Raw genomic sequence first — 142,216 nt, forward strand, 5'->3', positions numbered from 1 at the left:
CCCTCTTCCAGGGCAGCTCAGACCCCTGTGCTGGTCCTGTGTTCACTCTCACACCGCCCCTCTTTTAGCGACTACAAACACAGGTTCTTTACCCGCCACACAAGAGGGGCCAAATGAAAAGTGGAATGCCAGGCTTATGGCAAGGGAAGGGTTTTTATTTGGGATGATATCAGTCAGGTGACAAGAGTGAGCCCTCAAATTTGTCTTGTTTAGTCTCATCTCCCTGAAACATGGGAGGGGAGGGGTTTTAAAGGTTTGTGAGAAATGTGGCTGTTTGTAGATTGGGGGCGGGGGGGTGGTTGGAGTCAGTGGCCTTCCTGTTCAGAACTTTCCCACCAGCCTGCCCTTGACCAGGGAGGAGGTGGAAATGATAAGGAATCCAGCTGGTTGTCCTTAGCTGTTCTCCTCCATGGCAGATAGCGGGTTCTGGAGCCAGGGAATCAGCAGGGAAAGAGTGCTTTGGTTTTAACCCCATATATGCTGGGTTTAATGTAGGGGAAGTGATATGGGGGCCCGCATCACCTCCCTGTACATCCCTCCCCACCGCCCTGCCCCAGTCCCAGGCCACCTTCCCAGGTTCGGAGGGTTTTCGAGCTATACAGATGTTTTCAAGGACGCGATTTTGAAGTCCGCACCTGCCGCCTGCGGAATTTGGAAGGGCGGGGCGTCCTGGACGCGGGATGAGGCGCAGAAGCTACAAAGCCTGGGACGACCTCAGCTCCCCGCCCTGCACGACCTCAGAACCCGGGCGGCGGGCGAGGCATCCCCCGCAGAACCCGGGCGGCGGGCAGCCCCGAGGAATCCCGCAAAGGCTCGGTAGCGGCGACGGCCCGCCCGGCGGAAGCGAAGGGACACCTGCCGCGGCTCAGCCAGCTGCCGGCAGTCCGCACTGCTCAAGGAGCCCCGACCGCTGCCCGCAAGTTCCCGACAGGCAGCGCGCGGGCAGCCCGGCCGTGACGTCACGGCGGCGCGCCGGCCGTGGGAGAGGACCCCGTCGCGACCGCGTCCCCTCGGGTCCTTGAGCCGGCCCCGACCGCGAGCCATGGCCTTGAGGCTGCTGAGACTGGTACCGGCGTCCGCGTCCGCGCGGGGCCTCGCGGCGGTCGCCCAGCGCGTGGTGAGACGGCGGCGGCAGGAGCTGGGGGTGGGGTCCTCGCCTGTCCTCCGGGCGCCGGCCTTCCTCCGCGCTGCGGCTCCCAGGGTCACTCTCAGGGGGACCCAGCTGCCCCGGGAGTGTTGGGTCCTGAGTCGCAGGCAGACCGCCGAGGGGCCGCGAGCTTCTCTGGCCATTTTACCTCAGCTCCAAGCAGAACGCTGGAGCAGGACGGCAGTCGGCCGCCAGGCTGCCCTAGTGTGGGGGGCCAGTTTGCGGATGCTGTACCCCAGTGCAGTCGCCGCGGTAGACGTACGAGCAAGGATGGGGGAGCCCGGAAGAGTCTGGGGCGCGCGCGCTCATTCATTCATGCATGCATTCATTCATTTATGTAGCGCCTCTGTCGAACCCCAGTTAGGGGTCAGGCCTTGCTGGGGGCCGGGGTGATGTGACTTTGAGCCGACACAGAGAAGGCATTTAGGTCAGATCTGGAAGGATTAGGAGCACTTCTTATGGTAGAGAACAGTGGGATGACATTGTACGCAGAGGGAACAAGAGAGGCCAAAGAGCTGTGGCTGGAAACCTTAGGAAAACTTTGTTTTATGACTGCGGCTGATCAAAGCGTCTTTGCTTGCTGGTGGCTGGAGCTACACTGGCATCACGTTGTAAAGGGACTTGACCTCCGAGCTAAGAATTTTGATCAGAAGAGGGTTTTGAACAGAACAGTGCAATAGTCTTTTTACGAAGTCATATAAATCTTTTTAGGAGATAACTCAGGCTTCAAAAGAGAAGGAAGAAAAGCGGTTGTCTTTTTAATACCCAGTTGTACTGAGACCTGTTTTAGTGGAAGTGAGGGCCCCAGAATAGAGGAGGTGATATTTTGCTGCCATGCATGCACTAGACAGTGTGTTCACCTGTAACAGTGTGTTCAGTTCTGGGCACTACCCTCTAAAGGGCATATAATGAACTCCAGTAGGTCCAGAGAAGAATGAGTAAGATGAAAAGGGTATACACCTTGTTACTTCGGGAGTAATTAAAGGAACTGGAAATGTGTCATGAAAGATCCTTGTGATTCCAGAGAGCGGAAGAATGGAACTGAGGATGGGAAATTATAGAAAAGACTACTGTCATTCTGTAAAAAGTCTCTTTCTAAAGATTTTGAAGTCAAGGAATGGTCGATTGCTTAATTCACACGTTGCTGTGCACCAGTTTTGTGCAACACTGTGGTATATTCAAGTTCTGGACTCAGATGGGGAAGGAGTTTGCACACGACTGAGAGGTAGCCTAGAGGAGAGGGGGATTAATTCCTGGGCTGAAAGGTTCCAGTATGATTAACACTCCCTCCCTGCCCCCATCTGCTACTCTTCCCCAGTCCACTTTGCATCAGCTGCACTGTCCTGGCTGATCCTGCAGTGCTCTTGCTCAGGGCATTTGCACTGACTGATTCTCTGCCTGAAAGACCAGAAGTCCACTTGGGCAGTTCCCTCACTGCCTTCCAGTCTTTGTTCGGTGTCACTCTCTCTGTGAGGGCTCCATGACCACCCGTGTTAACATTACAGCCCTTCCCATGCACGGTGTTCCCGCCACAGCACTTAGTGTGCTGGATAATTAGTTACTTTTTTGTTTTTTGTATCCCATGGGATCTTTTGGCTCACTGCTGTATCCTCATGGTCTAGAAAAAGTGCTTTGTGTGCGGTAGCTCCTAATACTTGTTGAATGAATGAGTGAATGAATAACACAGGAGCTACTGAGTAAATTAAGTATTCACAAATTATTGGGCGTTTTAGATATTGGAAGATACAGAGAATATGCTGCCGTTTACTAACCTGTTCTGTCAGTGGACCTGTGGGTGGTTCCAGTTGTTTGCCATTACAGGCCGTACTCCTGTGAGCATTTCTTCATATATATCTTTTCTTCTGTCTTTTTTCACCTGCTATGAATGTGTCTGTATGTGTGTATTATTTACAAAAATGAGATCATATGGTGCATTCTCTCTCTTTTTCTTTTAATAAACTACAACCATGCTTTATTCAGACTTCCTGTTTTTCCCTAATATTCTTTGTCTGCTCTGGGATCCCATCCAGTACACCATGTGGCATTTAGTCGTCTTGTCTCTTTAGGCTCTCTCGGTTGTGATGGTTTCTCAGATGTTCTTGTTTTTGATGACCCTGACAGTTTTGAGCAGTACGAGGCAGGCAGTTTGTCCCTCAGCGCGACTTGTCTGAGGTTTTTCTCATGATTAGACTGGGGTTGTGTGTTCTTGGGAGGAAGACGCAGAGGTAGAGTGGCATTCTCATCACATAATAGCTCCACGAACATGACTTATCACTGTCGATGTTGACCTTGGTCACCTGGCTGAGTGTAGCGAGGTCGTTTCTCCACTGTAAAGTTACTCTTTTTTTCCCCTTTTCCATCTTGTCCTCTTTGGAGGAAAGTCACTGTGCAGCCCACACCTAAGGAGTGGGGGGGTTATGCTCCCTTCCTCAAATGCAGAAAATTATGTAAATTATTTAATTTTTCTGCATGGGAGATTTGTCTGTTCTCCCACATTTACTTATTTATTTATTTACATTCAGTGATTTATTTCTATCAGGATGGACTCATGGATATTTATTTTAGACTTTGAGTTGTAATCCAGTATGGCTCTCTTTTCTTGCTCAGATTACTGCAGCTGTGGCCATTGGGAGCTCTTTCGGTCGGCTCCGGAATCCCTGTAACGCACCCCTCACTGTGCGTGTGTGAGCGAGTGCTTCCTTGCTTTCCGGCTCTACAGCGTGGTCCAGGCTACTTGTGTATTTCCTGCCCCAATCCTGGAATCAGCCATTTCTCTGAAGAGCCTTTGTTCCTTTTATTAGAGAATGGTATTAGAGACCAAGATTAGGTACTAGGTGTAATCGCTACTGGGGCGTTGTTGCTTCTAGGCCCTCTCAGCAGACAGAGCAAGGAAATGTACTAACCTGTGTGTGTACACGTAGCTATGGATAATCCTATATGGAACCATCTGAGTCTATGACAAACTAAACATGAGTCTATACTGACGTCTCTGACTGTAATCCACTATCACATGGGTCGTTCTAGCCTCTCTCTTGCTGATCTGTAACCTCCCACTCCAGCGGTAGAAACCTGGTTCCCACCATCTGCTGTCCATTTACTTAATTGCTTAATTCTAGGATATGATGCTGTAGTATCAGAATTGTTAACCTTACCCTGTGGGAAGTATCTTTCTCAACTAGAATACAGTTCCTTTTGCCTTTAGCCTTCCAGACTCTACTGATTTCCAAAGGGCAGCACCTTTCCCCCGACCCGCTTTAGTGAGGTTTTCATACATTTGTAACAGTTGATTTTGTCCATTCTGCATTCCATCTCGGATCCCTCTACCTAAATGAGGCTTTAAAAATTTGCCTACATTGAGGTTCACTCTCTGTGCTGTAAAGGTCTATGGGTTTGAGAAATGCATAGTGTCGTGTATCCACTGTTCCAGTATCATACGGAGTAGTTTCACTGCCCTAAAAATCCCCTTTGCTTCACCTATTCAGCACTTCTCCTTTCCCTGAGCTCCTGGTAACCCCTGATCTCTACCATCTCTAGAGTTTTGCCTTTTCCAGAATGCCTAATAATTGGAATCATGCAATATGTTGCTTTTCCATACTGGCTCTTTCACTTAGAGATGTGCATTTAAGATTCACTCATTTTTTTTGTAGCTTGATGACTCATTTCTTTTTATTGCTGAATAATATTCCCTTGTATGGATATATCACAGTTTATCCATTCAGCTATTGAAAGACATCTTGGCTGCATCCTGTTTTTGGTGATTATGAATAAAGCTGCTGTAGTCATGTGTATGCAGATTTCTTTGTGGAAATACGTTTTCATATCAGATGAGTAATACATAGGAGTGTGATTGCTGGATCGTGTGGTAAGACTATGTTTAGTTTTATGCGAAACCACCTTCCAAAGTGACTACTAGTTGCATTCCCCTAGCTGTGAACGAGCATTCCTCTTGCCCTGCGTTCTCACCAACGGCTGCTGTTGGCAGTTGTTGAGATCTTGAGTCAGTCTGCTAAGTGTGGAACGGCTTCTTTTTAACTTGCAATTCCCTAATGATAGACGATTTTGAGTATATTTTCAGATGCATATTTGCCTTTATGTATATATTCTTTTGTGACATCTGTTCAAATCTTTTGCCTTTTTGTAATTATTTGCTTTCTTTGTGTTCTCTATCATAAACTGTTTTTTCTCCACCCTTCGGTAATCAAAACTGTAAAGCAGATCAGGACTGAAAAAAATCTTGACATCATTTAAATTCTCTTATGTTCTGTTTATTCCGTAGTAAAGTATTTTATTATTTTAGTTGGTTCTTAGTATTCCATAATGTGGATATACTTTTTTTTTTAAACTACTGCTCTGTGTTGTACATTAAGGGTTTCTATTTACATTTTTGGTGTTATTATTATGTGGGTAAATCTTTGTACAAATCCATGTCTGTTCCCTTAGGATGGATTCCCGGTGGCTCCAGGCCCAGTGTCTAGGTTTACATTAATAGCTGTTTATGAGGACTTTGTCCTGTCCCAACACTGCACATCGTCATTTAAAAAGAATAAAATATTTGTTTGATACATAAGAAAGTGTTTTCTCCTTGTTAGTAATCTTTGTTTGCTTTTTGTAGCAAGGTTGAGCATTTTTCTGCTTGGTTGTTGGCTGTCTTTAATACAATTAAAAGAAGCTGTGCAGTCCTAGCCTCTTTTTCCTGTTGATCTGTACAACCTCTGTGTATGCTAAGGCTATATTCCATCACGTGTGTTGAACTTTTCTCAGTTGTTTGCCTTTTGATTGTGTTTTTCTTTGTTTTCGGGAAAGATCATTTTGGCTTTAGTGCGGAGATGCTGGAGACAGGAGGTGAGGCTGGCATTTGCCTTGTAGCTGAGAGATGTGGGGATGCCTACAGAATTAGTGCGGTGTGGGGTGGGAGCTGATGCCGTGCTCCAGGGAGATTTAAGAGCTAGGATCCACAGGGTTTTGTGAGTGACTGTGGAGTTGGAGGAAGGAGGAGGGTGTCGGAGGTGGCTCTCGTGTCTGCTCTGTTTTGCTTGGTGGATAGTGGGTAAGAGCAGATTTAGGGGCTAGGGTATGGGTGTTGAACTTCACTTTTAGATCTGTTAGCTCTCAGGTGTTTTCAGGACGTCTGATGGAGCTGTTTAAAGGCAGCAAGGTAGCCAGGTCTGGAGCTCAGGACAGGCGCCTGGGCTAGAGAAATGTTCTTTATTCCCTACCTCCCTGTCTCCCCCAGCCCCCTCCCCGCTCCCTTTCTTTCATCCATCCATCTCCATCTGTCCAATTTTTATTGAACACGGTAAGAATATTCTGTTCCAGGGCCTGAGGATTTACCAGTGAACAAAACAGACATTCCACCTGCCCTTATGAGCTTATTTTGGGGTGGGGCATGGGGGCTGGTAATTAAACAAATAAATTGCTAATGAAGACGTAGATGTTGGCATTTTTATCACCAAGGATCTTCATAGCGTTTTTCCCTAATAGTTGCTCATGCCTGCAGTAGCCAGAATACTCATGTTGTGCTGTTGTGTGATGTTGTGTTTTTCAGGGCGGCATTCATACAAGTGTACAGTGCAAGCTGCAGTATGGCCCTTTGGCATACATACTTGGGGACCGAACAACCAAAAAACTGACAGAACGCAGCAAAGTGATAACTGTAGATGGCAATATATGTTCTGGAAAAGGCAAGCTTGCGAAAGAAATAGCAGAGAAACTAGGTATGAACTTACCTCATGCAGAATGACCACTCTCTCAGATGTGTGGTTGCTTATCTAAGTTTGATCCACTTTAACATTGACTTGGTAGAACTGGGCCCAAGGTAGGTATTTTACATATTTGAAATATTTATGGAAAAAGCTGTTTTCAGTCTTTCAGATTTGGAAAATTTTAAAAGTCTGTGCTGGTTGTCAACTGGAATTGGAATTTCATGATGATGTGGGCAGGGCCCTCTCACGTGAGCTATCTGACTTGAACTTTGTAGCGGCCCTCTGAAACGAGGTTGTTATTGCCGTCATTTACAGACGGTAGACTTGGTAGGCAGCTGGTGTTCCCAGCTTGTTAGTGCAAAGCCGGGATGGGAACCCCGGTGCTGGCTGGTGGTGTGGATTTTGTTCTGTGTGCCTCTCTGCGGTATTTGAGCAGAAGTTGCCCGCTTGCACACGGGGGTTCCCGTAGTTAGGAGAGGCTCTCTTTTTCAGGGGGAACTCGCATGAGGGTACGGTATGACTTGCTGCAGCGCAGCCCTTCAGCGCACATGCTTGTCATACACATTTTCGACATGTTGTCTCTAGTGTCCTATGTGCTCCCTTTTACATGTGATAAGACATAAGCGTGAGGGTAACTTTCTCCAGGTCTTAACCGACCAGCCTCAGCACTCCGGCTTTGTTCAGATGGGGCTTTGTTTTTGTTAGTGCATGCTGCTCGCTGGTGGGAAGGGAGGCATCCACGTGGCGTTTCATCCAGGTGTGTCTCTTCTCAGGCTTAAAGCACTTTCCTGAAGCAGGAATACATTATGCAGACAGCACTACAGGGGATGGAAAACCCCTGGACGTGGAGCTCAGTGGCAACTGCAGTCTGGAGAAGTTCTATGATGACCCGAAAAGCAATGATGGCAACAGCTACCGCCTGCAGTCCTGGTTGTACGCCAGTCGCCTCCTGCAGTACGCGGACGCCTTGGAGCACTTGCTGAGCACAGGTCAGTGTCCAGGATCATGTGCTGCGCTTGAGCCCTCTTGTGGAATTCAGCCATGTGAGACTGCCACCAAGTAGAGCTTTTCTTTGAGAGTATTTGATGAGGCAAATGCTCTCTTTCTAATAAGATCATAAATTCCCCGAGATCCATGTTGTTATTGCTTCAGAATAACATCCACTAAATATTAGTTCATTGTTGTGTATTGGAGTGAGGTTTATGGATTGTATGGAATTTTTGTGCCACTCTTCTAAACATGTAGATGAAATATGTCAAAAAATGGAGGAAAGAGAGAACCTATAAATGACTGGGAGGAAGTGGAATCGCACTCATAAAGATGGAGCTGTGTGTTGTACAGAGAGGAGGATGCAACAAAAGAGAGTTGTCTCTGAGGGCACAGAGATAGGCTGGAATTCACCATCAACCCACAGGGTAGAAGTTAAACCTTGAGAAATGCAGAAGTGGGGAAAGCAGAACACACAGGGTCCCATGGGCCTGCATGGTAAGGGGGGATGTGTCCATGGAAGGCATCCGAAGCAGGCAAGAAATGGACAAGGGCTTCATATGCGGCGGAGTCTGGAGTCTGGGGGATAGGCAACAAGGGTCAGGACAAGAAGTTAGGAAACGGAGGGAGGGAGCACAGGTGGGGCAGGGGCGTGGGCTTACATGGAGTGCAGCGGTCAGAATCCTGGCAGGGCTCCTCCATCATCTTGGGAACCTGCAGCCCGGGTTAAATTCGGGCCTCACCCCAGAACATCATGACAGTCAGCCAGCAGATACCACCAGTGCGTGACCAAAGCCGCCAAACTATAACAGTTTTGAATTCATGGGTAGAAGCAAATGGCATGTGGGATGTGTGTGTGTAAGGGAGATTGAGGAGTTTGTATGAGCCGTGTCACACAGTGGTGGTTGCCATGACTGCCTGAATGTCACTTACCTGGTGACCTCAGCTGCCACCTGGAGGGTCTGGTTCATGGGGTCTGAGTGTGAGAACAGGAATGTGTTTTTCAGGGGCTGGCCCATTTGGCAGAGTGGTTAAAGTTCCATGTGCTCTGCTTCAGCGGCCCAGGTTTGCAGGTTCAGATCCTGGGTGCAGACCTGCTCCACTCCTCAGCCATGCTGTAGACGCGTCCCGTGTACAAAGTAGAGGAAGATTGGCACAGATGTTAGCTCAGGGCTAATCTTCCTCAAGGAAAAAAAAAATTTAAAAAACAAAGAAAGAATGGGTTTTTCACAAGGACCGCAGGTAACTGATGGAGTGTCACAAAGCTGCCTCTTGTTCCAGGAGGGTCCCACATGTGTAAGATGTTCCACAAGACACAGGATAATGCTCTGTCTAAACGGCCACTGAGGTCTGGTTATCATCTTGCTTTTCCAGCATTCTATGAGTGATGCTTTTCCGTATGTGAACGTAAATCCTGATTGTGGTTAGCGTTGCTCCTAAGAAAACACGATCTACCTCCTAAAGTTCTGTACCAGGACCCAGATCACAGGAACCGGTTAGTGGCTTGGAGCTAATACTGACCCTCAGCTGACTCCACATTCTATTTGGAGCATACTTCAGCCCTATCCTAAGACTCCCTGTTTCTTAAAATTAACATTTAAATGAAAACTTACTTGTTTCCTTGTATTACATTAGTTTATTCATTAAATATTTAGTGAGTTGCTGCTGTGTGCCAGGTGCCTTCCAGGAACTAGAGAGTCTGCGGGAGGTGAAGCCTGGCCGCCTCCTGGAGCTTACTTACACTTGAGTAGGGGAGAGAAGGAGTACCCTGCCACTTCAGGTCGTGAGTGCTAAGAGCTGAGAGGAAGGGGCTGGGGGCTGCTCTTGCAGATGGGAAGGTTAGGGAGGGCTCTGCCCAGGCACAGAAGGGCTGAGTGCAGGCAGACAGGCAGGGGGCCCCTGGGCCAGCGCTCTGAGTGGCAGGGGCGTTCTCCATGTGCTGTCGTAACAGGCAGGAGGTCACTGTGACTTGAGTGCAGTGAGCGAGCCTGGGAGGATTGGGATGAAGCCAGAGAAGTGGCCCGGGCCAAATGGTCAGTCTCAGTCAGACCTCAAGGGCCGTCACGGGGCTTTTGTTTTACCTGGGTGGACAGAGGTTTGAGCAGAGGAGTAACATGAGCTGGCCTAAGTGTTGAAAATGCCCCTCTGCTGAGGGTGAGAGAAGCCCTGGGGGCACGGCGGAGGCAGGGAGTGATTTGGCAGCCATGGCCTCGTCAGAGGTGAGGAGGCCTTGCACTGAGAAGGAAGTGACGTGTTCTGGAATGATGGGATTCAAGGCGTGGTTGGGAGAAGGCTGTGCTTTGTTAATGCATGGCTGTGGGGTGATAGAGGGAAGTCCAGGGTGACTCTGGGGTCTTGTGAGCGGTTGGGTGGGAGCAGGATTGGGTGGGTATGATGGAGTGAGAAACCCATGGTTTTAAAAACTAAAATGCTTTTTCTGTTAACTGGGTGCTCTTGTTATAGCTAACAGAAAGAAACAGGATGTTATGTTGCCAAAACCAAAACAGTATCACAGTTTCTGAAAACCGTTTCCCACTTACGAGTCATGTATGTTCTTTTGAATAAATTCGGTATGGAAATGGCATTGTGAATAGCTGCTTTTCCCTTTCTAAAATGAAATGACTAGTTTCTAGTGCTTTAATTATTATCTGTCTGACTTTTGTTTCCCTGTTTTACACAGGACAAGGTGTCGTATTGGAGCGCTCCATCTACAGCGACTTTGTCTTCTTGGAGGCGATGTATAACCAGGGGTTCATCCGAAAGCAGTGTGAGTCCGCGCGGCAGACGCGCCCTCCGGGCTGTGGGCAGCTTTGTAGAGGGGCCGCAGACGCACCTGGCCTTAGTGTGCGTTCTGTGAACGTCTGTTCAGTGAGTGAATCAATACCATTACTTGTTGTTTCCACAGGAAAAAAAACGGTTCCTTCCCCCTCTTTTCCTCCTACAGTCACCCCTCCCAGTGGAAGCAGCGTCGCATCCTGGGTCCTTGAACACACAGCCCTCCCCAGGAAACCCCCCAGCTCTCTGTTCAACCTCACGAGATATTTAAGCTGCTTTTCTTTGATCCGTAGATTTAATCTTACTGAACTCTTCCATTTCTAGGGTGTATTTTTATGTAATTAGGATGTCTTACTTCCCTTGTGCCCGCAGCTGCGTGAGGCCAGCATTCTTGTCATCTTTTCCTTCTCTCTAATGCAGTGCTGTTCTAATGCTTTTAGGGACTTAGCATTGTGTTGGGATATTGTTGAAAGTGACAAGCGGCAAAGGGATGGGAATAAAGATCTCCTGGTTAAAGGTAGCGTGACCCTGAGGAGTGGTGGAAACACGGCAATGTGGGCAGGGCGTCTGTGACTAGAAGGTGCTGGGGCGGGCCGTGGAAGGCTGTGCTCAGTCTGCCTGTGGGCATCCTCACCTCTCTGCTTGGCTGACTGGAGCCAGTGGGTGGCTCAGATCTGGAGGGCAGAGTAGGAGTTGTTGGTTAATGAGTGGGGAGACCGAAGCAACCTGAGTGATGATTTGAGGGTGAGGCTGTGTGCCCTTGGTCTGCTTACACGGTCTGCTGTTTGGAGTAGTCCAGGTGTGTGCTTGGAGCAAGAGCAGCCAGAGCCCTTGCTTCTGCCCAAGGCACCGAGCCTCGCTAGACGTTCTGAGCAGCAGTTGAGGTCAGTCAACCAGCGTTTCTGTGGTGCCAGCTGTGTGCCAGGCTCTGTCTTAGGTGCCAGGGATATGAAGATATATAAGACAAGGAAGGCTGCCACAGTCCTGGGGTGGAGGGTAGGGTGTTAAAGCAACAGACATGGTTAATTGTAATAAAATGCACTTGACAGCTCCTCCTGGGTGACATTCCTCCAGGGGGCTGTGGAAGCACCCAAGAGAACATTTAAGCAGCTGGGAGAAGATGGGGTATTGTCAGGAACAGAGTCCTTGAAGAGTGAGCCCTGGGCAAGCCATCAGCACTGCAGCAGGGCGAGCAAGGTGAAGCGAGGCTGGAGGAGCCTGCGTTGGCACAAGCTGCTAGTGCTTGCTTGGAGGGAGGGCTAGGTGCTGGCGCAGGGTGAGGCAAGTGGGGCACAAGGAAGGGGTTTGCACCTTGGCTAGGACCCTTGGATTTTTCCTGAAAGTACTGAGGAGCCACTGAAGGCTTTTAGGCATGGGAAGGATGTGGTTAGATTTAAGTTCATTTGTCTGAAGGATGCGTTTGGTGGGGGGAGATCAAAGCAAGGGAGACCGTTGGGAGGAAGTCGGATACATGTACCGTAGGTTGAAGACCCGCACTGGGCAGGGAGAGTGGCCTGCTGGGGAGGGTGGGTCTCGCATACGAGCAAGTGCAGTTGGTAAGCCTGGGTGGTCAGTGTTCTGGGAGGAAAGTGGGTAGAGTCAAGTGGACTTGGCTGGGCTTCTCACCAGTGAGAAGGCTGTGAAGGGGCAGTGGACTGAGAAGGTTTCATGTGTGGCATGTTGAGTTCGAGATTCCCGTGAGATAGCCAGCTGAGATGTCTAGCAGGCAGTCACGTGTCTGAGCCTGACGTCCTGAGGACTGGTGTGGACTGGAGACAAATTTTGGGTGAATCAGCCTGACAGTGGACACACTTGTCCCAGGAAAGCCCATGGAGCGAGGTGAGGACTGAGACCAGAATCCTTGGAGGATTCCAGGTTTCTGGGGAGTGGAGCCCACTGCAGATTTGAAGCTGAATGGTCAGAGGCACACTAGGGGCCAGCGAGGGTGGTGAGGACATTCATCACATGGAGTGTATAGGATCTAGTGGGACAGGAACTGAGAAGGGACCTTTAGGGGTCTGGTGGCTTTAGCAAGAGTCATTTCATTCCTGCAGTGTTGGGGGAGAGCAGATTACTTAAGGGTAGATGGCAAAGAGCAAGGTGAAAACTCGCCTAAGGAATGGGAATGCTGACAGGAGTATGGAGAGAAATGGAGACTGGGAGGAGGAGGCGGGAGGACGGGCTTTTGCCTGGTGGTGGAGAGACTGGCTGGGTTCTAGGCTGCGCAGAGAGGAGGCGAAAAAGGCCGAGTGGATTCTGTTTGGACAGACGAACAGTATCCACAGGTGAGCCTCTGCCTTTGCTTTGATTCCGCCTCCGTTGCAGTCCTTGTAGCCTCCGGCTCAGACCCCTGCTGACCCTGGAGCAAGGGCCCATCCTGCATTGCCTCTAAAGCAGGAGTTACCGGGAGCGGCCACTTGGACGTTTTCTTCAGAGCACAGTAGTGGTCTTTCTGTGGATTTTAGTGTGATCGCCCAAGTTTGTTGCTTCTGGAAGTTTCTGCCATGAGGAAATCTGCTGCAGAGAGGATGGTTTCTTCACACTGCTCCTGTGGTGGGTTCATCCCAGTGACCTGGAGCAGGTCCTGCCCGTGGGTTTCTGGTAGCGTGGCGTATGCTCCAGGACTTCAGGTGCCGGCGGTTTTCAGAGCAGCAGGAATGTTCATCATGATTTTTATGTGACTGCTGTCTGTATAATATATTCTATATGATGCCAGCTTCGGTAGAATTCTCCCTGAGCCTTATCCGTGTACTAAATCCGCTTCAGTAGGCACTTCTGTGTAGCTGATTAAATTTGCTGAAAAACGTTGAACCCAGGTAAATGTAGCTTGACATCTTTTGGTTGAGTTATTTGAAAAATACAGTATATAAAAATGATTTTACTCCTTAGAGAAGATCAGACTCTTATCTAGTATTACTATGAAGAAATACACATGCAACAGGCATGTGTGATACATTGCCGTTCAGAGTACTCTAAAATGGATTCTTGGGTGCCCTCTCCCTTGCATAAGAAGTATAAGTGGACCCTTCAATGTGGCCATGTCATATTTAAAATCTCGCCTTTAGAATGCTATTGAAGCCGTGGTTTAAATTCTGGCATTTCACTTTAAGTCACATAATTTCTCTGGGCCTAATGCTTTTGGTCTATAGAAATGGGGGCGAGAAGCACAGTCTTGAAGGGTTGCTGTGAGTGAATGCCCCGGCACCTGCCGTGCAGTCGCACTTAGTGTGTGTATAGCCGTGGTCATGGCCCTGACTGTTACATGGTCTGCAGATGGCTGCGTGGCTCTGAGAACTGCGTGTAGCCTTGCCCTTCAGAAGTCTGAGAGGAGTGTGTTTTAGAAGCTGTATGTGGACTGTCAGATGACATGTGCCTCTCCCGTGTGTGCCAGGTGTGGACCACTACAATGAGGTGAAGAAGGTCACCATCTGCGAGTACCTGCCTCCTCACGTGGTGATCTATGTCGATGTGCCCGTCCCCGAGATCCAGAGTCGGATCCAGAAGAGAGGAAACGTAATTCAGCTTTTCACTTGAAGACCTGTCTTTTTATGTGCCCTCGTTATTTTAACGTAGATCAGCTCTTGAAAGTAATGTTTACAGTAGGATACCGTAGATCACTGACAGTGCTCATGGGGGTGTGGGCACACCCAGGGCTCTCCTGAGAGAGCAGGCACGTGTGCGAGGGATGGAGGGGGCCCCGATCAGTCACTGCTCTCCACCAGTGCTCTCCAGCTCCTGTGCCATCCCCTCTCGTCCCCTGTCACCTAAACCATTCTTGTGAGGATGGGTAAGTTTCCCGGCAGAACCTCCCCCTGCCATGTGCCTTTCTCTTCTCTAGTCGGGTTTTCACGCCCTGTTATTTATCTACAAGTTGGAAGCAATTTCTAATATCCTTTCAGTTCCCTACTCCATCTGTTTAGCTCAACTTGTGCCTCTTTCCCTTTTTTCCCTGCTTACTGATTCTAGAACAGTAGTGCATTGGCCTACACATGTGTCCGTTTACTCTGTGGCGTTGGGTGGCCTGGAACCTCTGCGTTTTGCAGTTCCCACTGGCTCTGCAGCTTGATGCAGGACACTGAGATCAACAAAGGCCGTCTTTGCCTTTATGACTAGCTCTTGTTTGGAAATGTCACTCCCACAGAGTATTTTTTTCCTGGGGAAAAATGTGGGTTCTTATTGACATTGTGATGAAATGTTGAGTTGCCTGTGTATCTGTCTGTCCATTTTCCATCCTGGGAGCTGGGGTTCTGGTAGGTGCTCAGTGAACGCCTGGCGAGTGGGGGTTCCTGGAAGGGCACGGAACAGCTCCATGTCCTTTGCTGCTGCTGGGAGACCCCGGAAGCTCGCCGTCCTCCTCCCTCTTCCAGTAGTAAACACATACGTGATGTCTGTCTCTGCCTATTTATTGCCAGTCTGCACCTGTTATTACTTGAGTTTTCTCTTAAGGATGATGTGTAATTTAGACTTTCAAGAACATTCCATCAAGGCAAAAGGAGGGAGCTGCAAGTAAAAAATACTTAATTCTTACTCAATGGAATAATTTTGAATACCTTTTAGTATTACAGTGACATTTATTGAGAAAAATGGAGACATATATTCAGAATTCTCTAGATAACTCTTGTTATCTGGGATGATAATATTTCAAAGCAATTTTGAATTCCAAATTAGGACTGTCAACTTTTTAGTTTTTCTAAGTAAAGTCTTGATGAATACTATCACCAACTAAAATTAACACTGTGTGTGGGAAAAGGAGACATTTTAATCAAAGAAACATTGTATCATAATAAGTGTATGTTCTTATATTCTAGTAGGGGAGACCTATAGTAAACAAAGGAATAAATAGGAAATATATCGAAGGGAGGCAAATGCCACGCAGATAATCGAACAGGGTGAAAGATAATGCAACTCAGCCTTTAGCATTCGTAAACTATAAGAGGTGTTAAATATTGAAACTTTGCCACTCATAATTGGAGTTTTAAATTTCTGAAATTGGCTAAGCAAACTTCAGATGCTGAGGGAAGTAGGAGACGGAGAGGTGGTGGGGGATGGTGGGGGTAGAGAAGGGTTTGGAAGGTTGGGGAGAGAGTTGACAGAGAGGAGGGTGGGGAGGATGGATGGGGAGAGGTGGGCCAGTTCCCCCCACGTTGTCTGTAAGGTTTTGTTGCGTGCACTCAAGCATGCAGCGGGACAGGAGAGCCAGGCCCTGTAACTGTGGAAGGGGATTCTTTCTGACCCTAAGTACGCGTCCTAGAGCCTGTGAAAAAGGTCATGCTGCGGGTTCCCGTGGCCAGACTTAGGTGCTCCCTATAGGAGAACGAGAATAATCCTAAGTGGCACCGAGGCCCCTTTCCATCGCCCCGGTGTGTGTGGTTCTAAGAAAAGAGTGTTTCTTGATGTTTCCACATTTTACATGTGCACGGGTAAAAGGAAAAGAAATCTAAAGGTTTCACTTTCCTGCTTTTGTCTAGCCACACGAAATGAAGATCACCTCCGCCTATCTTCAGGACATCGAGAATGCCTATAAGAAAACCTTCCTTCCTGAAATGAGGTGAGTCAAGTGCGTGGTTTCTTTATACGACTAGAGCGCCTTCACGCCTAGTTATTTATGACCGTGGGTGTTGTCCCCGATGTTTTAATCTGTTGCTGATAAGCACAAATGAGAGCAGACATTTCAGTTTGATTTGGTGGGTCTTTGGTTTGCTTATTTTGTCAATGCTTGTTTTCTTTGTTATACTTTTAACATTTTTTGATGTTAGAAGTAAACTGAAACTCTATTTCATTCACAGGTTTTAGCATTAGAGAACTCAGGTATTTTTGCTTTAGGTGACAGATTGCTCAGTGAATCCATACAGAAAATTCATAAGGGAAAAACAGTCTCTAGAGATACTTTTAAATGATATATTAAGCGGTGTTTGGATAAAGGAAAACACCACCAGACCTTTTCTCTTCCTTTCTCCCTCTTTCTTTCTTTATCGAAAGTGCAAGAGAAATGTATTTGCATCCGTGCTGTCCGCCCTGTCTGGCTTGTTGTTCTGTGATGCTGGGGTATCCCTGTGTCAAGGAAGTCATCTGCTTCTATCCCTCACGTCCAGTGAGGGCTAGGTTTTGTGAATAATGCTTTTATGGAAGGTTTCTAGTAGTATTTCTTAAACTTTTTTTAAACTTTGGCCTCTTTTGATGCCTAAAAATCTTATTCCCTTTTTAAAATTTCAAAGTAACTATAAAATTGTGAATGAAAACAAAGTAAGGCATAGTAATTATGGAAGAAATGTTTGATTTTTAAATTGGAACAAGTGTTTGTGCTTATGTTGCATCTGCTTGTTTGTGGTAAGCTTTTCTCTTGTAGGCAGCATAAAACACGGTGCTGTGTGTTCCTTTTCTCCTGTCCTGCTGCTCTGTTTTGGGGACCAGAAGCACAGAAAAAAAGCAGTGTTGTAAACTGCCAGGGGAATGTATCGAGCTGTGTGCATCAACTATCAGAGATAGTTGATCCTAGGATTTCAGTCCCAAAAATCCCTCTTGGAGATCTTCTGGCTACAAAAATATCCCTGAGAAAGGGCTTCCTGGCAAGTTCTCAAATAGGATTTTTCACTGTAACATCAGGGAAATAATGCCTGGATCTGCTTGCAGACCGGCTGAGGTTTCCTTTCACCTTGCAGTTGTTCTCAGGAGCTTATCTTCGTGGACTTCCTGCTCATGAAATATGTTCAGCAACAATTAGAAGAATCCATTGCTTAAACTGGCTGTGCGTACTTGAACTGTATTGGAAGTTGGTTCCTGAAGCCCCAAATGGTCCAGAGGTCAAATGTGCCCCCAGGGTTCAGGGAGGTGTCGCTTCCTGCGGTGCTGACAGTCAGCTTCTTCCTCTTGATGAACTGGCGAAGCATCCTCTCCCTGGTGACTGGATCCCCGTGGGGAGCGGAAGACTGTTCAGATCCTCACGAGTCAGGGCGACAATCTGATGTCCAGCTCTGTTTTTTACATAACTGCCTTGATAGTCGGGTGCAGGCTGCACAGAGTAGGGAAGCTATTGCTTAGTGGTGACCAACGCAGTGGTTCCTAAGAATAGGTTTTTACCAGGTCCTGTTCATGGACCCAGCGTTGCTGGACGCTGCCCTGCACACTCAGTCCCCGGCCCCAGTTCAGTCTGCTGAGCTTCGTGTGCGTCACCATAGCATCAAAAATGCTGGCAGCCTTTGAGGAAGTTTCCTGGGTTTGAACACAGCAGTTCTGTCTCCACAGTGTCATTACCCACACATCATTCCTCAGAAATCACACAGATCAGGGTGTTTCCTACGTCACCGCGGAAACCTCAACTTGGTGTTCGGAGTCCTTGTTAGGAGGCCGCCATGAGAATGGGAGGTGTCAGGTCCTTGTGGTTTCCATGGGCCCTTCCTGGCCTGGGCTAATTCCTGCTGTTACGTGCTGCTCACTCTCACCGGAGGCAGAGGACACACTTGGAGGAAAAAGCTGCCTTGATGTCTTCCTAGGTTGGTTTGAATTTGGATGTTTTTCAAGTGTAAAGGGCTGATGTTGTCATTGCTCAGGAGTTTGAGGCTTACTCCACATTGTTGAGAGGGACCTCTGTTTTTGCAGTGTAAGCCTTACGGAATTTCCAGTTTGGTTTCTTTGTTTCTTCGTCCCCAGCTTCAGCTGCCCAGGGAGGAAAGCGCATATCAGAGCCCTGAGCAGAATGTCTGTTGTGACTGTAGAGCTGACGCTGTTAGCAGGACGTGGAGTCACGCTTCGTGTCTGTTGTGTCTGTAGAGCCGGCACTGTTAGTGGGGTGCAGTTATGCTTCAGCCCTGTAAGCAGCAGCATCATCTTCTTGTTTCCATCTTTGTTCTCCCACTAGTGTCTGCTGCCACTTCTCGCCACCTCTGGCCCAAGCTCCATGCTTTCACTTTTGGTCACCCTTTCTTGTCCACTGCACTGGGCAAGCCAAGATACATAAAAGAGAGGGTTTTTTTGTTGGTGTTTGTATGTTTGTAGCACATGATAGTAACTACAAAATAGGTTTATTTTAACTTCTCTTCCGGAAAAGAAGGAGCCCTCACCCACTTGCCGGTTGCCTTGCAAGCTGTACCGTGCGCTCCAGCAGACCACTGCACAGGTGGCCCCTACTGGGAACTGGTTACTCTCTCCTCTGTCAGGGACTTCTGCTGGAGCTGTGCCTTCAGTGGCCTGTGTCATGAGAACTATATGTAGGCATAGGTGTGAATATGTGTGTGTGCTTAATTTGATTTTCCCAAATGACTATCATATTATGGTACAGGTTTTCTTTCTCTGCAGCCCCTGCCCCTCCTGCCCCATAGATTTGTTAAGCCTTGTGCATTTGTTCTCACCGCATGATCTTGCTGTGATTTCAACTCTCGTCTTTTGAACAGGTAAAGTCTGTTCGTTGTTAAAGTGAATTCTGTCCAGCAGCTCAAGCTGTATGGATTGATGAGAGCCACTTAAAGTACAGGTCATTTGTCACATTTAGAAGAAAAAGATGTGAATTTTGTGCAATATGCATTATTTTAAGCATTGAATTATCGAGCGCAATCATGCTGCAGCTTGGTGATGTCCTTGCGTCTTGAGGTTTTGTCTTGGGAATTCACTGTGAAATTTGACTAAAACTACCAAACTTTACATAAAATTTCAAGAAACCTATCGCAAATAGATTATAATCTAAAGTCTGTAAGTCTTTGTGTTTAGAATTCAGAAAGTGTTTTCTCACAGGAACAATTTTAGGTTTCCTGGACTTGTCTATTTTAACTGTCATTTAGTTAAATACTGTACATTTACAAAGAACAACCTTAGAAGATAAAATTGTTAGAGTTTTAGTAGTTAAACAATAAAATCAAAATTGAATAAGCAGAATAGTTTTTAGCTTGAGTGTCAGTGTTTGAAGCAAAGCGCATTTACTCACAGGGTTGCTGGCTGCCGGGGGAGAAGTCCTGAGTTCCTCGTCTGCGTCCGTGCTGACTCGCTGTTAGCTCTTCTCGCTAGCATGTGGTGACACGTGGCAATGCTTCACTGGCCTTGTGTATGTTGAAGACTGCGTGAAGAATGTTGCAGCCTTTTCCAAAATAGTTGTTTTGTGACACTTTAAGAGGCACAGAGAACTAACTACGATAGGAGTGTGTATTTTCTCACTTCTTCAACATTTCTGACCAAAATCCTAGGGATATGTATTATTTATCCTCATTACCTTGACTATGAGTGTATCATAAATAAGAGTGAGCCATAGCTCAGTTTAATAAACATTAGTCCACTCGTTTGTGAACAAGTATTTATTCAGCTCCATAAATGTGACGGTCATTGTCAGTCTTTGCTGGAGGCACAGTAGTTCTTCACACAGGCTAGGGTGGGCCTGTCTGGGAAGACACTTAAGCTGAGATTTCAGAAATGGGAAGGGAGCACTATGTGACCAACCGGATCCTGAGCTTACTTTGTAAATATCCATTCTGAATCTTGTTCTTGGACAGCTAAGGGACTGGAGGAGCCCCCTGGAGGGGACTCTGTAACTTCAGGAAGCAGCGGGCATGGGGCTCCCTGTGGCCTTGAGAGCTCTGTGGGGACAGGCTGCTCTTGCAATAGGATTTGAGTTGGCTCCTTGGGCCTTCGAGGGTATCTCCACATCGCTGAGACCCAGCTAGCCGCTGTCTTTATTTTAGCCTCCCTTCGGAAGTTGTGGGACCGAGAGGTGGGTGTGACCCAGCACAGGTCACAGGATGAGTTTGCCCTCTGTTATTCTTCGGTTTGTTGTTACTGAGGCATTTAGTGCGATGCTCTGCCCATCATCAGCACCCAGAAAGTAGATGTCTATTGAATCAAGTCACATGGAAGATGGAAATGTTAGGCCGTAACATTGGTTCTGTAGGTTGTTTTCAGTAGATGGTCTGAGGTCTCGAATTCCTCAAGGGCAGGAGCCCTGTCTTGTCACCTTGTTCACCCCACACAGTACCTGCTGCCTGGCGGGGGCTTGGTGAGTGTCTGCTCAGTTCTGTGTGTTGAAAGGCCCTGTCCTGTATTTTCCTGACCTCTCATGCTCACTCTGTGACAGGTCCATCCAGGATGACCCTTCACATTGTGTGAGAAAGAATAAAGTTATCTCAGTGATCATCCGGGAGGGTTTACAGCCTTTCTCTCCTACACACTTTAGGTTAATTTTGACTTACGCGACTTGCAGAGGGACATCACTTCCCTTTGTCACCGTGTACCTTTCTTGTCATAGTAACACTGTGTTGCTCCAGGCAGTTGAGAAGGATACGCAGTAAGTCCTGTACTTAGGGTGGCGTCGAACTTCCCAACCTCAGTGGCAAATGCAGTGAGTTTATTCTCCTAACTTTAGGGACTCGTCACGCGTTGTGTTTGTGGTTTCTGACATTTCCATTCATGGTTATAGGGATCCAAGGAAGGCGGTGGTCTAGCTGCAGTTAGAAGCTGTTACCTAGTTGGATAACTTTCTTTGAATTGTATAATATGGGCTAACTGCAGTGCCTAAAAACATTTTTCTTACACTGTGGAATTAATATGAGCCAATAGTAATGATAGTTAACACAGGTACCTTACCTATGCTAACTCGGTTAATTCAACCAGCGGCCCCAACTGAAGGCGGTTAGCAGAGTTGGTGATGTTCGAAACCGTTAGAGTGGGTCGTATGTGGATTGCTGAGTATGGCTTGTACATTCTTGGGGTGTTTACTCTACATTTAATTCCCATCCGTAGGAGGATGTTCTGTTTTAAAGATACTTAAATAAGAAAATGTCCCTCATTTTTGCCATGCGAAGATCATGGGAAGCCATAGTCCATCCGTGGCATCTGCTGTCCCCTTGCCGGAACCTGGGCTCAAACAATTCTGCAGTGACATGCTGTCCAGTGGGCCTCTTGGTCTAGGTAGCCTTGCTGGCCTCTGGCTGGGGTTGTGACCTCAAATCTCCCCCTGGTTTGTCTGGAGGTGGTGGCAGACGCAGCTTCCTTCTTTTGCCAGGTACAGACTTATCAGCCTGCTGGTCTTAAGGCATCTCCTGGCTGGGCAGCCTGGTCTCTAAATGACAGTACACATGGCAAGGAAATGGGCAAAAGTGCTGGAAATGGCAATCTCCTGCTGCCTTCTTGCTTGGACCCAGTGTGTCCAGACTCGGGACTCAGGACGAAGGGAACTGAGTTGCTGCTCTTCTTTTGCATAGTTTGGTGGAAACAGGTTATTTGGAGGCTTTCTTTAGCAGCAGGTAATCTGTGTGAGTCTCCTACCCCCCAGCATTTGGCGGCTCTCTGTGCCTACGTCTCCGTGCGGCCTTTTCTACTCTGTACTCTCCTGTAATGAGTGCTGCAGCTGAAGCTGGTCTGTGAGGCAGCAGAAGTGAGCCGTGTGCCCTGTCCCTGGTGGATGCTGGTCTCGCGCCCGTGGGGTGGGGGCAGTGGAGTAGAGAGAAGGGAAGCCAGGAAAGGGACCTGCTGTGTCCATCCAGCCGTGAGCCCATTTCTGCTTCTAACTCGTCCTGAGCAGTCCAGCCGTGTGGGCCGGAACAGGCCCAGCACAGTTCCCAGTTCAGAGAGGGTGACTCACGTTTTAATATCTGTGGGAGACTTTAATGTTATACATTCATTTGTACACTAATGCAAGCTTGGGAAATTTGCATTGAACTTCATCTTTTTCTTACAGTGAAAAATGTGAGGTTTTACAGTATAGTGCGAGGGAAGCTCAAGATGCAGAAAAGGTAAGAAAATGTCTGAAAAGTTTATAATTATTAAATTTGATTCACGTATAGGGTTCTCGCAAATCTGATAATCAGTTTGGCTCCCACTGGTCTTAGAAATGTTTGCGTTTGATAATCTAGCAGTTCCAGGCCAGCCCATTGCAGCCCCTGGTCTGGAGGTTTTGATTTTCTTCTACATAATTCAGTTTCTATCGTCTTAGAATTATAGAATGGTAAACATTCAAAGAACCTTGGGTTATCTGCTCCAACATTTTTATTAAACAGAGGGTAAAATTGAAAGTTGGATTAAAAACGGGAAAGATTTAGTAATATAAGGACATCAGCTTTCCCCATATTAGTAGGTGTGTTTTGTGAAATTCAAGTCAATCTCAGTGCAATTAATGAGTAATAGCCAAAAAATTTTGAGAAAGAATAATGCAGGAACATCTGCTCTCCCAAATACAAAAACATTGCAAAATTATGGTAATGAAAGCACTGCAGTATTAATACAACAGTTAATAAATAGCTTAATGGAGCAGAAATAGGTGCATGTGTGTGCTCATGCGTGTATGTATGTGTGTGTGACTTTGGTAACGTCAGTACTCTAAAGGATAATAAAAAATGAAGCAGAGGAAAATGGATTATTATTAACAGTGTTAACGCTGTTGACCGTCTAGTTGGTAAAAAAAAAAAAGTCCCATATTTTATATCATATATTAAACATAAATTACTAAAAAACAACACAATAAAAGGTATAAGAATTCAAGAAGAACATAAAGGTTGAGCTGTAGGTGGCAATATTACAGAGAAAGCATTGCGAGTCGACAGCTTTAATCAAAGCACACCTCAGCTGCCATGCAGCATGGGGACAGCGGGCAGAAAGTTACCGCGCCAGCTGTTTACAAAGAGAATAGTGGTCTCCTGAGACAGAGGGCAGTCGAGTCCCGGCTCTGGGAACAGCGTTAAGAATTCTTCTTAGACTTGGTTCGTTCTCCTCAGACTGATTAAATTGCGATCATTTCTTTCCCAACCTTCTGTTTCTGTGATGCTGATTTGTTTTTAGATTATTTTTATACCTGTTTAGATGGCACCTTTTTGAGAAGAATAATACATTGTATCTCAAAGACTATGCCATTTGAATTCATAATTGAATGTACTCCCCTGTGACCCAAGTGCTAGGCAAGGCACCCACATTGAGGACCAGCAGCACCCTGTGACCCCCAAGTGCTGGGTGAGGTGTCCACGTTGAGGACCAGCAGCACCCCGTGACCCCTGAGTGCTGGACGAGGTGCCCACGTTGAGGGATCATCATAGTCCACTGCTTCACTGAAGGCCATCCGTCTGACTTTTCTTTTTGACTTTCATGGTGTGATTGTTCCTGCCAGATATTGGTAGCTTTAATGTATTAAGAAGTTATCTCATTTAGATTTCTGAGCTGGGACTCTGCCTTACAATCGGCATTCTCTCTGTCTAGGTGGTAGAGGATGTTGAATACCTCAAGTATGACAAGGGGCCGTGGCTCGACCAAGATGACCGGACTTTTCACCGTCTGCGGATGCTGTGAGTCTGCGACCTTGGGAGCTGCTGGGACGGCAGGGGGCTGATGTTCTGAGTGCGGTACACTGGGTTCCTTGCCTGCTGTGGGAACTTAGAGGATTTTGAAGGAATTATGTTTCAAGTTAGGTGTCGACACTGCTGAGACTTAGGTGTGTTTCCTTTTTCCTTGCAAACAGGCTCTTGTGTTCTCTGTCTGACGGTGAATTCACTGATTGCTGTTATTGACTCAACAGCTGTTGTGCTTCTACTACGTGCCAGGCACTGTTCCAGATTAGGGCGTATGGTATCAAATAAAACTCTGGCTCTTACCGAGGATACATTTTATGGAAGAGATAGAGAGTGCTCAAACCAATAGGACTGTGTTGGGCGCTAAAGGCCATGAAGAAAGGTAACCCTGAGCAATGGGACAGTAAGTAGCTGGGGTGTGAGTGACAGAGGGCACTGTTGGGGGTTGGGGCGAGGAAGGACTCTCTTCTGAAGAGGCCCGAGTTGACACAAGGACTGGGCCCTGTGGCATCTCGGGGTGAGCAGGGGCAGGGATGCCGGCAGGTGGAAAGGCTCTGAGGTGGGAGCACAGTGCGAGGGTGGGCCCAGCAGCCAAGCCAGTGTGGCCCGAGCCAGGGACAGTGGAGGAGGGGAGGCCGCGGTGAAGGAGAGGAGCTCACAGGGCCTTTGGTGCTATGCTAAGGACTTAGAACTTTTTTCTGAATAAGAAGCCGTTTTGGGTTTGAGCAGAGGAGGGGTCTGATGTGACATACATTTTAAAAGATCATTCTGGATAGTGTGAGGGGTCCTTGGTATCTTCTAAATAGAAAATAACAGCCATACCAATCTAAGTAGGAAAAAAAATGCTATCTCCATCCTTACCCCTCTCAAAATGGCTCTTGTCAAGGAAATGGACCTCCTTACTCAGTCTCTTGGTGAACCCCGCCCTGTGGCTGCAGATACCATAGTTGCCCACCTTAGGTCACAGCCCAGACCTTTTCCCTCAGTGCCAGACATGCGTCTCTGCTGGCTGGCCAGCGTCTTGCTGTGTGTCAGCACACAGCCTTCTACAGGTCACCCTCAGATGTGCTCAGGGCTCCTGTTCCATCCTTGCCCTGCCGTGCCCGTCCCTCTGCCTGGAGCCTGCCCCTGCCGGCTCTTCGGGTGATCTTGTGCTTCCGTCCCTCCTCCTTGGACGGGCCCTCCCTGTGCTCTCTCACCTTCTCCCCTCACCGTGCTTGTGCTCCTGGTGGAGTGTCCTACACCTTCCTGTGTGGGTCAGAGCCTTTGGTGACCCTCCCTTGTGGGGTTGCTGCAAATCGCCACTGTCCAGAGTTCTCAAGGACCTCAGTGAATCTGCTAGGCCCCAGACACAGCCCTTTCTGTCCCCATTTCTGTCCCCACTCTGCACAGTCTCCCCAGCTTCCCTTGGTCCTCAGGATCAATCACTCCAGCTCAGGACAGCGACCTCTGCCTCTTTCAGCCGCTGGGGCAACATGAGGGGCCCCAAAGCCCAGGTGTGATGTTGGCTTCTCATTTAACAAAGCTGCGACTGGGTGGTCTGGTGGAGGCCTTTCGCCCCTGGACACCTTGTCCTCAGCCCCAGCTCCAGATGGTAGCGAGATGGCACTAAATCCTGCTGCCAGTGTAGCTCTCTTACAGACCGCAGCAGAGTGCTTTCACCAGTTGGTGCCTTGACAGCCTTCAAGAGGCCATTCCACCGTTCTGTCAGGCCAGCTGTGTCCAGGCGATGGGAGAGCAGTTGGCATGGTGAATGTCATGCTCACGCAGCCATTGTTGTACTTCCTTTGCCATGAAATTTCTCAGTCAGGACCCCATCATGTGGATGACCATGTGTGTGAGTGTCCTGGGGCTGCTGTAACGAATGACCATCCCCTGGGGGGCTTAAACAACAGAAGTTTATTCTCTCTCAGTTCCAGAGGCCACAAGTCCAAAGTCAGGGGCAGCAGGGCCATGTTCCCTCTGAAGGCTCTGAGGAGAATCCTTCCTTGCCTTGTCCAGGTTCTGGTGGTTGTTGGCAGGCCCTGGCGTCCCTTGGCGTGTGGCCACACCACTCCCATCTCTGCCTCTGTCTTCACGTGGCATTCTTCCCTGTGTGTCTGGGTCTGAATTTCTTCCTTCTGGTAAGGATACCAGTCATGATCACATTTTAACTTACATCTGCAGAGACCCTGTTTCCAGATAAGGACACATTCACAGGTTCCAGGTGGACATGAATTTGGGGAGACACTAGTCAACCAGTACACTGTGTGTGTTTTGGGGGTCCCTAAGCCACTCCCACACTTGGGAATTCGCTAGAAGGACTCGGGAAACTCAGCATAAGGTTGTAGCCATGGCTAAAATTTGTTACAGTGAGTTAGTCGGCATACACAGCAGGATGAGTAAGGAAAAAGGCACGGCGAAGTCTGGCATAATCTGTGGACAACTTCCCGGCCTCCCTCCCTCCCACGAGGGAGACACTAAGCGCGTTGCTTCGTCCAGTATGAAAAATATGGGAACACATGGCCAGTATTTCTGCCCAGAAAGCCCATTAGACACTCAGTGCCCAGAGTCCTTACTGGGGCGGGCCTGTGGGCTCCTCTGCCTTAGCACCTACTCAAACCCAGACTCCCAGAAAGCAGGCAGGCGTTCACCACATATCACAGTGTGCCCAGTGTGCAGGGTTCAGTGGCCCAGCCTTAACGGCATAGGCACATTCTGGAAACTGTTCCCAGACACCAGCCAAGGGAGACAGCAGTCTCAGGCTTGCTCTGTTGATGGCAATGGAAAAGGCACTCTTTGGGTACATGAGCTGTGCTTCTGGCAGAAATGTGTCAGACAGAGAAGGCAAATCTCAACCCAGGAAATGTAATTTTCCTATGAGGGTAGATGGCTAACCCTCTATGGTGGAAGGGACCCCATGTAATGACCCCCCATTGTGCCCCCAGGGGCAGGACTGTGCTGGAGGCTCAGCATTGGCTTCTGCTGTTGGCATGCTGGGCACACACAGTGGCAGGCCCAGATCAGTTTTGGGGAGCACAGGCCTAGGTGTTGAGTCCATGGGTAGCCTCCATCCTGCGCTGGTGCCCACCCACTCTGTCACCCCCTTGGGGAAGCACCGGCAGAACTGGGCTGGGCATGCTGGACCTTCCACCATGCAGCACACACTGTCCAAGGTCGCAGTTTTTCTCTGGATAACGAATGCACTTGTTTTTCTAGACTTGGCTAATAGGAGTATATATAGAAACACTGACTCCATCAGTTTTCCATATCCTATGCTTGAAAGTGAATAATTTTTCATTTTGAACCTGTTGACTTAGTTATTAAAACTAAGACTTAAAATTTTATTCATTTTTAACAGTTTTTGTTTTGTGTTTTAAGATGGAAGAAATAGCAGCACGTTTTATACCAATGGGAAAGATTGAGGGGACGGGGGGATTGATGCAGAGACAAAAGGCGAGTTCCTGGAGGAGGATGTGAGTGGGCGTGAGAGGGGGTGGGCTGGTGCGCCGGTGGACAGTTCCTGCTTCTTAGGGGAAGGCGGGGAATGGGTGGGGTCAGGTAAGTGGGTATGCACCGTGGGCACGTGAAAGTTCTCTGCCAGTTGCTTCCATCTTCATAGTGAAATGGAGACCAGGTCATCAGCGGGAGTGGCAGTGGTGGGGGTGTGTTGGAGGTTTGAGGAGGGAACAAAAGGTGCAGAAAGCTGTCGGGCGAGCGGGAGAGGACTGCAGAGGGCAGCGGGCGGGGGATGGTGCACGGGAGGACCATGGTCATGCATAAATGGGCTGGGGATGGTGCACGGGAGGACGGTGGGCACGCTTGAAAGGTGCAGGAGGCTCCTGCAGCGGCCTTCAGCTGCGGGCGGGCGCGCTGTCAGGAAGAGGCAGTGCTTTGACAAGAGTGAGGCTTTGCCAAGTGATATGAGAGGGCGGCAAAGCTGAGCGTGAGTCTAATGACGGGTCTGATCTGGGTAAGCAGTGGGGAGGACACTGAGAAGATGGAGGGTCAAGTGGGTTAGAGGCCAGAGTCATACCCGCTCATGAGAGAGAGGTGGGAAACAACATCCAAAATGAAACCAAATGTCCCGTGATTCTGCCACGGCAGCCAGTGTTCGCGGTTTAACGCAGGCTCTCCCAACCTTTTTAAATGTGTATTTCTTGATGAAAACTGTCTTGCATATATCTTTGTATTCTGTTTTTTAATATCATGAGCATGTCCTTCTTTTATTAAACATTTAAGAATTTGCTTTTTTAGTGGCTACTCATGTATGCTGTTTGAATCCATTGATTAAGTTACAGTTCAGGGTCTGCAGATCGTGGCCTGTGGGCCGAATTCAGCCCTCGGCTCCTAAGAGTGGTTCTTACATTTTTAAAGGATTATAAAAAATAAAAGGGATATGCGACAGAAACCATCTGTAGCCCTCGAAAGCTAAAATATTTACTCTCTGGTTCTTTACAGAAAAAGTTTGTCGGCCCCTGAGATGCAGCATAAATCCATTTACCATTTCTTTAATGTCACTCATTTGGGTTATTTCATTTTCTTCATATTCATGTTCTGCACACTTGTAATAATGAGCATATTGTACACTGTTTTGTTCCATTTTAGGTTACTCTCTTAAGGTATAAAGTTGGAGTTCTTGTTGTAGGAATGCATTTTACAACTATTGATGTATCAGGAAATTGTTCTCCAGACAGCGTGTACCGGTTTGCATACTCGTACCTGTCTTCTGAAAGTCCCTACTGAGACAGGAGAGTTAAAACAAAAAGCAAACAATTGTGATTTTGAGACTAAAGAAAAGTATTTGCTTTGTTTTTGCATTTTATAAACACTGAACTTTAAACAGTTTATATTTTTATTGGCTATTTTTTTGTCCTTTGTGAATTTTCTTTTCGTGTTTATTGATCTTTTTAAAGAACCAGTTTTTTGTTTGTTGGTTTTCTCTGTTTTTCTATTTTCAGTTTCATTGACTATCTGTTCTAGTTTTTATTCCTCTTTTTATCTGCTTCCTTTAAGCTTCAATTGCTCTTCTTTCTCTAGTTTCCTAAGGTAGAAGGTTATGTGATTGGTTTTTAGGTCTTTTTCTTTTCTAATAAATGCATTCAATGCAATAAATTTCCCTCTAGTTTAATTTCATGTGGTCTGAGAACATACTTTGTGTGATTTCTCCCCTTTTCCATTTGTTAAGATGTTTTCTGTGGTCCGGAATGTTTTCTATATTGATTAATGTTCCAGTTGAGCATGAGAAGTGTCTGGATTCTGCCCTTGGTGAATGGAGTGTTCTAAATGTCAGCTAAATCAAGCTGATTGGTGGCGGTGTTCAGGCTATCCGTAGCCTTACTGCTCTTCTGTCTGCGGGATCTACCAGTTGCTGAAGGAGGGGCATTGAAGTCTTCAGCTGCAGTAGCAGATTTGTCCTTCTCCTTTGACTTTTGTTTGTTTTTGCCTTATGTATTTTGACACTCTGTGGTTAGGTACATACATGTTTAAGATTGTTGTCTTCTTGGGGAATTGACCCTTTATCGTTATGTAATGCCCATCTCTATCCCTGATCATTTTTCTTGTTCTGAAGCCTGCTTTGTCTGAAGCTAATCTATCTATCCCAGTGTTTGATTAGTGTAGGCATGATAGTATGTCTTTCTGCATCCCTTTACTTTGAGCCTGAGTCTTTGTATTTGAAGTGGCCTTCTTGTAGACAACATACAGTTGGGTCTTGTTTTTTTTTTATCTACTATGACAGTCTCTTATCTTTTAGTTGGTATATTTGAACAGTTCACATTTAAAATGAGTATTGACATATTTGGACTGATTTTTACCATGTTTCTCACTATTTTCTACTTGTTGCGTTTTTCTTTGTTTTCTTTTCCTGCCTTCTCTGGTTTTAATGGAGCATTCTATGTGATTGCATTTTCTCTTCTCTTAGCATATCAGTTGTACTTTGTAAAATTTTGTTGTTTTTACTGTATTTTCCGTCTACATTTACAGTTCATCTAAGTCTGCTTTCAGATGGCCCTGCTGCTCCGTGGGCAGTGCAGATACCTGAGAGTAGGGTGTCCCAGGTCCTCCTCCTGCCCTGTGGCTTTGCTGACATCCACTCCACTTTATGCTCTAACCACCCAATACGTTGGACTGTTATTCCAGGACAAGTAATTGATTTTCAGTTTTTTCATCTTTTCTTTTGTTGTAAGGACAAGAGTGACAGCTTCCAAGCTGTTTTCTTGTTGGAGCTGAAACTGAAAGTCCCTCTTTATTTTTTAAAACTCTGTAGTTAACTTTATTTTTTGTCTCGATGCTTACGTGTGTATAAGTTTTTGTAAACTTACCTAAATGGTATTATGTACTGCGTCATTCTGAACGTTCTTTAAAAACCTGTATCCTTTCTTTTAACTACTGTGTAGTGTTCTGCCTCTAGGTCAGAAATCTCAAACTGTTAACCTTGATCATAGTTATACATAAGTGTATCTGGAAGGTGTTTCAGAAACGTTTCTTGATTCCACAGCACTCCTGCTGGGTCAGGGCTCCCCTAATTTTACAGGTCAGGAAACCCTGGCACAGAGAGCTCTGGCTCGCCATGGTCACATGACATGGTGTCACGTGATTCCAGGAGGCGTGGCCTTCTGGCTCGAGGGCACCCTCCCTGCTACCATCTTGCCTTCCCTCCTCTCACTTGCTCAGGCTTGAATTCTGGTGGGACCATCACCTCCTCATTCAACCATCATCCTGCTGGAACCCTCCTTTTCTCTACTGACCCCTGTACCTTCCCGAGTCCCACGCTAAGGTCAGTGTGTTCATCTCCAATGATTTCTCTCCCTTATCTTTTTCTCTTATTGCTGCTGCCTTTGGAGTTTGATTCCCTCATTCTTGATCACTATTCCTATGGTCAGTAATTTCTTCCTGCCCATCCCTTGTACACACACCTACCAGGTTGATTTTCATAAAAATGTCACAGTGACCCTATTTTCTTTTTACTCAGAATCCTTCAGTGGTGTATCTTTGTTTAGTCACGAATCCAAATTTCATTTCCTAGAATTAATTCAGAGTCCTAACCATTTGGTTCTGCCTCCTCCATCAGGATGCCCACAACCTCCTGAATCCATTACCTCTCCCACCTGCCCGGTAATTGTCTAAACATCTGAGCATTCTTCGAAGCCTGGTTGTATTTACCTCTTTTTTTACCTTGAAACATTTTCTTAACTTTTCCAGGCGTTGGTTTTATATAGATTTACATGTGATTCTTGTTAGTATTGACTGCTGCTGGGCAGAACATGTGAGATATCATGTAAGAAAAGGTGACTCTCCTAACATCCCCCTGAGACCAGGCAGAGTGGGAGGACTTTTCACCTCCTTCCGTGGGTAACACAGTGTCGTTTTCCAAACGTTTACTGGCACGTGTGTTATCTTGATTCTAGACCATGTCCAAAATTCATGTCTTAAAATTGTTATATTAGTACATACTTAGTTGTGTGGTTATTGGAGCATAAAGATCCTATAATTCCTGCAAAGTTGACCAATTACAGCATTCAATTAATTGTTTCAATTTAGTTTACTGTATGGTCTTGTCCTTTCCGTCTCCCAGCTTTCTTCTCCTGTGTCCCCCAAGGATATGTCATAACCACTAAACAATGGTAATTGTGTTAATTTTCATTTGAGTACCATTTCTTAATTTGGGGAACTCAAGTGAAAATTATGACCAATTTTCTAAGATAATTATTGTAAACATGCCATTTACCAGTCATACTCATCTTGTCCAGAACCTTACCAAATTACTGGTGTAGAGCATTTGTGTACCATCTCGGTTGTGTGTGCCGGTGTATAATTATGTGTGTGTGTCTGCTTATGCTAGGAGACAGTAACTGTATTTTTCAGCCTTGATAGCATTTGGCGTTCGTCTCCATGATCCGTGACTTCCTGGCGCCCGCCCTGGTTTCATTCCTGGATTGGTGACTGATTGCCAGGAGGGCTCTGAGCCCCCTTCCTCCTGCTCTTCCAGGGTCTGGGCCTTCCCACGTGCCCTCGCTTGCTTCCTCGCTGAGACTTCTGTCTTCTCTAACTCCTGCAGAATGTCTTTCTAATGTGAAATTCCAGTGCTATAAAAACTGTAGGGGATGAGTTTGGTATCAGAAGGAGAGCATTTCAGACAGAACTTTGCAATTCAGGAGAAACTAAAAAATATGCTTTGGACGTGTTTCAGGAGAAAGTATAGACATTCTGTTAATTGGGAAACAGTTTGAGTCATAAAACATAATTTATGATTTTATTTCTTTCTGTCTTTTCCTGCCTCACTCTTTTGTTTTAAAATGTGTGGCACAGCACTTCATGTTGTAAACCAAACTCTACTACATTTTATCTTCTTATTTGGGCACTTTGGCTTATGATGTTAAGAGGATGTATTATTCTCAGTCAGTTTTTGAATTCTCTTAAATTACACTAAGTGCTCTGTGAACAGAATGTTTTCTTTCACTGCTTTTTGCTTTCTGAGTCATAAAAGGCTTCCTGTTGTCTTCATTCCGTCCTTATCTTCAATCTAGAATATATCTGGTTTATTAGAGGGTGAGACTTGGGGTTTACTGAAGATCAGATGCTGCGGGCTCTTCTTGACAGTCGTCCTTGAAGCGCATGGTAATACATTGACAGCGCAGTTTAGCCAAGTTTAAATAACTTAGAACAGTTACAGCACATTATTTTTTTGATCTTCCAAGCATTTGAAGCCCTTTTAGGGGATTATGTGTAAACTGTAATTCCTCCAGATTAAACATAGATGGCGCTGTTGCTCTGTGATTCCGCACAAGTTCCCAGGCCAGGAGTTCTTTGGATTTTCCAGATTTTTTTTTAGGTTTCAAACTATAGAGAAAACCAAATCATACCCAACCTTGATACCTGTTAACATTTAAAAATATGAACTTCATTTTTAGTTGAAGTTGTTTATTGTGAGATCACTTTAAAAAACTATCCTTATATAGTAGTAAGTATAGACTAATCCTATTTGTGTTAAAAATAAAAGGGTGTACTTTACATTATTGACACACGCTTATGAAACATAGATTCTATAACCAACTTACTGTTAGAACCAAGAAACACTTCTCATCTGTGTCCGTACGTTACAGCCCTTGGCATATTTGCCAACATGGAAGTCCACATGTAACACTCAGGGAGCAAACCCACTTATCCTGGCCGCGCTTCCTTGGAGTGATTTTGGATTATTAGTTGTACAAGTGATGTGGGTTTTACAGGAAAGACTCAGGGTGTGCCTATACCTGCCGTCTGCTCATGTTCAACTGCCGCAGGTTCTCAGTGCCCCACGGTCCTCTGCAGGAGAGGGGCTGAGGAACGCCTGGGCCTGGGGTTCCAGTCGGGCTGTTCTGACTGGCAGAGTCTGCGCAGAGTGCCGAGGGGAACGGCCCGGGGCGTGCGTGGGCCTGGACTCTCAGAGGGGCTGAGAGCCAGACACGTTTAAAGAACTTCCATTTGGGCCATTACAAACAGAAACGTCTTCTGCCATTATAACTCATTAATGGGAAAGTGGCCATTTAAAATAATTATTTTCTTTGTTTTGAGCCCTTAAGAAAGGAGGATTTATTTTAATATTTCTTTCTAAAAGCCCCCAAAATGCTTTTCATCTTCAAGTATAGTGCTTATATTCAGACTAAATTTAAAGTAGGCAAATTGTAACAAAGTATAAATATTTTAGCATTCAGCAAAATAAAATGGTGAAACAAGGAGAGTATCCTGTGATTTGTGTTTATTGGTGCCAAGAGAAGCAGAGTGTTAGACCTTTTCTAGGTGGGGTGCGGGCTGTCCTGTGTGGGAGTTCGCCCCCACCCCCTTGCCCTGCCCTTGAGTTCCATGTAGCCCTGTCGGCTTTTGCTCCTGGATCCCTCAGCTTCTGTGGCAAGACGCTGTGTTGTAACCCTAGGGGGACGAGAGTTAACTTGCTGTTTCTTCTACTAAGATTCATTAATTTTGCAAATTTTTCATGAGGGCCTACTATGCGCACGGCACTGTAATGTATGGTGTTTGTTTTGAGCTTTTTGTTCCCGCTGTTCCTGTGTTTGAAGCACACTGCGTATCGCTCCTTTTTCATGTTTCCAAACTCCACATTCCAAAAAGGTAGTTATCTGTGGCCAGCGAGGCTTTTGAAAGGTTCTGAAAATCACTTCCAAGGAGCAGCTCGATGCAGACCAGATGGTCTCTGAGGTGAAAGCTTTGCTTCGAGGTGACTGCTGGGGAATGAAAGGCCTTTACTGGAATGTATGAATTTTTTAATATTGTTGTATTAAAATATCTCCCGTATAGCTTATTTTATCATACTTATTTTGATGGGGTAGTGTGATTTGTATTTGTCTTATGTTTCAGGGTTCAGAATAAGTTGGAGGTGCTGAATTACACAACCATTCCTGTCTATCTCCCAGAAGTCACCATTGGAGCTCACCAGAGTGACCGCGTCTTCCATAAATTCACAGAGGTAAGGCCTCGCGAGCTGGGAGCTGACCCTCAGCTTCATCTCCAACAACTCCTCACAGTCACTTCTCTGAAAAGTGGTTTTTGTTGTTTCTTGTTTGTTTATTGTAGTGAAAGAGCTCTCTTTTCTTGAAACGATTCAGCTTGTTTTCCCTTATCACTGTGTGTACAGCTGACGCATTCTTCGTACGCAGGGCCCCACGGAGTGGGCTGCTCTTCTGGGCAGCATGTGTTGCAGACGGTGCTCTTTGTCAGCTTGTTATCTTGATACAAAAACGTTGTCTGTTCTTTAGTTTTTATTTACGTTTCTCTAATGTCAAATTTTATTTCTGGTGTTGCCTCACTCTCCATGGGACGTCTGTCCATAAATGATGAAGACGTGTGTTCTGCAGAAGGTCCTCGGTGGATGGGAGAGTGCAGGGCGGGCAAGGAGAGCAGGGGCAGGAGCGAGGGCAGAGGTTGGGAGGGTCAGACTGTTGTATTGATCTTCTTAGCTGATTTCCATACCTTTGTGGTGAGTTATTTGTTTTCAGAATGGTTTGGAGAATCATTTCAGGCAAGATTCCATGAACTTAGAGTACACTGTCAGTTCTGTCTTGGAACCTAGCAGGTGCATGAGTGCCTTCTCAGAGAAGCCTGGTGTCAGTGGGTTAGTAAGAACCTGATCCGTTTCCACGTCAGGTGTGGTTGGTTTGTTATTGGGAAATGTGTGAAATGGTTGGATCTAAATCAGACCTCCAAGCTAAGCAGTCAGCATTTAAATAAGTTGAAATCTTAGTTAAATATTCCTGCATTACTCTAATTCTCTGATTGGATGCTTGCCAACGGCTGGAATTGCCAGTTGGATGTCCGAGTATATCTCACAGCTTTCTTTCTTACTTGAGATACTTGGCGTCTTTTCTTAAATTTTTTTGGTTGATTTCAAAGTGATTTTATTCAGTGTAGAAATGTTGGGAAATACATGAAACCATAAAGATATCCCTCAGCGGTACCTACATTCGTGCCTGTTTCTTTCTACCCTTGTGCGTGTGTGAGGGCATGTGTAGTTTTGCTTTCTCTGTTTGCCTGGAGTCGTGAGGGTCCATGGCTCCGTCAGTGTCTGGGTGCTGAGCCGACTCCTCCCTGCAACTGGGGCCCTGTTTGCTGCTTTGCAGAGACCAGAAAGCCCGCACGGGGTCAGCTTCCCACTCTGCATCTAACAACTCACTAGGTCCTCCTGAGACATCTCACCGGTGGCTTTGCTTTCTTCTGTCGTCACAGCTCCTGTCCCTGTGCAGGCCACCTCCATCTTACTTGCTTGTGTCCTGCAGCTTCCTCCATGGTCTCCATGTCCAGTCTCTCCCTCCAGCCCCTCTTCCGGAATGCAGAAGCAGCGGTGCTAATGCAGACCCGAGAGTGCAGGTCCCGTGCCTCCAGCCCCTCCATGGCTCCCGTTACCTCCGGTCGAGTCCAGACCGTGCACTAGGGATGCTCTGGCTTCTGTGTCCTCCTCCTTCATCACGCCCCACAGGGCACCCGTAGCCTCAGGCGTGTGGTCTATTATTCCCACCACTGGTGCTGGGGGCTCTAAAGTGGTACAGACAGAGAATCTGAAAACAAATAGATAAGTAAATTGCCTAGTGAGAAAGTTTTACCCTTTTAAATTTTTAAAAAATTCTTCTTTACGTCAGAGTATTGATTTACTGGTAAGATTTGTTGAACGTCTCTATTACTCCTGATGATCTTACTTTTAAACAAGGAGGCAGCAGGCGGCAAGCTCCAAGGTCTTGCAGTTACTGGTCTGTGGGTGGAATTTAGTGTCGTAGCTTTGTTTTTGTAGTTTTTTCTTATGCTCTGTTGTTTACAATGAATGGTGCTGGCTTTCCACTTGTACTACTGATACAAAGTTTCCTTTTAAAATAAACTTATGTACAAAAGGGATTTCATCTTTTTAATGTAAGCAGTAGTACATTTGGTACAGAGCTGTGACGCGAGTGGGGAAAGTGGCCTATTAGGTGCCGGACCTGTCCTAGGCACTGGAGACAGAGCAATGCATAGGGTGGACAAGAACCCCTGCCCTCATGGAGCTTACATCCTAGTGGAAGGAAATGGAAAAGAAACAGAAAGTAAAACAGGAAAGATGTTAAATGATGGTGACAGGTGCTGTGGAGAAAGTTAAATTCCCAGAAGAAGGCAGGCAGGGCCGTTGTAAGGCAGGGGAGTAGAATTTACAAAGTCTTGGTCATCGCTGGGAGGCCTCACGGGGGAGGTGATGCGTGAGCCAAGAGCTGCAGGAGGTGAGGGGAGCCAGTGGGGATGCGGGGGAAGAGGCCCAGGGACAGAGGTGAGGCTCAGCGTTTCTGGCACATTCAAGACCTGGGAAGGAGGCTGCTGTGGCTGGAGCAGAGGGAGGGAGGGGACAAGGTCGTAAGAGAGAGACCGTGAAGGCCTCCTGGCTGTCCTCTGTGGGACGTTCTGTGTGCCATACTTTGTAATGGGGATGTCCTGGTTTCTAATTGGAGATTAGATTGAATAGGGGCATGGGTGGGAGCAGGGAGATTAGTTATTGGGCCATTAAAGGAGTACAGGTTGAGAGGTAATATTAACTTGGACAAGGGTGGTCATCGTGGAAGTTTTGGAAAGTGGTCAGATTGTGGATGGAACCCACAGAATCTGTTGAAACTTTGTATTGGGAAGTGAGAGAAAGAAAAGCTGATTGCTAGGTTTTGGGCCTCAGGAACCAGAACTCTGGAGTTGGAATTGGGAGATCCTGGGAAGACGCAAGAGGTAGGGGTTCCAGGGAAACATCAAGACTTTGTTGTTGGACGTGATGAGTTTGAGATGCTTAATTATACCCAAGAGGAGATGTTGAGCAGGTAGTTATTGATAATCAGTTTGGAGTTTGGAGGTAAGTGAGGGATGTGACTAATAAATCTAGGGGTTGTCAGTGTGTGGTTGACATTGAAGTCATGGTACTGGTTGAGATCACTGTAGCAGTGTAGACAGAAAGGAAGAGCAGAAGGTTAAGAGGTGGCAGAGACAGCAGAGAACCAAACAAAGTCACTGTCTTCAGGGAGCTTACATTTTAGTATATGTTTATTTCATCAACTATCTTTATAAGTGGGGGACAGTTAATGTCAGTAGGAGTCTAATTTCTTCTGTTAACATATGTCTATTTATGAAGTGTAAGTTTTGTATTTATTTCTGTCTGTGTATAAGCAAGAAAGAGTGAGCCAGATTACCCACACTAAAGTGGGAATGGTGCCTGCAACAGGTGGGTCTGGCCTGGTCTTTCTGGTAGTCGGGAGCGGGGAGTGCCCTTGTCAAGCATGGGTGGGCATGTGAGCAACCTGGAGAGGCCCAGCAGTGTACTCCTAAAGGATGCAGCGGCCTGACTGCCACAGAGGAGAGCCCCTGGCACAGGTGCCGTCGCCTTGCAGTGGGTGAGACCTCAGGTGACACTGTCACTGCTGTAGTGAGACACCGCTAGCGTGAATAAACTTCCCGTTAACCCAGCGCCCAGGCTGTCCTGACGACAACTAGGGGAAACATAGCAAGTTTCAGAAATTGTCTGTATGGAAAATGGACGTTTAGAAGTCCTGTCATATAAAAGGAAAAGAAAAATGCATGCCAGTAAATAATGACAGTTTTCTATCTTTCTGGTTTGTGTACCCCCTTTTTTTTCTTGCCTTAAGACACTGGATGGCTCTCTAGTTCATGATTGACTAGAAGTTGTGACAATGTCATCTGGCCTTGTTTCTGATCTCGTGGAGAAAGTCTTCGGTAACTCACCAGGGAGCTTTATGTTTCCTATCGGTTAATTGTAGACACTCTTTCTCAGATTAGGGATGTTCTATTTTATTAGTGGTTTCTAAGGAATTTCTGCTATGTGTGGGTATTGAGTTTTATCACATGTTGTCTGCCATGGGTGATTTTTGTCCTATTTCTGTTAATGTGGTCAGTTATATTGATTGATTTTCTAAGGTGAGACCAGCTTGATTTCCTGGAATAAATCCCACTTGTGTGTATGTTCTATTCTTCCTATGTAGCTGAACGTAATTCACATATTTAGTTAGGGTTTTGTGTCTATATTCCTGAGAGTTTGGATGGCAGTTTCCCTTTCTTGTAATACCCCTGTCAGATTTCATTGTTAGGGTCATGCTGACATCAGGCACCACGTGGAGACTGGACCCTCGTTTGTTATTCTCTGGAAGAGTTTGCATAAGGTGCCGTCGCCTCTTCCTTCAGTGTTGGGAGGGATTGATCGGTGGAGTTCTGTTGGAATATTTTCAATTAGATTCCATTTCTTTAATAGATACAAAATATTCAATAGTCTTTTCCTTCTTGGATTAGATGTTGAAAGCTGTGTTTGTCAAGGAATTTGCTCCCATTTCATTTAAATTTTATAATTTCTTGGCATGAAGTTTTTCAAACGACCTTTTTTCTGTTTTTAACTTGGTCGGATCTGAGGATCACTCTCCCCCTCTTCATCCCTGTGGGTGGTCCTTAGAGTCTCCCTGCTTTCCTCTTGAAGGAGGTTATCATTCAAGAGACCAACTTCTTGTTTGGTGTTTGCTGTTACCCATTCTGAGTCACTGACTGTTTCTCTTTATTTTTTCTCTTTCATTTGCTCTTTTTCTAACTTCTTAAGATGAATAGGTGGATCAGTGTTTCTCAGCCTTCGGATTTTTGCGTTTAAAGCTAGACACATTGCCCTCCAAATTTGGCTTAACTCAATCTCATAATTCTCGATGTTATGTTTTCATTATCATTCAATTCAAAATATTCTCTAATTTTAATCTGGTTTCTTTTTTGATCTCTATGCTAATTTGACTTATATGATACCACTTAAAAGCAGTTGGAATCTTTCTGATTTTCTTTTTCTTGTGAATTCCTGGCTTAATTCTGCTCTAGTCAGAGACATGCTCCACGTGATCTCAACCCTCGGAAAGTGATTGAGGCTCACTTTTTGGCTCAGCATTTGGTCGCTTTTGGTAATATTTCATGGTCCTCAAGGAGAATGCCTGCTTTGCCATGTCGTGTGCAGTGTCCTATTAGTGTCAAGTGAGGAGAAGTCTGTTAATCCCATTATTCAGATTGTGATTATCCTTCCTGATTCTTTCAGTTCCTTCCTCTGTCAGTTTCCTGTGAGAAGCGTGTGGAGATCTGCCATTGTGTTTGGATTTACTCATTTGAGTTGCATCAGATTTTGCTACATATATATTTTGAGGCTGTACGGTTGGCCCTCCATATCTGTGGGTTCCACACCTGTGGATATGGAAGGCTGACTAAGGGACTTGAGCATCCACGGATTTTGATGTTTGTGGGGTCCTGGAACCAATTCCCTGTGAATACCAAGGGGCAACTGTATCATTAGCATAGCTACGTATTTGCAATAGAGTTACCCTTTCATATGTTGTGAATTTTCCTTGTTATCTTTACTAATGTTTTTTAGAGTTTATTTTATTCAGCACTTATGTAGCATCTGCACCTTTCTTTTGGTTAGTATTTGCATGGTATAGCCTTTTCTACATCTTGTAACTTCAACCTTTCTCTTTCTTTATATTTCCGGGGGACACCTTGTAAGCTGAAAACAGTTGTGTTTTTAGTTTTTGTCCAGTCTTAATACTGGGAATATTTATCTGTTCACATTTTAATGCGATTACTGATATATCTGTCTAAATAGCTTCTTTTGTATTTTTCCTGCCTGTTCTGTGTTTTGCTCCCTTTCTTTTTTGCTGCCTTTTGGATTAAGTGGTTTTATTAATATTTTTATTCCATTCCCCCCGCTTGCTAGTTATCATTCTTTTCCTAGTTTTAGTGGCTAAGCTGTTAATTATAATATTCACCCTGGGTTTGTTAAAATCTAACATTAATTAGTAGTTCTCTAGTTCCAGAACAGTGCCAGGATTTCCGCAGCTCTCGTCCTGGTGCTGTTTTTGTCATAGATCCCAATTTCCCATATACTTGCAGCCCTCAGGACATCGTGGTTGTAGCGTTGCCTGATCGGTGCTCGGGCTGGCTCACCTGTGCCCCGCTCTGCTGCTGCTCCTCACTGTCCTGGTCCCCCATGCCTCCTCTGAGCATCATTGTTGTTCTGCCTGAAGAATCTTTGCTGACAACAAATTCTCAACACTGATTGTATAAAGTGGTCTTTATTTGATCTTTATTTTGTCTATTTTTTATTTTGGACGTTTCCAACTTACAACAAGAATAGCAAAATAACTTCTTCTGAACCTTTGTGAGTAAATGATCAACATGATGCTGCATTGTCTTCAAACACTCTAGTCCAGAGGCTCTTGAAGCATGGTCCCTGCATCAGCATCGCCTGGGCACTCGTTCGGACTGCAAGTTCTCGGGCCCTTGTCCAGGCCTGCGGGCTCGGATCCTCTGGAGAGGGCCCACGAATTGGTTTTAGGAGTCCTCCAGTCAATTCTGAAGTGCGCTAAAATTTGATCACCACGGCTTTAATGTGCACTTCTTACAAAAACAGACGTTCTCCGACACAACCACAGTACAGCCGTCAAAATCAGGAAATTAACATTTGCACGTTACTACCTCTGATCCCTAGACGCTGTTCACCGGTCATCGTTCTCCCAGTATGTTCTGTAGAGCAAGAGGATCCAATCCAGGGTAATAGATTGCATTTAATTACCTTGTCTCTTTAGTCTCTTTGGATCTGATCAGATCCTCGGGCTTTCCTTGATATTGAAGACTTTTGAAGATTACAGGATAGTTGTTTTTTGAATGTCTCTCAATTTGATCTTGTTCACTGTTTCCCCATGATTAGATTTAGGGTATAGATTCTTTTATAGGAATGTCACAGAACTCAGTACATCTTATCAAGGAGACATGATTCCCATTTGTCCCGTTGCTGGTTATATTAACTTTGATCACTTGACTGGGATGGTGTCTTCACTGTAAAGTTAATCCTTTACTCCTTGTAATTAATAAGTATTTTCAGGGAAAATACTTTGAAACTATGTAAATGTCCATTTCCTCCTCAACCTTTCACTCAATAGTTTTAGCACTCATTGATTTTCTTGGCTAAATTATTAATATGATGGTTGCCAGATTGTACTTCTCCTAACTGAGTCATTCTTTCTGCATTATTTGTTAGTATTCTACTATTCAGAAATGCTTTCCTTTCTCCCTGTGTGTTTGTTTATCTGTATCACCATGGACTCCCAGATTCCTATTTTATCCATGTACGTCTGTGTCTATTTCTGTGTCTGTATGTGTGTTGACAACTAGGAATTCATATCAATACCTCCAATTCCAGTGTAACCCAACAAGGTGCATTCTAGTTTTCTTCCGTTCCCTGTCCTTCTCAGATAGTGAGGCGCCTGGCTGCCATCACCTCAGTGTGTCTACTTGCTATGTCAGTGCCCACAGTGTGTAAGCAGTTTCCTGCCACTGCTGCCACTGGCCACCTACCTCTGCTAGCACCGTGTTTCCCCAACCCCTGCCAGTGTCCCCTTGCCACCATGTGCATGCAAACCTTGTCCAGCTCTACATCCTGGCTTTTGGGCTAAACTGGGAAGGAAGGAAGATTGTCTTCATTCTTGAAGGACATTTTCATTGGGTATAGGACTCTAAATTGGCAACTATTTCCTTTCAGCACTTCGAAACTTCCAGTATTTTGTTCTTCTAACTTTCCTGTTTCTTCTGAGAACTTTGCTGTTCCTCATTAAAGATAGTGTTTCTTATTTCTCTGGCAGGATTTTAAAATTTTTTTAGGAGGTTTTTCTGATTTGGATTTGAGCATTTATACTGTCTAAGGGTGCTGTACTATCTAGGGGTACATGTGCATCTCTACTTTTGTCTGCACTTTGCTCAGGGTCCACAGCACTCTGGCTGATGCTCATTGTCAGCTCTGTGAGTCTTGCTGGTGCCTCTTCAGTATTCCTACACCCGTTTTCTCTCTGCTCCCTCAGGCTCCACTTACCCACGCTGGGCCTTTTCACTATGCTCTGTGTCCCTTGTGCTCTTCTCTCTGTTTTTCATCCTGTTTTCTCTGTGAGCTTCAGCCCAGATACATTCTTCTCATCTGTCTTCCATGTTACTAATCTTTTTGGCTCTTTCTAGTCTGTTTCTAGACCTGCATTTCCTATATTTGGTTTTTAATTTTAATCATAGTCCTTTTTGAGTCTAGAATTTCCATTCTTTCTTGCTAAAGTCATCTGGTTTCTTGAACATACTAATCACAAAGTTCTCTGATAACTGCTTTATCTGCGCCTTGTTTAGATCTGTGTAAACTATCTGGTTCTCCCTGATCCTTTCACTTTTGGTCATTTAATTTTGTGTTTTGGTATGGCTGGTATTTTTTTTAGTGCCGGTCATTATTTGAAGAATTGTAGAGAGAGTTGGAGGCTTGGATGGTGCTGTCTTACTCCTGGGAGGGCATACTTAATGTCTTCTGGCAGGCATGGAAGTTAGGGCAAGTCGCCTGAGTCCTTTCAGAAGTGACGCTGACTGACACTGAGCTTAGATTTCGTGAGGTGAGTTTCCTGGTTACCCCTCCTCGGAGGGCACTTTCGGTGGATCCCTGCCTCCAGGTGGGTCCTGACCTGCAGTTCATCTCCGTGCTCCCCTCACACTGCTGAGAGCTGCTGGCTTCTCAGGCTCCCAGCTGCCACCAGAGTACAAGGGCAGGACCCTGGGGAGGGAGAACCAGCTGACCACACAGCTCACTTCTTTTGCTTTTTTTTCCTGGGACCTTGGAACCTCAGCCCCTCCCTATCTCCATGCCTTCACGCAGACTTTTTATATGTTGTCTGTCTTTCCTGGGGGCTTAGGATGGGAACGTCAGTCTGTACTAGTCCATCAGAAGCTGGACATATTAGCCATTTTCACCAGTGACATGGGGAAAATATTTGGCGGTTTTTCATCATTCTGTGTTTTGATCTTATTTTTAATTTGTGAGCATTGAAGAGATCTACTATATTGGACTTATGATTTTAATTAGATGTTTAGAAATGTTGAATTTTTTTTTTTTTTTTTTTGAGGAAGATTAGCCCTGAGCTAAATCTGCCACCGATCCTCCTGTTTTTCCTGAGGAAGAGTGGCCTTGAGCTAACTTCCATGCCCATCTTCCTCTACTCAGAGCATGGCTTGACAAGTGGTGCGTAGGTCTGCACCTGGGATCCAAACCAGCAAACCCCAGACCGCCAAAGCGGACCATGGGAACTTAACCACTGTGCCACCAGGCCAGCCCTGGAATTTTGAAATTGTTGATCAATATTTAAATGACTGGGGAAATCTAATTTTTAAAATTCCTAAGTGTTTTTAAAAGTAACTTCATTTTTTAGAAGTTTGAGATTTATAGAAAAATTGTGAAGATACTAAAGAGTTCCCCTATACCCCACATTCAGTACCCATATTATCAACATCTTATATCAGTATGGCACATTTGTTACAATTGATGAACACTATTGGTACATTATTATTAACTAAAATCCACACCTTATTCAGATTTCCTTAGGTTTTCCCTAATGTCCTTTTCCTGTCCCAGGATTGTATCCAGGAGACCATGTGACATTTGGTTGTCATGTCTCTATAAGCTCCTCATGGCTGTTCTCAGTTTCTCACTTTCTCAGACTTCCCTTGTTTTTTAAAACTGACAGTTTTAACAAGTCCTGGCAGGTAGTTTGTAGAACGTCCCTCAGTTGGAGTTTGTCTGCTGTTTTTCTCACAGTTAGCCTGGGTTATGTGTTTGGGGGAGAAAGGCCACAGAGGTGAAGTGCATCTTCATCACATTATGTCAGGGTACACAGCACTGCTGATGGTGACCTTGGTCCCCTGGCTGAGGTCTTGTCTGTCAGGGCTCCCATACAAATGTTCTTTATCCCCTTTCCAGAAAGTCACTGTGCCTACCATGGGCTTTATGTTTATCCATCGAGTAAGAATTGCGTGAATATTAGAGGAATGTTGGTTTTTTTAAAAGAAATTCAGTCACTTGATATTTAAAAAATGAGCATTGAAACTAGATAGAATATAGGTAATACTATTTCTCTTCCTTCACTTCAGAATTCCCTGTGGACATTAAAGACAGGAGCAACGGTTGTTAACAGATTTCTCCCTAGAAAGCGCATCGTGGGCATATAAAGATGAGCGAACAGAGCCCTTGTGTTGATTTCACAGGCAGCTGTTTCAGTCTGGGAAGATTTGTTGCTGCTCAGAAAAGGTCCCCCCCCCATCCACCCAGGTTGCAGAGCTCATTTCTGGAGATGCTCGGTGAGCGGCCACTGAGGCCGACCTGCCTCCAAGACGACCCCCTGAGACAGTGGTGGGTTTGCTGCTGGGGCGAGGGGCAAGTGAGGAGGTTGGGGACATTGCAAGGATTTCTTTCTTTCAAGAGGAGGACTCCTTTGGTGTTGGAGTGAGCGCTTCTGTGCCCGTCATTTCCTGCTCCGGGAGCTGATGGGTCTTCCTAGGGCAGTGGGCCTCAGGTCGGCCACCCTGGTAGGCAGTTCTCTCTTTCTAGGAGAAAATTTTTTTAGTGTTGAAAATGTGTGTTTTAGCCAGCCTCCACTGAAAACATGAGAAGTTTATATAATCCCAATTAATGTTATAATGGTAGTAAAGTTACTGAAAACACAGCTCATAATTTCATGAGAAACTTAAGTGTGTTTGCACTGTGCTTATAGATACACTTAGGGAACATGAGGAGCATGGTGTTCTTGTATTAGAATACATCCATTACATATTATGCATATTTTATAGTAGATGTTGAACTTGTTGATACTTTGTGGTTAGGAATCATTGGGTAGCACTTCTAATTCTTGGAAAAAGGAATAGTGCATTGGCCTTTTGTTTCTTAAATTAAGTATTATAGTCTCCTTTTCTCTTTAGGATCTTTCTGGTCTTTCTGTCTTTGGTGTTTTGTAGTTTAACCAACATGGGTCTTGATTGAAATTCTTTTTAGTTAATGCCAGTACTTTCTGAATCTTGTTGTTAGGATCTTATTCCTTGCTTACATTTTCAGTTGCTTCTCTTTGTTTAAACATTTTAGATATAGTCACCTTATGTCCTCTATCTGGCAGTGTCAGGTTTGGAAGGCTGTCTGACTTTGCCATTTATTGTTCCCCCTGATTCTTAACCGTGGTGGCTTACTTCCTTCTGCATTTGGAAGACTTTGGATGCTAGGTTCACACTGTGTGGGCATCTGTCGCTGGCATTTAGTAAGAGCAAGCCTCTCCTGAGGAGGGCTGCCAGATCCAACATAGGAGGCCCAGTTAAGTTTGAATTCAGATAAACGGCTGGTACTCTTCTGCTCTGAGTACGCCCAGATATTGCATTCAGTTGGGCGTCCTTCGTTGCTTGCTGACTCTGGCAGCCCGTCCCCTGGAAGGACTGTGCTGCTACTGGGCCTGAGATTCATGGGCACAGCGTTTAAGTTTCCTTCGTTGCCCGTGGGATTCCTGGCCCTGGAGGTTGTTTGAATTGGAACTCGCACACCTGTGTGGGGACAGGCTGTGGTTGTGAATTCTCCAGGCCCCAGCTGAGACCTCCTTGCTGGCAGGGGCTTTCTTCTACCTCCCTTCCCTGAGGGTACAGCCCTCAGGAGCTGGGCTCCTGTAAGAAGTCGCTTGCAGCTCCCCACCTTGCACACAGGCGCCCTGCCTTCTGCCTCCGGCAGCTCTTCGCATGTCCCCAGGGCAGCTGGGGCGTCAGCTCCCGCTCTGGTTTTCAACTCGCTCTTCCTCTCCAGCCCCTAGTGATTCCTTGCGGAGCTCAGCAATGCATCTAAAAGCATTTCTAGACATTTTACACCAAGAGGTTTTTCAGGATGTCAGGGCTGCCGTTTTGTTGGAAATGGAAGGCTCCTGTTTTTCTTTATGATCTAAAAGCCTATTTTGGTGCTGGTTCTTCCTCTGTTCCTTCCACAGAGGATCTGAGTTGGAGGCTCTGCATCCCTCTGTGCTCAATAGGTATTTGCTCAGTGAACCCCCAGGATGGAGAATTCATTCAGTCCCCAGCCCTCAAGGCCTAGAAGGGAAATCTGGCTGACAGAAGCGTTCTTATTTTCTGTTATAATCAGAGAATTCTATCCAGGAGATGTATCCAGGCACCTTGGGAACACTAAGGTATGAAAAATAACGGTTGATCCCTAACACTTGCTGCTCCGCTGATGTTAGACACACACACCCCGCCAACACTGTCATCTCAGTGTTTCACATTTCTTCACGGTCACTCAGTACATATTTCTTGTGCCACGCACTGTCTAAGCATGTGGAATAAAACAAAGCCCTGCTCTCAAGGAGCTTCCATCCTGGTGGGGAGGGGCAGCTGATAGAGTGATAGCAGGGCTTCTGAGTGCTACAGGGAAAATCAGGCTGTGTCAGGCAGCAGCTGTTCTGTAGAGTGAGGTGGTGGGCACCTGCAGACAGGCAGACAGGAGGTGGGAACAGGCTTGGTGTGTTCTAGGAATGGAAGAACCCTCCGTGGTGAGCTGGAGGTAAGGTTAGGAGGTAGCAGGGGCAGGACCAGGTAGCGGCTGTAGGCTCTAGTGTGGAGACCGGATGAAGTGTTCATGAGCCTGTAAGCCAGTGGGCTGTTCTGAGTGTGAGAGAAGCTGAATTACATGTTGGAAGGATCGCTGTGCTGGCATGTTGGATTTGACTGGGGCCAAAGGTGGAGGCAGAGAAAGAGGCAGTGCCTCAGGAGTCTGGTGAGAGATGACGGTGTTGGCTCTGCCCCCGGGACTAGCTCACCTTCCCTTCCCTGAGAGCCCCCACTAACAATGGCAATGTTGCCCTTTCCTTGTACTGCCGTATTTGTTCTTAGGTTTTCAAAACGGAATGCACTGTGGTTGAAGGATTCAAACATAGAGGATGGTCAGGGAGGGGTGTGACTGCAGGGGGTGGGGAGGGTGGTGCCCAAGGTCCTGGCCGTCGATGTGGGTGTTGGTCTTACTGCTTTTCATTTAGACTTGTGTGTCTGGTCCTGGGAAGAGAGGAGGGGAGCGGGTATCGGCATCACTGGGAATCTTATTCTCAGGTGAGTTAGTCTTGAGGTCGTGGCTGTGGGGACGTGGGGTCTAGGGGTTGCAAGACGGGCACTTGCTCCTTGTAGCAGTGGACTTCAGTGTAATGGCTCTTCTTTTAGGGCCTCAGGCACTTATTGATGGATATCTTTTGTTAACCCTTATGTTAATCAAATTCACTGAGTATTGAATGAGCCAGAAAGGGTGGCTTGCTAGAGACCTTCCCAGGGAGCAGCTGGAGGCCGGGGAGGCACGCCTAGCCTGTGTGCACGCTGACGAAGCTGCGCTCCTAACCTCCGGGTTCGAAGAGAGCCCACGGCGTTCGCACGATCCTTATCTGCAGAGCTCCCATCCTTCCATCCTTGGAAACTTGCTCATAGGTTTTAAACCAGGAGGAAGGCTGAGCTGCTCCAGGTGACTCGCCCACACCTGTTTCAGCATTTCATTTTAGCCACTAGCCGTCATCAGATTGTTCCACAGCCTTTCAACCCAGGCCTTTCTTCTTAGACTCACACTCAGTCAGTTTTCGTAAAATTAAATTCTGCACTTACAGTGACAGGTACAAGTGGCAGAGCTGCTGGGAACTGACCATGGACTCATGCCACTCAGGGGAGGAGCAGAGGTGTCTCAGCTCCCGAGGAGGAGTTCCTTTTGCCCGCACAGTGTGCTGGCCTGAGCTGACCTGTGAGCCAGCAGATGGGCCGGGGGCTCAGGGATGCTGCTGCAGAGAGCAGGGCGCTGCTGAGGAGGACCCGGCTCCCAGAGTGCCAGGAGGCCCGGCCACGCGCTTGGCCTGGGAAGCTGGTGGAGGTGCTGTGGTACCCGGTCAGATGCTGCCAGAAGGTCAAGATTTGTGAAGGCTGAGCACACTGCAGCTGGTGAGCCTCGAGAGAACAGTTTCAGTGGAGTGGCTGGGACTTTTATTAGCTTGTCATTTCGTTTTGTTTAACAGCTGAGCCATTCTCAGTGTGCTTATAAGCAAAAGGGCAGGTGCCGGTAGAGAGAGAGGCTGCAGAGGAGGGACGGGGCAGTTGATGGGCAGCGATTCCAGAGGCAGAGGAGGGGTCCCAGATCCACCCAGCAGGCCGTGGCCCGCCCCCTGCGGAGTAGGAATGTCCCCCAGGTCCTGTGTCAGGGGCAGGGTCCATCCCCTGTGCGCGGAGGGCCTGTGAGGGAGAGTGGAAGTGCGCTTTATAGGAGCTGGGACTTAGTCTTCAGAGAGAAAGAGTGCAGGTGCAGATTAGGGCTGTTTTGTACACCAGACAGAGGAACACCCCCTCTGTCAGAGGTCAGCTGGCATGCGAAGGGGAGAGCCAGAACCTGCCTGCAGGGTGCCATGGGGCCAAGAGAGCTGACACGGGCGCGTCGCTCAGACCAGCCTGGCATGGTGACCACACAGCACATGTTGGCTGCTGTCATCGAAGCATCATTGTTCCTTAGTTAGCGTCATGGGTGCTCGTTACAGGGCCGGGTCCAGACGTAGATTGTGGCTCTTTGGCTTCTTGCGTTTGTGTTGTCATCACCCAGGAGAGGCCCTGTGTGTGTTTAGCGTAATGTGCACACGTGATGTGATAGCTAGTGAGTCTCCAGGATAGAGTCTCTGTGAAGATGTCTTGATCAGCTGGGGAAGGTGCATGCCCCACAGCTAATGAACACTCAAGGTGTCAGATTCACACACAGTGGTTGGCGTCCCATGGATCCCGTCACCTGTGTGAGGACCTGCCTTCTCCAGGTCTCTCGGGAGCCTGTTCTTTCCAGTCAACTGCCCACTGGCATGGAGACTCCAGGAATAGCGGCAGGGGAGGGGCAGAAGGCTGACCCTGCAAACCGTGGACGGTGCTGACCCGCAGCAGTAGTGGCAATGTGTCCTGTAGAGGTGACCCCAAATGGGCTCTCTGGATCTCTGTCCCTTTGGCTGCCTGCCTGGATGTGTTGATGAATGGTTGACTTTGAAGTAGAGCGGGAATACAGCCGCTGGGGGCTGACAGCCTCCCTTCCTGTTGTCAAGCCTTCCTAACCCTGTCTCCCCTCACCCTGAGCCTTGCTGCCCCTCTGAGCTGAGGGGGCCCCTGGGGTGAAGATTCCCACTCCTGCTATGGCTGGACAGACTCAGAGGCACCGGGTCTGAGTCTGGGAAGCATCCGGTCACGGTGTCCAGCCAACTCATTTTGCGTCCTGGGGTTTCATAATTTTTACTTTTGCTTGACCTTGTGTAATTAGCGGTACACCACACATATTTGGGCGCAGCAGTCTAAGTCACTTGTGCCCCTTGAAGTGGGCCATATCCTGGGAGCTAATTTACTCGGGGGAGAGTCTGTTTTTCCCAGGACTTCTTCATGGGGCCTCTCAGCTCTGATGGCCTTGGAGTCAGACTTCCAGTCTCTGGTTCTGCACTGTGCAGATGTGGTACATTTCTATGGTGGCCACCACTTGTTGATCTACAGAGCAATTAGAAGGCCTTGCAGCCTGTCGCTGGGAGCTCTCCTATTCTGTGTGTTCATCTGGTGCCCATTCATTGCACTCTCTGTGTCAGACACTGTGCTAAGAACACAGAGACAAAACCGAGTTCCTGGAGACTTGCCAACCGATGGGAACCACAGAAACGTGAACACAGAGTGTGACGTGGTTCCCGAGCGGTGGGGGACCCTCAGGAGGTGAGGGGTGCTCGTGTTGGGATTTCAAGGACCTAAGAAATTGGCAGGATGAGTAGAAGTTTGCCAGATCGGAAAGAAGCTGGGGGCCGTGGGTCTTCTTTGGGAGAAGGAGCAGCGTTTGTGAAGGCTAGAGCCGTGAAGGGGCGTGGCCGACAAGGGCAGGGTGGCTGGTTTGGTGGCATCAGGGCACAGTTACATGACGGGAACGGAGGAGAGGCGAGGGGGAGAGGGGAGCTGAGTGAGATCCTGCAGGGTGGGTTTCATCCTTGTGCTCAGCCGCATGGGGGGTTCAGATGTCACCCAGCTGGAGAGGCCTGCGCTGCTGTAAAGAGAGGACGTGCGCCAGGGCTCGGTGATGCTTTGCAGGCTTTATAATTACTCATTGCCTGCAGGAAATCCTGCGAGGTGAATGTTAGAGAGGGAGATGGAGTGAGGCTCGGGGAGGGTAGCTCAAGGCGGCACGCTAATGAGGGGGGTGTGGAGGATGGAAGTTAGGGGTGATGGTTCGGAGGACATCTTTTCTAGCTGTTGAGTGGCTTCTGTTGGGGAGTAGCGGGTACGCAGCACGGGCTAGATCCTCGGAGGGCCTTGCCGCTCCCTTCGTGGTTGGCAGTGGGAAGGAGGCGTGGACACTTGAGCCACGAGGTACTTAGGACTGATCTGGTAGTTGGTCTGCAAGGAGGCGGGGGGAGGCTGGTGGCAAGGAGGTCCCCTTGGAGGGAGGACTGTAGGATGGAGGTTGGCATGCCATGGGGTGAGAGGACGTGAGGAGAAGGGATGAGTAGAGAGAGAGGAAGCTGCCTCACAGTCCAGCTAACTGAGCGCCTGCTGTGTGCCAGGCCCATGCTGTTGCTGCAAGAAGGCACTATTGTTATTAGTCCCATTTGTAAATGAGCAGTGAGGCTCAGAGAGCTTGTGCTAGCTCCTCCAGCTCCGGGGAGGACAGTATGGCCTGTGGCCCTTGGCCACGCTGCCCCATTTCAGCCTGTGCGCACAACTGGACCGCTGGGCTGAATGCGTGCACACACGGGGGCTTGGGGGTCCTTGCATGATAGTTTATGTGAACATTCCCTGTTGAAGCGTTTTGGTGACACAAGGACACAGACTAGTGAAAAAAGACCTTTCAGAAGAGAAAGGATCTAAGATTTTCATATAAATAGCAGCATTTTTTAAAATTTTTGGTTTAGTTTGTTTTGTTGATCCTGTGACCTTGGCATTTTGATCAGTCCTGTCACTGGTCTGGCTGGAGTCCTGGTGGCTTTTGGCCATCCATCAGTAGTCCAGGTGACTGCCTGGGGAACCTTCAGGGACGTTTGCAGAGGGACATGAGTACCTGGAGTCTGAGAAATGTTTATCGGCACAGGTTTCATTCGCATAACCGCCGATTCTGTGGTTGGAATTGGCCCTATAAACATTCGTGTAAATACTGACTGTGCACGACAGGCTGCAGTTCTTTGAAGTCCTGTTTCCAACACCGTAGCAGGTCACTTTTTATTTCTGCGCAGTCCTTCTTGGGTAGACAAACTGTGAATTGGTTTCCACTTTACCGATGCAGTCTCTTTTCAGTTTAAGGAGGCCAGATGCTATTAAGATACTGTGCTCCCTCCATGAATCTGATCGTGTGCAAGACAGTTGCTAAGACAACAGAATCTTCTGTTTTCTCTCCTGCTATTTTTATTTCTTTACTATCTCAAGTTGTTTTCATTTTCTCTAGCAAGTTCTCTTTCACCGTTTTTGAAAATAGAGATGTTTAATAACTTTAATATGTTAACACTGTATGTTCTTGCCTTTATGAAATTCTCTTTAATAAAGACAAACTTGCAATAGTAGAAAAGCGTTAGGATCAGTGTATCTAAAATGCTGAAGAAAAGGTACAGACTTGACTTTTAAATTTCCTCTTGACAGTCAAACCTTAGGTAGAGCTTAATTTGGTATCTGCTTATTACATTAAAATCGAGGTTCTCAGTTTAGAAGTTGTTTCATTGACTGTGGAAGTAAATGCATAATACCTTCCATCTACCCTCCAGCAGTTGGGGCTGGAAGAGAGGTTGAGGTTTGCCCCACATCTGTGCTTCTCTCCATGTTCCGTGGGAAGTTCATCATTGAAATTCGTCATTAGCTTGTGTTTCCTGTTTTTTATATTTCTACATATGGGAAATTACTAACATACATCCCTTGAAGGAGACAATTAGCGTGAAAGGTAAACTTTTACCAGGTGCCCTGATTTGTATGTAATTGCGGATTCCCGTGTGGCATCTGCTACAGAATGATGACGTGGTGTCCTACACGCAGTCTGACAAAGCAGGAGTGCCCTGGCTCAGCTCAGCGTGCAGTCACTACTTCTGTTTAGAATCTTTGGAAAGCATCCTGTTTTTAGGTATTTAAACAAGTGCTGGAGTTAGGAGCTTTTCTGGTATTCACAACTAATCTGAGTTAAGTGGGATTAAGACATTTAAAGTATGTGATATTGTGAGACTTATGGCGATGAAGATAAGAGCTAAATATGGGTGTATTTGTAATAGGATGTGGAGTTTGCGTGTTAAAATATAAGACACTTTTTTTTATTTTTTGAGTTTTTTTTTTTGTTTTGATTTGGGTTTTTTTGGTGAGGAAGATTGGCCCTGAGCTAACATCTGTTGCCAATCCTCTTTTTGCTTGAGGAAGATTGTTGCTGAGGTAACATCTGTGCCAGTCTTCCTCTGCTTTTTATGTGGGATGCTGCCAAAGCATGGCTTGATGAGCAGTGTGTAGGTCCACGCCCAGGATCCGAACCTGCAAACCCTGGGCCGCTGAAGTAGGGTGCATGAATTTAACCACTCAGCCACGGGGCTGTCCCAAGGCACTTATTTTTAAAGTAAAAAGATTGTTTTTTGAAAATTGACTTTGATAAAATGAGTTTTTTTGGAAAGTTGATTTCAGTTTTGTTACACTTGATTTATGCTTCACAGTAATGGAAAATTGGGGACATTGTATATCAAAGAAATGGTGTTAAATAATTTCTACACTGCTCTTCTTTAAAATTAATGAAAATCTTAGCAGAGCTCATTAGCATTTATATGTAATGATGGAAAACAGGAGTTGGAAATTGGAATCCCCAAGTCACCCCAGAATTATTTAGCAGTTTTAAGCTCCTCAGGAAATCTAGAGAGAGCAGAGTCCGTCGTACTTAATGTAACCCACTCCCTACCCCTGTGGAGTAGAGCAGATCTGGAGTAGGCAAGGCTTTATTCAGTCCTTTTTACAAGTTCTCCTTTTACAGTAATACAGCAAAGGATTTGATGCTGGAATTAATACATATATTTTAGTCCCCCAGGAAAACTCTCTCAACTAAGAAACTCTGAGCATCATTGAATGTCCCTGAGGTAACTACAAGGAAATAGAAGTTCTCCCATGACAGTAGGTTGAGATAAATACACGTAAAAGGTGATGAGAAAAGACAAGAGCCAGCCTTCCTGGGTCAGAGTGGACGGTGGGCCGTACCCTAGCATGTGCCCAGGATCCTCACAGCTGAGAACCTGAGCAGCATAGCTCAGTGTGTACTGATTGAGAGAGGAATGGAAAATGGGAAGGAATGAGTGGAATTCAGTAAAACCTAATAGAGGCTGCATATGATTGAGGGAGGACAGAGCTATTAGATTATTTTCAGAAGTTAACAGCATACTAAGAATTGCCATTTAATTCAGCTAATGTTTACATGTTGTAGTGGAAAAAAGATTCCTGGACTTGAGGATCAACGTATCTGGACTCATGTTTCAGCCTGCCACCTGCCAGCCCAGTGATCTTGGGCAAGTCCTTTAGCATCTCCTTTTTAAAATGGAGATGGTGTCTATCTGCCTACCTCATGCTATCTGGATCACATGACATAATACTGGTGATAGGACTTTGTAGGCTGCACGTAGGTGTCATAAGAACACAAATGGTTGCATTGGGTATCACTTTAAGACAAGTATCAAAAGGAAAGGTATGGATTCGGGGTGTTCTGAGAAGCCTGAGCTCACTCTGATGGCGTCAGGAAAGGCCTCATGGAGAGTGGGGCATTGTTGAGTGGCAGAAGTTCGGGAGGAAGAGATGGCTTGGGAAGGCGTTCCAGGAGAGCAGGTAGCTCAAGCAGGAAGTAGAGAAAAGACATGACGGATGTGGGAAGAGCGAGTCAGCTGCACATTCCAGGAGGGTCTGCTTGAGGCCTTTGCGAACCCTCCGTTTATCTGATGGGCAGATGCTATGCAGGGCTTTGGGGGGTTTCTCCAGGTGCTGCTGCCTGAGGGCATTCTACCGTCAAGTCAGCGCACCCACTAAATGTCCTTTCCTACTTCATGGTTATTTTTCATGAAACTGCGATTGTTTTATGGTACTTCTTTCATAAGAGTAATTCTCTGATTGATAAATAACTGCATGGACTATGGCTAGGGCTGGAAGAATTAGGGGTTGTCCTAACAAAAACCGGAATTACTGGGCTAGAGAAGGCGGTCCATAAAATGAATGCATCCGTGACATCCGTTGCTCTCCGTCAGCCTGCGGGGCTCTCCTGGGCAGAGCGGGGTCCTCCAGCTGAGGGACGCGTTCTTTCTTCACGCTTCAGCCCTGCAGCAAGTGAGGTTCAGATTTACATCTTATTTTCCTCTTTTCCTGGCTCCTTTTGGATTAATTGATTATTTTCTCTAATTCCTTTGTTGACTTGTTAGCTACACCTCTTTATTTCATTGTTAATGATGCTCTGGGGTGGTACAGTACGCCTCTTTAACTTGTCAGTCTTGCCACAAATAATCTATAATGTTGTGTCACGTCACACATGATGCAAGCTCCTTCCAGGAGCAGCCTTCTTCCCACCTGCTCTGCCCTTTGCTATATTATTCTCGTGCATTTTACTTCTACACATGTTATAAACCTCACACTATGTGGCCATTATTTTGGCTTTAAACAATTGTCTTTTAAAGAAATTAAAGTTTTTTCTTTCCTCTTTCGTTCTTCCCCATATAACTATCATTTCTGGCACGCTTCCCTCCGTTGTGGAGATCCAGCTTTCCAGCTGGCCTGAGAGCTTCCTCTGACAGCTGTGCGTATGGCCCGGCTCTGGTCGACGATGACTTCTGTAAGCTGTTGTTTGAAAAGTGTTTATTGACTTCCATTCCATTTTAGTGGGTATTTTCATCCAGTATGGAATTTTAGGCTGACAGTGTCTTTTCTTCCAACACTCTAAAGCGAGTCCACAGACTCCTGGTTTGCACAGTTTCTGATGTGAAGTCTGAAGCTCTTCTTACCTGTTCTCCTTGTAGTACCCAATGGACCTTTTTTCTCTGGCTGCTTTGAAGGCTTTCTCTTGATCTCTTCATCACTAGTTTTCAATACTTTAATTATTTTGTGCTCCTGTGTGGTTTTCTTTGTGTTTAGCCTGTTTGGGGTTTATTGAGTTTGTTGGATGTCAGGGTTTATAGTTTTCGTATCATTTGGAAAATGTTGGGTCATTATTTCTTCAGATTTTTTGTCTCTCTCACACTTTGGGGAACTCTAAGTACAGCTACGTTGGATGACTGATACTGTCCCACAGGTCACGAAACTCTGTTTTTTGGCCTTTTTCTCTCTTTGCCTTATTTTGAATAGTTTTTGATGCTCCATCTTCAAATTCATGATTCTCTTTGGTGGTTGTATAACATGCTGTTAATTCCATTGAGTTCTCCAACAAAGAGAAACCAAAATGGGATTAGATATTGAGATTCTGGAGGGAAAAGCCTGTGAAGGATAAAGGGGAGAGACCAGGGGGGGCAAAGAGAATCTTTAGTCCTAGATGCCAGTCTGACATCTGTGACAGGAGAGGGAAGTAAGGAGGAGGGCGCAGGAACAGTCCAGGAAAGATTTGGTCCTGCCGATGGGGTGTCCTAGAGCCAAAGGCTCCTGTCGGGAAGAGTCCCACGTCCCACAGGAATCGGCTGGCATAGAACCTCTGCTGCTCAAGTGACAGGCTGAGCACCTTGGGTGGGAAGGGTGGCAGTGGCATGAACAGGGCAGTGGACCCAGAGGGCCAGCAGCTGGGGCCTTCAGGCGTTTATACTCCCCAGCAGGACATCTGAGCATGTTTTCATGGCCACCACACCTAGCCAGTGGAATTTTATTTTAAGAATCCTATTTTTCTTTAGCTCTAGAAATTCTATTTGGCTCTTTTTACATTTTCCAGTTCTCTCATTTTTCATTTAATTCCTTGAGCACATTGAACATTTTTATAATAGCTGTTTTAACGTCCTTGCTTCCTAATTCATCATCTTTGTCATTTCTGAGTTGGCTTGATTTTCCCCTGGTTTTGGGTTACAATTCCATCGTCCACATGTCTGGAAATTTTTCGTTGGTTGTCATACATTGTGAATTTTATGTTTTTGAGTGCTACATTTTGTTGTATTCCTTTGAAGAGTGTTAGAATTTTTTCTGGCAGGCAGTTGAGCTACTTGCAGATCAGTTCAGCTTTGGGGGCTTGACGTTGAAGCCTTTTGGTGAGTCCAGAGTAGCCTGCCTTCCAGGAACGGGTCAGCCCAGTACCTGATGTGTCCTGGGAGTCTGACTGCCCGCGTGCAGTGAGCAGTCCGCTTGCTCTGTCTGCCGGGACTCAGCTGACTCAGCCCCACGTGAGCTCTTGGAGTCATTCACCTTGCAGCCACATGCAGGCACAAACTGGTGCTCAGCCAGAGGCCACCTGTGTCCCGTCAGACTGATGAGGCGCTGGTCTGCCTAGGTCCCTCCCTCTAGTGCTCTCCTCCACAAGCTCTAGCTACCTTGACCTGCATCTACCCCGCTCAGCGTGGCCACCAGACTCAGTTTGTCCAGTTTGTAGATGCACATGGCTGGAGGGCAAGTCTACACCCTGTGACTCCCTCGTGGCAGGAAGCCACAGACCCTTACCTGGCATGGATTGGTCTGGTGGCTCTCACGTAGTCCTTCCCTAGCGATGGAACTGAAGGTCAAGGGCTGCTGGAGTCAGGGTGACTGCATCCCCTCCAGCTGCTCCTGCAGGGCACGCTCTGCATGGTCTCCTCGCCCTGGCTCCCCTCCTTCCTCCTAAACTGTTTCCTGTTCTCTGCTGACCCACGTCCTGTCCGTACCTGAAGCCTCTGTTCGTGGTGGTCAGGGAGGGTTTCTCCATCCTCTCCACTCCTCCAGCATCTTCCGTCTTCTACTTTGGGCTCCTCCCACTTTCCAGCTTGCTTGATATATTCTGTATATTTTATGATGTTAGAGAAGATGGAACTTTTATTCCTCTCTCTCCAAGCAGCTGGAAACAATGCTTCGTATGTAGAATGAATTCAGAGTTTCTTCCGGGAGAAGGAGTGCTGATAGAGATTTTTTTCTCACCCAATTCTGTCTAAGCAGCTGGCATTTGAAGCTCTGTGTAGAGCGTCTCTGAGCTGTGTGCATGCGAGAAGCACCCTGGGGAGCCTCCGTGTGTGACTCGGACCTCCTGTAGCCGCCTCACGGCACAAACACCGCCTAGCTTTAACGTTTAGGGGTGGGCCTCTCCTAAAATCAGGACGCTCCCAGGGCTTAAAGTAGAGCCTCACAATCAAATTCAGTGGCATCGCGTCAGATACTATTCCAGCTGCCTCTGAAGCCCCACCCGAGGCTTGTGACTCCCTCAGTCCCCGCCAGCTCCGTTGCCTACCTCAGGGCCTGCGTGTGTGGCCCTTCATGACTGTTTGTTGAGTAAGTGAACTCACCCCAAGTAGTAAAATCAGCTTCAATGCCCTGCCTTCACCCTGCCCGCTTTCTTTTGGGAGAGTGGGCAGTCTATGTTTGCTGTAAGGAGCAGAGAATGAAGAGTTCAGGCTTTGCGGGCCGTGCAGCCTGTCACAGCCACTCAGCCCCGCTGTCTTAGCGTGAAGCAGCCACAGCCAGTGTGCGGACGACGGCCGGACTGGGCTCCTAACTCAAAGCAGTCAGCGGCCAGACTTGCTCTGCCGACCCTGCTCTAGGCAGGGCAAGGCCCAGGGCCTGCTGTAAATCCCGAGAGAAGTGGGAGCCCTGAATCCCCCGCAGGAGAAGCAGCAGCCTTTGATCTGGACCAGAGTCATCCTCATGTTCAATTAGAACACCTCATTGCTGCGTCAGCATCGTCTGCTTGCTGCTTGTTTTCTTCCTTAAGCGAGCAGTTGCACTTCTAGAAATTTTATCCGAAGCACATAAATCTGGAGGGGCACATCAAAGGGTTGTTTCTCACTGGGAAAACTCACCACCGTAGGGGTTGACCACATGGTTGCCATGCACCCGGAGGCTGGGCTCGCGGGAAGAGACGTGAGTGTGGCCTAGTGGTTAGGAGCAGACTTAGGAGCCAAGGGATACAGGTTGTGATTCTAGTTCCACGAGCATACTACCTCTGTAACCCTGGCAAGTTGCTGGACCTCACTCATTTTTAGGGAAAAGTAAGGAGATAAAATAAGTTAAAAAAATAAGGAGATGCTATAAAATTCAAAAGGTATGAAGAGTGGACAGGGAAGAGTACCTCTCCTTCCTTGTCCCCAGCCACCCAGTACCCCTCTTGGAGGCAGCCCTGGTCTAAGTTGCTTTTGTGTGTGTCTTTCCCGGGGTAGTATATCAGCTGTGTGTATGTGTGTGCGTGTGTGTGCACGCACATGTGCTTGTGCGCGTGTGTGAGAGAGGGGGAGGGAGGGAGGGAAGTACCAATAAGCTGTCGTATGCTGTTACCCAGGAGGGTCAGGGATAGCACAGTTTCCATCATTTTAAATGCAAGTTTAAATTGAGCACGATCTTCTGACACATAGATTCACACAGTTAAATAATTGGGAATAATTTTGCAAACACTGTGGCCTTGTGCCTTTTCACATCTGTATGCAAGTCAAGATGGTGCCTAGTGGGAGCAAGATACAGTTCCATTGATTTTACCTGGAGAAGAAAATGCAGAGCCAGAACAGCCCCACACATCCTCGCTCATGACCCCAAACAGCCTGGGCTTCCAGGGTGTGTGGCTCTGCCCCAGCCCTGAGAAAGGTGGTGGAAACCCGTCCCCGGGCCACCTGCAGGAGGGCAGTGCCTGTCTGCATTGGCTCACCTGAGCCCCCTGCCCGTCCCAGCCCCGTCCCCGCGCCCCCTGCAGGAGGGCAGTGCCTGTCTGCATGGGCTCAGGTGTGGGCTCACCTGAGCCGCCTGCCCGTCCCAACCCGTCCCCGTGATCACAGCTCTTGAGACTGGGAGTCTGCGTCTACACTGAGCCCACATACTGGCTTTACGGGGTGTGGCGCCTCTTCAGTGCACTGTCGGGTGTTCCTTCCCATCTGTACCTTGGCGTGGACGGCCCCAGAGGCGGGCCAGCTGGTGGGGAGCACTCCCTACGACTTTGGGTGGAACGCGGCTTGGCGACTCACTCGGGAAGATCCATGCACGTTCGTGTGTGCAACTTGCTGTGTCTTCTCCTTATGTAGTAACTTTTTGATTTATGATGGAAAATGGAAGAGGTGGGGAAACAACCTCCCGAAAGTGTCAAATTCACCCAAGTGCCAAGGTTCAGAGCCGCAGTGAGTGCAGTTGTCCTCAGGCCGCGTGCCCAGAGGGGCTTTCAGAGTGCGTGGAGGGTTGAGTGTGATACTCTTGTCCCTCAGCCTGTGCGCGCTCAGCAGATGCTCACACTGTGACGAGCATGGCGTGTGTGGCCTGCTGCTGGGGTAGTCAGCCGCACACCCTTTCCGGTTAAACATGCATACGCACTTCTTTTTCTTTTTTTAACCTTAAACACTTCATAAGTAACAGTTCATGTAATATTTTCACAGAATTTTTGAATGAAATTGTATAGTTAGTAAAGAGGGGACCTTCAATTAGTCAGAATTTCTCCTAAATATTTTTATCTGCAAGAAGAAGAAAATTAAGATTAGAATTAAGTTCAGGTGGGAGAATGAGAAAACAGAAACAAAAAATTGAATGTTAGTGGCTTAAGTAAGATAGATGTTTGTTTCTCTCTCGTGTAAAAGTCCAAAGGAATCTCTTCTAGAGATCTTTGGCAGTTCTGCTCCACAAAGCCCTCTGGGATGCAAGCTCCTTTCCATTCACCCAGGGGGTGACCCTTGTCTCCATGGGTAGGGTGGCACCCGAGTTCCAGGGGCGGAGTGGAGGGGGAGAGAAGAAGAAGCGGTGAAGGGTGAGCCCACAGCCCTTCCCCACGCGCACATGGCTTAGCCCACATGCGGGGAAGGTTCGCTGGTGCTGAGGGTCCGGAGAAGCCGCCATGGACTCTTGAGTGATGGCGCTGCGTGGGAAGGTGCTGGAGGCTCTCCTCAGGGCGTCAGAGTTTGCTCCTGCGATGGCTGTGAACCGGGTTCTGGTGGTTGGCAGGCTTCTTTAAATGAGCAGATGCAAATAGGAAGTCATGTGAAAGAAGCAGCTTATTTTGCATTCTCAGTGTGAAATGCTCCAAATGGAAACCCTCCCCTGGTGCGGGGTGGGGGGGGGGGGTTGGGGGGGTGGGTTGTCTCTGTTGGCCTAACTGCTCTGAAAGGGGACCCTGAGGATCTGAGACCCTTCTCTGGATATCACAGCCGCTCCGAGAAGTCCAGAGAGCAGCTTTTGTGAGGCAATTAGTAGATTCTAGCTGGACTTAGCAGATTTGATGTACGGCGAGTTTTTCTTCTCTGCTCTGTGGTTTAAAATTCGATTTGCGAAGATGAAAGCAGAGCCAAACTGTCACCTACCCAGCCCGTCCTCAGCAGGTGCTCCTATGACGGCCTGCCTGGCCACCAGTGTTGAGCGGCAGCTGAATTCAGAAACCCTGGGAATGCTGACCGAGGGCGTCCCGAGAGAGCCACGGGCTGGCCGTTGTTTGCCCCGGGTGTTGGTGAAATTTGAAAACCTTTCAGAAGATCTTTCACAGAGAATGTAAACTTTCTGTTCTTTGGGCATGACGCTGTAGCTGGTCCTTCAGATAAAAAGAACTTCTTTTCTGGTAGATCCAGCTTTTAGATACAATAAAAATTAACAGTGTTCTTTTCTTGCTGCTGCATTTGTGTTTTAATAGCAATTTGCTAGGTGTTCTGTGGACTCAGAGAAACCGGGCTGTGCAGTGAGCCCAGGGCTCGAGCTGTGATCCCCAGCCCTCTGGCTGCCCTCCTGGCCCCGCTCTCAGCAGAACCTGCTCTCGCATGCAGCCCCAACTGCTCCTCTCCACTGGCTCCTGTTCTCATGGTGCAGACGTGCCCAAGTGTCTCCCATTGTAAACAGCAGAACATCCCTGTGTGAGCTTCCTGTAGCGGCTGTAAAAGCACCACAAACCGAGTGACCTAAAGCAATGCAAATGTGCTCTCTTACCATCTGGAGGTCAGCAGTATGACATCCAGGTGTTGGCAGGGCCTCTTCCTTTGGAGGCTCCTGGGGAAGATCTGGAGCCTTTCCTTTTCCAGCTCTGGAGGCGCCGCATTCCTTGACTTGTGTCCCCACATCAGTCTAACCTCTGCTTCCCTTGGCGCATCTCCTTCTCTGAACTGACCCTCTTTAGGACTCTCACGATGACCCCGGGCCTGCTGGATAATCCAGGATGATCTCCCATCACAAGATCCTCAACTTTATCATGTCTACGAAGTCCTTTTTGCCGTGTGAGGGCACATGTAGTCACAAGTTCTGGGGGTCAGGGTGTTGACTTCTTTGAGGGGCATTAACACGGAGACTCTCCCCACGCACGCACACCTGCTCTTGCCTTGTCTTCGTAGTCTGGCTTTTCTAAAGCAGCTGCTGTCCTTGTCCTTCTTTCCTTAGTTACCGATGGTGTCTCCCACCGTTGGGGTTCGTGGCCTCTTGTCAGAGCTGATGGACACTTCTTAGTCTGTATTTGACTTGAAGCCCATCGTGTCATGTGCTGCCCCCCTTCACCTCCTCCCTCAGCCTGCTCACCGCCCCTCAGTCCCTCTCGCCAGAACTTCTTCGCCCAGGAATCGGAGTTGCTCTCTACGGTGTCTTCTCTTCTCACGTTTACCCTGCTCACCCTCATCACTTCAGGCCGTGTCACCTCCCTCCCAGTTGCTGGCTGATGGCCGTGCATCTCTATCTCTAGCACAGCCCTGTCTTTGAAGCTGCAGGCTGTTTTCCGCTTCCCAGTGGTCAGCTCCACACACTGGCCCACAGGCTGCTTGCTGCTGTCCTGTTTCCACAACCAGGCTGGGTGCTCACCTTCCTTGCAGAGACAACCTGCATGCCCCCCCTCTTTTGCTCCTCCGAATTGCCCAGGCCTTCCAGAACCATTAAGACCTTACAGCCAGATGCAGGTTGGTCCCTGCGGCCCTCGCCCAGGGGCGGCACCTGCAGCTACTCTAGCCTGGTGACCACATTATGCCAAAGAAATGCCAGTCTCCCTCCTGGCGTCTTCCTGCCACTTCTGGTCTCCTGTAGCCTATGCAGCAACACCGGGTGTCTGCCTCTCCCCAGAGTGTCCCCTACTCTCTCTGCTGTCCCTGGACTCCACCAGACAGCTTCGTGTGCTCCCCGCTGGGCTCCACCTGCGATGCACACTCGGATGCGTGGCGCCTGCTCTTTCCCAGTCTCTTCCCAAGATTATAAATTCCTGGAGGAGCTGGATTTTTCTTTCTGTTTATCCTTTGTATTCCCAGAATGTTCTTGGCCCCTGAATGAATCCTCATTAATGGGGTATCCCAGACAGGAAGCGAGAGTCAGCCTGCACCTCTCTCCTCTCCCCATGGAGCAGCTCCCTGCCTCTAGAGGAGCACTGGCCGATTCCCCCGCTTCTCTCAGTCTCCTGACAGCCAGGCACTTGCTGCGAGTTACAGAATCCCACTTCAAACCCATGTAGCCAGCAAAGGAGACGCCGGTGGGCAAGACCGGGAACAGTGGAGGGTGGTCCAGGGCCTCATCCTCAGAGCGCTGTCTAGTCTTGAGAAGGAAGTGCAGGCGCTCCCTCGGGGCGCCGCAAATGTGCACAGCTGTGGAATGAGGGTGCCCACGCCCTGTGACCCTGTCCCTGCCTGGCTCCTGCATGAGGCCGTGGGAGGGCGCCTTTCAGTGACTCGCCCTGGAGAGGTGTGGCTGGCATTGAGTGCCTTTGCTGATTAGAATAAAGGAGGCTGATTTCTTTTTAAATGCTTTTAGTAGTTGCTCTTAAGGGCAGGATTTGGAAGATTTTTGTCTGTATGTGTGTAGTGTGTACAAATCCACTGTTAGTCCACACTGATTTGAAAACATGAAAAAGAAAACAGGATTTTGTTCCCACTTATGTAACTTGACAAAACATATTATGGTTGAGTGTTTCCCTAGTGGACGCAAACCGTCCGTCATGTTGTAAAGTACGCCCTCACAGCCCCCCGGTGGGAGCCACCCTCGGCTGGAGCCAGCGCTGCCCATTATGACCTTTATGATGGCCCGTGGCCACCTCACTCTCACCACACACTCCTTTCCCCAGGGGGATGCTGTATGACTGTGCGAAATGGTCTGTTTGCCACTCCATAGCCACCCTGTCTGTGCCTTGGGAGGCCGACCTCTGTGGACTGTCACCTGGACCCCTGCCCCCTGACTTCCAGTGGGGTACACAAGTGGGACGCGCTGGTGGGAGATGGGCTGGTGGGAGGGGAGAGAGGGACCAAGACCTCCGTCCTAGCTGCATTGCTGCCCCTCCTGCAGCTGCAGCCCCTGGGGGCCCGGGCTGCTTCCTCCTCCTGCCTCCTTTGTTGCTTTCCATAGCCCTGCCCACACAGACCTGCAGGGGCCCTGTGTTGAACTCACTTTGCTAGTCCTGAGAGTGTGCTCTTCTAGCCGGGACCTGGCGAATGCAGTGGCCCCTCCAGGTGTGATTTCATCCGGGGGCCTTTTGCCAGAAACTGTGTTTTCAAATCATGACGATCAAAGCCTGAGAACAAACGTGCTGTTTCCCAGGCTGCACACCACCCAGGTGTCTGCACGGCTCACTCCCATCTCCGGTTCTCACCCAAGTGTCACCCCGCTGTTCGCTTCACGTCCCTCCCATAGCACATAGCACAGGGTGCTCCTGACATGGACGGGAACACTCGGGTCAGCAGTTTGCATTTATAGCGCCCTCCGCCAGGATGGAAGCTCTTGCAGGCAGAGTTGTATTGAGTTTTACTGCTGCAGAATCCCTCACTGAGAAAGGACCCCTACAAAGCGGACCTCGCTGGTGCTGGGGATGAACGGATGAATTGGAGAAAGCCCTTGGGTGAGCTGGGGGACCGGGCGTCCATTGTAACCGATTTAACGATGGCTTTCCCTCCCGCAGCTGCCAGGCCGAAAGTACTGCCCTGGGTACAATGCAGACGTGGGCGACAAGTGGATCTGGCTCAAGTGACCGACCGCCTGCTGCTAAAGCTGCGTCGCAACGATGAAGAAGCTGCCAGTCTGCCCGGCTCTCCTGGACGCCTTTAAAATCAGGGGGAAAGTAAATGATCCAAAACTTGAACAGTAGAAGGAAAGGCCTAGCAAAAAGCAGTCTGCCCTGTAGTGTAGTTAAGGGTGTGGAAGGAAACTGCCGTCCCAAAGCATTTGGAACCTTCTAGCTTGATTTTGGAATGATCCGTAATTATCACTGAAAAAAAGAGAGAAGAGAGTCTGCTGTGAAAGACCGGATAAACTAGAAGAATTTCATTTCCTCCCAGATGGGTCCTGTGTCATGCACATTTTGTACATTGTTTCTTCACACCTCAAGAAATAAAAGTTCCTGTGGCACTTCTCTCAGCGTACTTGTGTGCACACACACGTCACATACACGCACATTCATCTACCCTTGTGCTCACTGTGGGCTTTGGTGGGTATGGTTTGATTCACATGTATGTTAGGATTGAAGAGTTTTTCTGAAGTATTTATTTTGTTTTAGCAGCCTAACTGCTACATGAGAGAAAGGGAGAAAAGTGAAGAGAAAATATGAAAAAGAAGAAATTGCCACCGATTTATAGAACAACGTATTTGTTTTAAAAGAAATTTTGGAAGTCTTATTGGTGGCCGTCACCATGTGCTCTCGCACGTAATTCTTCCTCTGAAGGGAGATTCCAGCTTCGTGTCAATGGGATAACATGCCAAATCAAAATAATGTACTCTCTTCTTTACCTAAAAATCAGGTTGTCAATCAAAAATGAGTAATGAAAGAGAAAATCACATTTCTTTGTTCACTCCTATTGAAACTTAGAAAACAAAAGTAAAATTGCTTGTCAGCTAATTGTAGAATTCAGCATTTTAAATGTTCAGGAGTTAAAGCTGTAAGCTGTGAATCCTATTAAATTCTGCGTTTTTTACTGTAGAGCTTTTTTACTATGGTGTTCAATAGGGTAGCTCCTAGCCACGGGTGACTTTTGAAATTTAAATGAATTAAAATTAAATGCAATTTAAAATTCAGTTCCTCAGTTGTACTGGCCACGGTTCATGTGCTCAGTAGCCACATGGCCAGTGTTTTCAGTATTGGACAGTGCAGAAGGGGACACTGCCCTCCTTGTGGGAAGTCCCGGCAGGCATCACTGTGGTGGAGCATGCTTTCCCACCCTCCCACTGTCCTTTCTTTCTTACTTTTTTTAGGTTTTAAGGATTGAAAATAAAGTTTCCCAGTAGTTTTCCAGTTGGAGTCCAGATTTAAGTGGCTGAAGTTTTGCATTTCACTAAGAAACAAACTGCTTCCACCGTTCAGTGAAAGTCCAGCTCGGCGTGGGGCCAGTCCTGTAGGGTCTTTTGGTCTGAGCGCCTCACAAACCCATTAAGGAGAGGAGGAAGGGAAAAGAAAGACATCTTTAATCATCTTGGCTCCTTCTCACGGCTCGGCTGCGATGAGCTGGCTCTTTGCTTCACTCGGCGTTGCCCGGCAGCGTCCTTGGCCGCTGGGCACTGCTGGGTGGTCAGGCTGCTCTCGGGAGAGTCAGCCCTCTTCACAATGGAAGCGTCAGTTCTGGCCTCGTGCACACTCTGCACTGATGACTCCTTTGAATTTGCGTCTCAGCCGTGCGCCCTGGCGGAGTGGAAAGTTTGTAGCTTACAGAGCTGAGACAGCTCCTCTGTTTCATTTCTGGGCAGAGACCAGCAAGTATTTAGTGTCCAGGTCTTGTCTCCAAATCGAAGCCCCGAGGAGTTTAGGAGACGCCCCATATCTCCATATTCCAGAACAGTACACGATTTAGTTTCACGAGAATGTACAACCCTTAAAAAAACCCAGGGTTGAAATAAAACTGTGCATTTTTGAATATTCCACGTTGGCCTCTTCAGTGCTTTGAGGCTCAGGAACTAAATATGCTATTGCAACAGTGTGGTTTTATGTTGCAGTATGCGTTTATGGGCATGAGAATTTTGTATCGAGGAGAAAATCCTCATTTTTTTCTAAAGTACTTTTCTGTTCTATCCAATTTTGTAATCAAAAGATTGAGCACACTTAGCTCCTTAGAGGGAATTACTGATGTCCACCTTGGCAAAGCAGGGCCTGCCTTGGTGGGCAGCCAGGGGGTCTCCCAGCCTCACGTCGTTCCCCTGCTGCTGACTGGTGTCCACTAAGCGGCCACCTCCCCACAGCAGACAGCCACCTGTGCTGACAAGGTGTGTGGCCAGAACAGCAGGTGGAGAGGCTCGCTTCAAACAGCAGCTGCGCCAGGAGGCTTACGTTGTGTTTTCATCCCAACCCTTGGATTTCAAGGGTTGGCTTCTATGATACAGCAGAAACAAAGGAAGCTCTTGTCTTGCTTCCCAAAGCCCAGTGTGTTTGTCAAAAGCCCACTTTTTGTCAAAAGCCCGTTGGCTACTAATTTGGCGTGGGATCTCTCTGTGTCCTGTTTCCCAGTTCTGGATTGGTGGTTCTGAGCCGTGCACACGTCAAAACAAAGAGACGAGCAGCAGCTGCCTTCTTGTAAGAAAGCGCAGGCGCTGCTCACACTGGGTAGAGCTGGAGCGTTTGGGGTTTGGCAGAGTGGGGGCGGAGAGAAAGCAGCAATTACTGTCATACATTTGGGCTTTTTGAAGAAAAGCGTGTGTAGGCAGCAGCCGCTGGCTGGTCAGAGCTGGATGAATGGAAGCATGTGCCCGAGTAATTCTGGGTTTTACATCTGGACAGAAAGAAAAGCTGGGACCTGACGCTTTGCTTAGGAAAATCAGAAGCCAGAAAGCGTTGAGGCTGCGGTCCGCAGTGGACACCCCGTGACGAGGGTCATCTAGGACTTTGTTTAATTGTCCAAAGGAAAGTGCACTTTTAAGTGACGCCTCGGTGACTCAAAGTGGGAGGTTTCCTCAGGGCAGATGCCTGCCGGCTGTCAGTCCCCCCGGGATGCCTGGTTCTCGTGGACCCCACTGTGCAGGCATCCCCCACTGGGTTCCATTCCTCCAGGCTGGAGAGCTCCTTATAAACGCCTCCCAGGAGAGCAGAAGACTTTGCGCTGTGGAAGGCTGCCCTCGGCCACAGCGCGGCTGAAATCACTCAAGCAGGCTGACTTAAGGATTCTTTAGCAGGGAGCCAGATGAAATGCAGTCAAATCTTATCTTTAAACACGCAAATAAATTCCATTTGTCCTAACCACTGACTTACGGGTTTTGAAACTTGACTAAAAATTGTGTTAATGAGAATAGTGACACATTTTCACAGGGGCTGCTTCCTTGGTTAACATCGGAAGCTCCCTGCTTAGACCTGAATGCAACGAGCATTTGGGGAAACATTCGGTTTGGTACCATGTGGTTTTGTGGAATAGACTTTTGTTTTTCAGGAGGCACTGCCTAGTGACCATGTTACGGATCCCGGCTTTGACTGTTTAGGAAGGCCTTTTCCTCCGGCGTGTTTCTTGTGGAAACGACTTGTCTCATACGGTGAATGAGCCTGGAGTCTCCTGTGTCCCAGGCACCATGCACAGCCTGGACGGAGGGCAGTGAAGAAACAGAAGTACTCCCCGCAGCTCAGGAGAGATGCTCAGGCTGCAGCTCAGGAGAGATGCTCAGGCTGCAGCTGGGGTCCTCGTGTAGACGCGTTAGGTGCCGGGGGGGCTCAGTGAACCCACCCGTGGGACGAGCATGTGGGCTGACAAGGCCCAGGCCTCACCCCCGGGTCGCCCCAACACAGACATGCAGGAGCTGAAGCACGAGAGTGTGGCCTTGGACGGCGAGAGAAGGAGCGGGTGCCTGGCTGGGCCGCTGTCCCAGGTGGATGCAGCACAGGACTGACGGTGACACGGCTTCAGAGGCGGTCAGAGAGCCTGGCGGATAGATACAAGGTGGTGGGAGTTAAGGGAGAAACAGAACAAATAGGAGCAGCGAGCTGGGGTCCTATTAAACTGTGAGTTTTCTGCGGCGGAGCTCCACTAGGAAGTCACTCCCCCCAAAACAAGTGACTGTAGCACTCCCGTCCCTGGTTGTCAAGCCTCGTTCTGGTTGGGAGCCCAAGTGGAAAGGTGGCTGGGACTCACTGAAGCAAGGAGGTCGCGTTCTCATCCGCCCGCCCCTCCTGGAAGGGAGGGTCGTCATTCCCTCAGACTCAGAAAACGCTCAGGCCGAAGGCAAGACCGTTTCTTTCTCTGAATGCCGCAGTGCAGAGTCCAGCTGGACCCTTTTGTAAACATCTGGGAGCCTGAAGGATTATTTTAATCTCAATTCTCTAGACTACGAAGTGAAGCCAGGGGCCGCGTGGTCATGGTGCCGGCACTTCTTAGGGAAACACCGTCGCGATTGCTGAGCCGCCTCGGGCCGCCCATCCCATCCGCAGCAGGAACAGCAGCAGAGCCCTCCTCTGCCTTCCTCCTGTTTGTAGCGCTGGCTACTCACGTGTTTGCCCTTAGGGAGGTCACCCCGCAGGCATGAGGGAGATGCTGGTGTTTTCATGTGACTTTTGTGCATCTTGCAGATGGTACTGGGGTGATCAGTCCCTGCCTGGGAGCCCAGTCCCCGAGGTTCACCTGGGGCTTGGCAGGCCATGGCTCAGCAGCTGGGTTCAGGGCCAGGCCTTCCTTTGGGAGCAGGAGCCAGTGCCTGCCACGGCCCAGCGTGCATGTCCGTGGAATAACTTCAGACTCCTGCCCTGAGGTCTGGCCTCTTCTCCCGTGTCCTGCCCACTCTCCGTACCCATCCTGGCCGCTGGCCCACCACCAGCCTGCCGGATTGTCCGAAGTGCTTTTCCCTACAGGACGCAGCACCAGAGCAGAGCCCACTGTGGCGTCTGCCCCTGGGGTTCTGCTGCCCTCCCCACCTTCGGGCCCTGAGCTTGGAGTCAAGGTTGCCCTGGACGAGAGCAGTGTGCACAGAGCTGGGGCAGCAGTGGTATCAAAGCGAGATGTCCGCTGGGCCCTTGATTCAGAGCTGCTGACTGCCCCCTGACTCCAAGAACCCAGCTTGTAAGGAGTTGGGTCCCCTGGCCCTGCTCCCACCTTCCCCTACAGCGTGGTCCAGTCTCCTGAAACCCTGGCGGGCCTCATCGCCAAGGCAGCACAAAACAGTGATCCGGACATGATAGCCGCACCCTGGCGGACGTCTCTGGTGCAGCACGGGGTGTCAGGAGACTTGAAATCCTCTCCTCACCTGGTACAGCCCTTCCCTCCACATCCTGGGTGCTGTGCTCCAGGAGCGGCCTTTGGAAGAGGGCAGTGGGTCTCGACCCGAGGAGCTGACCAGGTGGTCTTGGTGAAGCCACTCAGAAGCTTGAGTGCCAAGTGCAGGAGAGCATGAAGACTAGTGTTGGGCACAGGCCAGCGGCTTTCTGGTTCTGTCTGCCATCCCGAGGGCTGGCCAGCTGCGCTGGTTCTCAGTCCTCACACACCGGACGCTCTGATGGTCCTCCACCCTTCTCTGGCCCCTTCAGTGCTGCAGAAGGAAGATGGGGTCTGCCCCGCCCCAGCCCCCCACCGTTTCGAGGTTGCTTAGGTCCTCTCTTGGGGCAGTCTCCCATGTATGTGCTGTCTATGGTATTCGTATGCTTGACTTGGAGCTTGCTTTCTTACAGATAAACGTAATAAACTCATTTCTGTTGAAATAAGAAGCAAGAAGACTTGCTACGCGCCGGCCAAAGCTGAAATTAAAACGAATCCCTTCTGCGAACGGGGAACAATCTCGCTGAGGGAATGTAATTTCGATGCAGAGAGAATTCCAGCTGGCTGGAAGTCCCCACTGCAGAGGGCCGGCCGCGTGAGCCGCCTGTCTGAGGCAGCGCTGTCCGCGGCGGGGAACCATTGGAGCACTAGCGGCTGCGGCTGGGGGCCTTGGACCGTCATTTCCAGGATGCGTGGCCCACGGTGTCGGTCAGTCCATCATGACTACCAACAGCATCATGCTGTCAGAGGGCCCCCCTGGTCCTGGCTTTTCCCAGCGGTGGACAGTTTTACATTTGTGAGTAGAAAAGAAATCGAATGAACATTTTCACCTGGTCAGAAATGACTCGAAAGACCACAGACCTTTTTCTGTGTTTTAGCATAAACATCCCTTTTCTCTCCTCCGACGAGGTGCTGTCACTGTTTGCTCATCTGATGGAGACATATGCAGTTGCTGCTGTGTACGTGAAGGTCAAGGGTCAGCGATGTAGGGAGTTACCCGGCCCTCCCTAAGAGCAGGCTTTTGCCCCCAAATTCCCCTGCTCTGAAAGCTGGGTGTCTGTGAGCCTCACCGGGGCTGGGACATGCCCCTCAGAGGGAGCTGCTCCAGGTGCAGGGACACACACACAGGGCTGGCTTTTCCCTGCGGAAATCCGGAGGGAGCGGGCCCTGGAGCCCAGGGAAGGCACAGCATTCTTTACCGAGCTCCTCCTCAGAGAGGTGCCGCTGAGTTTGTGCCGAGGGCAGACAGAGCATGTATGAGGTTCTCAGTTGTGTCCCTGTGGACACAGCCTCAAAGCCTCCGGCCTTTGTAGGAGCCGAACTCCACCCAGCCAGCGTCCGGCAAACCACCACAGCCTGTTCACAAGACTGCTTTCAGGATCCCTCCCTGTTGCCATGTGCGCCTGCACAGGTTCTCTGACTGCTTCGTGGTGGCCGTGATGTCAGCCCACACCACCTGCACCCTCCTGCAGTGGTGGGATGCACAGCTGCCTGCCGCGCTGCAAGGACAATGTCACACGTGGACAAATATCTGTGCTTCAGCATTAAGCTCTGCGTTGTCTGGAGAACATACTCAAAACTGTTAGATTCTAGTCTGTCATTGCCTGAACTCTTTACCGCTCTGAAGGCGTGGGTACCTGACAGCGATGCAAAATACTTCCACCAGACGTGTGGCCTCTGTCCTGTCCAGTGGGCATCCGACTGATCCTGGCCTCGCATGGGGAAAGCCAGTTTGCCTCCGTTTGCGCCGTTCTTTTGATCTTCCTGGTCTCCACATGCTCTGTTCTTTGGATTCTCTTTGGAGCCAATTAAAACGTCGGTCTGATTCCTTCATTGAGAAGAATAGAATCTCTGACACGTGTCCTTTTCACATCTCTGTGAGAGTAATGATTTCCCTTTTTTTCTGAGACTCATCTTGTTCCCTCAGGGGGCACGCATCTCCTTGTGGAGCTGTGTGATGATGTCTTTGGGAACTGTTTCAAAGGGTGACATTGCTGATGGGCCAGGTGCTACTGGTGTTCACCAACATCCGGTTCTCGCCTCCTTCCAGGAGCTCACAGACCATGCTCCACACCCTAATGGCTCAGCAGAACCATGTGACTCCTTCAGGCCACCCGGCTGTGAGGAGAGGTGCCATGGCATTTCCAGGCCAAAGCAGAGAAGGCTCGTGATGAGATCTTGACACTCTGTACTCTCGCCTCGCCGGCCGTGGTGACTGACAGTGCTTTAGATCAGGGCCTGGCAAACTACGGCCCACGGGCCAACTCACCACTTGGTTTTGTAAATAAAGCTTTATTGGAACATAGCTGCCTCTCACTCATTCGCACCTCCTCTGTGGCTGCTTTTGCCCTGTGAGGGCAGAGTGGAATATTTGCAACAGAGACCCTATAGCCCACCAGGCCAAATATATTTACTGTCTGGCCCTTGATGGAAAAAGTTTGCTGACCCCTGTTCTAGATGGTGGAGCTTCCAACGTGTGAAGCAGAGCCCACCTGCAGCCCATGTTAGAGGCCTGAGTGAGAGGCCCCCTCCTGTCTGTCGGTGAGCTACGGGGAGCTGGAGGTGTGTGCCTTAGCGGGCTGCCCCTGGCCGGCTCTGCCTGCGTGGCGCTGGTTGCTGCACAGAATCTGGGCTGCGGTCTGCACCCCAGCCAGTTCCGGGAGGGTGCCCACTGCCCACAGCCCTCACATGCCTGGCGCTGTCCAGCTCCCTAGCTGTCACCAGGTGAAGGTGCCAGGGGTGGCCTTGGTTTGAGGGTGCCATTTTCTGTGTGCTAATCGGTTTGTGCTTTGCCTCATGTGCTGAACTCTCCAGATTTCTCGCGTGAGTCGCCTGCTATGTTGACGTGGAGAAATTCCTTTTCTATTCTAGAAATTTTAGATATTACAAATATCTCCTACCACTTCTTGAATTTTTCTGCACGGCTCAAATCCTTTATAATGAACTTACACAATTTTTACCACAAAAAAGGGGATTTTTCTTAAAAATACATGAACAAACAAAAGCGTGGCAAGAACAGAAATGCTTTAAGCAAGGGTGGAAGTGTTGGAACAAGAGAACAGCACCCCAGGGGAGCTACGTTGAATGTCGCAGCGACACTTCCTCGGGTGTATAAGCTTCTCTGGTTTGTGTTTCTACTTCTTTCATTTCAGAGTTCTGCCTGTCTGCTCCCCTGGAAACCCACAAACACGTTAGCAGTTGCCCTGCCGGGTGGGGTTGAATAAATCACCTCCTTAGCAAGTGGCCCGAAGGCGCTGGTGTGTCCGTGGCCCGCAGAGGCTGAACCCTCTGGACCCAAGACAGCCACCTCTTCCACTCGCTCGGGAGCCAGTGAGACTTCTGATGGCCCCCGGGGGGATGCAGTGTGGTCGGCTGGCTCCTCTCCTCCAGAATCCCCCATCTGGAGGCTCGGTGTCACCAGCCTGCATTCACCTTTGCTCTGAAATGTCAGTCATTCGCATGAAGTCTTTCCACCAGGCAGTATTTCCTCCAACCTTATGGTTGGACAGGAACCAGATCATCAGTGGGAGCCACTAATATCCTCGTTACACCCTGTGTTTGTGTGTCGTGTTGAGTTTACATGCTTTCAAGTTGATGTTCAAAAATGCCTTCACTGTTCTGTCTTCTCTGTGTTGTTTGGAGCGTCTTTCATCCCTCTCGACAGGCCCCGCACAGCCCGGGCCCCACTCCCGGCGCCCCTGTTAGCCCCCGGGCTGCAGTGTTGGCACTGGGCCTGGCCAACACCACCACGTCCCAGGGCAGCTCGTCCCGAGTGGCCCCGGCAGGGGCGTAATTAACCACAGCGGCTCCTGAGCAGAACACTCCCCAGGAAGGGACACACCCTTGGAGCAGCCACCAGTGCAGGCGCGTCCCACCACACACAAACGCAGGGTCGCTTCTTCCACTGTCTGCACAGCCTCTACCAAACAGGAAGGGCCTGATCTGTCAGACAAGTTGTAGCCACATGCACGATTCCCTTGTGCTCTTCAGCGGGGGCGGGCCGCCAGTGGTCCTGGTTCGTCTGTGCAGCACAGCTGAGTGGCTGGCAACTCGTGTTTGTAAGAGTCATGTCACAGCAGTGCAGACACCCTGCAGGGTGTGTGTGTGCCCGGCCTGCCCTCTGGGCACTTCTTACCTGTTAATTTGTTTATGTCCCACAACTCTTCAAGGTACGTGCTGTAGTTACCCCACTGTATGGTGAGGAAACGGAGGCTCAGGGAGGAGAAGAAACTGCCCAAGAGGAGAAGCGGGAGCTGGGGTCACACACGAGCACCCAGCACCATTCCCATTCCCATTTCTGTGAGGCTGCTCTGGCCCCACACACACAATACACGGATTGAGCAGAAGTTGGGGGCCATTATTGGGGATCTGGTGTGGAAAGGCTGTAACTATTGAGACACCCAAGAAACACAACTGTGGGCATTCATGGCTGCTCTCCAGGACCCTAACCTTGACTCGGTGGGTCCCACCGGGGACAGCATGGTGAATGGGGTGCTGTGAGCAGCTGCAAGGTGCGTCACAATTAACTGTTACAATAAAAGTTAATGAGCTGCCCCCAGAATGGCTGTAATAAAACAGGGAGACGACAACAAGAGTTGGCAAGGATGTGGAGACACTGGAGCCCTCATGCACTGCTGGTGGGAATGTAAGTGGCGCAGCTGTTTTAGAAACCGCTTGGCACTTCCTCCAAAAGTTAAACACAGAATTACCATGTGACTTGCACTTCCACTTGGTGTCTACCCAAGAGAATCAGAAACACACGTCCACACAGAAACTCGTACACCAGTGTTCGCAGAAGCACTATTCACAAAGCCAGAGAGTGGAAATGACCCAAATGCCCATCAGCAGATGAATGGATACACAAATTGAAGGATAGCGACACAGTGGAATATTATTCAGCCATAAAAAGGAATGCAGCACTGACGTAGCCTACAAGGTGGGTGAACCTTGAAGATGTTATGCTAAGTGGATGAAGCCAGTCAAAAAAACCCACATATTACATGATTCCATTGATTCGAAATGTTTAGAATTTCAAAGCCAGGGAGACAAGATAGTACGTTAGCGGTTGCCAAGGGGCTGGGAGGCTGGGGGATGGGGAGTGACTGCCAGTGGGCACAAGAGGTCCTTGTGGGATGATGGAAATGTTCTCAAATTGGACTCCAGTGATGTTGCACAACTCCATCAGTTTACTAAACATCATTAAACTGAACCCTTAAAGTGGGTGAATTGGATGGTATATAAGTTATGCTCTATAAAGCTGTTTAAAAACTGAGTGGCATAAAGAGACTGAATGGGTTCAAGTTCTCAGATCACTGACGCTTCGTACCTCTCAGCTGAGCGGGATTGTCTCTCGAGAGGACGCTGCTGACCGCCCTCCCAGCGCCCTCCGCGCCGGCCGCATCTCGGCTGCCTTCTTGGGTCCACTCCTTTGCCCTGGAGTTGGAGCCAGGTGCAGGGGACCCGAGTCCCTCTGCTGTGATTCATCTGGAAGGGCACCTGACCCGGTTCTGGCCACAGGACAGGAGGGGAGGGCTGCTGGGGCTTTTAGAAAAGATTTCATCACTTTTAAGGAGAAGATACCAGGCAAGGTGCCCATTCTCTGCCTCTGGACATCCCCGCATCCACACACGCAGCCATCTTGCAACCATGAGGGAGCCCAGCAGAGACATGGAAGTGTCCTGGCTCCTGGGAACTTCTTGTTTAAGTTGGCATGTGTGGAGGAATTCTGCTACTCACAGCTAAAATCGTCCTAACAGACCGTCTCTGTTTGTTCTTTCTTCCCCCCTCTCCGTTTCTCTCTCTCCTTCTCCCTCTCTCGCATCCCTGTGGGCACTCTCGAACAGAAGGAAAGGCTGGATCCACAGTCTCAGCACTTTAACAACTGTGCAAACCCACTGCCTCGTCAGCTCTGTTGAGCCTGGGGTGAGCAGCGTTGACACTGATCTTAAGCACAGGGTGATTTCCAGCAATCCTGGACATTTCTGAAAATAGCAGGGGTTCCTCCAGGCTGGGAATGCCAATGGGAGTGGGACACGTGTGTGGACGTGTCTTGATTTTTTAGGAAAACTTTAAACACTGTGAACTAAACAATGGAGACAAAGGAGAAATTGAAAGACTGTCAGTAAATACACAGCGGAGTGCAGAGCAGTTAACCAAGCCCCGAAGAGCCACTCAGTGCGCCCCTTGGCCAGCTGGTCCAGGGAATCTAGGCGTGGAGAAAGGAGAGCGCTTCTCTTCTCTTGCTCTGCCATGAGTTACTGCTCTTCCTGCCAGGGCCACGGACCAGCATGCACGTTAGGAAAGTGACTTGTGCCTTGGACTGGTTGGAATTGATTCACCAAATGTGCTTGAGTGGCTTTCGGTTCGCTCTGACCTCACACCTAACAACATTGCTGGGGGGCAGGCGGCTGGGGGAGGTGGGAGAGGCGCCACACCCCTTGGGTGAGTCCCATCCAGGTTGCACCCAAGGGAGGGTTAGGAGGACTCTCCAAGGAAGGGAGGGTCTGCAGGATCCACGCGAGGATGCTCAAGTCCAGAGGCTCTGAGCTGGGAACCCCTGCACCCCGGGGAAAGAAGAGGCCGTCCATGGGGGCCGTAGTGAGAAGTAGTCGGTGTGTCACCTCTGGGAGGCAGGGTCCAGGGGGCGCCACGGGGACCAGGATCCAGAGGTGGGGAGGTGGTGTCAAGGCTGACTTCTGGCCTTCCGGTGTGTTAATTCACTTAAAAAACAAAAATGGCATTGTTTTAATCTGGATCTGATTTTCCCAAGGGAAGGTGTCCCGATGCCTCTCTCTTCCCTGCGGTTTTTGGGGAACACACTTTCACTGACGTTCAGGATGCACCCCGACGTAACATTGCATAGACCACTTGGTATACAATCAAAGCATCTCCACACAGGGGTTTGCAGGACCCCACAGCACCGTGAGGACCGTGAGGGATGGGGCAGAAGCCCTTTTAAAAAGCTGTGCATCAGAAATGAAGGCTCAGCGACTGAAGCCACTGCCGCAGGTCCCATGGCCAGCACGTGCCAGGACCAGGCTGCCCCACCTTCTGCTGGTCCAGCACACCTCCTCCAGACCCGGCTGAGGCCTCTTTCTCCAGGTGCAGACACACATCTGTACAGCCCTGGGGGCCCCCCAGAAAACAGAAAGAAGAGGGAGATCGTGGGTAGGATGGAAGCTAGATCTTGGAAGATCTCTGGCCAGTGTGAGAAATGGCCCATCCAGATGGGGAAGAAGGGGCGTGAAGTGGGTGCCAAGTGTTACTTCCAGATTTGCTGTTAGCCTTGAAGGTGTGTGGGGACAGTCCACGGGCAGCCCCTGCTTTGCCGCCCTCTCCACCCCTGGCCCTGGGCCTACACTGCTCTGTCCCTACTTGGTGGGTGCCACGAATGCTCCTGCCACCTAGACGGACCCTTGTTAGGGTCTCAGATGCCATGAACTGCAGGAATTTGTCAACAGCTCTGTCTTCCCTACTGAGGGAAGCTTCTAGAGTGCACGGTGGTGTCATTCATGGTATAGACCTTAAAAATGACTTTTGGGTAAGTGGATTAACAGAAGCTATTATATACTTTGACCAGAGAGTCTCACTTTTGGAAACACAATCCAAAGAAGGACAAAAGGGTTTACAGCTTCCTTGTCTAAAACAGCCAGACACATGCAAGTAACCTGCATGCCTCGCTGTCGCCAGCGCACCAGGGTAGCCACGTCAATAGCAGAACAAAGAAATATTCTACTTCTGTCAAAGTGGTGACCGTGTGGACCTCACGATTCTCAGAAAATAGTTTTTAAACTGTGAAAAGAAAAACAGAATGTGGAAGAACACATATACAATTATTTCAGCCACGTAATTGTATAAACACAGGGATTGGAATCTAGCATATGGATTAAATCTTTAGTGTTAAGTAGTATAAGGGTATTGGTGTTTTGTTTGCCGTTTTTCCCAAATATAAAGATAGCTATTCAATAAAATGAAAGTGGAATCAGGCTTTTCAGAGCCGAGCCCCATGAATAGATGTTGGCCAAAATCACATCCAGGAGATGCTAGTGTCCAGCGGTCCCCACGAGGCCTGATGGAGAGGCTGGCCGTCTTTCCACAGGACGTGAGGGCTTCAAGGGCTGCATGCAATCCTTGGACTAGCCTTCTCACTTCATTTACTTTATATCCACTCGGTGAGTGAACACACGTTACTGGGCACCTGCTGTGGGCCAGACGCCGGCCTGGGCCCCTGAGATCCAGGAGGAAAGAATCTGTGCAGAGACCCTGCCTCATGGAGGTTGATGATTAGGGTGGGTGAGCGGTGGCCCCGAAAAGATATGTCCACCTGGAACTTGCAATTGTGCCCTTGTTTGGAAAAAAGGTCTTTGGAGATGTAATTAGGGATGTTGACATGAGATCATTCTGGGTTTAGGTTGGACTCTGAATCTAATGACTGATGTCATCTAGGAAAGGAGAGGACACAGAGAGAGACACGGGGAACCCAAGAGACAACGAGGCAGGGACTGGAGCGATACGTCTGCAAGCCAAGGAGCGCCAAGGACTGCGCAGCCCCCAGAAGCTGGGAGACGCAGGCGCAGGTTCCCCCTTGGTCTTGGCCTTCTGGCTTCCAGGACTGTGGGAGAATAAGCTTCTGTTGTTTGAAGCCCCCCGGTCTGGGGCACGTTGTTCCGGCAGCCCCAGGAAGCTCGTACACAGGAAGGAGATTGGCAGGCAGCTGTGCACCGTAGGCCCGGCAGCGTTGGGCACATTTGTGGGAAATGATGGGGCCCCTCGGGGCAGGGTCGGGGGCGACGTCTCTGCAGTGAGCCTGGGAACATCTGAAGAAGAACATTCCGGGCGAGAACAACAGGCACAGAGGCCCCGGGGGTGGAGGACGTGTGTCGTGCTCAGAAACCGCAGGAGGTGATAGTTAGGGGGATGTCGGGGGGCGGGGGGTCACAGGGGCATCAGGGCCTCCAGGACCGCCTGGCTGGACTCTGAGCGCCAGGGGAAGACTTGGCGGGCTTTGAGCAGAGCAATGGCTTGGTTTGGTAAATTCACTCTTTCAGGCCCAGGTTCTCCCTGGCAATGCAGCATTTCTCCCTCTCTGCTACTCACTGGAGACGCACCTCTGACCTTGGCCTCGGGTACTCGCTCTGTGAGCAGAGGGATGGCGTCTCACCCATCTTAGCACAGGGTGCGGTGTGTTTGCATTTTACACCGTTGGAGCTGCACAGTGAATTCAGAGTAGCACACTAGGGTGTGGTGCAGAAAAGAAGACTAATAGTTTGCTCCCCTTAGGAGTCATTTTCTGGAAGGAATATTCTAGAAAAAATCTTTAGAAACACCAAAGAGAACTTAAAATTACACTGTCGATGGAGCAGGCAAGACTGGAGCCCGTAGGGCCCAGGAGTGGCAAGAGGGTCCTTGGGGGTCGACGCTGGGAGGGGAGGTAGGAGTGGATGGGGGCACGCGTTCCTCCCAGGATGCTTAGTGTACATATTGATGTCTGAGTGGAAGCCCAGGAGTCATGAGGGGGCCAAATGGGACAAGTCGACAGGCCATCACGCACCTCGAGAGTGTGAGCTGCAGCCCCCACACGTCCTACAGGCCCCAGAGAAGACGCCCTGGGGAGGGCGGGGTCCTGGGTCTTCCCTAATGGATGTGTGAGTGCAGCTTCTCATCCTGTGAAACCCAGAAAAATGGGGTGGTCCCATGAGAGCAACATAAACTTACTGGCTGCTGTCTTGAGGTTCTGTGAGCTGCGGGGCCTTTTAAAGGTCTCTAAGCTCTGTTTGATCCCGTGTTTTATATCCTTTGACACTCCTGGCTGCCCTGTTCGGCAGGACCACCATATTACGGATGAAAAAGGAGGGGTTCAGAGAGAGAGCACCTTGACCGAGGTCACGTAATCGTGGGATGCTGTCACACATTTACGCATGGACCACGGAGCACGTGCATTCAGCTGGGGCGTGGGCTCCGGGGATCACCTGGGAATCCCGGGCACACGAGCTTCTCTCGTGCCTGGCGGAGTGTCGCTTCCCTCCTGTGTGTGGGGAGGACCCAAGCCCACGTCAGGATGCCTCTGGGTCCTGCCCACTGGCTGGAGGCCCGTGCAGGCCGGGCTGAGAGGGCCACTGAGCACGGCTTACAGCGTCTAAACTCTGCCTGCACTTTGTCATTTGGGGAGAATGATCTTCTGATCACACTGCACTCTGGCAGGGAGACCAGAATGGTCCGACACACAGCTGAGAAGCTGTGAAAATGCTCGTAATAAGAGCTCTCTGGAACACAACATGGGGATCCGTGAGTAAGCTATCTGGTACTTATACAAAGAGCGAAGGTTGTATATTTAGCCAACTGTAAAGAACATGGAATTACTGTGTTTGAGGAAGTAGCAAATACCCAGGTTCACGGAGGGGCCGCCCACAAGTGCGCACCTGTTAAAGCCTGCTCCGCAGCCGTCCACCCGCCTGGCTGATCCCTTTGAAACTGGAAGGCGTAATTGCCTGTCTCTGGCAGGTAAGGGCGCCTAACCTCTGTTTTTCTGCAAATGGGGCGTTCTCCTTCATGGCACTCAGCAGCCCCCATGGGTCGATGTTCTCCCCCAGCCCTGATCTCAGAGGGGCTGTCCTGTCGGGGGCGGGCCGTGCGGGAGGACGTGCTTCAGACGAGCGGTTATTAAGAAAAGTGTGAAGTACTCCCAAGCCCAGCCCCACAGAGTCGGATTTAAGAACTGTGCGGCGGACCCTGCCAGTAGCCGAAGAGATGAATCACGCTCCCAGGACCCGAGTTCTGATTCCCTGGTGCGCACACCTGCCCCGGGATGTCATACACATCTACTGCACACCCTGCCTGTCCGCTGCCTGCACCGTGAGCCTCACAGGGGTGCAGCAGACAGTGTGGGCAGCAGAGAGAGCGTGGGCCTCGAGGGCTTGTCTCTCCCGCACCAGGGTCCCTGGGGCTATGCGGAGTCACCCAGCCTCTGGCATCTAGCTTGTAACAAGGTCAGATTCAACAGTCTCCAGCGTTCCTTCTGACCACCACGTCCTGGAGTTTCCCTGACAGGTGGGGCCTGGGAACATAAGGAACAGATGATCCCCCCCAGGCCTCTCGGTTCCCCCAGTGAGGTGGGGGGGAGGGGGCGATGCACCCTGCCGCTGGGCTTCCTGCCTCGCTGTCTCCCATCCTTGTCCACTTGTCACCTCCCTGTGCACAGACAGCTGCCTCCTCCCTCAACCACGGTCCCCTCCCTGCTCTCCTCTTTCTCCTTTCTCCATAGCGCCGTCGCCTTCTGAACCGCGGGGTCTGTTTACTGTTTATTTCTGCTTCCTCCAGGAGCAAGGGGTTTGGCCTCTCTGCTCCCTGCTGTGTCCCCAGGACCCAGCTCAGGGCCTGATCGCAGCAGCTCAGGTTCTACCTGTTGAATGAATCCATCGTGGGCTCCCCAGAGAAACCGAACCAATGGGAGAGAGAGAACGAGAGTTAAGTTTTAAGGAATTGGCTCACACGATTGTGGGCTTGCAAGTCTGAAATCCATGAGGCAGGCTGGCCATCTGGAAATTCAGGCAGGTCTCGATGCCACAGTCTTGAGGCAGAATCCCTTTTTCTCCGGAAAAACCTCAGTTTTTTCCTTAAGGCCTTCAACTAGTTGGATGAGGCCCACCCACATTATTGAGGGCGACCTCCTTTACTCAAAGCTACTGATTATAGGTGCTAACACACCAGATACCTTCACGGAGGCGCCTGGATCAGTGTTTGACTGAATTGCGGGCACGGCGGACTGGCCAGGGTGGCACTTGAGCTGCCCACCTGGGGGTTATGTAGGAGATCCTGGGCACCAGAGTTGGGGAATGTGCCCATCGTGGGAAGCACGGAGGCTTCCTGGAGGCGTGAACGGTGAAGCAGAGGCTCTAATGATGCACTGCTCCCCCTCCCCCGCCTCCAGCCCCTCCCACACCTGCCGGGCCCTCACCTGGCTGAGGGCAGCTATGCTGTCGACAACCAGATGGGGACGGGGCACGATGGGGTGGGGGGGACGTACGGGGGCTCCACACCTCCCTGGGTCGGGTGGGGGTGAGGATGGAACTTGAGGACCCACTTATGTTTGGGAAGAAGGGCCCAGGAGCGGACATGAAAGAAAGAGGAGAAATGCCCCTCATCCAGGAGGGGTGTCCCCGAGTCCCTGGAGGCAGTGACCTTGGGAGGGAGCTGGCCCTCTGAGAGGTCACTTGGGAGGTGGGGGCTGGTAGGAGAAGGAGTGAGGACTCTGAGGGCGTGGCCGCAGCTGGGGGTCTCAAAGGCTGTGGCCAGAGCGGTGAGTGGGGCCATGCTGGGGACTGAGGAGTGACGGGTTCCCCAACAGACAGCATCGCCGGATGGCTACACTCCTTATATGCAAGTCTGTGGGACCCAGGCAGGCGATTCTGAGGGGTGGACGGGCCAGGACAATTCCCTCACGTCGTCAGAATGAGGTGGAAAGAGGAGCGATGGGGAGGCCGCTGGGAGCCGTGCAGGCTTACAGGGAGGGTTTGTTTAGAGACACACATTGGGAAGGACTGGCAGAGAGAAGCTGGAGGCCTCGGGCGGGCCCAGTGACTGACAGCCAGGGCTCCCAAAGAAATGGTGGCCAAGGAGGGGCCGAGCTGCAGGAGGAAAAGAAGAAACATCTAACCAATGATAGCGTGTGCTGAGCACCTGCTGTGTGCTGGGCCCTGGGCTGGGCAGGAGGGAGCGGCCGTGGGCACTGCTCTGGAAGCTTAGGTCACATTGGGTACCACCTGGCTGCTTGTCTCAGAGCAAAGGGGCAGTCAGGATGGGACTGCAGTGTGGAGGGTCAGGAGAGATGACTCAGAACATCCAGGAAGGTGGCACAGGAAGAAGATTCCAGATGGAGGACGAGGCAATGGCAAGGGTCTGGACACTCGGGCGGGGGAACGAGGCCGCAGGGCCCACGGGTTGCAGTGCTGTGTGTTCCTGTATGTCATCCAATCCACGCCTGCCAGGCGTGAGATGCCAGAGTGCTGTGACAAGAGGAGAATCTGCCAATTAAACCATTTTGAGAGAAGGGAAAACATTGTGTCATCGTTTATTTTGTACTCATTGAAAGAGCTCCTTTTGACTCACGTCTTCCTTGTCGTGTGGGCACAGGAGCGGTGCACAAGAGCAGATCTGTGTGGGGACAAGCGCGTCAGCCTCCTCGAGGTCTCCCCCACCTTCTGCACCTTCCAAGTCGCGCTTCTCTGAGTCACCTTTTGACTCAGTCTCTGACGTCTGTGTTTCTCCCCCACTTTCTTCCCCCGTGCCTCCACGGGCAGGTACACAGCCTCCGTATGGGAGCGACCCTCCGCCGTCTCCCAGGCAGCAGCCCCGTTCTGCAGGCTTCTGAGCCAGGCTTGCATGCTCTCTGCTCTCTGCCCACATGGCTGCACAACGCCTCCGGCCTCAGAGACACTGGACGTGCGTCTCATAGTCCCCATGACATTCTCCCCATAAAGAACAATGAGGGACACAGGAGAGATCGAAGCGGGTAGCAGCATGACTGGACAGAGACAGGCATGAACTTGGGAAGGTCAGTTAGGGGCTCCTGACCGTGTCCGCGATGCCGGGGGCTTGGGTCAAGGTGGTGCCCGGGGATGGGTGGGACACAGAGCATCTGGAGGTGTGGCCGGCAGAATTCGCTCGTGTGGGGAGTAAGGAGAGAAGGCAATCCTGCTGACCCTGAGGTTGGACCTACGTCACCAGGAGCGGTGCTGCCATTTCCTGAGACGAGAAGCTGCAGGTTGTTCTGGGGGGGTTATCCATGTGGCAGATGGATCCGAGGAGACGCCCAGTGGTTGAATGGGTGCACCTGGAGCAGGTGAGGGCCAGGCTGCAGATATCATTTGGGAATCACAGCTGTCAGTATTTCACCCAGGCTCCTGGATGAGGTCACCTACGGGGAGAGTGCTGTTGGAAACAAGACGCCCAATGTCACCACCCACCAGGGTGGGAGGCTGTGACAATCCTGCTTACTCCATCCATGGCCGTGCCTCTGCTCACTCCTCTGCGTTTTCGCTGCTTCTCCCATCGGCCCAAGTGGGAGCATCCAGACAAAACACTGACAGCTCTTCACTGTCCCCTGGGGTGGGCACACAGCTGCGCCGCCAGGGAGGCCTCTGAGCCTCCAGGAGGGGATGGTGCTGGGGCCGCAGGGAGAGGTCAGACAGGCAGGAGGGGGGTCCACAAATGAGACGACTGGGCAATTCTCAGAGCTGAAATGGCTTTCATTTTCTGTTTGGTTTCTTGTCTTCTCCAGCTCTGTTTTTTCGTCTCATCTTTATCTTCTCTTCTTTGCTCTCGTGATTCATGGAGTTCATATGCTCTTTGATTTCTTTGAAAACATAAAAGTACCTTGGTTATAAATTTTCTTCTGTTTTTGCAATATATGTCTTCGAAATAGCATTCTCACCTGCCTTTTCCCCCCATAATATGTGTTTCCTTCTCTGGTTCCTTTAAAAAATCTTGGCAGCTTTGTGTCGACCCCCTTCCCTCTGTGCTTTGTGGAGGGTCCAGTGTCCTCTAGCGGTGAGTTTGGTGGGAGCTGGCATGTGGAACCACGCCGCTCCCCCTGAATGAGCGTCCGGGTGTCCAGTTCAGGTCTGGCCTCTGCCTCTTGGCTGCAGCTGGGGCAAGACCTCGCTTTCCTTCCCCATCAAAGGACTGTCATAGGGTTCACCCCAGGGCGAGTCACCTGTGAAATGACAGGTGAAGCATCTGCAGAGCTAGGGGCCTGCGCCGGGCAGGGGACGCTCGGCCCGACATAGCCTGTGTGTGTGGAGAGAGGCCGTGAGAACAGGTGAAGGCGGCCACCCACCCTGCGCTCCGTCCACTGCTCAGAGTGCAGCTCGGGACTCGCAGTGCTGGGCCTGCAATGATCCGCAGGGTCCTCCTGACTCCTCAGCCGAGTGGAAGCCGGGGCGGCCGTCGATGTTGGCTGTAGGAATGGGATGATGTTTCCCGGGAACCGTGAGTGAGACTTTCGAAACTCGGGGAGAGCAAGTGAAAGTTGGAAAGCGGCAGGGGACCGGAGGACCGGGGACGCTGGAGAGATTGAGATCCGTCTTCCGGGACTTGAGTCCATCCACCTTTCCAGTTTGGGAAAGCGGCAGAGGCTCCCGATAGGTTCCCGGGCCTCTGCTCCTCTGTGGTTAAGGAGACCTGGACGGCAAGAGGCCCAACCAACACTGGCGCACGTGGCTTTTGGAGAGAGAAGAGCTGCCGTGCGTGGCTGCCGGCTAGGGAGGGCGACGATTCGATGATTCGACCCAGCGTGTTGCTCTCCTGACGCTGCCGCTTCCTGTCCCGCTCCCAGGAGGGGCTGGCCCTGGATGGAGGCACTGTCCTCTCTGGGAGCACCAACCCGGACCCAGTGCCAGCTGACCCGCTTCCGCCAGGCGTCTCCGGGTGAGGGAGGCCCACGGCACCCCCTGACCCGCACGGGACAGGAGCCACTTAGGATCTCACGTCCTGTCCAGGTGTCCAGGCGGCAGAGTTCAGGCTGCAAACCCAACCTGCCATCAGTCACGTGGAGAAGCATTTTGGGGAAGGACCGGCTATTCAGTGAGCCCACTCCTAGCCCCGGCCCTGACCTGCCTCTTTCTGGACGGAAGCGGGAGAAGCAGAGCCCAGCAAGAACTCAGTGCAGGTGGGGGGCCTGGTGCGGGACCCCACAGCAGGGGTGGTGGGGAGGGGGCAGGGAGCAGAGGCTCCAGGAGGCTCGCTCGTTTGAAGGAAGTGCAGCCCTGCAAGCAGGGAGCAACTGTCTCTGACGACAGGGAAGGAAAGGGCAGAAGTGGGAAGAAATGGCAGGTGCGGGGCCCATTCTGCCAAACCGCACAGATTTTCTGACCTCACGATAATGGGCATCATTTACATTCTTCTTCTTATAAAGTGCTTCCAGATGATCTCTTCTCTAAACAGGGCAGCGTCTGGTGTCTTTGGCAGATGTGCTTATGTCTTCTCTGTGGCTTTATGGGAAAGCGGAACTTCAGCCCAGAAGCCTGGATCTAGAAGGATCTAGAAGGATCCAGAAGGATCCAGAGCTGCCCGGTCACCTCACTGGTGGAGAAGCCTGGGGAGGGTAGTGACGTGGGGGTCGTGGCGTTCCCAGACGATCGCGGGGCCAGCGGGGCTGAAGCGGCCAAGGCCCTCGGCCACTCACCTCCAGACATGTTTCAGAAGGCGCCAAATAAACGCACGGCCTCCTTCGTTGTTACGGTTGGATTCCTGGAAGACGTGTTTTAGAGTCAAAGCATCCTGGAGAAGTCTGGCTTTCTGGAGAAATTCTTCGGAGCTTGAATGAGATCTGAGGGCGGCCTGGATCAGACAAGAAAATGCTCTTGAATGCCACCGCTGTGGCTCACTGCCCTCTGGGCCTTGGTTTCCCCATCTGTAACACAGGCACATGACTGCCCTCAACGGGTGCTGTTTGCATTGGATGAAATGACCCAACCGCGGCCCAAATGTCAGCTGGGCTCCCGCCGTCTCTTACTTTGAGTTACGGTCGAGTCCGACCTGCATCAAGAAGCCCAGGAGCCCACTGCCCTCCCCAGGACTCCTGCCCGGGCCCCAGGCCCCGGCCCCTCCAGTCTGACTCCTGATGCATCGGTCCAGGCTAGGGAACACCTGCCACCTGCTGCAGCTCAGACCCCTCCTCCTGTGGCTCCACAGGATGCCCCTAGAGCAAGGACGCCCACACACTCAGAATGAGAAGCATGTCTCACAGTGTGACCCCACCCCACGTGACCCCACCCCGCGTGCACATATGTATCAACGTCCGTGGTGGAGAAAGGCCCTTCACGGAACGGCCCTCTCCTCTGGGCGTCACCGTCTGACATCCTCTGTGTCCTTGTGTCTCCATCGATTTTACTCACTGGGAAGAGATGCTGGTGGGGAGCCACTGAATTCACTTCCTGACCCGTTATGTGAGTCGTCCCCTAGGTTTGAAGGGCTCCGGTGGAGAAGATGTCCTGATGGTTTTGGGTGAGCAGGAGGTGGCAGGAACCTTCAGCATCAGCTCCAAGGCCCTCTGCCGCGTCTGCACCTGGGGCTCAGGCCGCCCAGCCCACCTGGTGCTAAGAGGGGCAGGGCTCTGTCTCTCGCTGCCCCTGCCCACGACCCTCCTCCAGAGGCGAGAGGATGGTGCCCTCACTCCGGGAAGACTGTGCCAGGAGGCTTAGCCAGCTACCCTGGTGCGTACCCCAACCCCGCAAACATAAGCCTGTACCCCTATGCCGCATCTGAGGACCTAGAACTTTCTCTACCCCACAGCGATGGGGCCAGGTGGCCAGTGGCTAAATGTCTGGGATCTGAGGCCACTGGCCTCTCTAGGTGACCTTGGCAAGTTTGGAGACTTGTTTTCTTTGGAACAAAAGTTGCCATTTACTGACCACGTCCCGGGCCCAGGCCCCCAGGCTCTGCACAGTTTCCTGTTTGATCCTAATCTCCTCCCCAACCTGGAGAGAAGGCAGACGGATGCCCACGGGCGCACACTGGCTGTGGAACGATGCTGCTGCACTTTTTTAGGGGGACTTCTGGTCCCTAGACTGACCCCTCCCCTGACCCTGACCTGCGTGGGGGCACTCTTCTCGCCTTACGCGTGCTGCAGTCATGTTAGCCAGCAGGAATGTATGGCAGTGAGAAGTGCCCACAAACTTCAGGTGCAGAGAGAAAGAAGGGAGGGGAGTCTGGTTCTGACGTTGGCCACCTGCCCCCTTGGTGTACCTCTTAGGGCCTGATCCCTTTGGGGGTTGGAAGCCCAGGGGTTCAAGCTCACTGGGAGCAAAGCTTGTCGCCTGCAGCATCAGCTCCCAGTCCCGGAAATCTAGTCATGGGGCGGGGAGCAGAGAAAAAAGCAGAGTGTCTGTTAAGGGCTGCCTCGGTGGGCCACCCGTCTGGGCTCAGGGTGCTGGCAGGGGCAGGAGGGGACAGGAAGGAGTGTGGGGGGTATGAAGGCCTACGAGGAGGCAGGAGGAGGGGGAGGAGGAGCAAGGGGGGACCAGGCTTCCTTCTCTCCTGCAGAGCCCTGGCCGTGTTGATGAAGGACACCAAGCGAAACGACTCTGTTCAGGTCGGCCCCTCGTCCCCGCCCGCCGTGGGGGTCCCACCACGTCTGTTTGCTGAGCCAACCCTCTGGGGTCAGGGCTCCCAAATGCCCACAGGGACTTCCCACACTTGGCTGTGAAATGATCATGGAGACTTGTTTTCCAGTTCCGGGGAATCACCACTCCCCTCTGGGACTCAGTTTCCCCATCTTCAAAGGAAGACTTTCCATGAGCATCAGTGACTTTCAGACTGAGCCCCGAGCAGCCCCTGCAGGGTGGGTGGTGGGAGCAGAGGCAGAGACTGGTGGCCACGGCGCCTTGGGGAACTGGTTGATGATGACACTTCCAAAGTCAGGGACAGGGTACAGGAGAAGCAGTCACTCCCACGTCCCAGCCGACGTGGGCTTCGGTGGCCTGTGCTGGGGCTCTGCCCTGGTCGTGTTTGAATGGAGCAGTTGTAGGAGCTGTGGAGTGAGGAGGGGGCCTGAGACAGAGAGAGTCACTCCCCCTCCTCGGGTTCCACCCTTTCTGGGCTACGTCCCAGCCCTGGTACCATGAGCTCCCAGGAGCCCCTGCACAAATTCATTTCTCGGCTTCAGCTCTCCTGGGTCTTCCTGTCACATGCAACCGAAAGTCCTGACTGATACGTCACTGATTGTGCGACACACAATCTTGAAATTGCTTCAGACGGCTTTGGTATGTTTCTAAAACAGAAACAGATGAAGTTTCCCTTCCTTCTAGCTGTTAACTTTTCCACAAATCCAACACTATAAGACCTTGATTACGGGTACTGTGGGAGAAAGGCAGTCATTAGCAGAACCAAGCAGGGATGACTCAGGCCACTGGAGAAGGGATGTCTTGTGACGGAATGTAGGCGTGCCAGGAGTTCGTGGAAGCGCCGATGGTCACAAAATAGGAGGGGAGCCGAAGCATGCTGGCGTGTGTCTGAGCGGGATTTCTAGCCCCCGACTCTCTCCTGCACCTTCTAACCACCTGACCGTCCACACACATGCTGGGCCTTGGGCCCTGCTGACGTCGGAATTGGTCCGCCTTGTTCGCAAGGTGGCGAGGCCTCGTGCTGGAGCCCACGGGACGTGCTTGAATGCAAGAACCGCTTCTGCAGGTCGGCTTTGATCTGAAAGGCCCACGTGGTGGCGGGTAGCATTCAACTTGGATGGTGAACAATTTAATGCGAAATATGATGCATTTGGTTTTGTCCTGGCCAAACTTTTTCTCCAGGTGCACAAAAAGCTATCGGGAATGTTGAATAGTAGCTGTTTCACGTGAAGATGGTATGAACCAGTGTTCTGATCCAGCATTTCCAACACTGAGGTTTATGTGTAATCGCCAGGGGTCCTGGACCCTCCGCTAATCGCTCTGCTTTGATCTCAGCATCTCATGTGAGGGCTGACAGTGGAGGGACATCTTTCCTCTGCCACATGTTGTGTCAGACCAGGGATCTCTCTAAAAATATTAAGCATATTTCTTTTATGAGCAACAATTAAACATAGAAGTGCACTGCTTTCTTCAAACCTTAAATGGGAACTTGACTAAATCTGCCTCCTCTGATGTGTTCTGGATCAACTTAGGAGCCTGTAGAAGCCCTGACCCGAAGAGACACCTGGAGTGAGCAGGGACTGAAGGTGCGGCAGTGAGCCAGGAGAGGAGGCCAGAGGTCGTCCACGAACACGCCGCATGGCTGGGAGTGAGCACCAGGGACGAAGTTCCACTGCACCTTTGCTCTTCTTTATCTAAATGCAACAGCGTGTCGTGGTGTTAAACACTGAATAATATTTCAAATGAAACGTACATCCACTTGTTCCTACAAATATAAGAGACGGGCCTGCTCACCCATTTTCTATATTACCAGCTGCTCAGGTGTCATCTTATCTTCTTCTACAGCCGCCTTGTAATTCTCAACTAATTCCAACATCTCCTTTTTACTAAGGCTTCCCTGAAATTACAAGGCGCCTTCTAGTCTTCAGTGTCAAATCTTCCATCTTCCACCAAGTGCCAAATTCTTCCATTCTTCTTATGCAAATGGAGCAGCATCTTCCTTTCCAGTTCATTTTTCTAACAGTAGCAACGCTTGTGTCATCCATGAATTAATTCCTGGAGCGGTGGCTGTTTAATGACCCCAAGTGGAAATTACTTGTTTTGCTTTGTGTCCTAAGACTGTTGGTTTGGGCTTGATCACGCGGGGGCAGCAACATCAGGCCTTCCCTTCACACCCTGAATGGGGATCTGCCGCCCGCCGTCTCCAGCTGCCTTTGGAGCTCAGCACAGTGCTGGCGAGCACATCAGAGCGCACGGCAAGACCCAGAGCAGCTGTGGTTCCAGCCATCTCGGCCCTCCTGTCTGCCTCAGCAGAGCCCACCTCCTCTGGGACATGGGAGTGACTGCCTCCCTGGACCCTGTCCCTGACCTTGGGGATGTCATCGTCAATAAGTTCCCCAGGGTGCAGATTCTCAACTGCTGTTAGGGCTCCACGCTAGTCTTGTTTTTGAGCCAGGAGAGATGAGGATTTGTCCTCCAGTCTCCACGGTGGGGACACCTGTGGGGGGTCCTGGCTCCAGCCCAAGCCTCTGTCCCCCTTGATGATTATTTGCAAATCGATATGAAGATTGGAACCAAAATAAGCTCCTGAGGGTCCCCGCCCACAGGCACTGCTGCAGGTGCTCTCTGATTGAGCTCCTGCTCAGAAGGGTGGTACTCAAATCTTGACGTCTCCCCCTCCTGCTTGGGGAAGGAGAGGCAGGCAGGGTGGGCCACTGTGAGGACAGAGTGGGGGGTTCCTGCAGGGGGCTGCCTGGGGTGCGAGAGCCAGGGGCTGGGACTCCCATTCCAGAATCCACCCGAGAGAGCCCCTCTTTGATTGAGGGATGAAATTACGACCCTGGGGCTGGGGTTCTCTTGTAAGGGGTTCAGAGCCAACAAGACAAGGCCGGTATGAAGCTGGATCAGACGTTAGTCAGCTTCCATGGACACCAGGGGGATGGGGCTCCCGGCTCACCTTTACAGGCGGGGTCCCACGAAGCCAGGACCAGCCGGGCCTCAGGGCAGGCTGGGAACTGAGAATGTTCTGCTCCCTGCTCAGGTTGATCTGAATGTCAGAGCCAAGGTCCAGCTGACACTTGGCACCTGGCGGCTTGACTGTTGGCTGCCTGGGTGGATGTCATGTTCCCGAAGTCACTCTCTCTTCTCCCCTGTTCCTTTGTAGGAATATCGAGAAGCTGTTGTCATTTTTCAGGCACGGATTGTTTTCCTACTGGTGTTTTGCTGTGTTTATGAGCCTCACACTTTTTGTATGTTTTATTTTTTAAGTTTGCAATTCAATGGTTTTTAGTATATTCACAGATATATACCACCATGACACAGTCCGTTTTAGAACATTTCGTCCTCTCAAGAAGAACACTGTCTCCTTTAGCTGTCATTCTCATTATCTTCCCATCCTCCCGCTAGGCAACCACTAATCTACTCTGTGTCCATATAGATTTTCCCATTCTGGACATTTCTGTCATGAGTGGCTCTTTTCACTTAGCATAATGTTGTAGCATATGTCAGTCCTTATTTCCTTTTTATGGCCAAATAATATTCCGCTGTATGGATAAACCACATTTGTCGACCCATCCATCAGTTGATGGACATCCGGGTTGTTTCCACCATCTGAATATTATGAATAATGCTGATATGAACATTCACATGCAAGATTTTGCATGGATGTGTGTTTTCACTTCTCTTGAGTATTTACCTAGGAATGGAATCGCTGTGTCTGGTAACTCTATGTTTAACTGTTTGTGAAAATGCCAGATCATTTTCTACAGTGGCTGCACCGTTGTGCATCCCACCAGCAATGCACAGAGTTCCGATCTCTCCTGCACGCACCAGCACTGGTGTTCCTTTGCAATCCCTTCTTCTCTGTAAGGTCGATGATCATGTCCCACTGTCTCATTTCTGACCCTAGTAGTCTTCTTTTTTTCTCTTGCTTGATCTAGCTAAAGGCTTGTCATTTTGTTGAACTTTTCAGGGAATCCAGCTTTGGTTCATTGATTTTTCTCTATTGTCTTCTTATTCTCTATTTCATTAACTTCCAGACTATTTTTTATTATTTCCTCCCCTCTGCTTTCCTTTTGGCTTAGTATGCTTTCTTTTTCCAGTGTCTTAAGGTAGAAGGTTAGAAAGATTGAGATATTTCTTTTTGTCTTAATATAGTCACTTCAGCAATACATTTCCCTCTAGGAACGGCTTTAGCTGCACCGCATCAGTTTTAGTATGTTGTGTCTCCATTTGCATTTATCTCAAAGTATTTTAAAATCTACCTTTTGATTTCTTCTTTGACCCATTAGTTATCCAGGAGTGTGGTGATTGACACATGTTTGCACATTTCCCAGTTTTCTTTCTGCTGTTGACTTCCATTCCACCCTGGACACAGAATGTGGTCCTTCTGTCCTTTTACATTCACTGAGATTTATTTACAGCCTAACATGACCTCTCCTGGAGAATGTCCCAGGTACACTCAAGAAGGATGTGTGTCTTGCTATTGGTGGGTGCAGGGTCTGTAGAAGTCTATAGAAAATGCTACTTTAGGACCTCGTCCTTCCGTGGAGCTGCTCTCCAACACCCAGACCTGGATCACAGCTTTCCTGGTTGGAGACGCTGTGGCACGGCAGTGCCAGAAGCTGGGGCTTTGTCCCTGTGCCTCTTGGCCTCGGGAACAGTGCCTGGGTCAGGGCTGGCTCTTAAAAATACTGGCTGGATGAATGAACCCAGAGAAGAAGTCTCAGTTCATTGGAAGCTGTTATCATGCCCGCTCCTGAGTGCCCCCTGTGGTTCTTCCTTCTGGACTCATCTCTGCTGGACAGGCCCTCGCTTATCCACATCCCTCCAAGGTGGGCACCTGCCTCCACGACTCGCAGACGTCCCTGAGGCTGGTGCTAGAATGGAACACCTGTCAGGGTCTGAGGCGTCCTGTGCTGTCCCTGGGCTTTTGGCAAACAGCCGTGTGTGAACCCAAAGACTCGCAGATTTCATTTCCTTTGCAGTCACAAAGTGCTTCACACACAGACAAGTGGGGAGGTACAGTGACCCTCGTCTGGGTGTCCACGACTGTGTCAACCCACCTCACAGTGGACAGGCGTCTCAGCCCCCTCTGCTGAGAGGTGGCCGGCTTTCCAGTGTCAGGGTGACCTCAGGAACGTCCCCACCCAGTGTGTGTGGCCTCCAGGGCCAGGCATGGGGTGGACGTTGGGTTCCCCCACAGCTGGGCAGTCCCGTCACAGGATGGGGGTCCGGCCTGGCATGCTCCCACCTCCTGGGGAAGCTTCAGAGCCAGCGGCGAGCCCCGCGTCTGTGCGCACGGCCTGTCTCTTTCGTTTGTGCTTGTGTTATGTGGCTGCCTCAGCTGTCCAAGGGGGCAGTGTTGGCATCTGCTCTAGGAAATTCGCTCTGGGATGGAAGCACTCCCTCGCACGGGGGGCTGGGTTTAGGGAAATCAGACTCTGCTTGGTTATGATTAGTGGAGATAAATCTGCCCGAGAGAAGCTAAATTTAACAAAAATTCGAGCCTTGGGCTTCCGCACTCCACCCTCAGCCACGGGCAGACGGCGTGTGTTTCTGTTGGCCAGGGCCCAGATAACATCGAGAAGAGGAAAACAATCCCCAGAAATCCGAGAAATGTTGAACAAGGAAAGAAAATGTTCAATCGACCAAAACAAACAGAGATACAATCTCTCCCCCTGGGTTTTCTCACCGCTGGGTCCAGGGGGAAAAATGAGAGACTGCAGGAGAAGAATGCACATTAAAAACATATGGCCTGCGAGGACGAGAGCAGAGGGCAGCCCTCAGTCCTTCACAGAATTGCAGCCCCAGAGGGACCAGGACCGCAGGGCGAGCCCCCGAGTGAGGCGGGAGCGGGCAGGGCTTCCCTGGCTCCGAGCAAGCGTGGCCCAGGTCTTGCTGGAAGAGCCAGTGCTCACTCTCTGTTCTTGACTGCGGACATCACCACGTGTTTCCAGGGGACACGAGAAGGCTCTCCACTGTTCATCTGTTTACTGGCTTTCCTTTCTGCTCATTGATGTGTCAATCATCTTTGAGTTTCAAAAATGCATTCATTCATTCCGTCATTTATTCCACAAAGGTGCACTGTGCCAGGCACAGTCAGGACCTGGAATTCAGGGTCCCCTGGGAGGGCACCCCAAACAGGGGCAAGGGGCTGGGGGAGCCTGGAGGTGGGGTTCACCCACCCCCTGGGACTCGGAGCATGTGCTCTTGGTGGAGCCTGAGGGGCAGGGTGCCATGATCCCTTGCTGCGTTAGTGGAAGCCTGAGGGCTCGCTGCCCTTCAAGACCATGTTTCCAGTGGGTTCTGTGCCTGGTGGGGACGAGGGGTCATTGGGAAGCATCGGGGCCATGCTTTTGGCCCCTCCTGCTTTGATCTCAGGTTGTGCCTCCTCAGGAAACACTTTGAAGGCTGCAAGGCACTCAACAAACAAGATCCTCTGTCTTTATGAATAACGACTCATGAGTTCAGTGTCTGCAAACGGTCCACCCAGAGTCCATACTGGGGAGGGGGAATGTTGACCAGGCGTTCTGCATCTGCTCATTCACCGAGGTGGTGGGGCTGGAGACTGACCGTGGGGAGCAGGGAGGACCGTGTGACCCTGACCAGGCGCTTCCCTTCTCCGAGCCTCATGTCGGGGGTCTGTGACATTCAGGGCTCTGCTGGCGCAGCTTTGCGCAGGCCTTGTGCTGTGTGCTCCGGGCGGGCTGGGAAGAGGGCACTCTGAGGATGTCCCCTCACTGGTGTGGTCGGCACTGCCCCTCCAGTGTGGCTGAGGGAGCTGTTGCTCTCCTAACAAATGGGGAGATGGTGGAGTTCCAGTCGGTATAAGGCGCCTGCAGGACGCCAGGTTTTGGAAGGATTTGGGTTTTGAGGGTCCAGGGCAAGGAATGACAATCTCACTTGTTCCTCCAAGGCCCTGTGGCTGTGACCGGGAGCTGCAGCCGGCTGAGAGCTGGGGTCTGACCGGGTGGTGACTCGAGCCCCAGAGGCCCCTGGGGAGCGCAGGAGTGTCAGAGGCTCCTGGCTCACACTCGGGGTTCATTAGGCTAATGATGTATGGTGTTGAGGGTACAGCCCATCCCCTGTGCTTGTAACCCCACTGCTACCGCGGAGAGTGAGGACAGAGTGCGTCCTCCAACAGGAGAGCAGCTTCTCACTAATGAGCTCTTTCTATGCTTCCCACTCCTACAAGCCCTGCCTTAAGGGTTCAGATAGTTCTTGAGTCCTGAACAAGAACGCTGCTCAGAGTCCCCTTCTCTTTATCTAATAGAAAACAATTTTTGTACACAATTGTGGTAGACAGAGTTCTAAGGGGCCCCAAAATTTACACCCCACGGGGTACCTGCCTTCATTACTCTCCTCTGTGGGGCGGAGGGCGGGCAGAACCTGTGAACACTCCATGTGACAAAGAGGACTTGGAAAATGTACTTCAGGTTACTGACCAGCAGACTTGGAGTCAAACAAAAGGGACATTATTTGGGTGGCCCGGCCCCATCACTTGAGCCCTTGAAGTCTGAGTGTAGGGGTCAGAGGGAGAGAAGTCGGGGCAGACAAGGCACAGGTGCCTGCCGGCCTGGAGCAGCCTGTGTCACACCTGCCTCAGGGGCCACGAGGCCAGGCACAGCCCCACCTGACAACTGGCAAGAAAATGGGGACCTGAGTCACACAGGCGCAAGGAAATGACCTCGGCCAACATCCTGAATGAGCTGGCCGGAGGCTTCCTCCCCAGAACCTCCAGAAGGGGATGCAGTGCTGAATGTTGGTTTTGACTTCGAGAGACCCCGAGCACACAGCCCGTCACGCTGCTGAGCTTGCGCCCATAGAACCCCAAGCTGATAAACTGAGGGCACACTCAGCTGCTAGGTTTGTGATCATTTATTTTGTAGGACAGATGACTGTTACAAAAGCACTGCCGATCCATGGTACTGAAAGGAGCAAAACCAGACAGCAAGAGGAAGAAAAGAAAAGTCACCGATGATGAGCCCATCCGGACGTGACTAGAGTTAATATTTTGCTGAATAGCCTTCCAAATGTTTTCTCTGTTTTTCTATTTTTTACGTTTCCTGAGCTGTAGCTGATATACAAGGAACTGTGTGTTCTTAAACCGTGTAGTTCGATGAGTTTGACACGTCTTTGCACCCATGAAACCTCACCACAGTCTAGACACTGAGCACGTCCGTCAACCCAAGAAGTTTCCTCATGTGCCTTTGAAGTCCCTTCCTCCCGCCTCTGACTGTCCCCCGTCCCCAGGTGTATGGGGACACTTGTCACTCTACATTAGTTTCATATCCAAGAATTTTGTATCAGTGCAATTGTGCAGTATGTATTCTTTTCTTTATTTTTTCAGTCTTTTTGTTGTTGTTGTTGAGGAAGATTAGCCCTGAGCTAACATCTGCTGCCAATCCTCCTCTTTTTGCTGAGGAAGACTGGCCCTAAGCTAACATCCGTGCCCGTCTTCCTCTACTTTATATGTGGGATGCCTACCACAGCATGGCTTGACATGCGGTGTGTAGGTCCACAGCCAGGATCCAAACCAGCGAACCCTGGACCACCAAAGCTGAATGTGCAAACTTAACCACTTTTCCTCCAGGCTGGCCCATTTTCAGTCTTTTTTAATCTCTGTGCTTCATTTTGGATAATTTCCATCACTGTCTTCAAGTTCAGTAATCTTTCCTCTGCAGTGTGAAACCTTCCGTTAATCCACCCGGTCTGCATTTCCTGTCACACTGCGGGTTTTGTCTCTGTGACTCTGATCTGGGTCCTGCTAACGTCTCTAATGCTCTATGGAATGTGGATGTCTCCCCCTCGAACCTTGCACACACGGAGTCATGTTCTAACCCTGCCTCAACGTCCTGTCTCCTGATGCGGTCAGCCGTGTCTCATCACCATCAGTTTCAGTAGACTTTTCTTGTTGTCGTGGTCACACTTCCCTGCTTCTTGGCATGCCTGGTAATTTTTAATTGGATCCAGAGGTTGTCCCCTTTATCTTGTTGGGTGTAGGTATGTTTACGCTCCTGTGAATATTGTTTTCCTCAGATTCGTGCCCTGATCAGTATCCTACTGAATACTTGAGGGAGAATGCCTTCCGTAGGATCTGCTTTATCTCTGTGCAGCCCTCTCCCCTCCTCTATCTGCCTTCTGAACTCCAGGCCCTAAACTACCACAGACTCCAAGCTCAGGGAGCTCTGTCGGCTCCCCCTGGGTCCCCTCCACGATCCACAGCTGGACGCTCTCCGGTCAGTTGCCGGGGCACTGGTGGGGCTCCGCTGGGCTTTGTTTCCATTTCTCAAGCCTAATGTCCTTCACTTCCTCATGTCCAGAGTGTTGAAAAGAGTCCTTTCCTGTGTTTTGTCTGGTTTTCAGTTGGTTCAGACAGGAGGGTACCTCTGGTTCCTGTTATTCCATCTCAGCAGAAATAGTGATACCTATTTTAAAGAGATAGAGTCACGCCAGATTTAGTGTTTTGAAACTTGCACACTATGCCTGGAACATAAACTTTCAATCCTAAAAGGGGTGTAGGGTGAAGTCGCCGAGCCCATGGTCCCCTCAAAGCTCCGCACATCACCAATGGCCAGGAGCGAGGCAGCGACATGTCTCCATGTGCTGCGGGATGGTATACCAGATGGCCCAGTGATTACTCACCCCAGGGCTCAGAGCACGCTGGCACAGAGGGGTCCCTGAGTTCTAGTTGTTACAGCAGAGAGCCCCCCAAGTGGTTTATATTTCCAATAATGCCTTAAGTGTCCTCTCACACTTATTCTTATAGATGAGCTCCAAAATGTTTTTCCAACTTCCAGGAGTCTCCTTGCAGTTCCAGTTGGAATTGCATGTGACAGAGATGTTTGCTGGTTCCTTTCCACTCACAGTGAGCCCAAAATGCCCCCTCCACCTTTCTCTCTCTCCTCCCCAGGGGCTGTTCTTACATCTGACGCTCAGCACAGCTGGCCCCTCCTCACCACGCACCCACTGACGTTCAGATCCGCCTCTTCAGTGGGGTCATCGGATGCTGCGAACCTGCCCACGCCTGGTCCCCGCCGATGCTAATGTACGCATACGGTGACCCTCCTCCCAAGCAAATGACACCACTTCCCTCCCTGAAAGGCCTTTGTACTCTGAACATTTGGAAGTAATTAGCAAATAAACCGGGGGAACACAGGCACCCTCAGCGGGTGCTGGATTGAAGGACAGCTGGACGCCCAGGACTGGGTTCATTGAGTCCACGGCGGCCCTGCCTGACCTGTGGGCAGCAGTGAGCGGGGCTCAGCTCAGCAGGGTCCACGGTCAAGCAGGCGGGACCCCACCATGGACTTGTGTCTCTGGCCCTGCCTTGCAGAGTTCTAGTCAGTTCCAGCTGTCACTGGGCATGGACAGACAGGGGCTGAGGTCAAAGGTGGCCAGGGAGGGGGTCAGGGGCTTCTGACGTCCCTTCCAAACCCAGGACCAGACTTGTGAGCAGGGGAAGGTGGTCAGGGGTCCTGAGAGATCTTCGTCACCTTCCTGATTTGCCGGGGGCAGGCCTGGCTGAAGTGGTGGGTTTGACCTGGGAACTCTGTTCAGGGCCACTGGGGCACTTTCCCTGGTGAGGGGAGGGTTGTCTCCCAGCAGAGGCCCTGGGAGATGAGTTGGAAGAGAGCGAGCCTTCTCATGCCCAGGGTAACAGCTGAGGTCAGGTCCTCATTGGACGTGCCATGGCCCCATCTCACCTGCAGGAACCCCCTGAAGTTTGCTCTGGGGAACCCCATCAGAGAGATGTTAATAGGGGTCGGAGTGGGCTGGGGAGGAGAGGGGTGCCACGGGAAACGAGTTTGGAGACCAGGCTGCCTCTCGAGGAAAACTCCCACCCGAGCGGGTTCTCCTCGTCCGGAGCTAGAGACAGCAAAGGATAGGAGGTGGCAGCGTCCACAGGGCGGGTCTCCGGGAGCCGTAAACGCGCTTACAGGACGACTATCTAAGTAAAGATGTCTTTTTATAAGTGTTTCCCAGACTGCTTTTCAACACAAATTTAGTTAGCTGAAACTGTTAGTCTTAAGCGAGAGTAAAACCATCTCTTGGTCCTCCCGAGCTTCCTGTGCTGGGGCCTGGGGAGCAGGCTGCACCCAAATGCCGTCCTTCCCTCTCCAGGACGAGGGCAGGGCAGGCCTCGGAAAACCCGCTGCCGCATGAGCGCCATTTATCAGTCGCCGTCCTGAGAGTTATCACTCTCTGGAGCTTCAGTCTGAGCGACTGTGTGATCACCTCACCACGGCAGTGAAACCAAACGCAAGAAAAGTCAATTTTAGTTCATAAGAGAGGCAGGAATTGGTGTTTCTGGATCAAAGGGAGGCCCTCTTTAAACCACAATGACGAAAATATTCTACTTGCAGTGTCTGGAAATCAAAGAAGTGACAATTTAGTAATAAGATTCACATTTATATAATATACGTTTATAAAACACTATCCTGAAAATCGTAGTCCTTTCAAGTCCCCATTTCAGATATTCTGCAGTTGCTTACGTGGTAGCGATAAAACCAAAAGAGGAAAAAATTGAATTTATTTTGGAAGACGAAATTCTGGCTGTATTCCTGAGTTATTTTAGCGATTTTATCAGCAATAACAAGGATACTGTAATTACACTACTTGCAAATAGGATAAAATGTAAGGACTAATGTCAAAGTAATTTGAATACTCTGCAGTTATAGAACATTCTCTAAGAATCATAATCTAGGGGGTTTCCATTTGAGCCATTGGTTGATTCCTTCATGGCAATGAAACTAGAAAACGTCAGAATCATTTAGCAGAGAGAAAAGGAGAGAAGCGTCTTGCTGTGGTTCTGGGTCTTCAGAAGCAGACTTCTTGGAGGATGGGGTCAACTCAGAGGTGACTCACTCGGAGGTGACACATTTCTGTGCACCTCAGTGGGCAATGTGGCGGGTCGGGGAGTTCTTGGTGAGGGAGACTCCTAGGCAGTTCCTTCTTCCCATTCTGGAATCTGTGGAAGGACAGAGTCTTCTTCCCAGGAGGTGCCCCAACCCCCCGGACCCCTGGAGCCTCTGCCATGTGACAAGGAGGAGAGGGGAGGGTGGAGCCTGCGGGCAGGACTCTGTTCTGGTGGTGGGAGGGTCGGATCCAAACCGCCTGGCCTCCCCTTCTGATGGAGGCGAAGCTTCCCCAGGGTGGAGATTTCTCATGTGATCGTTAAGGGCATTGACTGTTTCACCTGCTTCCATTAGTCTAGTGCACATTTGGATTCTTTCTTCATCAAGAGTTTTAAAAATAGATATTTAACTCAGCGCATCCGTCTGGGTCCTCAGAACCCCTTTGCTACACCTTCCAGGTGGTCCTTCTGATGAATTTGTTCCATCTAATCCTGGGCTTCCTTCCCCACGTGGTACCCTCATCTGCCCAGGTGTCCACCAGGGGCTAGCTCCCCTCTCTCTCCAGGTTCCTAATATTCTTTCTACCACAGAGCAAGTTTCCTCTTGCTCCCATGCATCCTTCAGCATCCCACGAAAGCAGCTGTAGGCTCTCCTGAAGATGGCGCTTTTCTGCAGAAGCTTCTCTGAGAGCCGCCTGACACTGTCCCCCTGTCTCCTGGTGGGTCATCAAGGATGCTAAGGTGGCAGCTACTTGATTTGGGGTCTTGTCAGACTGGATCTTTCTGGGAATGTCAGCCATCAATGCCACTTGTTTTGAACGTTGAGCCTTGTCTTCTCTTCTTCCTTTTGGAGAGTGTCTACTTTATGCCCAGGGAAGCGTTGGGTCTCTCTTGCTCCCTTCTGGTGGCCTCCAGTTTCCTCTTTCTGATGCTGGGCTCTCTAGCCCGGCTTCCACTGTCCACATTGGGTGACCCCTATTATTCTATCTTCCAGTTCACTTATTTTCCCTCTGTCTCCTCCATTCTTCTTTTGAGCCCATCCACTGATTTTTTTTTTTTAATTTTAGTTGTTATAGTTTATGTTCTAAAATTTCCATTTGGTTCTTCTTCATGTTTTCTCTTTCGTTGTTAGGACTTTCTATTTTGTTTGCTGAAACTTCCTAGTTTTCCATTTATTTCAAGCATAGTTTTAATTGTTTGTTGAAGCATTTTCATGACGGCTGCTTTGAAATCTTTATCAGATCATTCTGATCTCTCTGTCACCTCATCGTTAGCGTAGTTTGATTTTCTTGTTTCATTCAGTTTGAGATGTTCATGGGTCTCACTATGGCAAATGATTTTCAATCGAAATCTGGGTGCTTTGTGTATTATGTTATGAAACTCTGGACCTCATTTAACTCTTCTGTTTCAGCTGCTTCCTGTGACGCTGCTTTGCAGGGAGGTCGGGACGGGGTGGGGGGCGGCCCTGCCTCATTACTGCCAGGTCGGGGTGAGAAGTCCAGCTTCCCTACTCGGTCTCCACTGACCCCTGGGGCAGGGCTCCTTGTTACTGCCGGGTGGGGATAGGAGTTCTGGCTCCCTGGTAGGTCTCCACTGATACCTCCTGGTATCTGTAGTAGTGCTTGATGTGTCTAACTTTATCCTGTAAGTGACACATCAGTTAGGACATTTACAGCTGCAGCAACAGAAAATCCAACAGCGTGATTTGAACCGTCAGGATATTAATCATGATATTGACACAAATTCCAGGATTATGTGGCCTCAGAGTTAGTCTGGAGCTCAGTAATGCCACGAGGGATCCACACTCTTTCTGTCTTCCTGCTATGAATGCTTCTCAACCTCATGCCTGCACCACTTAGCTGCAGGTGGCTGCCACTGGTCCAGGAATCACATCTACATTCCAAGCCAGAACAAAAGGAGAAGAGTAGCACCAGGGGACTCTCCTCTTGCATCTATGCTTCTTATTAGGAGGGAAAAACTTTCCCAGGAGTCTCCCTGTAGTCTTCTGCTTACATCTTATTTGGCATAGGTGTGTCATATGCCAGTCCATGGCTGCAAGGGAGCTGGGAGAATGAGTATCTGGAAAAGGGGAGTAGGATTTTCAAGATCAGCAAAGAGGCAGGGGAGGAGGGTGCTCCCGCTAAGAACATGGGGTCTCCACCTGCCTCCTGACCCAGTGGGGCGTCTCTCCGGAGAAGGACACGTGGGTTGGGACAACTGCTGGGAGGCAGAAAGCCATCTGCATGGCAGCCTACTCAGCAATGCGTTGTCTCCTTCGGGGGTAATTTCTGCGTCGACGATCTCTCCTCAAACATTGAAACCCACCACCCTCCCTAACCCGTCCACGGTGATGCTTGAGCACGGGGCGTGTGCCTGGAGGAGTGTGCCTGCTCGGATCGCGGCTCACAGCCACCGCAGGCGGTGCCAGTGGGTTGTCGTGTGGACACGGGTGCAGGGACAGGCGCAGAGACACCCTCCTTCCACAGAGTTGTCCTGACTTTCCTCTCTTGGGTCAGTCATTTACCCTACGCAGGTGGACATGAGCCCAGGTTTGATGAGGCAATGGAGGGTCTGGGTTCATCACCTTCCTCCTTCTTTGTCTCCCCATCAAGCCTGACAAGGGCATCCATCATTTACCTTCTCCAGCTGCGTCCAGATGTCTCCACCATCAGGACTCAGTGAGAGAGGCAGACAAAGGCGTCCTAGCCGCTCTCTCTGCTGGTGTCGGAAGCAGGCCTTTCTTCATTGACTTGTCAGCTGGGATCGGAGAGGGAGGGCTGCGAGGCAGAAAAAACATGGGAAACCAGGGACCAGAGAGCAAGAGAGGTGGCAGAGAGATGTGGTAGGAGGAGGTGGGGACGTCTGCGCTCCTGGGGAAGGTGTGGAGAGGCAGCCAAGGCCCCACGGGGACACTATTCCCCTCCTTCCCGCTTCCCAGCTCTCAACACACAGTGTTGCCAACGGAGAATGGGGGACTTCCAAAGGCACGTGAGGAGAGGAGAGGAAGAGATTCAGCATCAAGGACAACAGGTCAATAAGTCAAGTTACGCTTAAGAAAAACATGGGAGGGTAAGAAAGTTACTGATGTTTGAAGGCAAAGGACCATGTTCCCCTAATGCTGCAGAATGCAGCACACGGTCTGTGTCAGGTGTCATCACCCCAGGGAGGCCCCTGGAGCTAATGTCCCCTCGTGGTGACGCCTTCTGAAAGTGATGCCTTCTGGAGGTGGTGCCCCCTGAAGGTGACATCACTCCTGGAGGTGATATCCCCTGGAGGTGATGTCCCCTGGAGGTGATGTCCTATGGAAGTGACGTCACCCCTGAATGTGATGCCCCCTGGAGGTGATGTCACCCCTGGAGATCATGTCCCCTGGAGGGACATCATTTTTGAGCTCTACTGGATCCAGCAGGAGGAAGGCTCAGGACTTAGTTCTGGATGCACTGTGGGGGATGAAGCTGGCTCGGCCGCCCTCGGGGGAGTCTCGGTTCCCCCTGGAGGAGAGACAGCGAGGGGGAGAGGTTGGCTCATAAAGGGGTTTGACTCCGCAGGTGAGCTTAGAGGCTCTGGGGGCAGAAATGAATGCCAGCATGCCCTTCTCCCCTCGAACACCAGGCAGAGATGCAGAGGGAGGAACGCGGACCTGGAGTCAGGTGCCACACTGAGGTCCCCTTGCAGGACACCTGCACACGTGCGCCTGGTGCTCTAACCGGGACGCGACCGCACCTGGCGTGGCCCCAGCTCAGGTGGGTCAGCAGCGGGAGGAGGAGAGATGACCTCACGTGGTAATGGCACAACCCCGAGGAGTGGATGGCTGACAGTAAACGTGCCCCCTGGATGAGGGAGATAAGCAGGCTGGCCTGCGATTCCTTTGTCTATTCCCTTTCTTAAGGCGAGAGAAACAGCCGCTGTGAGCCCAACGTAGCGAGAAACGCTGCTTAGTACCAGGTCCGCTTCCGTGCAGTTGGGTCAGCGCTGGCTCAGCCGGGGAGACCTTGCATACGTTTGCCACCTAGAGCCCTGTCGGGAACAGGGGACAGGTAGTCGTGGGTGACGGTAAAATTATCTAAAATCAGAAGGGAAATATGTACAAAGGAGCCTCTTGTCCGCAAGGGAAAAATCGGACTAGACAGACAGCTGTGAATGTCGATGTGGCATAATGTTTAGACCAAAGAGACCCCAGGCGAAAATCAGAAAAGAGACGACATTGATTTAGAGAACAAAACAAGGAAAAAACAGACAGACCTTCTCTGCACAGAACGTTCCCGGTTGGCAGGCTAGGCCTCTCCTTGAGACCACCTGTACGAGAAGGTCATGCCCAGAGCTCGGAGCTCCTGGGGACGGTCCTAGCCCGCTCCCACCACTTGGCACCCCCAGGGCTTCACTCCCTCACCTGTGCGATCGCAGCCTGGCCCAGGAGGGCCTTGGGTCTCCAGGTTCGAAGGTCCTTGGTCCCCCCCACCAGGTGGAGCCGGTGTGAGAACTGAGGTGGGGGCTGTTGCTCCAGGACCCTGACCCTCATGGGGCTGGAGGGAGCCTGCGCGGGACACTGACACCTGCTCTTCAGCCAAACAGGGAAGACGCCAAACGTCAGGAAAGACCCACTCAACACCTGTCGGTTTTATCAGTGGGATTCTCCATAAGATTTTATTTTTCAAAGGGGTTTGAGCTAATGGTTTGACAAACATGGAACCAATGAGACTTTGCAGCGTGTCAACATGATATCTCGGAGCAAAAATCCAGAGCTGTCTCTGCACCAGCAGAAACCAGTCAAAGCTTGTAATAAAAAAGCAGGTCGTGTTCAAAATCCACACAGAAACATGTACTTAGAAACAGGCCTGAAAGTAGCTTGATGGGGAAAGTCATACAACTTTGCTGACAGACACAAGCACCTGAAAGGTGGAGAATTACGCCTCGTGAAATGACAGGAAGACGTCCTATTGGAAATAGATTAATTCACCCCCCAGTTAACTTATACAGTCAATGCAAATCTCAGTGAAATTCCACAAACGTTAACAGGAAAAAGATTTTTCATGGAACTTGACAGTGATTCTAAAATTCGTATGAAAGTGTAAATTGTAAGCAATTTTAAAATAAAAAAGCAAAGAGTTTCGTTGTTGTTGTTTTCCCTGTTGGCTGTGGAAGCACAGTCAGGATTTACAACAGTGTGATGGGCAGAGAAGGACCCCTACATCAGGGACCAGGAGGAAAGCCCCAGGAGAAGCCATGTATAGGTGTGAACTGGGTGTGTAACAGAAGTGTCATCCCAAACCAGTAAGAGGATGACAGCCATTCACGAGAAAGCACTACTCATGTGGGAAAGATTGCGTTCCTGCCTCACACCATACACGGACTCCAGAAATATTTGTTTAAAACTCTAGCGTAAAAAAATAGGGAGCTCAAAAATTATTCCAATATAAGAGAAAATATCTTTGCCATTGAGATGTGGAAGGCCTTCTTTTAAAAATAGGACATCAAAACAAAATGCATAAAACAAAAAGATGGGTGAATTTGATTACATAAAATTGAGATTCATGACATAAGACATCAAAAACCAAGCTAAAAAAATAAGCACAAAGAGGATAAAATGTTACTGCTGTCCAGGTAAGATGAATGATCCGGAATGTATAAAGGGATCCTGCAGGTGCCCAGGAGACAGACCCACAGCCCAACAGAAAATGAGCAGAAATAGGAATAGCAGTTTGCAGACAGAGAAATACAAATGACAAAAAACACGCAGGAAGCGGCTCTTCGCTGTTGGCAGCCAGAGATGCAAAATAAGACAACTACGATACAACGTTTTCATCTGATTGCAAAAATGACAGTTTTCTAATATCAGGTTTGGGGTGATGTTAGAGAATACAGCTCTCTTAGATACGGTGGGTGGAACGTACCGCCAGGGGGAGCTAGTGGTATCTAGTCAGATTTTAAATGCACGGACCCGGCCAGCACCCCCACTTCCAGGTATGTGACGAGATCCCTCTCACATGGTACAGGGAGGAAGTGAGGTTCACTGCAGCCTGGTTGGTGATGGGAAACGTGCTTCATGAAGGGGATGGATAAATAAAATGTGGGTGCGACCACTTTGGAATTAACTTGGCATTGTCTTAAAAGTTGACCATGTCCTTCCAGTTCAACTCCTGGCCCACCCAGCCTAGAGAAACTCTCATGTAAGTGGACTAGCATTTCTCTACATAACAACATTGTATATTTAAGAAAACCAAAACTAAACAGGGAAACCCCAAATGCCACCGACAGGAGAATGAACCAGTACATCTCGCCTTTTACACCATGCATGCTTAGACGTCAGTGAAAACCATAACATGGCCAGCTTGAGTCACCCTACACGAGGCTGGGTAAAGACAGCGAGTCATAGAAGCCCACAGATGGCCTGGCATCACTGTAACAAACCTGGAAACCAGCCCACACTGAACAACGGTGGTTCCCGGATAGTACTTACCTGATGACACCATATAAGAACAGCACAGGGAGTGGAAGTGCCGGCATTCTGGGCAGCCCTTACCTCTTGGGGGCAGCCTGGGGTGTGAGCTGGACAGATTCCAGCATCACGAGTTGTCCTGCCTGGACACACATGTGTCAGACCAAGTCTTTTATACGTGTACAATGCCACATTATTATTTTAAAATATGGCAAGTTACGCATTGGAAAACACAAGAACAGACTGGATTCGTGAGCATGGCTTGACCTCAAAACTGATGTTTTTGGAGGAAAGAAGCCAGTGGTAGGACTGTGTATATAACATGACATCTTCATGTGAAACAGACACACGCCAACCGCTTCCTAAGATGTGAGCGTGTTGACAAAGGTCTGAAATGATATCTGACAAACTCGTAAGGTTGGATCCCCGTGGGATGAGGGACAGAGGCCCGGGTGGGTGTGGCTGTGTGGAAAGGGCTTTTGAACAATTGGGTACATTTTAGCTTTTTAAAGGTCATTGTAGAGGAGCGACTGTTTGTGGTGTGACCGAAACCAGGAGTTAGCAGGCTAATTTAAAAAGCCCCAGTGGAGAATCACAAAAAATGTCCACATACACCCTAAACATGTCATTTTAACCTAAAACACAAATATTGTCGTTTGCCAGTCCCTGCAACACCGTTCCTCTGTCACGGGCCTGCTGTTGGAGTTCCAGGATCTCCCTTGAGTAACCCACTCCAGGGCATCATCAATGCTATCCAGTGTCAATTAAAAAAAAAAAAAAGGGACTGAAAGCTTAGAGACACTCGCAAAATAATCTAGTGTAGAATCCTGCATTTTTACAAGTTTTTGGCCAGCTAGTCTTTTAAAGTTGTCTTACCTATGCACAATTCACCTGTATTTTTTTTAGTGTCTCACCTTTATTAAGACTTTCCAGAGTATGCAACTTGGTTTCCAAAGAAATAACCATGTATGTGCTCTCTTTAATCAATGTATATATGTTACAACTAAATGACACAGCAGCCACACCAGATAGAGGTTTCAGGATCTTTCCTCCATTTGCTGCCTCTGTGCTCTCCCCATCTCAGAGTCAGAGAAGGAGGCTCCAGAATCCAGTCCACAGACCCCCAGTCTTGGCAGGCTCTGCGAAAGGGGGAGTCGGGCCACCCACGCGGACTGTTCCCACCTTTCTGCCGGCCCTCTGCGCTCTCCCCACACTCCTGGAGCAGAACTGCTGACAAGGATGTCTGGACAGGCTCGCAGCGGCCCTGCAGACCCACGATCAGGGAACATGGGTGAGGTAAGCCCCAGGAGCCGATGATTTAGTGAAAAGAGGATCCTTGTCATTGTCCCCTCCCTGCTGCCAGCTTGGGACCGCCTCACTGCACAAGCTTCTGTTGGATCCACAGCCCTCTTCTATTTTTTCTGGAAGACCTCTTTCCAGACACTACTCTTGATGAATTCTGGTCGGTTAGAGTAAATCCTTACAGATCTTCATTTTTGGGGGGAAAAACACTCCAAAACACTTTGTGAATGGTGATCTGATTTTTGATGTCTGGAGCCTCCAACTGATGGATAGCTGCTCTGGGCTTCTGACCTGGGCTCCCAGGGGGCCTGATGGCCCTGCCAACTGGCCGGAGGTCTGTGGCTCGTGCAGGCGATGCCAGCACGGCAAGGAGGGACATGTCTGTGCCAGGCTGGTCCGGCCCCCACCAGCCCCCTCCGCAGCAGGGAGGGCTGTGGGTCCAAGTCCTGCATCTTCTCCGTGGGGCAGGGCGTCCTGGTGTCGGGGCCCTCACAGGCCGAAGAATTAGATTTCTGAACGGCCCTCCTAGGAATGTGTCCTTCACCCCTTTCCACCCCCTCCTCCTCAGCCAAAGTGATTTGTTAACACACATCTGGGTGTGTCACCCTCTGCTCCAGCCCTCTCTCTGCTCAGAACCAGACCTAGGAGCCTGCAATGGCCCCGGAGACTCTGTGCACGCCAGATATCAGCTGAGTGGACGTGGGAGTGGGAGGGACGGGGTATGCAGATCTCGCTCCTTGGCAGGAGGTGGGAGGATGGGGTGCCACAGAGGCCGTGGTGGCATTTTTCTGGGGCAGGCCACAGCTCCTGCAGCCACACTCCCCCTGTGCCCTTGGTGCTGCCATCTCCAGGTGCTCCACCACCTTCTGCTTTCCTCGACCCTGCCCACGCCTTCATCAAAGACCCCTCCATTGTCCCCTTCCTCCCCTGGATTGTGGCCTCGTGCTGAGCCTGACAGATTGAACTGGGCAAACTCACCCAGCGCTGGGCCACTGCTCAGGAGGATGACGGGTCAGTCCGAATTCTACGTGGTGTCCCCAAACCATGACCCGAGTCCTCAGGAAGACCAGCACACAGGCTCAGGACCCCGGGATTGGCATAATCCAAGACAGCTGGACCTATTGGGGCCTCCTCTGTGGAAGCTGGACCTTCAGAGCAGACCCGTCTCCTGATGGGGTTTGTTACGGGCTGAATCATGTCCCCTCCCAATCCACATGTTGAAGTCCTAACCCCCAGGACGTCACAATGTGACCTTATTTGCAGACAGGGTCTTTACAGAGGTGCTCAAGTTAACGTGAGGTTGTTAGGGTGACCCTAATGCAGTATGACAGGTGTCCTTATAAAAAGGGGACATTTAGGGGCCGGCGCAGTGGCTGAGTGGTTAAGTTCACACATTCTCCTTCCTCAGCCCAGGGTTTATCGGTTTGGATCCCAGGTGTAGATTTAGTAAGCCATGCCGTGGCAGGCGTCCACATATAAAATAGAGGAAGATGGGCATGGACGTTAGCTGAGGGCCAATCTTCCTCAGCAAAAAAGGGGAGGATTGGCAACAGGTGTTAGCTCAGGGCTAATCTTCCTCAAAAATAAAAGAGTACATTTGGAGGTGGATACACACATGGGGAGCAGCCCTGGGGAGAGCCTCAGGTCTGCCCCACCCACAGGGACACCTGCAGTTTGAATGTTCTCACCGTTCTATCCTGGCACCCGGTGCTGAGCCCAGAGTGGGGTACCTATTCGCTGGATGACAGAGGGAGTGAACGAAAGGTGAGTCCCGGCAGCTGGGCCTTTCTTCCATTCTCCAGCTTCACACCTGCTCTGCGCCACGCCACTCCTCACCGTCAGGTCCCCTGCTGGCCACTCTCTGCCCACACCATCACGTCCCCTGCTGGCCACTCTCTGCTGGCGTCCTCCGTCGTGCGTCTCCCCTGGCAGGGCCTCCCCGGGACAGGCTCCCTCAGGCTCGCGTCTCCCCACCTCTCTGGCCCTGCATCCAGCTCACTTCTCAAGCCTTATTCCCCTCTCCACCCACGAGTAGCCAGCCCTCAGGCCCAGGTGGCCACTCCCTGGACACTCCTGGCCCTTTACGTCTTTCCTGAGGCCTCCGCCCAGATGCCCTCGCCTCCGCTCTTCCTAGTGATGCCCCCTCTGCCTTTGCTGCCTGGCTCAACGTCCAACCCCTGCAGGGCAGTCCCAGGCCTTCCTGGCCAGCTGTCCTCTCTGGCCCCTCCTCATCCCACCTCCTCCCTCTTGCTCTTGTCCCTGCTGGTAGGCCGTGAGCTCCTCGCGGAGCTGGGACCCGGGTCTCCCCAGCCCTGCCTTCCATGGAGCACGGAGCACAAGATCTTGTGCGCGTTAGTCTCTCGATGGTCATTTGAGTTAAGAGGGTTTTCTGATCCTCAGCTAAATGGTTCGTGATTTCCGCTGCAAATCTACCCATTCTTTTCTTTTCTTTTCAATGTTCTTACTGAAATTCAGAGGCAATATATTTTCTCCGAAATCCTCAAGCCATTGTCCACCAGCGTGATGTGCTTACAGAGAAAGCCGCACATTGCTCTGATGGTTGATTTTCGGTCCATTTGCCAGAGGGCCCGGGGGAGCTGAAACTAGCCTGCTACGTGTCAGTCATAAACGAAAAGTCTGATGACAGGTTAGCAAGTGGGCCGGGGGTCTCCCTGCTGTCTGGTGGGTTCCTGGCACCTCGTGGGTGTCCACAGCTCACAGCTGACTGTGCCCTGCCCTCTGCCCGAGCAGCACGAGGACAGAACTGCATCTCCCCTCCCCGGGCGGGAGGTCGGGGCGTTGCAGCTGCGCAACTCGTGTCCTCAGGCCTCGGAGCCCAAGGGACCTGGATTGTGTCCCAGCAGGAGGGTCTGCCTGCGGATTTCCCTCTGGCTAAGGGTCATCCCTGAGTGGGCAGCATGCACACTCCTCCAGGTGGCACTCAGCAAGGGGAAGGGAGGTTGAGTGTGGTCAGGGAGAAGAGTGGCAGCGGCAGCTGGACCCTGGGAGCCCCTCAGTCCCTGGAGCTGCCCACTGCCCGCTGCTCCTGCTCATCGCTCCCCAGAACTTCTCCAGGAGGATCCCAAAGGGGAAAAGCCCAGAACGCAAACCTGGACTGAATCAGAGCACTGGGTTCCAGCCTGGCCCACATGCCGGGCAGAGTACTTTCGTCCTCTTGTTCCAGTTTCTCAGTGTGTCAAATGGGCCAGTGAGGGGCCTGGCTGTGAGTCGGTCACAGAGAAGTGCATGAGGGCTGGTGCAGGCCCCCGGGACTCACGTAGGAGCTGCTTGTCGTCATCATTACCCTCAGAGCTGACCTGGCTGGCCAGCCCCTCCTGGCGTCTCCTTCTCTGTCCACCCAGATGGGTCAGACAACCCCAGTGCAGTGGCCCTTGTCTGTGGTGCCACTGGGAGCTTTTAGAAACACCGATGCCCCCTCACACCCATTTAATGGGTTCTCTGGGGACACTGGGAACCACAGTGCCAAGGCTGTTCCCAAATTTCCCTAGTGATGAGAATTCCCTGGGGCTCTCTTTAAAATGTAGGTTCCTGGGCCCCAGTCCAGGCTGGCTAAGTCAGAGCCTCTGGGGCAGAGAGCTGAGTGGTCATCTGGAGCCTGCAACGATGCTCACAGGAGAGTCTGGGGACACGCTCCATTTCTAAGCTCAGGAGCCCCCAACCCAGACACCCTGTCTGCCGCTGCCTGGTTCTTACTGTTCACTGCTGTTCAGCTTGTCCGTGGGTGAGCACCTTCTGCCTTCCCCACAAAGCCTTAACCAGGTCTCACTTTGCTTGGCTCCATATCCCACTGCTTGGCATATCATAGGCACTCAAGAGACGTTTGTTGAATGAATTAATGACCTGGCTGTGACTTTCAGAGGTTACGTACTTCCGTATTCGTTTTCTCAAGTTGTAATATGGAGATATTTCTGCCTCCCTCATGAGATAAAGGTGAATTTGTACATGAAACAGCTTCATGCCTAGTTATTGATGTTCTCACTAAGGATCCTAGCAGCCCTGACAAGCAGCCCCATGACCCCACAGGGAACAGTAGCATGGCCATCACCCAGAGCTTGCAGAATGTGGCACCTCCCAGGGGGTGCTGCCACGTGAGCATCTGCCATTTGCATTTAGCAAGATCACCAGGGGACCACGTGCTCAGCCCCCACTGAGGCCCCAGTCCTCAGGGGCCACTTTGAGGGACCTGGCCTGGCCAGGGGGTGACCCTCCCTCCTCTCCCGCCAGCCCTGGAGGGTCAGGGGCTGGTTTCCGGCGGCCCCTTGAGGAGTAAGTCGTGTGAAGCTGTGCAGCAGGGGTGGGGGTCCGTTATCAGCAAGAGCCGCCATCCAGGAGCCTAATGGCCCTTTTCCTGTAGGCCATTGATCTGCTAATGGCTGCTCCCGCTCTCGCCAGCTGTCTGCCACTCCAGGCCCTCAGAGCCTTCTGGGAAAATGTTACATTTTCGTGGGATCAGCAGGAAAATAGGAAATGGCCTGGAAAACAGGGCTGCTCAGAACAATGGTTTGAGGAGCCGGAGGTTTGGATAAACGGTCCTGGTTGCCCTTTGGAATCCACGGATGTAAACACACACTCAGGAATGTGTGTTCTGTGCGATGAGAGATAAACAAGCTGAAAACGAACCAGGCCAGCAGTTCTGCTCCAGCAGACGATGCTGGTGGAGGTAGCAGGGCCGGCGGGGGCTCGTAGCGGGGCATCATCCTGCTGCCTCGGCAACACAGCCTGGCCCGGCGGCCAAGGGGCGTGCTGATCACCACGAACGGGACCCAACGGGAGACCAGGGGTCCTGCCAGGTGGGCTGGGGTCTGGTGCCCAGGGAGGACAGTGCCTCGCTGCCACAGAGGGGGTCTGCATCGTGGCCTGCCTCTTCCTGGGACCTGTGGGTGCTCAGAATTGGCCACCCCAAAAATGTGTCTCTTTGCCTTGGATATTTTTAAGAACAAAAGACTCAAAAAGAAACCACTGTGACCTTCCCCCTCACTGCTAAAAGAATTTAACATAGAAGGCCCATCCTAGGAAGGAGCTAAAACCATAAGATAATTGTAGGGTAATGTAAAATGTGTCTCTCTAGTCACGATCTCTGTAGAGGGCCCAGCAAACACTTGTTTAACAAGCATTCGAGTTTCCATCTCCATGCAAATTGCCTTCCTCCACTATGAAGCCCCAAACTACTACCCCCAACATCCTCCTTTGTCTATAGCTGAAGATGCTATTTAAGGTGGTGGCTTTGGCCATTCTGATGAGTTACTCAGCTTCCCTGAGTTTCTCTGGTGTATGCTTGTTATGAAGCTGTGTCTGATTTCCTCCTGTTGTTCTGTCTCATGTCAATGTAATTCTCGGACCAGGCTGAAGGGCCTAGAGGGCAGAGGAATTGTCTTCCTCCCCGACAGACCCATCTGCAGGCCCTCAGGCTCTCGAATATGTTGGGGGTCCTTGAAGGGGGCTTCTGTGATTTTCTATAGGCTTAAGGGATTTTAGAGTTGGCTTTAAAGATAGTCTGCTCAGGGAGTAAAATCGCCTGGAATCATCCCATTGGCTCTTTTGCAGTGAGAATTAGGCATGGCCTGCACAGCTGGGGCTGAAGGTGACCCCGAATTAGCAAAATGTTTAATAGTCCTAGTAGTACCAGATGCCCGAGTCCTCCTCCTGGGCAGGGACTAAGCTGGGCACACGCTGTCCTATTTGACTCTTAGGTCAGCCCCACGTGGAGGGGACGAGCATTGCAGCCACTGCCTTTCTGCGATTAAGATGGGGATGTAGGCTGGGGGAGGGGAGGGAGCTGCCCAGGGCGGCCTAGACCCCTGAGGCTGAGCTCGCATGGGAATGGGGTGTCCCACTCCCCGGGGCTCCTTTGTCATCGGGCCACCTCTGCCATGTGGTGGGTACCAGGCTGATGAGCTCAGGGGACATCTTACTCAATCTGAAGCTGCAGTCTGGGCACCACCCCATTTAGAATCAAACTCTGGTGCCTTCCGGGAGGCAGCCAACGATCTCATTCTCATCTGAGCGGAAGCCTCGTCTGACAGCTGACAGGTCCGGCTCCTTGTCTCCCGAAAGGAGGCCACAGTAAGTCCCGCGTCTCAGCCTGCTCCCAGCCGAGTCTGCCCACCTGGTGGTCTCAGTGCACCCACTCATGCAGACCCTCCGCCTGCTTTCCCAGTTCACACCCGTGAGCATCACGGGGAAATATTTGGCAATAGTAATGTATGTGGCACTTCTTTTGTGAGCTCCCAGTGACTTGCAAATACCGTTGTGTAAAATCTCTGTGCTAAAGCTAGGTAAGTGGCATTCAATAACCTCTCCCTTCCCAATTAATGTTTTTATTCTGGTGAAGAAACTTGGAATTAAACAGATGCCAAGAGCTGAGACACAACTGGGTCTAACCCAGGTGCTCAGCAGGCCGGGCCTCAGGCCTGCAACCTCTTCCATTCAGGGAGCGAGGAACACTGTTTTGCAGATCATAGAAAAGGACAAAACGGAGTGGATTAAGAAGAGGAAAGAGGGATGTGCAGACAAAGATTTTAAAGAGAGTAGGGATGGGGGGCACTCGTGCTTTGCATTGTGGCCCTGGGTTCTTTGTGGCCTGTGTGGTCTGTCCACACAGCAAGATCCCTGCTTCACGATCCAGCCGATCCACTCTGGGAGAACCAGACCTGCTGACTGTCATCTCTCATGGAGACTTGAAATAGCTCTCTGTGCATCTTACCCATTTTCTCCACTTCCCTTTGGATTCACGTGTACAGAGTCAAGTCGCTTCAGATTTTCAAATACTTGAAGGTGCACATGCACTTGTTTCCTTCTCAGGATGAGTGTCCTGGGTTCTCTCATCTGGTCCTCACACAGCAGAGCTTCTGGATCGCCTTCCCTGCCCCATTCCAGGTGCTCCCCTCCGGGAAGGCCATGAGGGCAGCCCTGCAGGTATCAGAACTCACAGCTGGACTACACTTCCCAGCATCCCATGCTGTTAAGGACTACACTTCCTAGCATCCTGTGCTATTAGGGACTACACTTCCCAGCAACCTGTGCTGTTAGTGACTATACTTTCAGCATCCTGTGCTATTAGGGACTATACTCCCTAGCATCCCATGCTGTTAGGGACTATACTTTCAGCATCCCATGCTATTAAGGACTATACTTCCCAGCATCCCATGCTATTAAGGACTATACTTCCCAGAATCCCTTGCTCTTAGGGACTACTGTGTCACGAGTTCTGGCCAATGGAATGTGGAAGATGGACTTGGGATTCCTCCAGACCTGGCCTAGGAAGACCCCCCACCTGTGCTACTCCCTCCCTTCCCTTAGGCAGACTAGGATAGCAACCCCACAGTGCTCTTGGAAAACACAGGTTCCAGATGGCAGACCCTCCTTGGCTGGATCCCTGAGTGACCTTGTGCACCCACTCCCTGCCCAGACCCGGAGCCATCCCCCTCTGACTTCCCTTGAATGGTGCTGTCACAGGCTTGGGGCTATCTGTTATTGCATCCTTGTCTCCTCCAGCAAACACATTCACATAACCAGCAGTTGGCAGAAAGCCAGGGGTTTTGTCACCCATCCGCCAAGACCTCCATATCTGCTCCCAGCTCTGAGTGGTTTCTGACCTCACATCACCCCAGGGAGTACATCCTCAGGTGCCGCCAATATTTTGGTGTCCTCATAGCACTGCTGACTCTTGATGGATCAACCCCCCACTCCAGAGTCTCTCTCCCAGAAGCCCTTGTGAGCAGGACTGGCAGGAGATGTCCCCAAATCAGCCTCCTTCCACACGCAGCCACTGCAGCCATAGCTTGTGTTCCCGTAGATTGGGACAAGCTGCAATGTGCCAGTGGATAGATTAAAATTATTTTTCAAAACCAGCCGGAGAGCAGGACAGCAAGCCGTGTAGGCTGTGCCTCCAGGGGAGACGAGAGGACAGCGGTGGCAGCTCAGGTTTCAGGCTCCCAGCGAAAACAGTGTGCTCCATGCTCTTGGATGCACCACTTTTTCCTGAAGGAACACATTTCTCATTATTGAGTTTTCTCTGGCACAAAAAGGAAGAGTTTTTACATGAAGGAGAAGGTGGCCAGCAGTCTACCAATCGCAGAAAAGCAGAAGAACACAACATCCCTCCTTTTCCCTTCACCTCACATGACATTAGTCCAATTTTACAGACAGTGACTTGGGGACACCGTTTATTTCCCGTCAAATGAAAATGAGAATTGTCTTGAGTGATGAATTATCTGGGCAATCCTGCCAGAAGTGAAGTATGCTCCGGTTCTAAAATAGAATAAAATATACAAGTGTCCTTGAGCGTGGGTTGTCTGCAAGTGCTTACTTTTTCCATCCCGGTCTGGCTTTCCCAGGGCGAGGCAGGTGGGGGGCGGGATGAGGACAAAGGACCAGGCCGCCTGGAGAGTCCAGACTGATGACATGAGCTTGGAGAGCCACTGGGGAGCCCCTGGGTGGTATGTCCCTCGCTGGGGTGTTGCATTCCTGTGTGGAAAGGAGAGAACTGAACCCATTTCGGCTCTCCAGGTTTGGCCCTGCCCTTGCCCAAATCCTGTAGTGCGGCCATCCTCAGCAGCAAACCTCTCCCGCTGCACCAAGCCCAGGGAGGAGATGGGGTCCCACCTCATCTTGCAGGACCAAAGTTGGTGGGGGACTAGCTCACACAGAGTAGGGGCGGCCAGTGGGAGAGTGGACCGGTTCCCGGGCAGTGGGGCTCCGTGACACCTTATCAAAGTGACCTCAGTGAGCCCCCACTCTCTGCTTTACAGGTGAAGAGAGCATTTCAGAGCCCAGGAGGGTTTGTCCAAAGCTGCAGAGCCTGCAGGAGCTGGGGGTCAAACCTCCGCTCAGCCGACTCCTGCAAGGCGGCTGCTGAGGTGGCCCCAGGTCTGAGCCCAGCCCTCCCACGGCCGTGGAGGTGGAGGGGCCACATAGGGAGGAACCAAAGAGAAGGCTGAGGCAGGCTGGGACCAAAGGGCGGTTGGGGTCTGGGTTTTATCCCATCAGTGAGGGGGTGTGAGGCGAAGGCATGGGACGGCTCTGGGGGGCATGGTCACATGGTTTGTCACCAGGATGGGGCAGTGATGGGGGCCTCCCAGGGTGTGCATGAGAGAGGGGTCATGGTGGGTGGACGTGGGTCTCACCCATCTGTGTCCTGCCCGGCCAGGCTAGGGCTCCCTCGTCCCACTAACTTCCCACCCCCTCTGCCTCTGTTTCATTCCCTCGCCCCCTTCCCACGCCCCAGCCACCCACCCAGATGGGGTCATCACCTCTGCCCCAGGCCACCCTGGGAAAAGGAATCAGGGTGTGTGAGAGGCTGTGGGGCCAGGAGGAACAACGGAGGCCGAGACCCAGGATGGGGGAAGCTGGACCATGCAGGAGGCAATGCCGTGTGCCCCCAGCAATGCTCATGGTCCCATCAGCCTTCACCTGTCAAACACACACCCCAGACAAAATTATGAAGAATTCTAGGCGATGACCGCAGAGCGTTAATTTCCAGCACAGGGCTGGGCGCAATGCACAGGTCACTCATCCAGCGGGCTGGCCCTACCCTGGGCCCAGCCACCATCCTCTCCTGCCTGGATCATGGCAACGGCTGCCCCGCTTCCTTCCTCATTTCTACTCTCCTCACACTGGCCAGAGGGACCGTGAAGACTAAGTCAAACCACGTTCCTTTTCTGGTCACAGTCCCCAAAGTCTTCTCATCTCACCCAGAATTGGATCCAGAGTCCGTCCAGGCTCACCCAGTCCTCAGGCTTGTACCCCTCCCGTGGTTGTCCATCCCCCAGGGGTGGGGGGTGCACTCCCACCTCTAGGCCTGTCACCATGTCCTTCTGCGTGGGACTCCCTTCCTCACGCCATCGTCCTTCCCCAGGCCTTCAGGATTTACGTCAAATGCCACCTTGTCAGAGCGCCTCCCCTGGACGACCGGCTACTGTGGCAACCCTTCCGAGTCCTTGTCATATTTTCCTGCTCGATCTACGTCACAGCCTGGCCTGTTAGACACTTGTTGTTTTTGTTGTCTCCCTGCTCGCCCTGCCTAGAATGTGAGATGCAACCTTCCTCACCTGTGTATTCTGACACCTAGAAAATTGCCTGGCACACAGATGGTGCTCAATAAATAATTATTGAATGGACGAAGGAAGGAAAGGCCTTGGAAGGTGCATCTAGTCATGAACAACTCCCGTTCATTCTCCACTTCAGCTGACACTGGTCTTCCCTACTGGCCCCACCCAAGACGGGGACAGGAAACAGGGTCAGGCTCAGCCCACCCCACACCCCCATCGCTGCCTCCACACCATTCACTTTCCCTTGATTTGGTTATATTTTTAAAAACTTAAATCCCCTTTATTGAGTTATACAGCACACACAGTAAGTTCGATGGGTTCGACTCATGCATGCACTCGTTATCACCACCCAACCAAGACTCAGAGCATCCGGTCGTCCCCAGAGTGCCCTCTGCCCCCTCTGCAGCCCCTCGCCCACCACGGCTGACGCCCCTCCACCCCTGCGGGCTCGTCTGGCAGTCTACACCTCCATTCCATTGGAATCTTGCTGTTCACTCTCTTGTTCTGGCCTCTTGCTCAACACAATGATTTCTGAGTATCCTCCGTGTCAGTGTCTCAGGGTCGATGCCTTTTTATTGCTGAGTAGTATTCCATTGTGTGAATATACTACAATTCGTTCAAGGACGTCTGGTGTGTCTCCAATCCGGGGTTCATATGAACCTTCACACACACATCTTTGTTGGGACGTACGTGGTCGTTTCTCACGGGACAATGCCTCGGAGTGGAATTGCTGCTTCGTAAGGGCTTGAGTTTCCCAGGGCTGCCATAGCAAAGTGCCACAGCCTGGGTGCCTTCGACCGTAGAAGTGTATCCTCTCACGGTTCTGGAGGCTGGGTCCCAGGCCAAGCCGTCAGTGGAGTTTTTTCCTTCTGAGGCATGAGGGACAGTCTGTTCCAGGCTTCTCCTTTAGCTGGTGGTTTGCTGACACACTTTGGGGTTCCTTGGCATGTAGTTCTCTGCCTTCATCATCATATGGTGTCTCCCCAAGTGGCTGTGTCCGAATGTCCCCCTTTTATACGGACACCAGTCACACTGGATGAGAGGCCCACTCAACTCCAGCATGACATCATCTTACCTAATAACATCTGTAATGACCCTATTTCCAAATAAAGTCATATTCTAAGGTACTTGGAGCTGGGACTTCAAAATATGAATTTTGAGGGGATACAACTCAACCCATAACAATTGAGTAGATGAACATCTTTATAAAGATGAACTTTATAAAACTCTGAGACTCAGTCCCATGAAATGGCCTTCCTTGGTTTCGAGGCTCGTGACATCCAAGTATGCCACCCTTTACCATTCCTCGTGGTCATCTAAGGACCTCATGACCAGCCCCTCTCACACTCCTGAGGAATTTTGGAAGTGGCATATCATCTCTCCACCCAAATACGACACCGTTGTAGATTTCAAAGCCCAAGTGGGTCACACATCCACCATCCAAGCCGTAAATCCCTCAACTTTCTCAAAATTATTGACCCTCACCATTATGCAGTCAGACCTACTCATGGCCATGGGCGGTGTCTTGGCATTACCCAGAACTGCTCCATCTCTGAAATTTTAATCTCCACGATCTGTACCACAACCTCCAACCTTCTGGCTCACTCATTCCCTTACTCTCTGACACCTGCTCTGTGACCCGGTTGAGAGCTCAACCCTTGTACTCTTCAGGCCCTTTGGGTTACAGGTAATGGAAACCCAACTTAAATTATTAGCTCACCTACAGGGCGAATCCAGGAATGGGTGGTTTCAGGCATGGCTGGAGGCAGAGCCTCAAGGGAGGCAGTCAATTCTTTCTGCATTCTCCTTCTTTCCTGACTTCTTCCCATCTCTCTTTCTCAGTTTGGATTGATTTGTTCTTTAAACAGATGCCTCTACCTGGCTGCTGAGGGTGCCACTTGAAGCCCCAACTCTGGATTCTTATGGCTTGTGATCTAGAAGAAAGAAAGAGGACTTTCTTTCTTGCAGTCCAAATGTCAAATCTCGTGGAAGGGCTGTGATAGTGTGTGCTCGACTCACATGCACGTTGGACTGGTCACTGGCAACAGCGGGGCATCATGGCATAGCCAGCCCCACCTGTGCAAGGGAAAGCTGGGCCCCATCACTGAGGGCCCCTGTAGAGGTAAGCTGTTTTTTCTTCACCATTTTGACCCAGTGGACGTTTTCACCCTGAGAGAGCTTTTTGACTCCCAGTTCGTGAACTATCATATTAATAAGAATTATACCAACGCTGTTAACGGTTGTCAAGGAGGCGTTTTCTGAAGCTAATTCTGTTAAACTAGTTCAGTTCTTGGATCAGTTTTCTACACAGTGCAGTTAACCAAATTGTTTCCATTTTTATTTTTCAATGACGATTTGACTCATCCATTTTTGTGGGGGTTTTTTGTTTGTTTTTCATCCAAGTCTAATTACAGCAACTGTGTCTTCTGCTCCAGTGAATTTTCTTTTGTGGCCACGACTTCTGCAAAGCCAAATTTCTTGGATAGTTTGCACTAAATTTTGTTAAGAATTTTTATTCTTCTGTTAATCTAAATCTTAACAAATTTAACGTGCGTAGTTTTACATACTGTCAGTTTCATTTTCTGTTGATCATTTCTACCAGCTCTCAGTTTTCCTGGTTCCATTTCATAGTTTTCAATGTTCACAATGACTTTTCATTCAATTCTTCATCTGTAATGACTTTTACTGTGTACAGCTTCAATTTTTGTGGGCTTAATTTTTTTTGTTATTTCTCCTGGTAATATTAATTTTGAATTGGCAAAAAAATCTAATAGCTTGCATTTCTTAGCTAGTCCTGAGGAAACAGCATGCAATTACTCTTGGAAATTGATCTTGACAACAACTGGTCTGTTTATGTCTAATCCAGTTCTTTCATAAGTTTAGAGTTACTCTATGAACTATGACAGGACTGAGCGTTTGCACAGGGTCAGAGTGTCTCCAGATGAATGTGGCAAGGTCAAAAGCCATCCTTTAATCCCTCCAGAGCCATGGAGGAGTGATAGAGGAGAGGCCCTTCCCCAGGAGAAGCTCCTACAAGAAAGGTGACCGGAAATAATGCTTGGAAATAAGACAATAACTTCCATGGTCTCGTCCATCCATTTCTTGAGACCTCTCCTTCCCTCTGGCCTTCACTACTGGCTTTATCCAGTTTATGACCCACAGTGCCCTCTTTATCCCCTGATGTACCCAGTCTGCTTGTCCCCCAGGATTCTTAGGCAGATGCTTGACAGATTACCAATGGAGGATGGACCCAAGGCTCCCCTCGTCCACTGGTACCCAATGTCCCCTCCTCCATCCATACCCAGTGCTTCCCTTCCCTTGCCATACCTTCAAGCTGCTGAGATCGCCTAATGCGTAGGGGCTCCAATCACAGTTGTGGCCCCAGGGCTGCGCAGGACTCCCTGTCTGAGCCTCGCGCTTCCCTCACAGTGATGCTGGGCTTTCCCTCTCTGCTCAAGTGCTTTAGGCCCCCTGTTCCCTCACTCTCAGCAGATGCCCTGGCTTCACACTGCCCTGAGCAGACAGAAGCTGTCACGTGAGCTCTCTGCTCACTTTCCTGCAACCCCACTGACAGCCTTACCTACATCCACACTTCATCCTGTGTTTATCTTTTCCTTTTTGGGGGTAGATCAGCCCCTCCCCTGTGCCCTGGATGCTCACCCTCTGGCTTATTAAGGACCATTCGCCAAAGACTCCTTCTTCATCTCTGTTGTCTTCATCTTCCCCATGCAAGGGGCCGGCTCTCCAGGCTCTCTCTCTCCTGACCCCTTGACTCCTTCCCCCAACTCAATATCCGTCATCCTTGTCACTCTCCTGGACCTGCCCCCTTAACGATGCTCCTCTTCTGGGCCCCCCTGCCCATCTCCATGTGGATTGGCTGCCTCTTTGCTCCACCTTCCAACCAACCCCACCCTTTCCCACCTTCAGCTCTGGATCACAGATTATCACCCCAGGTAGAGCTCTTGCTTGCCCTGGAAGGGAACTTGGTTCCATATTCTTCTGTTTGTTCTGCACTCCCACGCCCTTCCCAGAAAGGCAGGCCAGCAGACAGAGCACCCTGGTTCCCACCTGCTCCTGCCTGTGGCTGCTTCTGGCTCAGACAATGATGTGGGCACACCAGGGCTTTCTGCGTCCATCTCCCATCCTCACGCAGACTGGCTGAGTACCGAAACTGAGCATCACAGCCTCCTGGCCCAACAGCGGCCTTGAGTGGCCTCCTGTCCAGCTCGGTGCAGGAGAAGGGAGGGACGCAGAATCAAACCCAGCTGGTCTTCTATCCCAGGGCCATTCCAGCCCCTCCTGCTCCAGCTGGGGATGATTCTCTGGGCAGGCGGCCTTGTCCCCAACTTTCTCCACAGATCCAGGGTGTGGGGTGGAATGGGGCAGCACGAGTGTTTCTTGACCTTGGGGTTGGGGTGGGAAGGCAGAAGGAGCCTGGTCCACCTGCTCCAGCTGGCTAGGAATCTGCTGCTCGAACATCACCTGGATTATTCCAGGCCCTGGAGTGTCCATTGGCCTCCAGAGCTGCAGGTCAACCTGAGACACTCCTGGGGGGAGCTAGAGGGCTGGACAGGTCTGCTGCTGTCTCCTTTGGCCCCAAAGGTCATTACTGTGGGTCAGAGCTTGGGCTCGCTGCAATGCCAAAGGCAGAGATTCAAACAGCAGCCCGCTGCTTTCCAGCCATGTGGCGAGGCATCGTGTCCCTCCCCTCTCTTTACACTGGGGGTCATGATGGTCTTCACACTGTGATAGCTGGCAGACTGAGTGAGCCCATGCTTGTAAAATACTTCACATAGAAGCTGGCATATTCCTCCTGTTACATTCCACCGTAATTATTCATGTTTCATAGGCCCTCTGTTAGAGTCAGGCTTGTGAAAATATTGACACGTGTGTTTTCTTCCTCCTGAACACAATACACCATTGTGCGTGGTCTGTACCTTCACAGTCAAGGCCTGAAATTAAAGAGCATGGTGAGGCACGGACACATCCTTGTCACCAAATGTTCCTGACTCGCATTGCCCTTGGCCACTGTGGTCCCAGCCATCACGCGTACCCTCCCGACTCCACCTGTATGAGCATCTTCGTCCCTCCACGAGGTGTCTCTGAGGTGACACAGTCAGACCTCCACTCTCTTGATCCTTTCATTCCTCTTAGGATCACAATGAAATCCACATACCTGTCCCTGACAACCCTCCCTTGCACTTTGGCTTATTTGCTGGGAGGCCATAACCTCAAATTAGTTTAGACTGATATTCACTGCATTGGCACTGTTACCAGCTCCTCCTGTGGTCATGACGCCACCCTCCTAGGGGGCATCTCGGACTCCCCCTCTTCACAGTGTGATCACTGATCCAGCGCCCACCGAGTGTGAGCCCCCTCTGCTCTGGGCTGGAGACAGAGAGCTAGTCTTGGAGTGCCTACTTTCAGGGAGCAAATGACCTAGAAAACAAGGAAATGATCATTTCAGCACAGGGGACAGAGACTCCGCGAAGGTGCTGTCAGGTCGCAGCGCAGGACCCCAGCCTTCACTGGAAAGGCCGTGGAGGGGGACATCCAAACTGAGTTTTGGAGAAGGAGTAAAAGCGGGCCAGACGAAACCACAGGGAGAAGGTGTTTCCAGAAGGGAGGAGTGACTCGTGCAAAGGCCTGGAGCGTGGCAGAGCGCGGGATGAGGGAGGCTCGGGGATGGGGATGTGGGGTGGGGACGTGGGGATGAGAAGAAGGGTCCTCCTTTAACTTGACACCAGTAAAACTAGTCAGATCTGCCCTGGGTGGGGTTCCTCTTCCAGAAACAAGCCAGAATGCGGAAAGAAGGCGATGGGGGGCCGTGTCCAGGAGCTGCGTGGTCGCCTCGCCCAGACTCACGATGGCCATTTTACGAGGCTGGTAATCGGACACTGTCCCAGTGCCCTTTCCTAGAGCAAACTCAAGGGAAGTTCCTTTGATCATGTTTCTGAAGTCAGGTTTAGAAAGAGGCCCTGACACTCGGCCAGTGTCCCTAATGCAGGACTTGACCCAAAGCTACAGCTCTTGGTCACAACTGACACCTTTTGTGTTGCTGTTGTCAAGGAGGGCAGCCAGCTGCAGTGGGCACACCTGTGCAATTCCCACACCTGAAGTGGCTTTGCCGTGGGGCCCAAAACACACTCTGCCTGCCTCCCTCGTGGGCCTGTCGCCTGTGTGCCCGTGCATCTGTGAGTGAGGGACGGCTGGGTCCGGTCGCTGTGCCTGCACACGCACATGTGGGCCTGCTCGCACGTGAGCTCTTGCTTCTGTGTGCGGAGATTTGTGCCAGACTGTGCTCTCATGCTGGATTTTAAATTAGTTCTTTTTTATTATAACCGAAAGTGGAAAATAATATACCTCTGGAATGGTATTAGCTAAACCTTCCACAGTGATAAATCTGTGTGCTAATGGTTTGTTTTGTGCTGTTTGGTTGTCATGGTGACAGGCTGCATTAACTAATAAGTTTGTTTTGAGGATTTTAACACCGGTTTGCCAAATGTTCTCTTTCTGCTGCCGCGGCTTAAGCTTTCACGGGTTCTCATCGATGGGGATTAACTGGGGCTTCAGCGTCCTCCCAGCTCTTAAATCAGCCAGAGCCCCTTCAACAAGCACAACTTGAAAAGTCTGAGAAGATGTGCCGTCTGTAAACACACGAAATAATGGCACTCTAGAGATGCTACAGGAGAAAAAATAACCAACTAGGCTGTCATCTCCGCTTTTTGGGATGCAGGAAGGGCTTGAGGGCAGACAGGGAAGGCAGGCGTCTCTTCCGGTTTGGGACAAGCGCGGGGGTAGAAGATGCACTGGGCTCGGTGGTCAGCAGCCCTACCAGGGCCCCCTCAGTCTCCACCTGCTGAGATGCTGGGGCAGGGGCGATGGGGCATCCGGCCAGGCAGCCTGCTGCCTTGAGAGAGGGAGATCTGAGGTCTGACGATGAAGCCTGTGCTTGAAGCTTACCTGTGAATCTCCAAAAGGGATTCTGCTGTCACACGAGGCATGTGGGGCAAAGGAGGGGACCAGCTGCGTCAGAAGGCCCGTTGGGTCCATGCCTGCAGAGTTACAATGCTCTGGGCTCAGGATCCCTACTTTAAGGGAGGGACTCCCTCTGTCCATGGAGTGGCACTTGACAGGACCTGATGACAGCAGGCTTGGGAGCTGCCCTCTGCGTGCTGGCTTGCTCTGCAGCCCCTCTTCCTTTGGTCTGCTGATTCCTAACCCATCCTGTATGGATGACATGCCTGCCAAGACGTGGGCAGGGAGAGTGCCCCAAACAGGGTCCTCCCACCTGTTTGCTTCTTGGTTCTGCCAGATCCTCATCAGGAGCCTGGGGGACGATGTCCATGAACTGCCCCCCTACACCGTGGGGGTCAAGCCAGTCCTCACGCGGCTGAGTCTGTCCTCAGTCTCCCCCTTATCAGAGGGGTCTTGCAGGGGACAGTCAGACCTCTAACATCCTCATCGATCCCTGATGCCGAGGTCCCGTGGAGGGAAGAAGGTGTTCTTCAATGACGGACCATCCTGGAGTTTGAAACCTCCCTCTGCATGGGACCCAGCTGTGGCTCTGAAGATGGGAAATAATCAACTAATTTAAAACGTGTGTTGAGTGCCTACCATGTGCTTGGCGCCATTCTAGGAGCTGGTGGAACGCTGGACAGGGCGGACCACATCCCTCTCTGTGGAGCCTGGACTCCAGGGACTGTGTAACAAGCAAGGGAACATCAGTACAGAATTCCAGCTACGGGAATGCCAGGAAGAGGCCAGGCTGGGTACCTGCGTGAAGAGTGACAGAGAGACTCGGGTCATGGGAGAATGAAGCCCACCCTCAGGGCAGAGATAAGAGCACAGAGCAGGTGCTCAGAAAGCAGCATGTTAGTCATGGGGAAGGATGCTCTGCCGCTTCTGGGGGAAGATAAATGCATCTCCTGCCTTTCAGAAAAATAGGGGCCCTTCCTGCAGCTCACGGAGGCCTGTCACCCCCCGACCAATGTGGGTAATCGATGCCAACCCAGCCCTCCCGTTAGAGCTGACCTCGGCCCTCCACACAACAGGAGGAAAGGGACACTGTCAGGTCACCTGATGGCTCTGTGACACGGGAGCAAGGCAAAGCCATTTGGCTTCAAGAGTTCAGAGCTCTCCGAATGCATTTGGGAGTTTGTTTATAACACTGAATTTACCCTCACAAACTGTGGAGCCTCGGGCAACTCACTCAAGGCCTCTGCACCTCACTTCCCTTGACTGTGTAATGGGTGAGTAATAGCTCCTATCTCGAAGGAACATTGTGACTGTTGGAAGAGTTCATGCACATAACGCACTAGCACATGGCCTGCTCTTGGCGAGCGCTCAGCTGATACAAGCAACTGTATCTATTATCTCTTGCTGTGTAACAAATCACTCCACATGCAGCAGCTCGAGATAGCAATTGTTTTATGATCTCTCCTGATTCATGTGGGTGTCAGGGGAAGCAGGTGGGACCCCAAGGGCACTGGGGAGCCATCCCAGGGTTGGGGGCAGTGGTCCAGCACAGACAGACTCGTCTTTCAGAGAAGTCTCCCTCACAGCAAGAGGAAGGGAGGATGGATAGAAAAGGGGACTGGCAACCTGGCTAAAGCAGCACCAGCTGGTGGTGGGGGGAGGCACTAGAAATGGGGAGGAGACTGTGCATTTGATGGCCAAGGGATAGGGTGGGTCGGGTAGGTGACCCTGAGGGCCACTGGCTAGGTGGGGGAGGGAGCAGGAGCAAGAAGGCATCTGTTTGCAGGGAAAATGGTCATTGCACGTTTGGACCAGCAAAAGGTGAACTCAGATGGTGGAGAGAGGCGGGTGTGGGTGTGTCTGTGTGACTGATTGAAAGACTTAGCAGCAATGCTGAAATGTTTAGATGGTGAACGTTCCCCCTGGGGTCCCCTCTCCTGTTTTGTTCTGGGGGCTGCTGAGGGTAGTACTAGATGCGGATGAACTTAGAAAATCCGTGCTCACGTGTGTCTTTGTACGTAATTAATGTTAGAATTTTTACAGTGGTGTGTGTGTGTGTGTGTATATTTGGAGTGAATGTGTCCCCGACCTCAGTGTCATTTCTAGAAGTAACCCACATGAATATTTGTAATTACTCTAAACAATGAAACTAATAACAACATAATACAGAAACGCTTGAACTGCTCTAGAGTATCTTTTTCCATTAACACCACTGTTATGGACTGACTCTTTGTGTTCCCCAAAATTCCTATGACGAGGCCCTAACCCCCCTGTGATGGTGTGAGGAGCTGGGGCCTCTGGCAGGTGATTAGGGTTAGATGAGTCATGAGGGTGGGGCCCCCATGATGGGATTAGTGCCCTTAGGAGAAGAGGATGAAAGATCTCTCTCTCTCTTTCTCGCTCTCTCTCTCTGCATGTGAGCACTGAAGGAAGGCCCTGTGTGGGCACAGCAAGAGGACGGCCACCTGCAAGCCAGGAGGAGCGCCCTCACCAGGACCCGAGTCAGCCAGCACCTTGATCTCGGACTTCCAGACTCCGAAATGTGAGAAATCAACGTCTGCTGTTCAAGCGCCGGGGTCTGTGGTGTTTCTGTAGCAGCTGGAGCTGGCTAAGACGACTAGTTGAAGCAAGAAGTCAAGACGAAGTGTTCTCAATGCACTGAGCTCCCCGCTTCACTCACGGACGATCCTGCAGACCCTTGCCCGGAGCCCACTCCCTCATTTTCACACACGATGAAAACACTGCTGCTGCTCTGCTCTCCTACAGCACAGCAGGCCAGAACAACGAACCCCAGGGGAGAGAGAAGGCTTTCCAGGGCAATACCACTTGCAAGTTGCTTCTGTGATTAACAATAATAATAAACAAAAAGAGAGCAGAGAAACCAGGCAGTAAGTACAAGGACCCGGTGCCCTCGAATGTGGGACAGTTTCTGGTTGGAGCAACGACCCTACACGTTCCTGTGTGCGTTGCACGGACTGTGTAGCGTGGACACTTTTATTAAAGTCAGTGTCCTTGGCAGAAAGAAGTAAAAAGGCATCAGACATAAGTCTGCCCACTTGGGAGCGTGAAGGGTTAGTGCTGACGGCTCTTCTGTCATCTGCTCCGGCCTCTTCGTTTCACAGCAAGGCCTGGCTCAGGGGGGCCCAGCGACTCCCTAACAAGCCCTCAAAGCCGGATCCAGCATTTTCGGGCTCAGGCCTGTCCCTGTGGGAAAAGGGGACTGGAGGGGCTGTTTGCATGTGTCCGCCGGCACGAAAGACTCCTCCTCCGGCCGCGTGAACCCCACGTGAGCAGGGCACACGTTACCTGCGGGGTGGCCCAGGGACGGAAGCCAAGTCTAGACCATTTGAACAGCATGACCGGGCCCGTGGACCCGATGCAGCACGAGGTACGGAGGACATGCCGCTACTGTGGAATGGAAACTCTTCCGTCTAAAGGAGAAAATCCATTTATAGTTCCTTTCTGACTGCATGATGGTATCACTGCCAGCAGATCTGAGAAAAGTCTCTGCTTTTCCAAATTCTAAAGCACTTCACTTTTTCCTAACGTCACAGATTCCTTGACTCCGCTTCCAAGCACCTGGACATGCCAATTCGCCTTAGCGCTAAGCCTCCGACCGGATTCCTCGGACGGGTGTTTGCAGCCCGCGCTTCTCTCCCCAGGCAGCCTCCGCCTCTGCCCCCAGGGAGGGGCCGTGTCTCCGGTCAGAGGCCACAGAGGAGCACGGGCCTCTGTGGCTGGGGCCCTGCTTCCCCGTGGCGGGTGTGGGGAAGAGCCTGGGAGCCACCCTCATGGACAGTGGGAAGGGGAGACAAAGTCGCATCCTCACCCTGCTCCAGCTGTCCCTGGGGTCATTCCTTCTGAGCCAGGCTCAGCTTCCAGGGACTTGGAGAAATGAGGAGAGGAAAGGGCCATTCGTTCTCTTCTGAGAAGCTCCCGTTTTCTCCAGCAGAGGGAAGGGTCGTGTGGGACCAGCCGGTTCATAGTCCTGCGCACAGTAGGCTGAGGGTGTCTGCCAGGGGCACACATTAGGCCTGTAGTTGCCTCTTCAGCATCTGAAGGAGGTGAAGCCCACTAATTGCCAACTTCAAAGTTATTCATAAGCTCTTATATTCACATAAAGCTTTCTGTGCACGAAGTTGGCTGCCTGGTGTGGTGGCAAAGATTCTTTGCTCAGTCAAACCTTGGTCGGCCTCCTGAACCCTCTCCTGGGCCCATCTGTGCGCTTCCTGGTAAAATCTAGTTTTAGCAGGAACCCTGATAAGTCAGTCTCACCCCTACCCTCCATATCTGATTGGGGTCCTCATCCCCCAGCTCCCCAGGTGATGTCCAATCGCCTGGCTGGCCTTCTGCCAGAATTCTGTTAGATCGGGTTAGCTGAATGCCCCCTCAGCCCTGATGGTCCCACCTGGTAATTTTCCATCCACCGACCCCACCCTGCTCCTTGGCTGTAAATCCCCACCTGTCCCCGCTGTGTTTGGAGTTGAGCCCAGTTCTATTCTGAGGTCTCTTTTCCCTTATTGCAGTAGTCCTGAATAAAATCTGTTTTTGCAGCTTTAACTCCTGTCTGGCTCTGTCCTGTCTTTCTTTGATGATGGTCGCAGCCGTTCTGAGAGATAGGTCAGAGGTTCCCACCTCAGATGTAAAAGCACAGAATCCGAGACCACCAGGCACCGGCCTAGTGACAGTCTGCACTTAACGGGGGGCCAGAGCTGGACCACAGCCGAGTGACCTGCTGACTCCATGGCTTCTAGTCCTCAGTGACAGGGCATCTCAACTGAGCTGACAGTTCTCATGGGATGTTGTCAGAGGAGAAGAGAAGGGAGTGAGGGAGCCGACTCGGGAGCAAAAGCGGCAGGAAGTGAGAGGGAGACAGGAGCCAGCACGTGTATTACTGGGACTAGCACGATGCTGTAAAACTCACCCCGCAGGTCCCTCTCGGGAGCAGTGCACCCTGCTCACGGCCCTGCCATCCACATGGATGAAGGAGACACCTAGATCCTTGCTCTTTCTGTGTGGTCCTCGAGCAAGCAGCATCCGTCTTGTCTGGAGCTTGTTAGAAATGCAGATTCGCAGGCCCCACCCTTGACCTCGTGAATCGGAATTCCCATTTTAACAAGGGCCCCAGGACTCGGGAGCACGCCGCAGTGCGAGGAGCTTTGCTCTATGTCACACGGAAGAGTTACGGAGGCCTCACAGCTTACGTAGCGTGGTACCTTCTCAAAAAGCCCTGGCTGACATCTAATGAACTACGTTCCTTTTAAAGCCCTTAAGTTCATTTGATCTCTATTTCTGTTCACAACGTGTTTGCTCCATTCTCCTGTTTTGCATAATCCCAGGGGACACTGATGCAAGGTGACCTGATACTCAGTGAGGGACAGGCCTCCTAAATGGAGTTGTTTTTGTTGATTTCCCACAGCAGCTCGCAGGGCACCGTGCCGCGCATTCCTGACTGTGTCCAACTTAGGTCGCCTTGCTTTCAGGAGCCAAGGCATTTGGACAAACATCCAGCCTGCAGAACTCGCCACAGGAAAAAAGATCTCAGCTTGCACTTGACTCATCTCCAGTTCTTTGGGTTTCACTGGACTCAAATGGCCCCATATCTAGTCCTGTAGGTGAGGAAAGAAGACCTGCCCCAAGAAACCAAAAAAACAGAACCAGGCCTGCGGATGCTGGTCTGGAGAGCACCAGAATTCACTGGGCTGATTGAGAGCACACATTGTGAAAAGGAAGACCATTAATTCTGCACGACAAAAAGAGTCATGGAGGGGCAAAGGAAAGACATGAATACTTATTGAAAGTCTTTTGTTCCAAGCATAATGACATGCACGTTTTCACATTTTATTTTGCTGTAAGACAACAAACAGATCATATTCTTATTTTTAAAATGAGAAAACTCATGCTCATAAATGAAGTTGGGTTCCTAGATGTCCATCCATCCATCTACCCTTCCATCCATCCATCCATCCATCCATCCATCCATGCTTCCATTCATCCATCCATCCACCCTTCCATTCATCCATTCATCCCTCCCTGCATCCATCCACCCTTCCATCCATCCATCCATCAATCCACCCTTCCATTCATCCATCCATCTATCCATCCATCCATCCATCCATCCGTCCATTTATCCATCCAATATTCTTAGCAATGTCTCTGTGGCTTACGGGGATTAAAATGATTACATGTATTCATTGCTCCTGATACTCAGATATAAAAAACATAATATTTAATTTTTATTTCTAAGGAAAGTTAAATATGTTTCAAGTGCCCCATTCAGCAAGGTTGGGGAGGAGCCCAGTATTGGGTAATTTTTTTCACAGTGCCTTCCCCATTCCTCCCAGAGTTGCACCAGAACCCTAAGGTGAGGCAGCCACCGTTCTGTGTCCAGGTCTGTTTCCCTTTCAGAGGAGGGGGAAGGGAAGAAGACGTGGTCTCTGCTCAGTCCCTTCCACCACACTCCACTGGCCAAGTGAGCTATGAGCCCAGACCAGACGCAAGGGAGGGGCCAGCATGCGCACATGGGGCGGCAAGGAGTGAGCAGGGCCACTTTGGAGTCTTGACATAGACCTGAGACCCAGAAACAAGGACCTATGGCTGGGACACAAGGCCTGGAACTCAAGGGCATTGGGTGGGTCTTGGGTAGGGAGAAGAGATTAGATTTATAGGAAGGGAGAAGCAGGGGCCGGCCCGGTGGTGCAGTGGTTAAGTGCGCACGTTCCACTTTGGCAGCCTGGGGTTCGCCAATTCAGATCCCGGGTGCAGACAGGGGACTGCTTGGCACGCCATGCTGTGGTAGGCGTCCCACATATAAAGTAGAGGAAGATAGGCACGGATGTTAGCTCAGGGCCAGTCTTCCTCAGCAAAAGGAGGAGGATTGTCAGCAGTTAGCTCAGGGCTAATCTTCCTCAAAAAAAAGAAAAAAAAAAGGAAGGGAGAAACGTTCTAACAAAAAGTCACCAGTTTAAACTTAATGTTTAAGTTTCACAGTTTCAGTTTATGGAGGCAGAACAGAAAGTTCCCTTAGAGAATGTCCAGTGTCCTTGGATTCCAGGACTCCTGGGGGTTTTATGATGAAGCCTCAGGGCTGGTTGCCAGAGGTAGAGGCAGGATTATAGGGGACTCTGTGTCCTAATCATTTATTTCTGTATTTATTTATCTTTCTAATGACCAAGTGAGGTGATGCTCACTATAAAAATTCAAAGATTCCTCCCCTGAACATGGAAAAATAAGAGGGAAAACCATAAGCCTCAAAATATTAAGAAAATTTCTAAAATAGAGCTATGTCAGAGAAGCAACCCTGTCAGGAATTAAACTGTGTCTTTAAAGCCCCTGTCATCGAAACCAAGAGTGCATGGTGCAGGGCTGTGTGGCCAGACAGACCTGCTCCAAAAGGTAAGGTGGCTTCTCAGAACGAGTGAGAAAGATTGGTTTTATTTTCTAATACAATGTTTCGGGAAGAATGGCTTGGCACGTGGGGAAAGAAGACATTTGAGTCCTATGTCTTTAAAAGTAAATGCATCCATATCTGTCAAAGAATTGAATGGTAAAAACCAAAATATGAATGTTCTAGAATCAATCAAAGTTGAAAAGGTCTTTTCAGTATGTTCCGGACTCTAGAGATCCTAATGGAAAATACTGAGAACTGTGACTACATGAGCACGTAAAACGGCCATACAAGGAGCCCACCTCCCACCAGGTCGGAAAGCAAATTAACAATCTGGGAAAATATGTTTCATACACCTGGCTGACAAAGCCCGCTATGTAAGGGTGTTTATGAATAAATTAGGAAATGAGTCATCCCGGTAAAAGAAATAGCAGGAGAGCTGCACAGGCCACACAGATCCACACACAAAAGAAGTCAAAACGGCCAATAATTATAGGAGATAAATGTAAACATAACAATAAGATTCAAGGCAATTCCTATTGGATTCAGAACTATTACAAAGACTGAAAAATCTCCGTGTTGGTGAGAGTATGCTTGCATGGTTAGTAGGAGTCTTAAATTAGAATTATCTAGAACACAGCTTGGAACCAGGTGTCATCAAGCAAAATGTCTCGGACTTTTGGGTCCTTATTTGTTGTAATGGAGATAACGCACAAGGTTAAAAGAAGAATGCACAGAAATGCCCTTATGATATTATTTATGAAACAATGTAAACCCGGAAAAAAACAAACCAACAAAAACTCCAAGTGGCCATTGACAGAGACTGGCTCTGTAAGCTGGGAGAAATGCATGGAGATTTCATACAATAATTAAAAGCAATGATGCACATGGCTCTTTGTTGACGCTGAAGTCTTTCCATAACATATTGTTGGTAGGAAAAAAAGCCGAATTCAGAAGAACATGCGTGTTGTGACCCGGTTTATGTAAAATTGTAGCCTTGAATTTATATGGACGAGATTCAGTCTCCTCTCACCCCAGATGTCATCTCCCCCGAGTGTGTTTGGGAAAGAAGAGGGTCTCATGTCCTTTCCCAGTTTTTCCATGAGCAAGTCCCCCTGCCTAACTGGATCCGGGTCTCGGCGTTGGTGGGCCCTTCGTTCTTCCCGTTCTAATTTGAGAGGCAAGGCTACTGAGTCGATATCGGCACAGTTGTGTCTGGGCAGCTGAGCTTCACTGGAAGATTTCTACTTTCTTTTTCTATTTTCTACCTTGTTTGATTTTTTTTCCCACTTCAGGCACATATCATGTCTGCAGAAACAAAGACTAAATCTTCAAAGATAAGCCCCGAGTTGTGTGTGGGAGGCTGAGCATTCCTCCTCTTGGCGGTGTTTCTGAAGAAGTCCAGACCATTTATGCTGCCACGGAGGGATTGGAAAACAGCGCCTGGTGTGTTGGGAGCTGCCAGCCCCGGGAGAATGATGACCCCTCGCCTTTGCTTCTCGTGTTCTGGCTTTCAAAGCATCTCCCGTCCCTTATCAGCCATGGGATCTTCAGAGGCATCTGGAGGGCAGCAATGAAACATGGCATTTTTCAGAGAGAAGCAGTGCCTCCCAAAGGCGTGGACACTGGGCTTGGGCCTGGCGTGGAGGGCCCTAGCTGGGAACAGCATGGCCCAGAGATGACATGAATAACAGGCTTCCAGGGGGAAGTGCCAGCTCCTTCCATCCCACTGTCATGCGGAAGAATGGGACGTGGCTTCATTCTGTTTTTCTTCGTCATCCTCCCTCTGCTGGTTGTACAAGGAGCAAGTATGTGCCAACCTGTGGACATGGCTGGCCCCACACTGCCCCTCTGCAGAGGTCCCGGGGGGCAGGTGCTAGAGTGTGAGCCACAGGCTGGAGCTAAAAATGGAGTCTCTCCCCCCGCCCCCCACACCCACTTGCCTTCTGGAACACTGGCCGGGACCACCAGCTCAGTCCTGGCCGCACCATGCTCCACCTGCCCCGTGCATCGGAGTGTACTTGACACCCGGCCAGGACATGGCGCCTTGAGAGACCGAGCATGAGGCGGTCAGGGAGCCTGGCCTCTGAGAAGCTTGTGCCTGCCTGTCTCATCCTTGGTGGGCTTTGACACCAGCCATGTTGATATCCAGCCTCCCCTTGAGGGACTGAGGTCTGCGTCTCTCTCGCACCTCCCCATACGGTAGTTTGCACTGAGCACCTCTCTGGAACAGATAAAGAAACCAAAGGTGAGAATGGCCTCAGTGACTTCCCAGAAGTTATCCAGAGTCACGACTTAAGAGGAAAGTTCTCGACTCCGGGGCCTGCGATGGGGTCTCTGTGAGCACATCCTCTCCTCCGGGGCCAACACAGCCCCGCTCTGCAGGAGTGGCTCAAACCCAAAGTTACAGGTCCTCTTCTTGGCCTGCAGCTCTCTAGGTGGAACCAGCCAGGGCTTAGAGGCCAGGACAGGTTCCCCTGGGCAAGTGGTGGGAGGGAGCAAACAGCAGGAAAGACGGCTTCTTATTAGCGAGGCTGTACTCCCTCATTAAGCAAAAGAGCAGGGCAGCAATAAAACAGAGGACTCTCGCGCTCTGGGGGGGATCCGGTGCTCTGGGGAAGTTGGCTTAATGGATAAAAAGTCATCAGCGAAGCACATCCAAAAGTTAACTCAACATTCAGGTAAGAGTCTCGCGGTGACTGGAAGACCTGAGTAACAGATGCGACGATCTCAGGGTACCCCTTCCCTGCCCGGGAAGCCCAGGGGTGTTTTGAGGCATTTTATCTTGTCTACCTTTCTAACGTACATCGTGGTAGCCAGCTGTAATATGGTAGCTGTTTACATTAATCATTTATTCTGAAAGGGGATTCTGCCACGTGCGGGTTGATAAATAACTGAAAAGCGATAGGATATATCTTGGTAAGAATTCGTCATGACTCGCGGCTGCTGCTCAGATGCCGCGTTGGTCCCCCCAGGAGGCAACCGCAACAGGCAACTGAGGGCAGGTGGGTGTGCTGGATGCTCTGTGTGTGTGTGATCCAGTCCAAAGGAAGGACGCTGACGTGGGACTTTAAACCCCGTTGAATTCGGTGAAGACCTATGGAGAACCTGAGAGAGAATAACAAGTGTCAGCCCAAGGGAAGCTGGGGACAGCCCACCACGAGCTGATGCCTGCCCAGGGTCAGACCCACTGCTGGAGTGCAGCACAGGTGGGGAAGGGCCCGGCAGGCATCAGGGAGGGCTCAGTGGAGGAGGTGACCTTGGAGGGAGCTGTAGAGGATGAGAAGGAGCTCAGCAGGCAGCAGAGTGGGGAAGCGGGTCGTAACGGCACAGTGGGCCTGGGACACGATGCGGGGCTGACGCAGGTGGCGGGGGCAGAGCTGGAAGAGTAGGGGTATCCAGGGGTCACCTATTCCATTTGCAAGAGCCGGAGCCCAATTTTAAAACAATCTAAATACTTCTTTCTTTGCTTCTAATGCTAAGAGTGAGTCACGTGGGTGGGAAGGAAGGGGTGGAGGCTGGGGTGATGGGGAAAGAGTCCTGTGGATCTTTCAGGTCAGCAGGTCTTTAAGATGAAGCCTGGAGACTGATCCCACCCAGGCTGACGGCAGCAGTCCCTGCGCCTGCGCTGTGGAAACGCAGCTGTCGCTCTCTGGGGTCTGTTTCTATGTCTTTAAACTTCTGACAGTGAGAGAGTAGGATACACATAGGCATTCGTATCATTTCACCATCTGTCCCTGGACTTGGCCTGACCTTTATGGACGGATGGGCTCCAGCCATGCTGAGCTCAGAGAGGTTGTGCTGACCATCCAGTGTCCAGCTGTTCTTTGGTCCATTGTTCCCAGGAATGACTATCCTTAGGGTCAATGTCCCATCTCTCTTCCACGCACGTCTTCCCCATCGTGCTGTGTTTTCCTTGTATCTTTGTCCTTTCGCTCTGCATCCCGAGTCGGCCTCTGGGGTTTGCTCTCTCCGTCTCCCCTGGGTTCTCGGCAGCATCTCCAGGCCCCGTCCTCACCTGCCGGTGGTTGTGCTTCTGTGCTCGTTCCCCATCCCACCCCGCCGCTCCACAGCGCCTGCCTGCTTCCCCGCCAATTCCATTTTCATCTCGTCTGTCACTTCATTATCTCACCCTTCGGTTCTTCTCACAGAGTTCCTTGAATTTTACTGAGAACACAGAGCAGATGCTTTCTAAAAATTGCCCTTTATCCTGTTGTGAACAGTGACTCTATACAATATATATATACACATATAGACACATATATGTGTATTTTAAGGAAGCTCTTCCTCTGCGTCTTGAGGGTATGTACTCCTTCTTGCATGCTGTAGAATCATTTGTACATCTAGATAGGTCCTTGAGGAGAAACCGCTTTCCCAGGCCTGGTGGGCGGACTCTCTCAGTCCCTCTCTCTGTCCCCCCCACTGCACGGAGAACCTTCTTTTGTAGCTCATCCGTGGAAGGGTTGACCTGTGCAGTGAAGACCCATGTCTGGTGGTCCCTGGGAGTCTATCTGGAGCACATGAAGGGCCAGCCCGGCCCCAGGCAGGACTGCACCCACTACCCCTCAGCCACCTCACAGGAAGAATGGAATTTATTCCCAGATAACTTGAAAATTTTTAATTATCCTCCTGCCAGAAAGAGTAAGTCCCAGATGCCCCCAGTTGCTTCCAGCTTCAGCCCCTTCCTCCGGCCAGCTTCCTGTTCCCAGGAGGCATCTCCACCCACCTGCCATTCACGTCCCCAGAGCCCGGAGGTGGGACCAAGAACAGCCAGTGTGAGTGTAGACAAGAGATGGTTGACATGGCCGGAAAGTGGCTCCCATGCAGTAGAGTGTGGCCACAGCTGGGGGTCTCACCCCACCCAGCTCACCCGAAGCCCACCTCCCTCAGGTAGGGCATGAAGCAGAGATGGGGAGAGAAACATCTACTCCCGATTCCCTTTCTCTCTTTGTGGCTCTGCTATCTCATCTCAGGGATACCACTGTGGACAGTGAAATCCCTCTGGTGGACTGTGGACCATATCCCAGCTTCCAGGACGTTGACACGGGGATTTCATTGGGAAGCTGGTGACAGGCAGTGGGCAGAGTTAGAGTGCCATAAAATGCAGGTGCTACTCCAGGTTACTTTCTTGAGGATGGTTTTCCCAGGGCGGGGAGTGGAACGAGAATTGTTGGGGGCATTTCACAGCCTAGAGCATGACTGATGCCTCATTGGATGACGCATCGGTGCAGAACCAGTGGGCCAGCCATGAGGAGCCCCTTGGATGCTGGAGAAGAGATGTGCCTGCCACGCTCGCTGGGCTGGGGGGTGTGTTTACCCCGTCTCTTCCTAGCTGGATCTGGTTAAAGTTGGGCTCGTGTGGCGGTCCACTGGGATTGAGGTGTCGTCACCAGACTAGAGAAAAACTCAGAGGAGGGGTCAGCAAAACCATCCCTGCTTGTGCCCTTGTGCCATTGCTGTCTCAGAAGGTGGCAGAGACAGAGGCAGGGTGCCCAAGCTGGCTTTCCTGCTGGGCGTAAGGCACATGCTCTTCCCAAGTCCCACCCTGGAAAGACTGACCCCCAGAATCTTCTGTCTTAGATCCCATTTGATTTCTTACACCTAAGCGACTGTGGAAACGAGCTGTTGCTCCTTACACACAATTGTTGCCTACCCAGGGCTTCTAAGTTCCTCATAATGGTCCATCCCCTTCACATACTGTTTTGAACTCAAGTTTTCTAAATTCTTTCCTGGGATTTAACTCCTCCCACCTCAGCTGGATTCAGGGAAGAAAGCAGGGGGGAGGGGGTTGGCCTCATTTCGTAAATGAGCAAATTGATGCTCAGGCAAGTTAAATGCTTTCCCTCATCACATGGCTGGTGGACATCCAAGCTGCACTCGAACACAGGACTTTCCCCGCTGAGCCCCCCGCATGGGTCTGTCTCCAACAAGCTGTGGGAGGGGCCGTTAGGGTTAGGGTCTTTCCGTATAGGAACGACTTTTCAGCAGGAAATCTAGCTCCTGACATAGAGTGTGTGTACTGTCCCCTGTTCCTCACAGAATTGAGGGCTGCTCTGCCAACTTCAGTGCTTGGCTTAATATCTATAATGGTTGGTCCATGGGGACCATCTGGGACTCAACAAAATCCTGCTTCTTTGGGAAATATAAGAATCGTTACCGTGTCTTCCTTGACTCCTGAGGTTTAGAGGAACCTGTTGAGATGGGAAGCTCGTTCTCTTAGTGGGAAAAGAGATAAAGGAAATGAGGGCGTTGATTACCTGAGACAACATCAGCAAACTTAGTGCTCACCATGGGGAGTTAGTCCAGAGGGTAATTGTTTACTCAGGAAATTTAAAGAAGGAAAAGAGAAGAGATGAGGCGAGCAGTAGTTAGCCAAAGACAGAAGTCTTAGACATACTTATTTGTTCTTGGCATAATTTAACTGTTCATTATATGAAATTTCAAACAGAGACAAAACCACGTAGAATGCTATAGATATCCTCAGGTACCCAACTGCCAGCTTCTAGTATGAGCCCATGGCCAATCTTCCTTTCTCTTTCAATCTAAACTCCCTCCTACTTCCCCCTTCTTCCGTATTATTTAGAAGCAAATCCATGCCATCATAAACTATCTTCTGTAAACATCTCTGCCTGTATTTCTAAAAGATAAGGACTCATATTCTTAGGCATGCTGACGGTTTTGTGGTTATGTTAAAAAAATTCCTTAATATCATCAAGTTTCAAGTCAGTGTTCAAATTTTCAATTGCTTCATAAAGATCAACTTATTCTTTCTGCATTTTGTTTGAATCACAACCCAAATAAGGTTAACATGGTGTGATTGGCTGATGCTTTTTCAGTTTCTTTCAATCAGTAGATTTCCTTTTCATGCTTTTTCTCCTTTGCAATTGATCTGTGAAAGAAGCATTCCTGATGTGTTTCATTTTGTGTGTTCATTGTTATGTGTCAAGTTGAGGAAGAGAGCAAAGAAAGAAAGTCTGGGGCCAGTGTAACTCCCCTGGGCTTTTGATAAATGTGGCTTCCTATGACTTTTCAAATGGAGAATGCAGAAGGGAAATTCGGGGTGTGTACGCTCTGGTCCTTCTTTGCTCCTAGTTACAGCTCATCGTTCGACTCCCTGTGACCGTCTCAAGGACAATTGGAGACATACACAGTTCCTAAGTTTTCAGAAGAACTTCTGAAGATGGAAGACAGAAAGACAAAGCTCAGAGGAGGATCAAAAAGGTGTTTCAAGAAGTCAGCAGTAATAAGGAACACTGTATGAGCACCAGCTGTGTGCCAGGGGTTGGGTTTAGCCCTGTAAATGGATTACGACCTGGATTTATCATTCCATTTTTAACAGAACAAAATGATGTCCTCTAAAACTATCTTTAAATTGTCACAAAGCATTCGCTCCTCTTCCTAACCCTCTGAAAGCTCCGCGAGAAAAGACCAGAAAGGAGTCATTTGCTTTACGTCTCATACCTTGCAAATAGGCTCAAAAAATATTTGCCGTTCCTGGTCTGGTAATCCACTAGCTCGAGAAGAAAGGAAGAAGAGCGGAAGTTAATTTTTATCACCCACCTGTGCCAAAATAGGCATTAAAAGGTCAAAGGGAAGCCTTCCACTTCCTATAATGGTGAACTACATTCACCACTGCCACTGAGAACTACTTCTAAATATCTAGATAAAATATATTTAAAAAATCAGTTTAAAGGTACCAGAGAGCTGCCAAGGCCCAGAGTAACTGCGGGATCAGGATCCCGGAGAGAAGGAAAGCCCACAGAAATGAGCCAAGCATTCGGCTCTGCTTCCTCCCCTGAGGCATCCGTGAGCATTGGTCCCCAAAGACTGACAAACTGAGCAGAACACCCCAGCTGAGAGGCTGAAGCATTGGAAACCCCACGAGGCTGGGGACAACAAATGGAGCAAGTGCCACCCAGAGAAGAAGGGCCTGCTGGAAACCCCAGCCTCCAGGCAAGTCAGTAGATCAACCTTCCCAAAGACCCACTCAGCTTAGCTCCAAGTGGCGTTAGGCGACCTTCCCTCCCCATTAACTAATGACCAGAAGCCAAGAAAAGTCTCTTTGGGGAAGATAATATAATGCAGAACCTCAAACTTTGCCTCAGATAGTTCATTCATGATGTCAAATGTTCCATCAAAATTTACCAGATACGCCATAGACAAAACCCAAGTGAGAAAAACAAATGATGGAAACAGACCTAGAAAAGATGCAGATGTAGGAGTTACAGACTTTAACATCAATGATTAATGTGTTCAGAAAATAGCTGATCACGTGGATAAGTTCAACAGAGAGCTGAAAACTGTGGAAAAGAAAACAATTGAAGTGCTAGAACTGGAAAATAAAATAACTAAATTAAGAGGCCATTAGATAAATTTAATAACAAATCAGACACAACAGAAGAGATTAATGAACTGGAAGATGGGCCAGGAGAAAATGGTCAGAACGAGGCACCGGGGGGCAGAAGGACAACAAATGCAGAAAAGGGCATAAAAGACGTGTGCAAGGGTGACAACATCTAATACAGGTGCAGTTAGAGCCCCAGAGGAGAGAGGATAGGACAGAACAACCTTGAAGATGCACTGCCTGAGAATTTCCCCAAACACTGAAAGCATCAAGCCACAGAACCAAGAAATAAATAAAAAGAAAGCCACAGCTAGGCATACATAGTAAAACTACTGGAAACCAAGGACAAAAAGAAAAGGTTAAAAGAAACTTAGGTCACATTACACCTATGAGGATGGCTACTATTAAAAAAACACCCAAAAAAGACAAAAACAGGAAAAAAACAAGTGTTGGTGAGACTGTGGAGCAATTGGAAGTCTTGTGCACCGTTGGTGGGGCTGTAAAATGGAAAACAGTAGGGCAGCTCCTCAAAAATCAACAGTACATTTACCGTATGACCCAGCAATCCCACTTCTGAGTATGTGTCCAAAATAACTGAAAGCTGAGTCTTGAAGAGATGGTTGTACACTCATGTTCCTAGCAGCATCGTTCACAACAGCTAAAACACGGAACCAGGTGTCCATTGACAGAGGAATGGATAACCAAAATGTGGTCTATCCATACAGTGGAATACGATGCAGCCTTAAAGAGGAAGGGAACTCTGACACACACTGCAACATGGGTGAAGCTTGAAGACATTACGCTCAGTGATAAAAAAGCCAGACACAGAAAGACAAGTGTTGTTTGATCCCCCTTATAGGAGGTACCTGGAGAAGTCACAGTCAAAGAAACAGAAAGTAGAAGGACGGTTGACAGGGATGGGGGAGAGGAGAGAATGGGAAGTTAGCGAGTAGTGGGGACAGAGTTTCAGTTTTACAAGATGGAGATGATGGTGGTGATGGTTGTACCACATTGTGAACATACCTAATACCACTGCATCGCACACTTAAAAATGGGTAAGATGGTAAATGTTATGTTATGTGTATTTTACCACAGCAAAAAAAATTGAGAAAAAAAGAAACTGGGGTTGGAGGTGGGGAAGATACATTATTTTCAAAGAAATAAATCTGACAGCTGCCGTCTCAACAGAAAAGAGAGAAATCAGAAGACAATTGAATGACATCCTCCAAAGTCAGAAAGAAAATAATTGCCAACTTAGAAATTATGCCCAGTGAAAATACTTTCCAAAAGTAAGAGTAAGACAGAGACATTTTCAAATAAAGCCAGAGAAAATCTGCAATCAAAACACACGAAGCAATGGTAATGTGAAACGGAATCTTCCAATAGAAGGAAAAGGATCCGAGATGGAAGTTTGGAAATGAAAGAAGGAATCACGAAAAAGAGTAAATGTCTGGGTGGGTCAAGAGTGTCAAGTGTTTAGAACAACAATGAGCATGTGCAGTGAGGGTTCAAATGGATGTGGAATTAAATCACACAGCAACAGTAGCAGAGAAGTAAGTGGACTGTAATAATTCTCCTTTGCGTTGTTTGAAAACACTAACTTATTTTAGAATTCTATAAGCGAAGGGTACGTCTTTTAAATCTCCAAGCCTAGGTAACCTCTGAATAATCAAGGAATGTCCAACTAAGGATTGAAGAGAAGGGAAAACTAAACAAGAAAATTCACACTAAGTTAGGTGAGAAAGGAGAGAAGAAGGTACACAAAATTGAAGAAAATAGAAACAAAACAATGAAACGGTAGTTTCAAAGACCAGAGAGTGGGAAACGATATTTGCAGTACGCATAGCCCATGACCCCAATCCAGGGTACTGTGTGTAAAGTGCTCCTCACAACCACGAGAAGTCAGAAAGCCTCACATAAAAATGGGTGAGATGCCTGAACAGGCTGTTCACGACAGAGGCTCCCAAATGGCCGTGGACATGGAAAGTCGCCTCCTTAGTCATCTGGGAAATACACAGTAAAACCATTACCTTACCTCACTTACCAATGTTGGCGAGGACGTGGAGCGCAAATTGGTACCACGGCTTTAGAAAGCATTGGGGATCCATGCCCAGCGCAACATACTCATACCCCCCATCACAGAAATTGCTCTGCTGGGTAGACACCCAGCAGAAACGCCACTTGTGTGTACCCAGACATGTGCACAGGAACAAACACCCACCAACAGCAGAAGGGACTCATTATGGCATCTCATTAAGTTCCACACAGCAATAAAAAGGAATAAACTGCTGGTCTACACCCTAACAGGGCTGAATCCTACAGAGGTAATGGTGGGCAGAAG

At 50.1% G+C, this 142,216-nt stretch overlaps 1 protein-coding gene across 2 annotated transcripts; it reads left to right on the forward strand.

Annotated features, from left to right (window-relative positions):
• Nucleotides 1-389: 389 nt before the first annotated feature.
• On the forward strand, nucleotides 390-64,584 carry NDUFA10 (NADH:ubiquinone oxidoreductase subunit A10). 2 transcript variants are annotated; one of them, XM_014842851.3, is made up of 10 exons: nucleotides 390-1,117; nucleotides 6,693-6,861; nucleotides 7,623-7,838; nucleotides 10,517-10,603; nucleotides 14,003-14,124; nucleotides 16,080-16,159; nucleotides 22,265-22,319; nucleotides 23,773-23,858; nucleotides 34,194-34,302; nucleotides 64,135-64,584. In XM_014842851.3, the coding sequence occupies exons 1-10, from the start codon at nucleotides 1,043-1,045 to the stop codon at nucleotides 64,201-64,203; spliced, it is 1,068 nt and encodes a 355-aa protein (XP_014698337.1). In that variant the 5' UTR covers nucleotides 390-1,042; the 3' UTR covers nucleotides 64,204-64,584. The 2 variants fall into 2 exon arrangements, with proteins under 2 accessions (XP_014698337.1, XP_044607280.1); XM_044751345.2 differs by lacking the exons at nucleotides 22,265-22,319; nucleotides 23,773-23,858 and having other exon boundaries at nucleotides 959-1,117.
• The last annotated feature ends 77,632 nt before the right edge of the window (nucleotides 64,585-142,216 follow it).

This window comes from Equus asinus, chromosome 19 (assembly GCF_041296235.1).
Source record: "Equus asinus isolate D_3611 breed Donkey chromosome 19, EquAss-T2T_v2, whole genome shotgun sequence".
NCBI lineage: Eukaryota > Metazoa > Chordata > Mammalia > Perissodactyla > Equidae > Equus > Equus asinus.

Excerpts from the sequence above, each read along its gene's own strand:
- NDUFA10 (XM_014842851.3), top strand. The coding sequence starts at position 1,043 with ATGGCCTTGAGGCTGCTGAGACTGGTACCGGCGTCCGCGTCCGCGCGG. Across the intron at positions 6,862-7,622 it reads AGAAATAGCAGAGAAACTAG|GCTTAAAGCACTTTCCTGAA; the intron begins GTATGAACTTAC and ends GTCTCTTCTCAG. Across the intron at positions 34,303-64,134 it reads TCTTCCATAAATTCACAGAG|CTGCCAGGCCGAAAGTACTG; the intron begins GTAAGGCCTCGC and ends TCCCTCCCGCAG.